Source organism: Pongo pygmaeus, chromosome 5 (assembly GCF_028885625.2).
Source record: "Pongo pygmaeus isolate AG05252 chromosome 5, NHGRI_mPonPyg2-v2.0_pri, whole genome shotgun sequence".
Lineage (NCBI taxonomy): Eukaryota > Metazoa > Chordata > Mammalia > Primates > Hominidae > Pongo > Pongo pygmaeus.
Window position 1 is genome coordinate 33,139,337 of NC_072378.2, and position 134,304 is coordinate 33,273,640.

The 134,304-nt window shown below is 41.5% G+C and overlaps 5 protein-coding genes, 3 long non-coding RNA genes and 1 pseudogene across 12 annotated transcripts; 3 read left to right on the forward strand and 6 right to left on the reverse strand.

Annotated features, from left to right (window-relative positions):
- Window positions 1–6,017: 6,017 nt before the first annotated feature.
- Window positions 6,018–11,566, reverse strand: LOC129038032 (HLA class II histocompatibility antigen, DO beta chain). The gene is made up of 6 exons (XM_054490534.2): window positions 11,367–11,566; window positions 9,550–9,819; window positions 8,826–9,107; window positions 8,229–8,339; window positions 7,948–7,979; window positions 6,018–7,761 (listed from the first exon to the last, which is right to left on the reverse strand). Exons 1-6 carry the CDS (start codon window positions 11,455–11,457, stop codon window positions 7,729–7,731), a joined length of 819 nt encoding a protein of 272 aa, XP_054346509.2. The 5' UTR covers window positions 11,458–11,566; the 3' UTR covers window positions 6,018–7,728.
- Window positions 11,567–29,214: 17,648 nt separating this feature from the next.
- Window positions 29,215–39,470, reverse strand: TAP2 (transporter 2, ATP binding cassette subfamily B member). The gene is made up of 12 exons (XM_054490530.2): window positions 39,306–39,470; window positions 38,395–38,891; window positions 38,191–38,305; window positions 36,303–36,433; window positions 35,814–36,019; window positions 33,277–33,474; window positions 32,983–33,111; window positions 31,253–31,441; window positions 30,903–31,076; window positions 30,566–30,725; window positions 30,032–30,168; window positions 29,215–29,666 (listed from the first exon to the last, which is right to left on the reverse strand). The coding sequence occupies exons 2-12, from the start codon at window positions 38,885–38,887 to the stop codon at window positions 29,487–29,489; spliced, it is 2,112 nt and encodes a 703-aa protein (XP_054346505.1). The 5' UTR covers window positions 38,888–38,891; window positions 39,306–39,470; the 3' UTR covers window positions 29,215–29,486.
- A 1,866-nt stretch (window positions 39,471–41,336) lies between these two features.
- PSMB8 (proteasome 20S subunit beta 8) lies at window positions 41,337–45,169 on the reverse strand. 2 transcript variants are annotated; one of them, XM_054490855.2, is made up of 6 exons: window positions 44,861–45,169; window positions 43,534–43,681; window positions 43,264–43,375; window positions 42,727–42,856; window positions 42,128–42,332; window positions 41,337–41,645 (listed from the first exon to the last, which is right to left on the reverse strand). In XM_054490855.2, the coding sequence occupies exons 1-6, from the start codon at window positions 44,993–44,995 to the stop codon at window positions 41,557–41,559; spliced, it is 819 nt and encodes a 272-aa protein (XP_054346830.1). In that variant the 5' UTR covers window positions 44,996–45,169; the 3' UTR covers window positions 41,337–41,556. The 2 variants fall into 2 exon arrangements, with proteins under 2 accessions (XP_054346830.1, XP_054346829.2); XM_054490854.2 differs by lacking the exon at window positions 44,861–45,169 and adding an exon at window positions 44,434–44,699.
- Window positions 44,670–47,085, forward strand: LOC134739710 (uncharacterized). 3 transcript variants are annotated; one of them, XR_010126685.1, is made up of 3 exons: window positions 44,670–44,856; window positions 45,227–45,452; window positions 46,000–47,085. It is a non-coding gene; the product is annotated as an uncharacterized LOC134739710 (long non-coding RNA). The 3 variants fall into 3 exon arrangements; XR_010126686.1 differs by having other exon boundaries at window positions 44,719–44,856; window positions 45,152–45,452; XR_010126684.1 differs by having other exon boundaries at window positions 44,771–44,856; window positions 45,316–45,452.
- Window positions 45,791–54,837, reverse strand: TAP1 (transporter 1, ATP binding cassette subfamily B member). The gene is made up of 11 exons (XM_054490853.2): window positions 53,806–54,837; window positions 53,162–53,276; window positions 52,883–53,013; window positions 51,539–51,744; window positions 50,912–51,109; window positions 49,590–49,718; window positions 49,242–49,430; window positions 48,510–48,683; window positions 48,103–48,265; window positions 47,648–47,784; window positions 45,791–46,367 (listed from the first exon to the last, which is right to left on the reverse strand). Exons 1-11 carry the CDS (start codon window positions 54,581–54,583, stop codon window positions 46,161–46,163), a joined length of 2,427 nt encoding a protein of 808 aa, XP_054346828.1. The 5' UTR covers window positions 54,584–54,837; the 3' UTR covers window positions 45,791–46,160.
- Window positions 54,588–60,338, forward strand: PSMB9 (proteasome 20S subunit beta 9). 2 transcript variants are annotated; one of them, XM_063666086.1, is made up of 6 exons: window positions 54,588–54,848; window positions 56,911–56,978; window positions 58,033–58,164; window positions 58,756–58,885; window positions 59,115–59,256; window positions 60,158–60,338. In XM_063666086.1, exons 2-6 carry the CDS (start codon window positions 56,920–56,922, stop codon window positions 60,283–60,285), a joined length of 591 nt encoding a protein of 196 aa, XP_063522156.1. In that variant the 5' UTR covers window positions 54,588–54,848; window positions 56,911–56,919; the 3' UTR covers window positions 60,286–60,338. The 2 variants fall into 2 exon arrangements, with proteins under 2 accessions (XP_063522156.1, XP_054346831.1); XM_054490856.2 differs by lacking the exon at window positions 54,588–54,848 and adding an exon at window positions 54,922–55,052.
- On the reverse strand, window positions 58,061–89,343 carry LOC134739711 (uncharacterized). The gene is made up of 2 exons (XR_010126687.1): window positions 89,280–89,343; window positions 58,061–58,318 (listed from the first exon to the last, which is right to left on the reverse strand). It is a non-coding gene; the product is annotated as an uncharacterized LOC134739711 (long non-coding RNA).
- LOC129038177 (putative protein phosphatase inhibitor 2-like protein 1) lies at window positions 80,031–82,454 on the reverse strand (annotated as a pseudogene).
- Window positions 89,344–96,992: 7,649 nt separating the features above from the next.
- On the forward strand, window positions 96,993–113,439 carry LOC129038178 (uncharacterized). The gene is made up of 2 exons (XR_008503094.2): window positions 96,993–97,784; window positions 103,698–113,439. It is a non-coding gene; the product is annotated as an uncharacterized LOC129038178 (long non-coding RNA).
- Window positions 113,440–134,304: the final 20,865 nt, after the last annotated feature.

Sequence of the window (134,304 nt, forward strand, 5' to 3'; positions counted from 1 at the left end):
AATGTTGGCCCCCAGTCTTTTCTGGCCTATAGAGATTCTGCTGACAAGTCCACTGTTAGTCTGATGGACTTTTCATTGTAGGTGGCCTGACCTTTCTCTCTAGGTGCCAACTGTTTTTCTTTCATTTCAACCTTGGAGAATCTGACAATTATGTGCCTTTGGAATGATCTTGTGAAGTATCTTACTGGGGTTCTCTGCATTTCCTGTATTTGAATGTTGGCTGCCAAGACCAGCTTGGTTGGGGAGACCCTAACCCAGCGGCGCTAGAGGAATTAAAGACACACACAGAAATATAAAGGTGTGAAGTGGGAAATCAGGGGTCTCACAGCCTTCAGAGCTGAGACCCCTGAACAGAGATTTACCCACATATTTATTAACAGCAAACCAGTCATTAGCATTGTTTCCATAGATATTAAATTAATTAAAAGTATCCCTTATGGGAAACGAAGGGATGGGCCAAATTAAAGGAATAGGTTGGGCTTGTTATCTGCAGCAGGAGCATGTCTTTAAGGCACAGATCACTCATGCTATTGTTTGTGGCTTAAGAATGCCTTTAAGTGGTTTTCTGCCCTGGGCGGGCCAGGTGTTCTTTGCCCTCATTCCCGTAAACCCACAACCTTCCAGCTTGGGCGTTAGGGCCATTATGAACATGTCACAGTGCTGCAGAGATTTTGTTTATGGCCAGTTTTGGGGCCAGTTTATGGCCAGATTTTGGGGGGCTTGCCCCCAACAGTTGGCCTCTCCAGCCAGGTTGGGGACTTTCTCATGGATGATACCCTGAAATATGTTTTCCAAGTTGATTTCATTCTCCCCATCTCTCTCAGGAACACCAATGAGTCACAGATTTGGTCTCTTTACATAATCTCATATTTTTCAGAAGTTTTTTCCTTCCTTTTCATTCTTTTTTCTCATTCTTGTCTGACTGTCTTATTTCAGAAAGCCAGTCTTGAAGCGTGGAGATTCTTTTTTCCACTGGGTCTATTCTGCTATTAATAGTTGTGATTGCATTATGAAATTCTTGTTGTGTGTTTTTCAGCTCTATCAAGTTGGTTATGTTCTTATCTATACTGGCTATTTTATCTATAAGCTCCTGCATTGTTTTATCATGATTTTTAGCTACCTTGGATTAGGTTTCAATGTACTTCTGTAGCTCAATGATCTTCGTTTCTATCCTTATTCTGAATTACATATCTGTCATTTCAGCCATCTCAGCCCAGTTCAGAATCCTTGCTCAAGAGGTGGTGTGGTCGTTTGGAGAAAAGAAGGCACTCTGGCTTTTTGAGTTGTCAAAGTTCTTGCCCTGATTCTTTCTCATCTTTATGAGCTTATTTTCCTTTAATCTTTGAGACTGCTGACCTTTGGACAGCAAAGATCATCCGACCTTTTTATTTACCCTATTTATCCTATTTGATGACTTTGAGGGTTTGATTGTGGTATAAGGTGGATTCAGCCAACTGACTTCATTTCTGGAAGATTTTATTTGAACAGTATTCCACTCCCAGCTCCTGCACTGCCTGCTGTAATTCTTTGGGACTTGTATGGGGCCATGACTTTGTTCTCTGTTTCTTCGGAGTTAGGAATCTGCTGTGATGGGAGGGGTGGGGTGGGGGGAGGTGGTGCAGTCCAAAGTGTTCCCAGACCACTGGTCACTACACTCCAATGAGTGGTGTCAGCCAAAGTGTTTCATAGTACAGTGACAGCAGGATCTGTCCTTGTTTGAGTGTGCCAGCAGCAGCGGTAGTGGCAGCTGCAGCAGAGTACTAGCAGGTGCTGGGGTGCCCGCCTCCCTGCAGGCATCCACCACAGTGGCAGACGCAATGCAGCTGTAGGAAGGGAAGGGGGGCCCCTGCTGGCAACTGTGTGTGTGGTCCCACAGGAGGCCATGTTGGCTCACACGCAGGGCATTGGCAGGTGCAGGTCTGTGTGCCTTTTCTGTGCAGGAGTGGTCACTCAGGGTGTGGGAGGATCTGCTGTTCTCTGCACAGTGTTAGCACAGGGTGGGATGATGGAGGGAGTGGGGCTGGCTGGCTCTGTGCCCACCAAGGCTCGGTCTGCAATGGCAGTCAGCAGGGGAGTGGTGGGGGGTGAATTGCACTCCCATATGCTGGTGAGGCAAGGAAAACAAAACCCACCCAGCAGATGTGTACCAGCAAAGTGATGTGGGGAGTTGCTGTGGGCCCAGAGGAAGCTGCAGTGTGGAGAGGGAGCATGCAGGCTGGTGCCTGGTCATAGAGGCCTCCTTGCTGGAGCTCTCCACTCACTGGTCAGGCATGGTCTGCCAGTGTAGAAGCTATGGTACAGGTCCATAGGGCACCTGAGGCTGCCCTGCAAGCAGATGTGGCCAGGCTGGGGCCCCAGGAGAGGCCAGAAGACGAAAGCGTGCTCAGATAGAACCAGACCCATCTGATGGGCAACACCACCCTACAGATTTCAGGACCAACAGTTCCCCCAGGGCTAATGTCTCCTATGGGAGTAAGTTGAGCCTAGGGAAATGGCCATCCCTGACCATGCTCCACTGCAGATGCTCCTGCACTGAATTCTCTAGGCTCCACACCAGCTGGCTTGCCGCCCCTACCACTTCTCTAAGCAGCTCTCCATGCCAACTCAAGTGTCCATGGTGGTCGATGGGTCTCCTCCTGCCATGGTTCCAGAGGTCTTGGTGACAGTGGGTTGCTCCTTGCCAGTTCAATTCACCCATTTCCCTGGAGCCATTGGAGGACAGGAATGAGTCCAGCTGTGCTGTAGCCCCATGCAGGGTTCCCAGCTTTCTCCCCCTTCAGCCCAGCTTCTGTGTCTTCTGTCTGTCCACTCTAGGTGCCTTCTGTCTGAACATCTGTTAGGAGTGCGCCAGTCATCTGGGCTCCTTGTTGAGAGCTGTTCCACCTGGCTGCATCTAGTCAGCCTTCTTGCCCTCCCCCCAACCAAGATACATTTCAATAAAATTTGTGGATACTAAAGAAAAAGAAAATACCATCTGGATACTCAGCAAAAGTAGCAATGGCTTATTAAATAATTAGATTGTCATCAGACTTTTTGATGACAGTTATGTGAAAATGTAGTAACTTTTTAAGATACTCAAGAGCAGAAAATAGAACCAAGATTTTTCTAGCCACAAAACTGACTTTCAACTATGAAGTGCAAGAACTTCCTGGTGTAGACTGAATGTGCCTTCCCAAAATTCATATGATGAAACCCTAACGCCCAAGGTGATGGTATCAGGAGGTGACGCCTTTGGAAGGTGATTAGGTCATGAGGGTGCAGCCCTTATGAATGGGATTAGGGCCTTTATAAGGGAGACTCCAGAGAGCTCCCTTTCCTTCTGCCACATGAGGTCTTAGTGAGAAGATGCTGCCAGCAGGCCTTCACCAGATCCCTACCAGGTTGACACACTGATCTCAGACCTCCAGACTCCAGAACTGTGAAAAATACATTTCTGCTGTTTTTAAGCCATCCAGTTTCTGGTAGTTTGTTATAGCAGCTCATACAAACTAAGACACTTTCGTAAGTCTTCCTGAGGCACCTAGGAGAAATAGTTTCAAACAATCATGATAACTACATCAGTAGTTTGTAATTCTTTTGATATCAGGACCCCTTTTTATTCATAAAATTATTGAGAACACCAAGAAGCTTTAGTTTACATGGGTTATGTAAAGTGACATTTATATTAATTTGTTTATTTGTTATTAAATAACAATGATAAACCCATTACATGTTAACATAAACAACATACTTTTATGGAAAATAGCTGTCTTTTCCAGCACCAAAAAAAAATAGTGAAAAAAAAGGAATTATTTTACATTTCTAAAAATCTCTTTAATGTCTGGCTTAATAAAGCTAGCTTGGTTATATATTCTTCTACATTCAAGCTGTAACAATATGTTGTTTTGGCTAAGGTACAAGAAAAAAATCTGGCCTCACTCTGATACACAGTTGGGAAAAGGAGGAAAGTTTCAGTAGCCATTTCAGCTATTGTAACTGTTCTTCCTTGATAAGACACCAAAACTCAAGAAATGGCAGATTCCTACAGGTTAGTTGCAGTGTGGAATCTGAAACCTTATCAATTAACTTTTCATATTAGGTTGTATTAAAATTCACTAGTCTATCTTTAAATGGATCTTTTCCTCTATGCATGACTTTGCAATATCATGCATTGATTATTTGTAAATTATTGATTCGTGGGGTTACACAGATCTTTAAAATGTTGACATATTTTATTAAACAATATTTTTTAAACCATATTTGTTAATATCACCGCCAATCTCATCAGAAAAATCTTTAAGTAGTGAGAAGCTGTGGCACATGCAGTTTTCCAAAATTTTAATTTTCTCTTGAAATTCCAATTTCCACTGTCAATATTATTTTCTTTGATAGGATAGGCTCATAGTGTTCATTTTTGAGAAAATTTCTACCAAACACCCAAGTCTGAATAATCACAGTGTGCCTTTCAGTCATTCTTTCAAGGAAAATTATGACCCACTAAAAAAAAAAAAAACAGTTTAACTTCACTCACAACTCATGCAATTATACAATGGCTTTTCCACAGGACAGCTGCCTTTCCATCAGTATGCACCAGAAATGCTGCCTATGTTGTTACACTATTAAACAGATGTGTTCCTGAGGTTTAAAATTTAGTAAACTAATGATTTTATTGCTTCATCAAGGTCACTGGCTTTTGCTTTTTTTTTTTTTTTACTGTAAGCTTATGGCAGTGAAGAACATGAGCTACCTGTATAGCTTGGTGTCACTGCCTTGATTTGTGCTCAGTTTCACGTGACCACAATAGATTTCTGTACCACCGTGTAAATAATACAGTGAAAAAGGCAAATAACATCTTAGTATTATTACAAAAATAGCTTGACTTCATAGGCCCCTTGAAGGGTCCCAGGGACCCCCAGGGATCCATGGACCACACCTTGAAAACCACCGCATGACAGGGATATCAACATAAGGAATGATAGGGAGCGTTAAACATATCTCTACTCACAGAACTAAGACTAATAAGGGAGCAAGTAGTCTATGCAATGGTACAGGATCAACTAATACAGACATAGTTCAACTAGAAAGCGGGGAAGAACACAGGTAAAAAGGGAGAACACAGGTAATAGGGAGAACGTAGGTAAAAACAATTTCAACCGTTTTCAGTAGCCATTTTGGTGGTTGTAGTATGAGTGTTATTATCCTTAGACTGCTGTCTATGTTAACTCAGGAAAAGCAAATAAGTATGGACATTCTAATTGTGTCTGTCCCTGTGTCCTTGAAAACCAGAGTTCTTGGTGTAAAAGAAAGGAGATGCAGAAGTAATATAGAAAAGACTGATTTTTTTTTTAAGACAGAGTATTGCTCTGTCACCAGGCTGCAGTGCAGTGGCACAATCTTGGCTCACTGTAACCTCCGCCTCCCAGGTTGAAGCGCTTCTCCTGCTTCAGCCTCCCGAGTAGCTGGGACTACAGGCACACACCACCACACCCAGCTAATTTTGGTATTTTTAGTAGAGACAGGGTTTCACCGTGTTGCCCAGGATGGTCTCAATCTCTTGACCTCGTGATTCGCCCACCTCAGCCTCCCAAAGTGCTGGGATTACAGGCGTGAGCCACCATGCCTGGACAACTGATTTTTTTAAATGTATACATGTTAAATGTTTTATTTCCATTGAACAGGCTGGACACAATGACCACTCCTATCTATTTAGGCTCCCCCACTGCCCCTTTCCCTGCTTTCTTTCCATGTCCTGACCGAAAAATCACAGAATGCCTCTGTGGCCCAGCCAGCTGCAGGTTTTTCCCAGCAGGCTTGAACCCAAGCCAAGGCCTTGAACACTCCCAGGCACTGTTAAAGGTATCTAGGTTGTTGCTCTAAACACTGAAACTTTGTCCCAGCCCTGATCCAGGTTCCTTAAACCTTCATATAAACTCCATACCCTGACCCCCTCACTGCAGACATACCTAAGCAGAACATCTCTTTTCTCTTGCTGTCTGCGAGAACTCCTGAAGCCCTCTGTAGGTAAATTCCCCAAACAAATGTTTTGGACTGATCACCCTGGCATTTAGTGCTTCTTTCTTTGAATCCTAACCCACACCATCTCAGAATGGTTTCAGGCACTTCCTTGTGGTACGCCACTTTAGAGGTGACTCCAGCAGCGGGTTCAGTGGGACAAAACACCCTAACACTGGATTATAGTCTTAAATGTCACTTCCCACTAAACTAAACCAGGGATTTCTGGAAAAATGGCTACCTCCATGTATGGGCAAGAAATGAACAAGATGAACCAGAAACATGTTGTCATCCCAGATAACAAAGAAATTATCAAAAGAACTTTGTGTCAAAAGAACTGTTTCATTTTTAGCCACTTGAAGAAGTTTTCACTCACCAAAAATATAGCATATAAGCTTTAACAAGCATAAAAATTGCGATAGAGTAAAACCTATCAAACATTGAAATCCTTCTGTTTGTAATTATTTAAAGAATGAAAAGTAAAACCTGATTGGCCATCTACAGGTTTTATTAATAGTAGGAAACCAATTTGTTAACTTGAAAATTGGTAAATAAAAGGAGAGTCAAACACTGATCCCGCCTTTCCACTGTACCACTGAGTAGCCCACCAGTAAGTGGACAGAAGTGTCTGTTCACTAGTAAATGAAGGGAACTTTCTCCTTGTAGCATTAATAAGGCATATGAATGAAGAAAAAATGACAGAATACCACCATTTAGCAATCCCCAATAAATTAACAGACCTAAGCAATTAGTATCAATGATTGCTAACATCACAAAAAGACACAGCTGGAAATTATGTATCTCATGGTGAAAGGCCACAACACCACGTATAGATTTTCCAAAGGAAAAGATTGAACCAGAGTCTGATCCAGCCTCTGCATCCAGATGCCAATTTGTGGGAGGCACAGAGGGCAGAGGATGTGTTACACTGCACCATGCGTATGCAGCCAGCAAAATCCAGAGTGTGGGAAACTCTACAGGTCAAATGGCTCGAGCTTTTCAACAGATTAATCATAAGGGGGAAAAATGGCTGATGGGGGAGAAACCAGTGAAGTATAAGAGACGTAAAAGACAACTAAGCTGTGGCGTCCAGGAACATATACCTGGGGGAATAGACTACAAAGACGTGAAAGAGGTTACAATAAAGTCAGGATATGGTCACTTTTGAGGGGAGGGAGAGGCTTTGATTGGCCTGACGTTCACAGAGACTTCTGCTGGAGCTGGCAAAGTCCTGTTCCTTGACTTGATTACAGGGGTTTTCCTTAAATAATTCACTAAGTTGTACATTTTTTTGCATCTCCATTTTATTTGACAATAAAAAGGTTTTTAAAAGCAGTGAAAAGGAAACAGTGACACCTGAGCATTTGTCTTCTGAAGACTGTGGAGACTGCAGTTGGAAGAGAGAAAGCTTTGGAGATCATGACTTATAGGAGTAGGGCTGGACCATAGAAAAGTAAATGATTTGGGGCTGGAAGGAGTAAGGTCTTAGGAGAGTTTCTGGACAGTGTCCTTGGCAATGGGGATTAATGATGTACACATAGAAGGAAGAAGGGCAGATGGGTGGGAGATGCATGATCCCAGAACACAGAGCTCCAGAATCAGTTTGGGCTCCTCCAAGGATCAGGGAAGAGTTATTCCCAGAACATTGACCTCATGAATGTCCTTTACCTTGCCCAGGGCCCAGACTACTCATCACTACTTCAGGCTCCAGAGAGAGAAGCTTCAGTGAGGACCTTATCATGGCTGAGGGAGCAGAACAGCTCTTGAGACCTAGAGGAACAGTGATGAAGGTCTCAGGAGACAGCCTCACCACCCCCCACAGCCATTCCAGAGACTCAGGGGACAGTCCCATCCAGACAGCACCAACCTTACTCCTCCCTACCCCCATGTCATCTCCCTCTGGCCAAAGAACCGGGAGAATGATCTATCACTCAAAGACAAGGAAAAAGACATTACCTCATTACCAGACATCTGCGTCCTCACATATCCTGGAAAGAAATCGAGAAAAGAATGGATTGCCCCAATTAGGACCCAATATGATTATCCTGAGGGAAGAACAAATGGCTGGAAGAGCAATGTCAGCACTCTCTCTGCTTATCCCATTTCTAGCTTCAGAAAAAAATTATCCCAGTGATCCCTGAGAGGTACAATCAGCTTTCCTTGCCTCAGATCATTGACGTTAGGGAAGATGGGAGTGGGAAAGGTCTGGGACAGGGCACTCCTCACAGGCTCATTACCTTTCTGAGCCCTTAGCTGGATGACGATTCCCACCAGAAGAAAGATTAGCCCCAGTAGGAAGGCTGCAATTCCACTCAGCATCTTTCTCCAAGAATATTCAGACTGAGCGCCTATGGGAAACAGGTCTTAAAATTAGTAAAAATATCCCAATATTTAAAGCACTTTCTTGGAATCCCAGAATCTGTACTAGACACCAAATCTAATGCTAGCTAGAGAAAAATAAATAAATTTAGAAATGGTTCTTCAAAACCAAAGTTGGCACCCATGGAGTTACCACCCATCAGTTACAGATTCTTACAGCCCATAAGAATGCCTCCTAAATACCAAGACCAAAGAATTAGAGGACCCCAGTTCATAGTGTTGGAAGCACATAATGAGGTGATTAGACCTCTTCATTTCTTGGAAGATATGAGGATGGATATCTGCCACGTTTTCTCCCACCCTAACCCAAGGACTCTGATTTCTGTGACTGTCCCAGATAAAGGGAAAGAATAATTCATGTTGTGACCAAGATAAATGCAGAAGTGACACAGGCTCTGTATTGAGTCAGTATAGTCCTGAGTCAGGCCCAGAGAGTACTAGAAACTAATTCTCACTCCACTCCACAGAAACAGGGCTCAGCAGGCTGGAGTGATCGACAAGGCAGGTGTAGACATGTCCAAGTTCAGGAGTCATTTCTAGCATCACCACAGTCTGAAAGGTCCAGTCTCCATTCCTGATAGGGCCAGTGGACATGACCCCAGCTCTCTCCTCCTGCCCATTCAGGAACCACCTGATCTTGATATCCCCTGGATAGAAGCCTGTCACAGAGCAGTGCAGCAGATTATGCTGGTGCAGGAGTGGGGTCCTCTCTGGGTACACTGTCACCTCTGGTTGCACTAGGAAGGGAGGAAAAATGAGACACCGTGAAGGAAAACCACCAAGCTGGGACAGGAGATTCTTTAGGGACTATCACTATGTCTAATCTCTTTCCCAGATCACCCAAGTGAACACAAAGTATAGGCAAGTCTCAGCCCCCAAGATCAGTAACAGGGTATGTCAATGCCTGTCAGGAGGATTTAGACTTTCTGAGGTACTCCCACGATTACTGCTTCTCTTTGAGAGTATACTAGCCCTCGAAGTCCCTGAGAACCTTGGGGGTCTGAGACCAAGATCACAGTGGCTGACTTGTGAGGATAATGCATCACAGCTGGGGCCAGAACATCTACACAGACAACCATTTATCCTAAAGCAGAAAATTGCTTGTAAGAAAGAAGAGCCATGGCCAGGTTCACATGGGGGACATTCCTGAGCCCCGCCAGACCTCACTTTCCAGCTCACCTTTTCTCCCCACAGTGAAGGGTGCGCCCAGCCTGTAGTTGTGTCTACAGACCCCGTCCACGGCCTCCCTGCTCCTCTCCAAGAGATCCAGCCGGCTGTTCCACTGCTCAGCATCTGGCTGCCCCAGCTTCGTCAATGCCACAAACATCCCCACATCACTGTCGAAATGTACATACTCCTCCAAGTTAAAGATGAATCTGACCACAAACTGCACCTTTTCTGTCCCGTTGGTGAAGTAACAGTCAGCCTTTGCCTGAATCACAAAATCTTCTGGAAAACCAAAACAAAAACCATGAACCAGCCCCCTCCTCTGGGAAAACCCATGCCTGGTAAATTACGTCAGACCACATGGATCTAAGAGGAGGCCTTTGACCTCATTATGCTCAAAAAGCACAGGGTCAAGTGAGAAAAGAAACAGAATGTGATTCAACAAAGAATCACATGTATTAAATTTTAAAAACACATAAAGAGAAGTAATGCTACATATTTCTAAAGGCCACTCTCATACTTAGAGACATATCAGACATGTTTAGAATGGATTCTCTAGGGAGGGGAGAGAATGAGAATGGAGGCAAGGGAAGAGACGAGAGAGTCTTGTACTACTGCCAATAATTACAATGTGCTGTGAACTCACTGGGTAAAATTAAACCAATTATATGCACTTAAGAACAACAACTACAATAAAAAGGAAATTCAAATGGGGTTAATAATGTAGGTAAGTCAGGAAGGACATCCTGAAGAAATTGCATCTAAGTCAAGACTTGAAGGATAATTGCTATTAATGTTGGGTTGTAATTTACTTTCCTTTCTAAGTTCAGAAGCCTCCTCCAACTCTGAACTGAGCCATAAGAATGACCTTCCTTGGTGAACCCCACTTATCCCTCACTCAGTAGCTAATTTCAGATGAAGTTCCAGCCTGCAATTTCTCAGCATGTATATTCTTCTCTATTTCCTCTAGCAGTCTAAACCAAGGGGGGATATCTGAATTTTTCATCATCATTTAAAATCTGTGCTGATTTTTTTTCAATTGTATTGTTTAATGGACATTATAAACTCAGCGCAGTTTCTATTCTCTAAGAATAATGATCTCCCCCGGCCAGGTTTGTTCCTCTTTTATATTTAATGAAACTAACATGCAAAGGGGATTCTGTTCTTAGCACATTATATCCTGTTTCCGCTCATTAATATGTGTTTTCATGGTCTCACATTGCTTCATGGCTGCATATTCTGTCACCTGTGCTAGAAAAATAACAGTGACAAGTAACTTGTACCTGGTAGCCAGAGGACAAGGACAATGTATTCTATTCAACTTCTCTTACTTCTCAAAACTGTTTAGTACAATTCTGACCATATAATAGTGGCTTAATAAATGACAGAAGGATCAACCTTTGTTTCCAGTTTCATTTGTCCACATATACCCCAACTGAGGTTTCTTTCCGTGTCCTGACCGAAAAATCACAGAATGCCTCTGTGACCCAGCCACCTGCAGGTTTTTCTCAGCAGGCTCGAACCCAAGCCAAGGCCTTGAACACGCCCAGGCACTGACTGAGGTTGATACACACAATAAGGATCCTAAACAAGACACAATGTTTCCTTCTTCCTGCCTCCCTACCCCTTGAATAGGTGGCTCTGGTGTATGAAGTCCATCCCATGTAAAGAGGCAAGGCGTACCTTTCTGCCAAAGGGAAGAACACTGCTCTTTGAAACCAAAAGCCACTTCCAGTCTGGTCTGTGGCCTGGACTTACAAGGAAAGGCATCACTCCCCCATGCCAATTCTTTCATAAACACTGGAAAAAAATAATTGCTCTGTTCTTACCTGGAGAGTCTGTGCCTTGAGTCATGGAGGAATCCAGTCTGGTCAGATTCACTAGCAGAGCCACCACCCAAGGGACCCACCCAGAACCCATTCTGGGGAAAGGAAAAAAATGAGATAGTAAAATTGTCACCCTCTTCAGAATGGGTTCATAAAATTCAGTCAAAAAGTACCCATTAAGAGTATAAATCGCTGTTTTTCTGGCTTCCCCAGGATTGGAAACTCCTCAGATTGACAACCAATCAAGATACAAGAGTTTTGCATCATCAGGTACTGGGTAGGGTACTTTCACAAAGTTGTGTCATACCACTCAACCATTGTTTGCCTGCAGAATCACTGACAGTAATTTAGGTGTACTAAAAATGGGCTAGGAGAAGAAGTAAAAATATATGTTTGACATATTATGGGGCCCTAGAAGAACTAGGCAGACTGTTTATTATGTATTCTTCTATTCCCTGGCCTGTTCTGACCAACAGGTCTCCCTTCCTGTGGGGTGTTGACATTGCCGACAGGCAGTGTGTAAATTAAAAAGGAATTAAGAGTATGTAAATTAAGCATTCTGAAGCATATGCCTCAAGAGGATTTAGTAAAGGGATTATCAGAGAAGAAATAGAAGACATAGAGAACATTTGGAGAGTACGATTTCCTATAAGCCAAAAGGACCACAAAAAAAAAAAAGAAAAAAAAACATGGAAAGAGAATTCTCAAAGAATAAAATTTTGCAAAAAGGCTCACCAGGATACAATCTAAGAGAGCATTATTGTGTTTTATGGTTAGTAGGGCACCAATAACCTTCAAGAGGACAGCAGAGTGTTAAAGGTAGAAACCATATTTCAAAAGAGTGAATTGGAAACAAGAAAACAAAGGCTGCAGATTAAAACAGTCTTTCAAGAATTTTGAAAGTGAAAACAAAGGAAGAAATGGGATACACTTTAGAAAAAAACAACACTAAGAAAAAATACTTTTCTTGGGTTTTTTAAATTGACACGTGATAATTGTACATATTTATGGGGTACAGCATGATGTTTCAACACACGTATACATTGTGTAGTGATCAAATCAGGGTAATTAGTATGTGATATATATACATGATGGAATACTATTCAGCCATAAAAAAGCATGAAATTCTGTCATTTGCAACAACATGGGTGAGCCTGGAGGGCCCTATGTTAAGTGAAATAAGCCAAGAACAGAAGGACAATATTACGTGATTTCACTCATATGTGGAATCTAAAAAAGTTGACCTCATCTAAGTAAAGAGTACATTAGTAGTTACCAGAGGCTGGGGAGTCAGGGGTAGAAATGGGTAGAGGTTGGTAATGAGTACAAAGTTACAGTTAGACAGAAGGAATGAGTTCTGGTGTTTTGGGAAAAGAAACTTTTAAGACAGGAGAGGCCTCAACAAGGTTCCAAGTGAAGTGGAAGGCATCTGTAGAAAAGAGAAACTGAAGATAAAAAAGAGAAGAAAGGGGACATTTTCTCCAAAATGCTGTGGTCTGAATGTCACTCAAAATTCATGTGTTGCAACTTAATCACCAATGTGATAGTATCAAAAGGTGGGCCCTTCAGGAGGTGATCAAGTCATGAATGCAGCGGCCTCCTGAATGTGATTAGAGACTTTAAAAAGGGCTAGAGAGAGCAGGGATGATGGCTCATGCCCGTAATCCCAGCACTTTGGGAGGCTGAGGAGGAAGATTGCTTGAGGCTAGCAGTTAGAGACTAGCCTGGAAAACATAGTGAGACCCCCGTGTCCAAATAAAATTTAAAAAAATTAAAGAAATAAACATGGTGGCATGCACCTGTGGTCTTAGCTACTTTGGAGGCTGAGGTGGGAAGACTACTTGAGCCCAGAAGTTGAAAGTTGCAGTGAGCCATGAATGCACCACTGTACTCCAGCATGGGTAACAGAACGAGGCCCTGTCTTAATCAATCAATCAATCAATCAATAAAAATAGAAGGGCTGGAAGCAATAGCTTGGCACTTTTGCCCTTCTGCCTTCCTCCTTGTGAGGCCTGTTACACTGGAATGATTTGACTCAAGTGTTTAGTTTTCTTTCAGTAAAACCTAGACAGTAAAACACTATCTTTAAGCAAATGAAATCAAAAGTGCAAATGGTAATTCACCATCTATGTTATTATTATTTAAAGGGCAATGTTTACTCATCATTTCACATCATCTTTCATCATGAAATGTGGCCCTGATTTGCCTATACTGTGCATGTTAAGAATGAACCCAGGATATTGTGGTAACCACAAGTTCACTGCAGTGATTTTTTCAAGTCAATGGCCAAGGCATCACATCTTCCAGGGCCATGACCTTGAACTTCTAGCTTCCAGAACTGTGAGAAATAAATTTCTGCTCTTCATAAATTACCCTATCTCACATATCTTGTTACAGTAACACAAATGGACTAAGATAGAGAGCATAAGGATTGGGGGAAGAAAGGTACACTTATTCAGATAAAAGAACAAAGACAGGATTATTAGCAGGGGATAAAGGGGAATGAGGGAGTTCCATTTAGATGGTTGCGACGGACTCAGCTGAGAACAAGGCAAGATCTGTCAAGGAGTTGGAAGAAAATATATTTGATAACTAAGAAGAGCAAGAAGTGGTCTCTAAGTGAGTTTTTAAAGTTTTAATTAAGCAGGATTCAAAAAAGAGAGGTGAAATGCAATTGTGCAACCTTTTACTGTTCTATGACCCTTAGTAAACGCCCTTGGTTAGAGGCCTGGATCAGACCAATCAGAAAAATAATTTCTTCTCCATGGGAGATTATAACAGGTAAAGAAAAAGAGAGCAAGACGTGGAAGACATCGCTAGTGTTCATCCTCTAATTCCTAGGCCCATGGAAAATGAGAAACTAGACTTCCTACTCTCCTGGAGCTGTGTGACTCGTTCTCACCAATGGAAAGTGAACAAAAGATTCCTGGTCAAAGAATTTAACTCCCCGTGCATGACTCTTCTCCTCCTCCCCAACCAAGTTAACCAAGACAGCCTTGTGTTGAGATGGCACAATCCCAGTGGAAAAGCAGTCTAATTAGCTGAGTCACCATGAAGAGCAGCTGCCCCAGGAAATCACTCACACCTACAACACACTCTGTATGAATGAGAAACAATTGTTCTTTAAAGAAGGTACTGGCTTGGTTACCACAGCCTGGCCTGACTTGACTTAACCGCTACAGGACAGGAGCTAGGAGGCTGACCCTTCTCCCTCCACATCTCTCATGTAAATGTGACCATTCATGAAGTGGAAGGCTGGCCACGGGCTTACTGGTAGACCCCGTGTACAAGGCATTTGACCCTGGTCAGGTGGATGGCTGTGGAGCTCACACTGGCGAGGGCTCGTGTGGAGCTGAGGATAAGGAGTCATCAGAGGGTGCTCAAGCCACTGGGTCTAACTTCCTCCCTTCTTCCTGCCCACACCTACCTTGGTCTTTCCCAGATGTTTTATTGCATTTGGAAATGGAGACAAACACCCAACTTAGGCTAAGTAAATGAGGACATGGCACGGAGATGATCAGACACAGTAACAGCATGAGCGGGTGGAAGAGGCGTGTGTCCCCTTCTTTGTAGACAGCACCATGGCTGGGCTTCTGCAGCTTCCCTCAGAGCTGAAGGAAGGGCCATGTGGAGAGGAGAGGAAGGGCCTAGACAATATGGATCAAATGGGGGCCTGTATTTAGATTTAGAGGAAAGAGGGGGTTGATAGATGGCAAGGGATGGGGGGATGGGGAGGAAGTGGAGGATATGGCGCTGGACCAGAAAGTTAGGAGGGCTGCTCTTTCTTCTGTGTAAATGTGTCTAAGGCTCACAAACTCTAAAATCTGATTTGCCTACATAATAATAATAAATAACATTTGTCAATTGCTTATTATGAGTTCATTTTCTAAGCACGATATAAATGTGTGCTTGTGTATGTGAGAGAGAGAGAGAGAGAGAGAGAATCATCACAAAACCCTTTGCAGTAGATACTGTCATGATCTCCCTTTTACAGATGAAGTAAGGATGGAATGAAGCAAAGGTCATTCCGAGGCTGTACTTTTTCCATCACCCTGTATTTCTTGGGAACCCAGGGAAACTTTGTTCCTACAGCTTTAGTATTCCAGTAATGATAAGGTACACAAAAAGGCAAAATAACCAAGGAATTTCATCATAGCTATTTGGTGTCAGGACAGACCTCTGTAGGGAAATCACATCCTACCTAACAAAAGGAAATCAGTGATCTCACATCACAAGCAAGGAATGGCGTAGAGCCTGGCGTGGGAACTAAGAAGAGAAAGCAATAAGCTTCAGTTAGCAAGCTATGGATCTCCTTCGTCAATGGCCTCTGGTACATCTTAAATAAACTGAAGCATCAGATTCACCCCATTAGAAGCATTTTTGAGTCATTTTCTGTGCTTAGTGTCAGTGTCTACAATAGAAGGGCCTGGGCTTATCAGAGACACTGTTCAGTTCTGGGGAGACAAGAGGAAAAAGATGTGGTTTGCTTCCTTTCTCCCGTATTTATGTTTTTGTCTTCTACTTAAACGAGCCTGAAAAATAGGGCAGGGTGTTTTGATCTTTTTCTTCCTGCCTGACTTCAGCCAGCAGCCCTCCCTAAATAACTACAGGCTCCTCTGTGATTTTTCACTCAAGCTCATATTTTGCTTCTCTCTTTTCTTTCCTTCCCTGTTCTCTGAGGAGTGAGAGAATTTGGGTGTATGTGTGGTTGTTTTTTGAGGGTGGCATAAAATTATTATTCTCCCTATTGCCTGACACAAATATCCCTTCAACTGCTATTTTGGTGACTTTGACATGGAAGCGAAACGTACATCTCAATTCATTTTCTTCCTTCTACTTCCTCCTAACACATCAACATAATCCACACTGCCCTGGAGGATTATGAAAAATATGAAAAATATTCTGAGTTGCTAGGTAGAAAATTAAATCATATTTTTAGAGAACACGTTATTGAGCTACAGTTTAATTGAAGGAATTGTACTAGGCTAAGAATTTTGCCAGCTCAAAATACTGGTTTAATTCTTTCTCAGTGGTGATTGACGTCTCAAACTAGCAAGAGGTGTAACATGAGGGGAAGGGGCCAGGGAAGAAGGAAAGGATGTGAGAAACGAAAGAAATAGTTAGAATTTGGGGTGTCCAAAGCAAACTCATGATCCCACCTAGTGAGAATCCATTTGGAAACTGAGGAACCAAAGGCTTTGGGCTCCAATCTGCAGCCACTTTGATATGACTTTGGGATGGGTGGACTCACCCAAAGTATTGTTTTATATGTACTATTTGCCTCAATTTCTCTGTGATGGTTTTGTCCATCACCTCATCCTGAAAAAATAAATGTTGGTGATGCTTTGTTCCACATATTCGTTCATTTGAACTCATTATTCCTAGGAAATATCCATTGAAATTCAAAATATCATGAACTTCCAAAAGGTTTTCTAGAAAAAAAAAAAAAACCTTGATCTTGATGGGTGTTTTTAAATCTGTGCTAGAATCTGTTTGCAATGTTTTATTTAGGATTTTTGTGTCAATATAATAAGTAAATTCATCTACAATTTTTATTTTTGTGCATTGTCATAGTTTAACATCAATATTATACTTGCTTCATTAAAAAATTTTCTTCTATGCCATTGAGCCATTTAATTTTTATTTGTTTGTTTGTTTGTTTTAGAGACAGGGCCTCACTCCGTTGCCCAGGCTGGAGTGCAGTGGCACAATCATAGCTCACTGCAGCCTTGAACTCCTGGGCCCAAGCGATCCTCCCACCTCAGCCAAGTAGTTGGAACCACAGGCACGAGCCACCACACCTGGCTAATTTTTGTATTTTTTGTAGAGATGGGTTTTCATTGTTACCCACGCTCGTCTCAAGCTCCTGAGTTCAAGCAATCCGACTGCTTAGGCCTCCCAAAGTGTTGAGATTATAGGTGTGAGCCACTGCACCCGGCCTCTATTTTCAATTTTAAAAGTTCAATATAGATGTAGCATATCTATTTTTTTATTGATAGTAATATCTTCTATCTTCTGTGTTCATACTTTTTTTTTTTTTTTTTGAGACAGAGTCTCACTCTGCCGCCCAGGCTGGAGTGCAGTGGTGCGATCTTGGCTCACTACAACCTTTGCCTCCCAGAGTCAAGCGATTCTCCTGCCTCGGCCTCCCAAGTAGCTGGGATTACAGGCGCCCACCACCACACCCGGCTAATTTTTGTATTTTTGGTAGAGACAGGGTTTCACCATGTTGGCCAGGCTGGTCTCGAACTCCTGACCTCAGGTGATCCGCCCACCTTGGCCTACAAAAGTGCTGAGATTACAGGCATGAACCACCAGGCCCAGCCTATTTTTTTGTCCACTTAACTGGTCTAGTCCAGGAAAAGGGAATTAAAGTGTTCTATTGGTAGTACATTTCTGAATATCTTCCTTGTATCTACCTTAGTTTCTGCTTTATAAGAGCTACCTATTTGGTATTTAGAACTTAAATATATGTCTCATATATTCATATGAATTTTATACTTTACATTATAAAGTGCCCTTCTTGTCACGCTCAATTTTTTTTTTTTTTTTGGTGAGGAGTGTCTGAATTTCATCTTGTTTGGTAAGACGAATGTGACCTCTGCTTCCTTTTTGTTTGCATTCTCTTGTTATGCCTTTGCCTACCATCTTATTTGTTGAAAATAATGAATACATCTTTCTGAGTGGCTTTATGTTAGGTGTCTTTTGCATATTGCAAATAATAGAGTTTTTATCTTAATCTAATTTAAAAATATTTTCTTTTATATAGTTCAGTTAAGAAGCCCATTTATAATTATTCATACAGCAAATAGATTCAGTCTAATTCAGAGATATTAACTTCTGTTAAATATAATGTTTACATGAGTATTTATTTTTAAAAATCTTTCACTATGTCTTTATTGTGCATTTTTAAAATTTTACCTTTTCAGATATTAAGGAAGGTGTATATTTCAAGGTTGCTTTGATAAGTTTATTTGTATATAATACACTTAGTTCCCTCTTTCTTTAGATAATTCCTATTAGTTTTAAATAATGAACAATCATAAAACTAGCTCATATCCTCTCCCTTCCTCTTTCTTTGTGTGTGTGTGTGTGTGTGTCTACCTTTGTACTCTTAAATACGTAAATACGAGCACTTGATTTATTAGTTTTAAAGAATATATTTTGACTCCTAGATGTTTGTTCCTAGACAAGAACATCAACAGGCTTATTTGATATCCTTATTCATTTTTCCACTTATTCTATAATCATTGAGAAATGTGTTTCAATTTGTCAATTAATTTCTTCTTATAATTCTCCTATATTTCTTACATGTTTTGTAGTTTTATTGCTAGGTACAAACTGATTCAGTTTTAGTATAATGTTCTGGTGACTTCATTATCACTGTGTAATGGCTGTCTTTGTTTTTACTAATGCCTTTGGTTTTAGACTATATGTTTAGATATTTCTGTAATTACATAAGCTGTCTTTCTGTCTTCCATTAGTGTTTGCTTTGTGTATCTTATATCTGGTTTTGATTTAACATTTTCATGTTTTTAGGTTTTTTTGTGATCTTATGAAGGGCATATAACTGGATTTTGCGATATTGTTAATCTAATCTGAGAACTTTCCTTTAACTCCCATATTTAAGCTATTTATACTTGTGATCACTGTGCTATTTACATTCATTTCTGTTACAATATATTGTGCTTTGTATTTGCTATGTCTTACTTTGCTTCTTTTGTTTTCCTTGCATCACTTATATTAAATCAATTACATTTTTATTTAAAGTATTATTTAATTTCCCCCTACCGATTTAGGAATTTTAAATTCTAATTATATTAGTTAAAAGTCAGTCTTACATTTTTAACATGTTTACCAAATGTGGCAGCATCTGAAGGTAATCAATATCTCTACCCTCCTTTCAAACAAGACAAAGACTTTAGGTGCTTTAACTTTGTCTGCCTCATTCTCATGTCATTTGTGGTTGCTCTGCCTTATTTTTAAATTTAATAGTCATTTTTATTACTGATTTTTATCGTTACAGTCATATTTCATTTCTCATTCTGATTTTCCAATATTTTAGACAGATTTGTTATTGTTGTTTGTATGTGTGTTTATTTTTCTCATCTTTGCTCCCTTATCCTTCTGGGTTTAGTATCTGTGTTACTTACATGATAATATTAAAAAGCAAATGATAACTACAATACAATGCTACTTTCACCCAGAAGATTGTCAAAATTTTAAAAATTAACACTCTCTGTTGGTAAAATATATATATATATATATATATATATATATATATATATATATGGAGAAACAGATAAACTCATACGTTGCTGCTGGAACTATAGATTAATATAGCCTCTATGAAGGCAATTTTGCAATATCTGTCAATACTTGTAATGTATATATTGGACTCGGCAACTCCCCTTTAAGATTGTATCATACTTGTATTTTTGCACATGTGCATTACAATGTCTATACAAGACTAACTAGCAACAGCAAAAGACTTCCAATAACCTAACTAGCCATCAGTAGAAGGAAACAGGACAAATGAAATACGGAACTTCCATAAAATAGAATACTACATAGCCATATATTTTTAATTAAAAAAATAAAGTTCAGAACAGTGAACTTAGAGAGCTGCTGTTTGCGAAAATACTGAGCAAGAATAAAGATATATATATTTGCTTAATACACAGTAAACTTCTCTGGAAGGATAAACACAAAGCTGGAAGCACGGATTGCCTATGCAAGAGGGATTAGCAAACCTTGAGAAGGATTGAGAGTGAGGCTTTCCTCTGTATATTTCTTTGTGTCTTTTGAATTTCAAACCACATTAATATATTGCTTATTTAAATAAATAAATAAATAATATATTTTAAAAAGAGGATAGTAGGAAGGTAAGCGGAATCAGGGAGTATAGGCAACTCTTTTGAGGAGTTGTTTTGCAAAGCTGGACAAAGTCCACCTCTTCCTTAGCTATGTGACCCAGGCAAGTTAGTAAATGTTTCTAAAACTCCATTTTCTCACTCTTAGACTGGAGATAGTAATACCTGCCACATAGAATTATCTTGAAAAATAAGGTAAGAAGATATGTTTCAGATACTTAGCACAGCAATAGCACATAGTAAGCACCAGTGAATGCTTAGTAGTAGTAGTATAATTCCTAAGAGTCCATGGAACTCTAGGTTCAAAACCCAGTTATCTTCTGGGACCATTAGATGGCATCAGACTCAAGCAGGTGTTCCTCTAGCTGACAGCTCTAAAACACAAGGAAGATCTTTGTTTTCCTTATTCCCTAGTCCTTTCCCCACAAAATTCTGACAATTACGCATTTCCTGCTCGTTTCACAATTGCCATGTGGATTCCAAGTGGCTATCCCTGGGTGAAGGCATAAAGGACTTGAAACTCAATGCTGTTTCCACATAGGGCCGGGCAGACAGGCTATGGAGTTGTTTTGGCGTCCAAGGAAATCTATCAGTTTCCCAAGCTTTGCCCTCTCCATTCATACTTTCCTTTAGAAAGAATAAGGCATGCCTGGGTGGGAAAGATACTGCAGGTAAGTGACAAGAAGGGGAAATTATAGGGTAAGGAGATCGATCAAATGGTGATGGGGGGTAGGAGTGAACAAAAAGAACTCTGGAGCAAACCAGGATTAGTGACATCTGTGGTTCCCAGACAAACCACACTTACAGGAATTTGTCTGTCTAGCCCAAATATTTTGACTTTCAGGGAACATTTTTCTGTATCCCTGACATAAAGCCTACCTGGGAGTTTCCCAAGATAAGAAACTTTCAGGACATCTTAAGGTCCACTGTATCTTCCTGTGCTGCCCATCAAGACAAGTTTTCCACCCAGCTTTATCATGATTAGCTGCGTGATTTCATGTCAGTTTCTCTGTAAAATTAGATTTGACTGTTGCATTATTTTTAAGATGCCTTGAAGGCTTAAAGTATTATGATGCATCGGTGTAACTGTACTGAGGAAATCAAAGAATTTCTCAGATCATCTTCTTCCGTTGAGGGCTTCAGCTTCCATATAGTTGGGAGATACAGGAATTATTATTCCTGTTTTATGAATAAAGGACATTTGTGGGAGAGAAAGGAATCAGGCCAGAGTTCTTTCTCTCCAAATGCCTATTTTACCCTCTGTGAAATTTGAGAGATGGATGGGTGTGGAGCTGCAAGTCAGCCTCAGGATGAAAGAAATGCAAACCTGCACAAGAAACTGCCCACTCTCACCCCATCCTCACTGCACCCTGCTCCCAACAGCTGCCAGGCAAGAAAAAATCCAAAACGGCAGTTCTGGGGAATCCATTGCCAGCACTGGGAAGTACCTGCTGTTTCCGGGAATATGAAGGTTTCTCTTTCCTAGAATAGCAACCTTCCAAGGTAAGTCCCTCCCAACAACCAGTGATGTGTACAATGTTGCAGTTTCAGTGGTGGGAGTGAGCAGGGAGAATTAAGATTGAGCATGATGGAGGAGATATTTATTCATTTATTCAATGGACTTTTTATTTATTCTCCACTATGAATTAGGCCCTCAGCCAGGTAGCAGATATAAAGCTTAATAAGATATATGGCTTTCCGCCCAGGTGCTCATGGTCTACTGGAAGGTCAAAAAAGAGGGGAAAGGGAAGATAGAACTTTAAAAGGGCTGTGAAAGAGGTAATCGTGATAGAAGCACGTGATAGAAGCACGTGGAAAGGGCACTTTCCCAGACTGACGACATAAGGAAGGCCTCCTGGAAGATCTGAACCCTGAGTTAAGTCTTGAACTTGAAAATCAGGGGTGAGTCGAGCAGAAAATGGGCAAGAAAACACCATATGCAAAGGCACAAAGGTGTTGGGGAAGGCAGAAGTTTGTTGTGGAGCTGGATACAACAGGAAAGGGTGAGACAGATGGGCTGGAACAGTGTGTGCTCTGAAAAGGATCTCTGCAGTAGGGCTTGAGAGCACCTGAAGGAATTTTCAGAAATGCCATCATCATATGTGACACAGAATTTAGAAAAATGACTTTGTGAAGAACAGCCGGAAGAGGGAAGCTAATGGTAGAGAAACCTCTCTGGTGATGGGATCATCTTAAGTCTATGAGTGGACTATAACAACCGGACTGGAGAGAAGAGAATAGATTCAGAATTATTTAGAGCTAAAAGCAGCAGAGCTTTTCTTGTTCGGATTATGGATTAGGATTTATGGACCCAAGATGCAATATAATTGATTGGGTCAGGGTGTGGACTCTAGGGTCAGGCCTGTATTCAAACTCCAACTCCACCACTACGACCACCTTGGGAAAGTCATTTAGCCTCTTTGAGCTTCAGTTTCCTCGTCTGTAAAATGGGGATAATAACCAACCTCATAGGGTTGGGGATAATGATTAAAAACGATAATACATGAAAAACACTTAGCATAGTTCCTACTCACATTAAAACTCTATAAATGGTAGCTGTTACCATTATTAGAGTTATTAATACTGTTAATCAGGGAACTGTTCTCTGTCCCTCCACACCCTAGCTTCTTCAAAATAGCAGACACTGGTAGGAACAGGGAAGGATATAGGAAGGCAATCTCATGAATATTTATGTCATTTTTGGTTAATTTCTTTTTTTTTTTTTTTTTAGCAATTCAGTATTTTTATTTTTTTTATTTTTTTTTCTTATTCTTATTCTTATTCTTATTATACTTTAGGTTTTATGGTACATGTGCACAATGTGCAGGTAAGTTACATATGTATACATGTGCCATGCTGGTGAACTGCACCCACCAACTCGTCATCTAGCATTAGGTATATCTCCCAATGCTATCCCTCCCCCCTCCCCCCACCCCACAACAGTCCCCAGAGTGTGATGTTCCCCTTCCTGTGTCCATGAGTTCTCATTGTTCAGTTCCCACCTATGAGTGAGAATATGCGGTGTTTGGTTTTTTGTTCTTGCGATAGTTTACTGAGAATGATGATTTCCAATTTCATCCATGTCCCTACAAAGGATGTGAACTCATCATTTTTTATGGCTGCATAGTATTCCATGGTGTGTATGTGCCACATTTTCTTAATCCAGTCTATCATTGTTGGACATTTGGGTTGGTTCCAAGTCTTTGCTATTGTGAATAATGCCGCAATAAACATACGTGTGCATGTGTCTTTATAGCAGCATGATTTATAGTCCTTTGGGTATATACCCAGTAATGGGATGGCTGGGTCGAATGGAATTTCTAGTTCTAGATCCCTGAGGAATCGCCACACTGACTTCCACAAGGGTTGAACTAGTTTACAGTCCCACCAACAGTGTAAAAGTGTTCCTATTTCTCCACATCCTCTCCAGCACCTGTTGTTTCCTGACTTTTTAATGATTGCCATTCTAACTGGTGTGAGATGGTATCTCATTGTGGTTTTGATTTGCATTTCTCTGATGGCCAGTGATGGTGAGCATTTTTTCATGTGTTTTTTGGCTGCATAAATGTCTTCTTTTGAGAAGTGTCTGTTCATGTCCTTTGCCCACTTTTTGATGGGGTTGTTTGTTTTTTTCTTGTAAATTTGTTGGAGTTAATTGTAGATTCTGGATATTAGCCCTTTGTCAGATGAGTAGGTTACGAAAATTTTCTCCCATTTTGTAGGTTGCCTGTTCACTCTGATGGTAGTTTCTTTTGCTGTGCAGAAGCTCTTGAGTTTAATTAGATCCCATTTGTCAATTTTGGCTTTTGTTGCCATTGCTTTTGGTGTTTTAGACATGAAGTCCTTGCCCATGCCTATGTCCTGAATGGTAATGCCTAGGTTTTCTTCTAGGGTTTTTATGGTTTTAGGTCTAACATTTAAGTCTTTAATCCATCTTGAATTGATTTTTGTATAAGGTGTAAGGAAGGGATCCAGTTTCAGCTTTCTACATATGGCTAGCCAGTTTTCCCAGCACCATTTATTAAATAGGGAATCCTTTCCCCATTTCTTGTTTTTGTCAGGTTTGTCAAAGATCAGATACTTGTAGATATGTGGCATTATTTCTGACGGCTCTGTTCTGTTCCATTGATCTATATCTCTGTTTTGGTACCAGTACCATGCTGTTTTGGTTACTGTAGCCTTGTAGTATAGTTTGAAGTCAGGTAGTGTGATGCCTCCAGCTTTGTTCTTTTGGCTTAGGATTGACTTGGTGATGCGGGCTCTTTTTTGGTTCCATATGAACTTTAAAGTAGTTTTTTCCAATTCTGTGAAGAAAGTCATTGGTAGCTTGATGGGGATGGCATTGAATCTGTAAATCACCTTGGGAAGGATGGCCATTTTCATGATATTGATTCTTCCTACCCATGAGCATGGAATGTTCTTCCATTTGTTTGTATCCTCTTTTATTTCCTTGAGCAGTGGTTTGTAGTTCTCCTTGAAGAGGTCTTTCACATCCCTTGTAAGTTGGATTCCTAGGTATTTTATTCTCTTTGAAGCAATTGTGAATGGGAGTTCACTCATGATTTGGCTCTCTGTTTGTCTGTTATTGATGTATAAGAATGCTTGTGATTTTTGCACATTAATTTTGTATCCTGAGACTTTGCTGAAGTTGCTTATCAGCCTAAGGAGATTTTGGGCTGAGACAATGGGGTTTTCTAGATATACTATCATGTCATCTGCAAACAGGGACAATTTGACTTCCTCTTTTCCTAATTGAATACCCTTGATTTCCTTCTCCTGCCTAATTGCCCTGGCCAGAACTTCCAACACTATGTTGAATAGAAGTGGTGAGAGAGGGCATCCCTGTCTTGTGCCAGTTTTCAAAGGGAATGCTTCCAGTTTTTGCCCATTCAGTATGATATTGGCTGTGGGTTTGTCATAAATAGCCCTTATTATTTTGAGATACGTCCCATCAATTCCTAATTTATTGACAGTTTTTAGCATGAAGGGTTGTTGAATTTTGTCAAAGGCCTTTTCTGCATCTATTGAGATAATCATGTGGTTTTTGTCTTTGGTTCTGTTTATATGCTGGATTACATTTATTGATTTGCGTATATTGAACCAGCCTTGCATCCCAGGGATGAAGCCCACTTGATCATGGTGGATAAGCTTTTTGATGTGCTGCTGGATTCGGTTTGCCAGTATTTTATTGAGGATTTTTGCATCAATGTTCATCAAGGATATTGGTCTAAAATTCTCTTTTTTTGTTGTGTCTCTGCCAGGCTTTGGTATCAGGATGATGCTGGCCTCATAAAATGAGTTAGGGAGGATTCCCTCTTTTTCTATTGATTGGAATAGTTTCAGAAGGAATGGTACCAGCTCCTCCTTTTACCTCTGGTAGAATTCGGCTGTGAACCCATCTGGTCCTGGACTTTTTTTGGTTGGTAAGCTATTGATTATTGCCACAATTTCAGCTCCTGTTATTGGTCTGTTCAGAGATTCAACTTCTTCCTGGTTTAGTCTTGGGAGGGTGTATGTGTTGAGGAATTTATCCATTTCTTCTAGATTTTCTAGTTTATTTGCATAGAGGTGTTTGTAATATTCTCTGATGGTAGTTTGTATTTCTGTGGGATCGGTGGTGATATCCCCTTTATCATTTTTTATTGCATCTATTTGATTCTTCTCTCTTTTTTTCTTTATTAATCTTGCTAGCGGTCTATCAATTTTGTTGATCCTTTCAAAAAACCAGCTCCTGGATTCATTTATTTTTTGAAGGGTTTTTTGTGTCTCTATTTCCTTCAGTTCTGCTCTGATTTTAGTTATTTCTTGCCTTCTGCTAGCTTTTGAATGTGTTTGCTCTTGCTTTTCTAGTTCTTTTAATTGTGATGTTAGGGTGTCAATTTTGGATCTTTCCTGCTTTCTCTTGTGGGCATTTAGTGCTATAAATTTCCCTCTACACACTGCTTTGAATGCATCCCAGAGATTCTGGTATGTTGTGTCTTGGTTCTCGTTGGTTTCAAAGAACATCTTTATTTCTGCCTTCATTTCGTTATGTACCCAGTAGTCATTCAGGAGCAGGTTGTTCAGTTTCCACGTAGTTGAGCGGTTTTGAGTGAGATTCTTAATCCTGAGTTCTAGCTTGATTGCACTGTGATCTGAGAGACAGTTTGTTACAATTTCTGTTCTTTTACATTTATTGAGGAGAGCTTTACTTCCAAGTATATGGTCAATTTTGGAATAGGTGTGGTGTGGTGCTGAAAAAAATGTATATTCTGTTGATTTGGGGTGGAGAGTTCTGTAGATGTCTATTAGGTCCGCTTGGTGCAGAGCTGAGTTCAATTCCTGGGTATCCTTGTTGACTTTCTGTCTCGTTGATCTGTCTAATGTTGATAGTGGGGTGTTAAAGTCTCCCATTATTAATGTTTGGGAGTCTAAGTCTCTTTGTAGGTCACTCAGGACTTGCTTTATGAATCTGGGTGCTCCTGTATTGGGTGCATATATATTTAGGATAGTTAGCTCTTCTTGTTGAATTAATCCCTTTACCATTATGTAATGGCCTTCTTTGTCTCTTTTGATCTTTGTTGGTTTAAAGTCTGTTTTATCAGAGACTAGGATTGCAACCCCTGCCTTTTTTTGTTTTCCATTTGCTTGGTAGATCTTCCTCCATGCTTTTATTTTGAGCCTATGTGTGTCTCTGCACGTGAGATGGGTTTCCTGAATACAGCACACTGATGGGTCTTGAGTCTTTATCCAGTTTGCCAGTCTGTGTCTTTTAATTGGAGCATTTAGTCCATTTACATTTAAAGTTAATATTGTTATGTGTGAATTTGATCCTGTCATTATGATGTTAGCTGGATATTTTGCTCGTTAGTTGATGCAGTCTCTTCCTAGTCTCGATGGTCTTTACATTTCGGTATGATTTTGCAGTGGCTGGTACCGGTTGTGCCTTTCCATGTTTAGCGCTTCCTTCAGGAGCTCTTTTAGGGCAGGCCTGGTGGTGACAAAATCTCTCAGCATTTGCTTGTCTGTAAAGTATTTTATTTCTCCTTCACTTATGAAGCTTAGTTTGGCAGGATATGAAATTCTGGGTTGAAAATTCTTTTCTTTAAGAATGTTGAATATTGGCCCCCACTCTCTTCTGGCTTGTAGGGTTTCTGCCGAGAGATCCGCTGTTAGTCTGATGGGCTTCCCTTTGATGGTAACCCGACCTTTCTCTCTGGCTGCCCTTAACATTTTTTCCTTCATTTCAACTTTGGTGAATCTGACAATTATGTGTCTTGGAGTTGCTCTTCTCGAGGAGTATCTTTGTGGCGTTCTCTGTATTTCCTGAATCTGAATGTTGGCCTGCCTTGCTAGATTGGGGAAGTTCTCCTGGATAATATCCTGCAGAGTGTTTTCCAACTTGTTTCCATTCTCCCCGTCACTTTCAGGTACACCAATCAGATGTAGATTTGGTCTTTTCACATAGTCCCACATTTCTTGGAGGCTTTGCTCGTTTCTTTTTATTCTTTTTTCTCTAAGCTTCCCTTCTCGCTTCATTTCATTCATTTCATCTTCCAGGGCTGATACCCTTTCTTCCATTTGATCGCATCGGCTCCTGAGGCTTCTGCATTCTTCACGTAGTTCTCGAGCCTTGGTTTTCAGCTCCATCAGCTCCTTTAAGCACTTCTCTGTATTGGTTATTCTAGTTATACATTCTTCTAAATTTTTTTCAAAGTTTTCAACTTCTTTGCCTTTGGTTTGAATATCCTCCCGTAGCTCGGAGTAATTTGATCGCCTGAAGCCTTCTTCTCTCAGCTCATCAAAGTCATTCTCCGTCCAGCTTTGTTCCGTTGCTGGTGAGGAACTGCGTTCCTTTGGAGGAGGAGAGGTACTCTGGTTTTTAGAGTTTCCAGTTTTTCTGCTCTGTTTTTTCCCCATCTTTGTGGTTTTATCTACTTTTGGTCTTTGATGATGGTGATGTACAGATGGGTTTTTGGTGTGGATGTCCTTTCTGTTAGTTTTCCTTCTAACAGACAGAACCCTCAGCTGCAGGTCTGTTGGAGTACCTGGCCGGCCATGTGAGGTGTCAGTCTGCCCCTGCTGGGGGGTGCCTCCCAGTTAGGCTGCTCGGGGGTCAGGGGTCAGGGACCCACTTGAGGAGGCAGTCAGCCCGTTCTCAGATCTCCAGCTGCGTGCTGGGAGAACCACTGCTCTCCTCAAAGCTGTCAGACAGGGACATTTAAGTCTGCAGAGGTTACTGCTGTCTTTTTGTTTTTCTGTGTCCTGCCCCCAGAGGTGGAGCCTACAGAGGCAGGCAGGCCTCCTTGAGCTGTGGTGGGCTCCACCCAGTTCAAGCTTCCAGGCTGCTTTGTTTACCTAAGCGAGCCTGGGCAATGGCGAGCGCCCCTCCCCCAGCCTCGCTGCCGACTTGCTGCTTGATCTCAGACTGCTGTGCTAGCAATCAGCGAGACTCCGTGGGCGTAGGACCCTCTGAGCCAGGTGCGGGCTATACTCTCCTGGGGCACCGTTTCCTAAGCCCGTCGGAAAAGCACAGTATTCGGGTGGGAGTGGCCCGATTTTCCAGGTGCCGTCTGTCACCCCTGGAAGGGGAACTCCCTGACCCCTTGCGCTTCCCGAGTGAGGCAATGCCTCGCCCCTGCTTCGGCTGGCGCACGGTGCGCTCACCCACTGACCTGCGCCCACTGTCTGGCACTCCCTAGTGAGATGAACACGGTACCTCAGATGGAAATGCAGAAATCACCCGTCTTCTGCGTCGCTCGCGCTGGGAGCTGTAGACCGGAGCTGTTCCTATTCGGCCATCTTGGCTCCTCCCCCCCATTTTTGGTTAATTTCTATCTCAAAAAACAGATAAACGACTGATGGGACAGGCAGCAAAATAGCAACTATGGTTATCTCTGGGAAGTGAAACAATGGATACTTTTACTTTTCTGCTTTGTACTTTTTTATATTGTCTAAATTTTCTATATGAATGTATACAGTTCATGTAAGAAGGAAAATATTTTAGGATATATTTATTATGCCACAAAATACTCCTCATCACCAGGCAAAGCTCTACTCACCAGGGAATTAAGTTTCCTGGACACAGACAGCCCCCACCCCACCCCACCCCACCCCTTCACCCCACCAAACGCACACAGTGTCCAAATCTCCATCGTGCCTGCAACTTAGGAACAACTATATGGCCGCAGAGCTCTAGGGAAACTCAAAGCAGGAACAGCTCTGGGTCCTGGAGATGCCCCTGAGAAGAGGGCCCAGTATCCCTGGGGCCTCAGTCCATCAGCCGCTGCTGCACCAGGCGGGAATAGAGGTCCTGTCCCTCCTGGAGCTGGGCAACCTTCTGCAGCTCGCCCTCCTGGAGCACCAGGATCTGGTGGGCACGCTGAACTGTCTGCAGCCTGTGAGCAATCACCAGCACTGTGCGATCCCCATGGGAATTCCAGTCCTGCAGCTGAAGGGGTGATCACAGTGCCTCAGAAAGACAGGAATGAGATGGACACCACATCCATCTGGGCACCATCTCTTCTGATTTAGGGTAAAGAAGGTGTGAAATAAAAGGAAGTAGGAAAGGGCAGTAGATAAAGGCCTGGACTGCCCTTCTCTCCCAGCTGTACTGCCACAGCTGGAGGAATGGGAGCCCAGGAGGGAATTGGGGCTGCCCTCACACCACCGGATTCCATTCCCCAACCCCAAAAAGGCACACTCTTTCCACTAGTAGGTCCTTCGTCCTCCCTCTGCCCAATTCTGCACAGGCTGATCCTCCCAGCATGCCCCCTCCCAGGCCCCACTGTCCCCTGCCTCTCTCACAGTACTCACGGCCTGCTCGCATTGTACATCTAGGGCACTAGTAGCCTCATCCAGGATGAGGACCCGTGGGTCTCGTACAAGGGCCCGGGCAATGGCCAGACGTTGCTTCTGTCCTGCAGCCAGCTGGCTCCCCTTCTCCCCTACGTCTGAGGAAATCAGAGAAATTCCCTTCTTCAGATAGAAGTGACAGAGACAACACACAAGAAGGGACAAGTGCACAGCAGGTACTTCCAGTAGGACCTCGGGAGGTGGGAGGGCCCAGTGGGAGGAGGGCCATGGGGTGGGGACCTGACGGGGCTGCCCATGGAGGGAGCACCACTGCTGCATTGCTCTCTGCAAACAAAGACTCTTGAGCAAGAGGGAGGCTGAAGAATTCAGTGTGTGGGGAAGGAGACGTAGGAATGGAGGAAAGGGCAGAGGAATGGAGGAAAGGGCAGAGGAACAGCAAACATCAAGTTACAGGGACATGACCTTCACCACTAAGAGTAAGTCTGATTTTCTCTTTTTTACTGAAGGAGCAGGCTTACAATTTGTAGAAGATACCTGTGTATATTCCATGCTCCATTTCCTGGATGAAGTCATCTGCATGGGCAGCCTGGGCAGCCGCCATCACCTTATCATCTTCGCAGCTCTGCAGCCCATAAGCAATGTTGTTCCTCACAGAACCGGAGAACAGCACAGGCTCCTGCCCAACTGAAACCACCTGTGCAGTGGGGACAGGGGCAGAGGACTATGTGTAAATCCTCAAGGCAGGGACCCTCTTGTCCTCCCCACCTACCTCCCTCAGAATGAACACCTGGTGCGTCTTCCCGTGGATCTCCCATCCTCTCTCTGTACATGCTCCCCTCTCCTGTCCCCTGTCTTCTCCCTCCTCACCCACCTGGCTGTGCAGGTAGCAGTGTTCATATTGTGAGATGGGCTTTTCATCCAGCAGCACCTGTCCCCCTGTGGGCTGGTACAGATTCTGCAGCAGGGCAGCCACTGTGCTCTTCCCAGACCCATTGGGTCCCACCAGCGCCGTCACCTCACCAGGACGTAGGGTGAACGTCAGCCCCTAGAAAGCCAGAAAAGAGTTAAGGGCCTGCCCCTTCTTCCTCAAAATCCCTCCATTTCTCTTCCTAGCAGAGGCAAGACCAGTTTCTCAGAGGCAAATGAACTATAGGCTGTGATGTCCAATTATGCATTAGCAGTAGAGAGCAAGGGTCCAGGTTTCCTCCCTCTTTCAGGCACCTTGAGCACAGGCCTGTCGGGACGATTGGGATATGCAAAGGAGACATCTTGGAATTTCACAACCCCCTCCAGAGTGGTGGGGGCAAGTGTGCCAGGTGAAGGCAGATTTGGCTGTCGGTCCATGTAGGAGAAAACCTTCTCCGCAGCTCCCACGTTGCTGAGCATATCCCCATATACGTATACCAGGGTCTGGAAAACAAGAATGGGAGAGCTGGCTAATTAAACACACTTCTACCAGAAACCACCCTCCCAACTCCTCACACACTCCACTCACAACTGCACTGCTCCTCCTCCATATTCAAAAGAGATTCTCCACCTTTAAATGTACAATTTGGATGGAATTTAAAAGTGGCACCAATACCCCAGTGTTCCAATTTGCAATGTAAAGGATATACAGTCCATTCTCCTACCATACAGCATTGCCTCTAGCCCCAGATCTTTTCAGTTACTGTTTCCTATTACTTGTGCCCAGTTCTGTCTTGCTTGATTAGACGGGGAGCTCCTTAAATGTAGGCACTGTGCCCAACTCACCTTTGTAGCCATCAGAGTGCCTAGCACAGTTCTCTACACAAAAAAATATGTTTATCAAGTGTCTAGGAAAATGTTTAAATAAAGCCTTGGATGAAGTAGCTGTTTTTGAGAACTGGTAAATGTAGGAAGAGACCTAAATGCTCAATCTGCCTTTCCTCATCAAACTGTACCACTGGGTAATGAAATGGTAGATGAGGGGAAGTCTCCCTTCATAGACCTACTTCAGCTAATACATGAAGAATGATAGAGTATCTCCCTTTTGCAGCTCTAATTCTGTCATGGATCTAGGTACTGCTCATCGGTGGCTGATGTTGCCACAAATAGAGAACCAGACATTGTGTGCCTCTTGGAGGAAGAATGCATCACCACCTGAGAAGTACTGTTGCTGGAAAAAGACAAAAAAAAAAAAACAAACCTCAATCTCACAAGCTTCTAGGTATATCTATCAATAGACAAGAAATACAGAGGGAGAAGAGTATATAATACCGCAGGGATTCAGTCAACAAAATCCAGACCCTAAGAAACTCCACAGGACAAACAACCTATTTCTTCAACAAATAAACTGTGCAAGGGAAACTTTTAGAAAGATACATGGATTGATGGGTAGATGGATAGATAGATAGACAGACAGACAGACAGACAGATAAATAGATAGATTAAAAGATGTATCAACCAATCACAATATGTGGACCATTTTTGGATCCTGATTTAAGCAAAGTATAATAAACACACTCATACACATATATTACATGGATAGCACAAGTGGAAATTTGACAATTGACTATTTGATAAATTTTAAGAACTATTGTTAATTTTTTGGTGTGATAATGGCTTTGTTGTTATATACTTTTAAAGATGTTTATATTTTTAAGAAACATACTGAAATATTTACAGATTAAACTATATAATATCTTGGATTTGCTTCAGAATAATATGGGTGGGGGGAAGTGGCTGGGGATACAGATCAAACAAGATTGGGCATGAGTTGATCATTGTTAAAGCACAGAACGTATACATGTGAGTTTCTAATATTATTTTGTCTCATTTTTGGCATATGTTTAAAATTCTCTATAGCAAAATTACTTGGGGGTTTTGGTTTTGTATCGTATTGTTAAAAGGAACACATAAAGCCCAAGGCCCAGAAGGCCACAGAGAAAAAGAGAGGGGAAAAAGGAGAGCAGGCTTGGCTTCTCACTCACATGCACATAGCTCCCCACGCTCTCCTGGTAGATCATAAAGGAAAGCAGGCTGCCCTGGGTGAGCTCCCCATCCTGCATCTGCTGCAGCCCACAGCTCAGCATCAGCATCTGCACCCCCAAGTGCAGCACCTGGGAGAGGAGAAGAAAGAGATGAGGCTGGGAATCTTCCCATTCTTTCCCCCTCACTGCCTCTATGAGACTGAGCTACAAAGGCCCCCAGAACCAGCTGTAGTTTCCCCTTCCTTTGCCCTCCCCCTTTCCTGGGCTCCTTTCACAACCACTCTGCTATCTTACCCTCCTTACGAGCAGGTACAAGGCGCGTTCCAGGTCTCTCCGCCAATACAGCTGCCGACATTGTTCAAGGGCCTCTTTATAGCGACAGACTTCATGCTCCTCAGCCCCAAAACTGCGAACGGTCTGCAGCCCTCCAACGGCTTCCCGCACCACCTGCCCTGCCCTGGCCACTGCATCCTGGATCTCCCGAAGCACTGCCTGGAAAAGAGGGCCAGCAAACACCGGGGCTGATGTAGCAGAGGACAGCGGGCCCCCACATCTTACTCCAGCCCATAAGATGCTCCCTAGTCTACCTAAAAATACCAAACTGTTTCTTTCCCTCTTCCTTACTCTTCTTTCCAGAAGGAATATGAGTAAAGGAGCGAAGGAACAAAATATTATTGAGCTCTCAGTGTTAGGTACTATAGGAGATACATGCAATTTTTTTAACCTTCATTTGAGGTAATTCTCCCATCCCCAGTGTCTGAATCAGGAAGGAAGGGTAGTTTTCCCAAGGAGCCACAGGTAGTTAAGAAAGGTGAAGATGTAATTCCAAATGGATCAGAGGCCTAAACATAAGAGCTAACACTATAAAACTCCTAGGAAAATGTAGGAGAAAAGCTTCATGCCACTAGATTTGGCAATGACTTCTTGGATATGACACCAAAAGCACAGGCAACAAAAAATAGATAAATCAGACTTCATCAGAATTTAAAATATTTGTGCATCAAAGAACGCTATCAACAGAGTGAAAAAGCAACCATGAAATGCAAAAAAAATTTGTGAATCATATATCTGATAGGAAATTAATATGCAAAACATATAGTGAACTCCCACAACTCAAAAAAAAATCAGAAAATGGGCAAAGAACTTACATTCTTTCAAGAAACATACGTAAGTGGCCAAAAAGCACACAAAAAGATGCTCAATATTTACTAATCGTTAGGGAAATGCAAATCAAAACCACAATGAGATAATCCTAATCACCTAATCACCATTAGAATGGCTATTTAAAAAAAAAAAAGACAACAGAAAGTAGTAAGTGTTGATGAGGATGTGGAGAAATTGGAAACCTTATGCACTGCTGGTGGGAATTTAAAACGGTGCTGCCGCTATGGAAAACTATATGGTGGTTTGATACGGTCTGGCTGTGTCCCTGCCCAAATCTCATCTTAAATTCCCATGTGTTGTGGGAGGGACTGGGTAGGAGGTAATTGAATCATGAGGGCAAGTCTTTCCCATGTTGTTCTTGTGATACTGAATAAGTCTCACGAGATATAATGGTTTTAAAAAGGGGAATTCCCCTGCACAAGCTGTCTTTTCTCGTCTGCTGCCATGTGAAACGTGTCTTTCACCTTCCACCATCATTGTGAGGTCTTCCCAGCCACGTGGAACTGTAAGTCCAATAAACCTCTTTATTTTGCAAATTGCCCAATCTTGGGTATGTCTTTATCAACAGCGTAAAAATGGACTAATACATGGTTCCTCAAAAATTTTTAAATAGAATTGCCATATGATCCAGCAACTCCACTTCTAAGTATATACCCAAAAGAACCAAAAGCAGGGTCTCAAACAGGCATTTGTACACTCATGTCCACAGCAGCATAATTCACAATAGCCAAAAGGTGGAAACAACGCAAATGTCCATTGACAGATGAATGGATAATCAAAATATGATATATGCACACAATAGAATATTATGCAGCCTTAAAAGGGAGGAAATTCTAACACATGCTACAATATGGATGAGGCCTGAAGACATTATGCTAAGTAAAATAAGCCAGTCACAAAAAGACAAATACTGTATGGTTCCACTTATGTACAGTACCTGGAGTCATCAAAATTCATGGAGACAGAAGGTACAATGGAGGTTGCCAGGGGCCAGGGGTTGGGGGTAGTAGGCAGTTACTGTTTAGTGGGTACAGAGTTTCATTTTAGGAAGATGAAAAAAGTTCTGGAGATGGATGGTGACGATGGTTGCCCAATAACAATGTAGGTTTCCTAAATGTCACTGCACTGTACACTTCAAATGGTTAAAACGGTAAATTTTATATTATGTATGTTTTACCATAATATAAGAGAAAAACAGAAGGTGGAGCTGACATTCAGACTTAGGACTTCCTGACGGTGCCTCCTTTCCCTATGCTGCATCCAGCATCCCTGTGCTGATTTTAAAGGGAAAATCTCCCTGCCTAAAAGCCTCTAAGAAATCATTTTTAATCTTCTCAGTGGGGGCGGGGGATGTACAGACTCCTTTGAGAAGCTAATGAAAAATTATCATCGCCTATCATTTCCCCTTCCTATTCCCTCCCCCACACCTTCACATACACTTTTACATTTTTGTTTACAATTCTGGAGAATCATGAACCTTCTGAACTCAAATATCCATTGTTGGATGGCTGGACAAACAAAATGTAGTATACACTACAATATACCTTCTCCCCTAAGGGCTGAGAAAAGAACACCTCTCTCTAGGAGATCCTCTAGCCACAAATGTGGAAGCCTCCTCACCTGTCAGTTTTATTCTCCCTTTGGGGTTCCCTTACATGCACACTCACCTGATGGCGGGTGTTGTACACCTTCTCTGCTGCTATTGTGAAGGGCATGTGCAGCAGAGAAAGGAGGGTGAGTCGAGGCGATATGCTGAGCATGAAGCCAAACAGCCCCACCACTTTCACCAGGCTTCTCAAGAGCACATTGGCATTTAAAGGAAGCCAGTTACTCATCAGGGTGGTATCCGAGCTCAGCCGTGAGTTCAGCTCCCCTAAGAAGGACAGAGCAGGTGAGGAAAGAGGAAACCATGTGTACTGCAGGGCCCCCAGAAACTCACTCCTGACCGTTCCCTCTGACACAGCCCCCTCCTCTGAACATCCTCCTTCACTTGCAGAGGGACAGTGGAGGCTGTTTCTCCACCCTGTCCCAAACAAGAGAAAAGCATCCCCAGGCCCTGGCATACGGGTGAAGGCAGGAGGAGAGGCTGTGGGTGGAAGGTCACTGAGGGGCAAGGGATGTCCATGGGAATCTCAGACCCGGACTCCAGGCCCCACCTGTCTTAGTCTCCTGGAAGAAACTGAGGTCCTGGCGCAGCAGGGAGGAGAAAAGCTGCTCCCGGATCCGCAAGTTGATTCTAGACATGGTGTAGGTGAAGCAGCCTCCTCGGCAGCCTGCAGACAGTGAGCTGCGGGGTAGGAGAATAAGAGGGGAGGGAGATGCAGAGAAAGCGCAAGCCAGCGGGTGATACAGAGGAGCAAGCCAGGAGTGCAAGAGAAGCGCAAAGTCGGGGGAAAGCATGCCAGGAGAGGCAAAAGAGAAAGAAATGAGAGACAGACACACAGAGAGAGAAGAGGTAAGGAATACACAGAGGAAGAAGAAAGAGGAGACATGGTGAGCTAGATGTGAGAACAAAATCATAACACATACAAATTCACAAGTATTTATGGAGTGCACTCTGTACTAAACACAAGAGAAGACTACAATAGAAGGGAAAAGATATTGTGAAAACAAGTATCCCAGTGCTTGCTTCTGTCCTGGCCTCCCTCAGGCTTGTCCCTCTGTGCGTCTCCTCTGCCTTGGTCTCCTTCCTGCCCCATACCCAGAGCCCTTCTCTGTCATCACAGATACTTCGTCATGGGAACTGCAGTAAGAAACTCCCTGCCCCCACCATTCTCTGGAGCCCCAGTCATGTGATTCCCATCTTTCATTCTTCAAGTTGGAGAATTCCTCTTAGACCAACTACATGTCTACAGTAAAACTTAGAGGAAAAAATATAAAAGCATAAAAGCAGGTATTTTACAAAATATATGTTTCTAATACAAATTTAGTTACCATGTTGAAGACACGTTTGGAATAGTCAGACACGATATAACGAGCGTTTGGACTTTAATGACAGGGACGCGTTCTGAGAAATGTGTCATTAGATGGTTTCATCATTGTGTGAACATCATAGAGTGTACCTACACAAACCTGGATGTCATAGCCTACTGCACACCTAGGCCATATAGTTTAGCCTATTGCTCCTAGGCTACAAATCTGTACAACATATGACTGCACCTAACACTGTGGGTGACTGTAACACTGAAATAAGTATTTATGCATCTAAACATAGAAAAGGTACGGTAGAAATATGGTATTATAATCTTGTGGGTCCAGCATCTTATATGTGGCCCATCATTGACCTAAACATCATTATGCAGTGCATGACTGTAGTTTCAGCAGAAAGCAGCCAGGATGGAATGAAGGCACAGTGAAGAAGTGGTTTTCGAGGGTATTCTAAATTAAGTATGACCATGAAAATAGAGACAATCAGGCCGGCTGGGATTTGGGTAAGGTGAGTGCGCACCTCCTTAAACTTTGCACCCCAGGTGCCTCGCTCACCTCATCCCAGTTCCAGCCTCATCAAACAGTTTTTTTGTTTGAGTATGTCTAGAAAGAGAAGGGAAAGCAAGTGAAGGGAAAAGAGTAATGATTCTGGAAAGAAAGGTGATAAGCCTCAGAGTAAGATCTTCAGGGATTGGCAAGATGAGTTGGGAAAGAAGAGTGAGAGGGAGAAGCATGCCCGTCCTGAGGAGAGTGACCCTGGAGAGATACTTTGGAAACAGACTTAGGGGTAGGAGGTAGGAGGCAGAAAGAAATGGAATTTCATGGACCTAGGAATGTTGAGAGACATTCCATCTGAGGCTTAAATTCCTTTTGTACTACCTTCACTCATAACTTGTACCTATAATAAGATCAGATAAACTTTGAAGATATTGGATGAATATGAACGAAGGAAGAAATGAGTGGATAGATGAAACAGAATGGTGACTACATTCACCATATTTTAGTTTAAGTATTTTTGTGTTTTGCGCCTGAAAGGGCCTAGAAATGGAGTTAGGGAAGTGAAGACCCCTATAAAGATTTGGGGCTAGCAAATGGACCCAGCTGCCCGTCACCTACCTGCCAAAAGAGAAGAGGCACATGAAGAAGATGGCACTGGCAAAGGCATGGGGGTCAAAATCACCTCCCAGGATGTCAATCACACGACCAGAGTAGTGAGGGATTAATGTCTCACCTGAAAGAGGCATGAAAAATAACACATGAATGTGCTGGTGCCCAGGCCCTTTTACCACCTCCAACTCACAACGTCCTCTCCTGACTCACCCAAAACAGCAAGGACAAGGAAGAAGAAGGCGGCAACGAGGAGAGGCAGGTCCGGCCTGGAGAGCTTCAGCAGCCTCCACATCAAGACTTTGTTGTTCACCTGGTCCTGCTCCTTCTCCTGGGCTCCAGGAGGGCTCAGAACAGCCCACAGTGACCAGCTGAGCCCCGCAGCCCCGTACCCCACCAGCAGCCAGCTCCAAGGGGCTGAAGCGACTCTGGCTGGGGAAGCACGTGAGGCCCCTGCGACCAGGGCTCTCAGGGAGACAGTCAGGGGGGTGGCCAGACAGAGCGGGAGCAGCAGTGTCCCCACAAATCCCAGCAGCCCTCTTAGCTTTAGCAGCCCCCACAGCCCTCCCAGCCGCAGGGTCCCCTCCAGCCATAGTCCTGGCAGCCCTTGAGGAAGCAAAGTCCCCAGAGGGCCCTGAAGCAGCCACAGTAAAGCCGCGTCCACCAGCAGCAGGGAGGTCCAGGGTCTCAGGTCAGGGAGCCGCATGGCTCTGTGAACGGATACGAGATGAGAAATTATGGGGGTGGAGTCCCAATCCTTGTCCCTGCCCTGCTACCCGCCCGGCTCCGCCCAACCCGTCCATCGGCTTCTCATTTTATCCTGTTCAACCCTGAGAGCTCTCCTGAGTAACCGGTGCTCATCCGTACACCGCTCCTACGACACACAGCTTTCGGCCTGTCTGGGGAGCTGGAAGCATGAGCATCAGGAGCCTCGTGCTTAAAAAAAAAAAAAAAATCCCCGGACCCCCACCCCCACCCCCGCCTGCCGCAGCGAGCTAAGTGGTCCGGGCTCCGCTCCCTCCTATCGCCGGGTGCAGAGGGACTGGGAAGCAGGAGCGTGGAGTGGGTAGTCACTTGGGCTGCCTCCCTGTTGGCGCTCCAGGTTCCCCTCCGCACCAACTCACCAGCCGCGGCGGGGAGACTGCAGCTCCGGGGGCTACTGCTTCAGCGCTGAGGTCCACTCCGTCTCTCCCAACTTCGCTACCGGCTCTGGTCCGCCAGCTACGCTCGGCCAGGGCGGGCGTCAGGGCTCAGGCAGCTTTCGCTTTCGCTTCCCCAGCCAAGGCCTTCATTCTGGGCTGGGCCGCCGGGAGGGGGCGCGCGAGACCCTCAGACAGCGGAACTGGAGCCCGGACTCTGGTTCGCATAGCACATGCCTGCAGTGAGTCTCACTCGCCTTTAGCGGCGGTTACTCTGGGAAATAAAACTGCAAAAATGTTTCTTTAACATTAAGTAAAATACAGGTGTCTCAAGGACAACTTTATCTGTTGTCCTTGCTTTGTAATTGGAGAATCACTGAATTTTCTCGAAGTTACTACTTCAAGCTCTGAGCCTAGAAGTGCCCTCTTTCTGGCCGGGCGCGGTGGCTCATGCCTGTAATCACAGCACTTTGGGAGGCCTAGGTGGGCGGATCGCCTGAGGTCAGGAGTTCGAGACCAGCCTGGCCAACATGGTGAAACCCTGTCTCTACTAAAAATACAAAAATTAGCCAGGGCGTGGTGGCGGACGCCTGTAATCCCAGCTACTCGGGAGGCTGAGGCAGGAGAATCACTTGAACTCAGGAGGCAGAGGTTTCAGTGAGCCGAGATTGGGTCATTGCACTCCAGCCTGGGCGACTTCGTCTAAAAAAAAAAAAAAGTGCCCTCTTCCATGCAAGCTTCAGTTTTAGGCGAGCGAAAAATATGCAGGGCTCTCCTAAATAGAAGGTTCCAACCAATCTCACCAGGCCAAATGGGATTTTCACGTACAGATTTTGAATTTTGTAGGTCCTGACCATTCATCTTCATCCGGCCTTCTCAGCCGGAGCACCTTGAGCTGGCGCGTGTTCAGGTGCCTCTAAGCCTGTACTCCAAATTATGTTGGGCGCACCTTCAGCCTATGAGGGAAATGCACGGTACTGGGCTTTGGTTCTTGTTCTATTTTAACACTGTTTAGAACAGTAATCAGGTTTCTAAATATCCTTCCTGACCCAGAGCCTACCTATGCAACAGAAAGATCCGTTTATTCCAGAAAGGATTCTTCATATTGAAACCACCTCCCAAACTAAAAACAAACAAACAAAATCCCCAAAGGAAGGGTCGCTTGGATTCCAAATCACCATTTTGAAATGTTATCTGTGTGACTACCAAGGAGTCACTTAAAGTTTAAAATAGTGGTGGTGGGGAGGAGGGATTTTAAGTAGGGGCTCGCTAAAGTTTTTACAACTCTATTCATTCTGGCATTTTAAGAATCTCTCTCTAATGAAAAAAGCTCCATGCTCAAGCTCATGCTCCTACTTTCAAGCATTTGTTTCCTTTATTCTCTGGAAAGTGACATGGTCCATAGTTCCAGCACGATTCCAAAAATCTCACGATGTGTGTCTCTTGCTTCTAACCTGGGTCTTTTACATTTTCCCCACACTCCTCACTTAGGGGAGTCCTCCTGATCTCTTCTTCCTCTAGAATTATAGTCCTGTCATCTTGCAATTCAGCATGACACATCATGAAATTGGACCCTTAATGTGTGTCTTCATATTCAATATCCAATATCTCCAAAGTGTTATTTGGGGTAAATGGTATGGTGTTTATATGATTACCGTATTAAGGTGAACGGAAGCTTTTTCATCCCACCCTATAAAGTCAAAAACAGTTATCCTAGGTGCCCTACTCCCTGTTCCTCAAACCATTAACAATGGAGCACAAAGGAGTCCCCAGGTGTCTGTCTATGGAAAGGACCCTAACTTATGTGAAATTGCAAACAAGTGTCCATGGACAACAATGATCAGCCTTCCAGAGGTCTTGGAGAGATGAGTGTGGAAGGAAACTCCAGGACGAAATATGTGGTGAGGCCACATTTCTTAGATAGGGGTCTGAGTCCCTTCTCCAGAAAAAGCGTCTCTTTACTTTCTGCCCCACCCAACAACAGGCCCAACCCCATTCAGCCACAAGACAGAGGCATTTATAACCGTTTTTCTTTATTCTACTTAGTGGGGCACCCAGAAACTTCAAATAGAGAACACGCAGAAGATGCACTTCACCAGCCTCCTCTGGCTGCTGAGCCCGTACTCTCTCTTTGGCTCAGGCTAGGCCTCTTCTTCTCATGGGACTTAACGTGGCTCAGGTCCCTGAGTCGGCCAAGCCCTCCCGGAGGGGACCTGCCCAGCTGCCACCACCACCATTACTGATTGGCTTCCTGGTACTGGTGCAGCAGGTCACTGACATCTGTACTTTCTACTTTCACCCAACCATCTTCCTTCATGTGGTACACTGTGGACAAATGAGAAAAGAACACAGAGTCACCTTTCACCTCAGCAAGTTCCTGTCACTGGTGTTATGTTGAAGGCAGTAACAAGACACATGCGCAGGCTTAAAACCATATGTCTGGGCCTTTAATGCACTTCTTCTGACTCTGAAAATTTCCTCCCTACCACTCTCCCTCCTTCGAGTCTCTCAATCTTTTTTTTTTTTTTCTTTTGAGATGGAGTCTCGCTCTGTGGCCCAGACTGGAGTGCAATGGCGTGATCTTGGCTCACTGAAAGCTCCACCTCCCAGGTTCAAGTGATTCTCCTGCCTCAGCCTCCCAAATAGCTGGGACTACAGGCGCCCGTCACCACATCTGGCTAATTTTTGTATTTTTAGTAGAGACGGGGTTTCACCATGTTGGCCAGGCTGGTTTCTCAATCTTAAATCACCCCCCCACTGCCTGCCGACTCCTCCCAGGCATGGTGGTGGGAGCGTTGGTCTCTTACTATTGACAACGCCTCCAGAATAGCTGTCTCTGTGAGTGGCATAAGCAATAGCCCTGCGGCCAAGGTCATAGGCCTCTTCAGGGCTAAGATTAGGCCGATAGCCACTGTCCATGACCCCGTAGGCATAAGCGTTCCCACTACCAGTGGAGAACATATTTCCTGAGAGCCGAGTCCCGTGTTCATTCACGTAGTAGAGTCCAGGACCCTATAAGATGAAAGATTTCAGTCTGAAATTGGAGAGGAAGATGTTGGTAACATGGGGGTTCAAATGTGAGACATAAACAGTGAACAAAAGAATTAATACTACTACCACAAGAACATTGGAATTAGGAAACCACTTTGGTAAAGTCATCAAACTTTAGAAATAAAAAAAGAAAACTGTTGAAATCAACTGTTTAACAAAAAGGACAAGCTTACAAAACACATGCAATGATTCATATCTGGGCCAATAAATAGTCCATGGATATACTGGAACAGTTCTATAACCAAGCACTCTATATGCCATCTTGTCAGGGAGGGAGCAGGAGTATATGATGGGAAACAGATCTGTCATCCATAGGGAACATGGTGGGGGAACATGAAGAATGGAGAGCACCCACCTTCTTATCCCAGCCACAGATCATACTGCCCATAGAGAGGCCCATGCCCCGGTACTGGCACATCATGTTGGACAGCAGCTTGGAGGCTGCCGACACTGAAATACGTTCTCCATTTCGCAGATAGTACAGCCTAGGTGAGGACAAGGTGGAGTGAGGGAAGGGAGGTTAGCTCTTTCCAACTTGATGGGGCAGGAAATGATTAAAGAGATAAGCATTGGAAAGGAATTATTTTGTAGGATCTAAAGATCGAGAAAGATTTGGCATTTAAAGTATCTGAAACATACAAAGGCAGCCTAGTAAATGATACTATCCCACCAGGGTGGATGTGTCAGTGCTAAATAACTGACATACTATCTGGCTTATGAGTGGAGCACAGGCTGAGATTTGGGAGAAGGTTCTTACCACCAAAAAGCTGTTTTGTGAAATATGCTATTAGCAGTAAGATGGACCACATAGGACAAGAGTAAGGAGCAATGATCTGAGAGATCCAGGGATTAACCACTAGGCTAAGAAAGGAAGATGAGAGGCCTCACTTACCTGCATTCCTTGGCCAGCAGGCGCTCCCAGTACTGACAGTCTGCTGCACAGCCAGACATGGTGCCAAGCAGGTAAGGGTTAATCTCAATCACCTTGTTCACCCGTAAGGTAGCTGGAAGATGATGGAGTTTTGGGAGAGAAGGGATGACCCCACAGATCCCCCAGTGTGTCCAGAATCAATATCCACTTCCACTTTGCTGCAGAGTTGGCCTCCTTCGAAAAGGAGAGCCCAGCTCCCCAGATTCTGCCTGCTGGAGCGTATACACTCACCAATGTAGGACCCAGCTGAGGCCCGAGAGTCCACTGCTACAATCACTCCATGCTGGAACTTGAAGGCGAGCGTGGTGGTGCCATGGGCCATCTCAATCTGAACGTTCCTTTCTCCGTCCCCACCCAGGGACTGGAAGAATTCTGTGGGCTGATAAGAGAAAAGAGGTAGAGAAAGGCAATGAAAAATTCTTTTTCCTCCAGGAAAAGGTTTTAGGGAGTATGAGGGTGAGGAGATATGAAGAAATGATCTAATCATCAATAAATGAAACAGTTAATAACCAATCTCTAGAAGGAAATGGCTTGGGAGAAAGAAAAGAAGAGGCATGCCATATCAACCTTTTCCATTTTCCAGCATAATAGAAATGAAAGCAAGCACATGTTACCATTACTAAAAAATTTTGAGAGTGACTTAAAGGGTTTCTTCCATGCATAAACCATTCAATCCTCACAAAACACGTTTAGTAACAGTATCCTCACTTTACAGAAGAGGGGCTTGGGACCTAGACTAAGTGACTTGTTCTAAGTCGCGCAACAGTGAGTTGCTGAGAGGAGGCCAGCAGGCAAAGTTTATAGGTTTCCCAAGACACCACACACCTCCTGTATCTTGTGATAACCCCATGAAAAAGGCTCCACCATTTGTGTGTGGACAAGGGCAGGAAAGTTCTCTTGTCTTCCTTTGGGAGCCCCCACCTCACCTGTAACTGTTTGTCCTAACCTGCACTTCCTCCTCTCAGGCCCCATCCCCATGTGGCCTCTTCTTCGGGTCTGGCGCTCTCCAGGTCTGAAGGCTGCCCCCATCCTGTCCCCCGCGCTCCCGCTCTCGCCTTCTCCTCTCAGGCTACCCTCCACTCCTCAGCGCCCGCCTCCCTGCATCCCTGGGGGCTTCCCTGCAGCCCCGACCTGCATTCCCCGGGGTAAGGCGAGCTCTGGAGATCGCATAGAGAAACTGTAGTGTCCTGGGTCCGAGCGACGCCCGCTTCCCGCAACCGGGAGAGCCCATTCCGGCCGCTGCCCTCGGGGGGCTCCGCATACATCCAGTAGCGCCATGACCGCCCAGCACCCAGAGATCTGTCCGCTCTTGGAGGAGGAAGTGAAAGCGAAAGCCACAGATCGAAGGGGAGGGAACAAGAATCTTTTCCACATCCCCCTGCCCTTCCGAGAAAAGGACAGTTAGTGCCTGGACCAGGACTATCACACTGGGGACCGGCTTCTCTGCTCTCCCTTTATAGGGGTCGGGGGAATGAAGGGGCAAGGGTCTTCCGAAGAAAGCGAGAAAGGAACAGGCGCCTTCAAAAGCCCACTTGGCATGGGTTACAGTAAGAGGTACCTCCAGACCCGGGCATCCGCTGGAAACAGGGGTGGGTAGGGTTGTGTCATCTAAAGGCGCAGCCTCAACCAGAAGACTGGAAGTCAGCCAGGAGCTGGGAGTAGTGTCACCCGGGGTGGGGGCTCCTATGAGCATCACTTTACAAAGCCAGGAGGGACGGAAGTGCGAGGGGGCAGAGTCTTGGAAACAGGTCCTGGGCCAACTGCAACAGAATATACCCGCCGCGTGTAGGGGAAGGGGGCGCCAGGGAGAGGGCGCAGTCTCTGAATCTTTCCACGGGGTCCATCCTAGGGCCCCTCCCGGTTCAACGGTCTCCTAACCTGTAGTCACCCACAAGAGCGTGCCCTTTCTGCCCGCTCTTCCTAGCATTGCTCCGTGCTTGGCTGAGCACTGCGGAGTTTCACGCCTCTAAACCCCGCCTCTTCTTGCAACCTGTGTTGGCCTCATCTACCCAGCAACTGTCGACGTCACACGACCTGGGCCTCCCTGAATGGGAGATATTTACTAGACAATCCCGCCTACTGTTCTGAGGTTTCCCCTCCACGTGCCGCTTCAGAGCCAGGCGAGCCAGGAAGGACCAGCGGGCGAGGTGGTGAGTTGTGAGGGGCGCCCAGTCCCTCCGTTACCGCCTGGCACTTGCTCTGGCGGCGCGCGCCCCATCTGCCACCTCGGAGAGGCCACGGCTCTGAGCTGCGGCCGCTAGTGCCCTGGTGGGCCCTGTGGCTGGGGCCTTGCTCATTCTTGGGGGTGGGCGTAAGGGGATAGGGGAAGTGGAAGGGGCCTCATAGGAATTTAAAAGCTTAAGGGAAAAGATGATGCAGTTAGGGGGTAAAACATTGAGGATGATAAAAGAGGAGACACTCCCTGCTGAAAAGTGCGCTGCAAAAGGCAGTGAGCCGTTTGGTGTGCCGGAAACATAAGAAACCACAGTACAAAACACCAATTTTATTATAAATATCAAGAACCTACAGGGTGTTTATGGGCCAGCATATGCCTTCAGTTATGTTGAAAATAGCTGATCATCTTTCCGTACATTCTGAACATTTCTCAGTTTCAGAGTGCTGGCCACACCAAAGCATCAACCCCGGCTCTAAACCCCATTACACTAAGGAATTACAAATCCTGTGTTTGTCCTCCAGGAAGTCTGCATTATCACGAGGAGCTTGGAAAGGAGGTAACACACTCAAGGCAAATTTCAAGTAACTCATCCTAGAGGCAGCTGCCTACTCTGCAGCTGTGGTTCTCCACCACAGAGAGAAGAAAAGGGAGGGAGATGGAGTGTGCAGGTCTGAGAAGGCTTTCATTCTGGAGCATCTGCAGGAGCCTGCACCATGGCCCAGTAGCACCCCTTTTTCTCCATGAGCTGCTGGTGGGTTCCCCCCTCCCGGATAGCGCCTCCTTCCAGAAAGAGGATGTGGTCAGCCTGCTCCACCAGGCTGAGGTGCTGGGTGATGAGAAGCACTGAGCGGGAGTACCGCTCAGGGCTTTGGTACAGGAGCTGCTCCACCTGAGGAAAGATATCGGACCGTCAGAGCTGGGGACTACCCTCAGCCCAGGGAGACACCTGTGTTTCCAGGGCTGGGACTGACCTCACAGGATCACTGCTGGCTCTGCTAACAACCCCAAGGACACCAACGTTTCCCATTCTGAGTACTTCTCCGCAAACCCTTTGTTTCATTAAGGACTGTTTTACATGAAGGTGCAAAAGTAGGATAAAAATGAGAGTCCTAGGGTGAAACACGTGACAGAAGAATAAAGACTATTGAATAGTCCTCTTCTCTACCCATGGACTTGGAATTTTTATATTTGATTTTAAGGAAATATAACTTAGTAGTAAAGAGATGAGCATTCAAGTCAGGCAGACCTGAGTTTGGATCAAGGCTGCGCCACTCAAAAGCTATATGACCTCTATACGAGCAGCTTATTCAACCTCTTTTAGCCTCCATTTTGTCATCTGTAGAATGATGATAAATGCCTAGCTCAGAAGGATTCCTAATGAATAAATGAGTGACAGTGCATGTAAACAGACTAGCTTAATTAATATTAATATGATTAGGATGGGCTGAGCCCGGTGGCTCATGCCTATAATCTAGCACTTTGGGAGGTCAAGGAGGGAGGATCACTTGGGCCCAGGAGTTCAAGCCCGGGCTGGGCAACATAGCGGGACACTGTCTGTACAAAAAAAATTTTTTTAAATAAACAATATTATGAGGATGGTCTTTTCCTTATGTTTCGCTTTAGAAATTCAGTCTATAGGACTGGGCGTGGTGGCTCACACCTATAACCCCAGCCCTTTTGGGAGGCTGAGGTGGGCAGATTACCTGAGCTCAGGAATTCAAGGCCAGCCTGGGCAACATGGTGAAACCCATCTCTACTAAAAATATAAAAGTCAACCAGGCATAGTGGTGTACACCTGTAGTCCCAGCTACTCGGGATGCTGAGGGGAGAATCGCTTGAGCCCAGCAGGTTGAAGCTGCAGTGAGCCAAGATTGTGCCACTGCGCTCCAGCCTAGGCAACCGAGTGAGACACCGTCTTAAAAAAAAAAAAGAAAGAACGAAATTCAGTCTGTAGTTTGTAGATAGTCTCTTTTAACTGGTTCCAGGTGTCTTGTCTTTGCCTCGTCTTCTATCTCTACTCCTTGGGGAGGCATCCAATGGAACTGGATTTGGGGACTGAGAATTGCAATGCCTGGTTTGCATAATTATGATGTTAGTAAAACTAACAGAAGATGTATAAAAGAAGCAAGATTGGGTGGGATATAGGCATTAAGAAGATGACTGCCTCACCTGTAACTGGCTGTTTGCATCCAGGGCACTGGTGGCATCATCCAGGATAAGTACACATGGTTTCCGGATCAATGCTCGGGCCAATGCCACTGCCTGTCGCTGACCCCCTGACAGCTGGCTCCCAGCCTCGCCTACCTCTGCAGAGCAAAGGGCCAAGATGAGAACTGTATAGCCATATGTGTGCACGCATGTACATACACGCACATGCACACAGACACACTCATGCATTCACACACTCACACACACCAAGATCTGGTGGTTGTAGCTGGATAGGGGAGATTCTGGGAAGATGAACAGAATCCTGAGAATGTCAGGATGAAGAAGCCGTAGGAGCATGATCTTACAACTTCAAATTGATGTCCATGAGTCAGGAGGTACTGAAGGATAAAGGCAAGACTACTGGGGTTTCAGCAAAGGTAAAGATGGCTGGGTGGTGAGATAAGAGGAGAGAGTACCTGTGTCATAGCCCCGAGGGAGTCCAGAGATGAAACTATGGGCCCCAGACTTTACTGCAGCAGCTGTGATTTCCTCCATAGTTGGCTTCTCGGTCAGGCCATAGGCAATATTTTCTTGAAGACTTCTTCCAAATACTTGTGGCTCTTGTCCCACTGCAGCCACCTGAGATGAAATATGATGAAGAGTCATAGAACAAGGCACAAGGGAGTATGGTTATCTTAGAGATCGAAGACTCAAAATCTTTATTGAGAACATGTCACAAAATCATACTACCTCCCTCCTGCCCACACCACCATCTCCACCCAAGGTCTCTTATCACTCCCTAACCCCCCTTTCAGAGTGCTTAGTAAGAATGCTCTTCTTATTTGATGCTCCCTGCCCTCCTTCCTGCCACCTTCTTGCATACCTGCCTGTGCAGGTAGCGGTGCTCATATTGGGGAAGGGGCTTCCCATCCAACAGCAGCTGTCCCCCGGTGGGCTGGTACAGATTCTGCAGCAGGGCAGCCACTGTGCTTTTCCCAGACCCATTGGGTCCTACCAGCGCCGTCACCTCGCCAGGTCGTAGGGTGAATGTCAGCCCCTAGAGGCCAGAGAAGCACACGAAAATAGGCTACCAAGGCTTCTAACCTTGAGAGTGTCATTGCCTTGTTATATAGCATGATGTCTTACCCCAGAAGAAAAACGGGGAAATATAGAAACTCCTACCCTCCCACATGCACAGATTTCTGGGTGATGCCTCCCCAAGGAGTACAGATAGAAGATGCAGCAAAGACAAGGGCAGAGACCCAGCACCACTATGCCACACACTTGATGTCAGACACCACCAGGAAAGGAAAAATCACATTCCAAATTACAAAGGAAAAGGAAAGATGGAAGACTGGAGACACAGATTTTGCTGCAGCAATTCCTTGGAATGTGAGAGCACTCTCTTCGAAACCTCTTCTCTCATTCTCTTTGGAAGCCCAAACTGGGTTCTTGAGTTTGGGGAAGATTTATGGAACAGATGATGCTTACCATTGCCTTTAAAGGGTTAGGGAGGATATATGCTTGGCAGTAAGCAGGCTGAAGGCGGGAAGAAAATTTAGGATGGCAGAATTGCAGTTGGGGCCAGTGGAATACAGGGAGTGGTAGGTTGTACCTGTAGCACTAAGACATCTGGACGGTTTGGGTAGGCAAAGGAGACATCTTGGAACTGGACAAGGCCCTCCAAGTGTAAGGGAGTCAACAGACCACTGGGTGGGCAGCGAGGGGTGCGGTCCAGGTACTCAAATATTTTCTCTGAGGAGCCCACAGCCTTCTGTACTCTGGGGTAGATGGAGAGCAGTACCTAGAGGGAGGTAAGAATAGTGAAAGTGAGGTGGGAGACCTAGTCTGCTTGCCAGCATTATGTGAAGTGAAAAGGGTAAAAGAATGGAAGGAAATCACACAGATGGTGCTGGGCCAGAGGAAGGAATCACACTGGGGAGTGAAGGTGGAGGGACCTCACCTCCACAGCCTGGGTGAACTGCATCTGGTAGAGAACAAATGTGACAAGGTTCCCACTGGTTACAGCCCCACTGGTCACCAGCTGCCCACCAATGTAGAGGATTCCCACCTTCAGCAGCATACCTGAAATCTATAAAGAGACCACAAAAAAAGGGACTGAGGTAGAGAAATCTGGAGGGGACACAAAGAACCGCAGTCATTAACATAAAGGAAATATCAAGTCCCTTTCTCCCAAGTAACGTCGGCAGGCTCAATAGGCAGACAGGAGAATGAACCAGAGACCCTATGGAGTCTGACTCAATGCACATCATGGAAGTCACAGTTATCTTCACCACCATCACCACTATCACCTTGTCTGGGGAGCATTTTACTCTTCACAAAAGGCTTTCATTCATGTGATGTCAGCTAATACATGAAGAGCCTTATAAAGAAGGTTATATCACTCCATTTTTGAAAAATGAGGAAACAGTCAGTCGGGCGTGGTGGCTCACGCCTGTAATCCCAGCACTTTGGGAGGCCGACGTGGGTGGATCACAAGTCAGGAGATTGAGACCATCCTGGCTGACACGGTGAAACCCCATCTCTACTAAAAATACAAAAAAAAAAAAATTAGCCTGGCGTGGTGGCAGGTGCCTGTAGTCCCAGCTACTCGGGAGGCTGAGGCAGGAGAATGGCGTGAACCCAGGAGGCGGAGCTTGCAGTGAGCCCAGATCGTGCCACTGCACTCCAGCCTGGGCAACAAAGCGAGACTCCAGCTCAAAAATAATAATAATAAGTAAAAACAAACAAACAAACAAACAAATAAATAAAGAGGAAACAGTCTCAGAGAAGGTAAATTGGTTGTCATGATCACAAGGCAAGTAAATTGCATCATCAAGCCAGGACCCTCAGATCATTGGCGTAGCTCTCTTTCCAGTGCATCACAGATGTCCCTCATCCCTGGCTTCCCCTATTCCCATCACTCTCACTAACACATCTACAAGGTACCAGCATGAAGCAGGCCCAGGTGTAAGAATTTATGGCTCCCTGTGCTTCCCCTGAGAGGCAAAGGAAGGCCCTAGGACTGGAAGACATGCATCTCTCCAATCCACATGGTTGGGTGGATTTTATGTACCATACTGAAAGGAAGCCACCTAGCATCTTTAAAGAGAGGGAGGGGGCTAGGGACACTGAGTAGAGTCATTGAGCCTCAGGTTGCTAGGATAAAAATACTGAACCAACCATTTCCCAGTAAAGGAGGAGTGGGAGCAGGGTCATTGGAATGGGAATGGAGTCACAGCATCTTAAGGACAAGGGAATGGGTATTCATCTTCAGGTGCTCACACTAGTGGTCCAGGAGTTGACTGCATAGGCCAGAGCCTCCTTCTGGTTGAGTGTCTTCATTTCTTGCAGCTTTTCCCTAAATTTCTGGGCTTCGCCCTCCTCGTTGGCAAAGCTTCGAACTGTAGGCATGGCCGACAGAGCCTCAATGGCCACCTGGCTGGACTTTGCCAGAGATTCCCGCACCTGCACTTCCAGCAACTGCGGATACATGGACAAGAGATGTCACACGGGTTGGCAAACCATCAGGGACACTAATACCTGAGTTACCTATGTGGAAATTAAAGGTGAGAAGAGGCAGAGGAAAGGGACAAAAGAGAAAGAGACACAGCTATGCCCCTTGGATGCTAAAGAAATACAAGGAAGAGGAAAATGACTCAGAACGGGTTGGGGATCAAATTCTTAAAGACAGATTGTGAGGAGAAGCTAGAAAAGAAGACCCAGAGAGTATGGAGATTAATGTTGAGCAACCTGGGAACATGAGCAACCACAGGGACAGGGCATTCCATGAAGATGGAGAATCAGTAAGGGCTCCAGGAAAGTTGGACTGAAAGCAATGTGAGAGGAACTGAGTCTGCCAAGTCTGGGGGATGAGGGTCTGTGTAGAGAAGGCCAACTCCATGAACATACCTGGTACCATTTTCCGACCTTCTTGGGCAGAAGGAAAAGCAGAGGCAGGGTGGCCAGGGTGACCATGGTGAGGGACACTGATCCCCAGAGCATGATCCCCAAGAGACATAGGCCTCGCACCACGTACCACAGAAATAAGCTCAGATTCTCACTCAGAGAATCACTCAGGGTGGACGTGTCCTCTGTTACCCGAGACGTGATGTTACCTGCAGGGTTGGGGAGAAGAGAGTGAGGTGAATCAGACAGGTTCCAAGTGATGAGAGAAACTAACAATGTGCCAGGATGCCAGGGTCTGGGGCGTCAACGTGGGGTTCTAAGGAGGCTGCAGGAAACAAGGTTAGGGTTCTGCAGAGGTCTGCAAATCTCAGTGCAGGGAGGATGAGTGTTAAAGAGGAAAGACCTGACCTTCATTTTAATTATAAAGTTATTGATGCACATGTGAATTTCCATTTCCCTGAAAGCTTTCTGTTCCCTAGAGAACCTGTATGTCCCATGCTATACACACAGGCAGGAAGAGCTTAAACTGGTCACATAACAGAGATGGAGGAGGAGGGTGCTGCTAGGAAGCATGCCAAAGTCTGTGGAGAACTCACTGGGACTAGGGTTCTAATCCCAGGTGTGTCTCTAGCCATATGTAACTGTACAGTTTCTAGTGCTGCTAGAAAGTATGCCGAAGTCTGTGGAGCACTCAAGAGACCAGGGTTCTAATCCCAAGTGTGTCTCTAGCCATATACAACTGTGCAGTTTCAGCATTTAGGGTCTTGGCCTCAGTTTCCTTCTCTGTCAGATGAGGCAGTTGGTCTCTATGAGCTCAAAATTTCCAGGTTTGAAATTCTATGGTTTCTATCTAAGGATACATAGGAATAGATTTATGAGAAAATGCTAGATGAAAACTCTAGGTTTTTCTTAAGGTAAGGAGGACAATATTTTGCTCCTGAGGTATATCAAGAATGAGAAAAAACAATTGTGTGTGTGTGTGTGTGCGTGAGAGAGAGAGAGAGACAGAGACAGAGAGAGAGACGGAGAGAGAGAGGGTATATCAAGAATGAGAAGGAACAATGTGTGTATGTGTGTGTGTGAGAGAGAGAGAGAGACAGAGAGAGAGACGGAGAGAGAGAGGGTATATCAAGAATGAGAAAGAACAATGTGTGTATGTGTGTGTGTGAGAGAGAGAGAGAGACAGAGACAGAGAGAGAGACGGAGAGAGAGAGGGTATATCAAGAATGAGAAAGAACAATGTGTGTGTGTGTGAGAGAGAGAGAGAGTGGGGAGGGGGGAGATCAAAGCAGATGTATGAGGATATAAACAGTACATGGCGTATAATGAAAGAGTTTCAGGAGAAACCTGTTTGGTTCTGTTGGAAAAACTCTGTCTCCTGGCGCAGGACAGCCCCAAACACCTCTCCCTGCAAGTGGCTGTGCACGCGGCCCATGGTGTTGTTATAGATCCCGTCACCCACGAACTCCAGCACTGCACTAGAAAGAACCCGGAAAAAAAGGGGGTCAGGGTGTGTTCAGGGAACAGACTGAAGGTCCCAGGTATCCCCATATAAGTGCATTTTGGACAGCAGCCCCAACTTCCAACTCCCTCATTTGCAGGGTGCCCCATTTTCAGCCCCCAGACCTGGCTATGGTGAGAATGGACATGAGAGTTAAGTTTCGAGTGAAGGTATCGGCTGAGCCATCTTGTAGAATCCAGTCAGTGAGGCGGCCCGTAAAGAATGGAATGGTCATCTCCCCTGGAGAAAGAGAAGAGAGGTCACGCACAAATATTAAGTCTAAGTAGGTCAGTTCCAGTCAGACTGGCCCCACCACGCCTCCTCCCCTCACCATTATCCTGGAGGGCATCAGCAGAAAGGAAACGTCTCAATCCCGAACCTAAATAGACTGCCTTGGAACACACTACCCTGTGGTTGCTCTACCAGAACTTTCAGGATTTTATTAGGAAGGCTGGAGATCATGAAGTAGAAAAGCCTCCTGTTAGAGATGAGGATGCCCCGCCCTTCGGCCCCAGAGCAAAGGATTTCCCCGCTTCCGGCGTGGCCCAGAGAATCAAGACCCGGCCAGCAATGGAGCCCAGAACCTCTGGTCCCCGCCAGTCCAGTGCCGTTTCTTCTACACTGAAGTGGTGTTCCAAGACCCACGCTAGGAGTCCTTCTCCTGCTCCACATTTCCCAGAACCCACGCTACTCTACCTCACTGACAATTACCTTTGATTCCTGTCCCAGTCCCCTTGTGTCCTCCCCTCTTGCCCTGCGTTCCCCTTACCAAGAGAGGAGAGGACCACCAGGACCAGGAACAGCGAGAGGCGGCGCGTCTCCGAGCCCAAGCAGCCTAGAAGCCGACGCACAGGGTCTCCAGAGCCGCCCTGACCGCCGGGCACCCAGAGGCTCCCGAGTTTGTGCCACAGGGCTGCTGCGGACAGTGCCGCTGCATAACTGACGACGAAGGCGCTAGGGTGACTTCCCCAGTGCAGTAGCCTGGTGCTATCCGCGGACCCGGGGGCTCCCCATGAGATCAGCTCTCGGAACAAGGCAAGTCCCGGCAGGGCCAAGCCCAGTGCCGCAGCTAATGGCTCCAAAGCAGCCAGCCAGCCCTGGGCACCTGCGTTTTCGCTCTTGGAGCCAACCGTTGCCTTGAGGACCCCGCAGGCCCCCAGCCAGAGCACGGCCCAGCGGCTCAGGCCCACCGCCCAGACCCGGAGCAGCGGCAGCGCGGTGGGCACCAGCAGGGAGAATATGCGGGGCAGCGCGGTCCGGAGCAGCACCCAGTCGGCTAGAAGTAGCAGTACTGTCCCCAGCCATGCGAGAGAAGCTCCGGGGAGGCAGCGGCACCCGCGGGGAGCGGGGCACCTAGAGCTAGCCATTGGCACTCGGACGCCGTCCCGGTCCCGGCCGGGCCTGGGACTCTCCGCGCCCCCGTGGGGCCTGAAGCTCTGGGTACCGCCGAGTCCGCCCCTACTGGCGGCTGGGGGAGGGAACGGGGGCGGGGCTCTCGGAAAGTCCCAGGAACAGGCTAATCCTGCGCTGGCGAGAAGCTTAGCCATTTAGGGGAAAGCGAAATCGAAAGCGGCCGCCTGCTCACTAGATACGCCTACTTCCAAAAGTGGCCTGCCCAGACTATTTTGGGAGCAAGCGTGGAAATCAGATCTGAGAATCTTGGGAGCAGCCCTGGTGCCCAATTTTCTCCATCACGCACACCATTCTCGCCTCTCCCTGCCTCCTGCCTTTCCACTTGCACCAGTTTTCCCACCCCAGCCTCAAGGCGGGGCTGCCTCGTCACTTGTCTCGGGGCAGATCTGCCTTACACAGGTTAGCGCCGCGCGCAAAGCAGCTTCGCAGCACCCAGGCGCCTCCTGGCGGCGCCGCGAAGGGGCGGGGCTGTCGGCTGCGCGCTGCGCGCTGTCCCAGGTCGGAAATCAGTGCCCCAGGCGGCGAGGGGAGCGGTGCCTGGCAGGGATGCTGCGGGCAGGAGCACCAACCGGGGACTTACCCCGGGCAGAAGTCCACACCGGGGTAATGGGTGTGGGCTCGAGGGTTGGCAGAGGGGTGGAGGAGGTGCAGCGGCCAGGGGACCCTGGAAGCGCGCGCGGAGAAGTGAATGCAGAGACCAACGGGAGCGCAGGGAGGTCGCCTCTAGCAGCCAGCGCTTGCAACCCGCAATGAGCATAGAGTATTTCTTTTCTGAGGGGGGTCGTCTAGAGTGTCCGTGAAGGGACCAGGCACGCGAGGCTGGTGGAAAAGGGGGTGCTTTGACTCTTAGCTGGAAGCGTCAAGGGGAAGCTACTCTAAAGCGCTTTCGCTTTCACTCTGGTCCCGGACAGTGGGGGCTGGTTAAATCAAGAAAGGGGGTTCGGGATGGTGCAAAGAGATGAGGAAATGGTGCCCTGGGTGAAGTAGAACAGCACTTGGGAGAAGGAAATATAGGCACTTATTGAGAAGGACCAACTCATCACACAGACTTTTGATAAACTTGCCACTGGGCAACTCTTAGCCCAAGCACTGATAATGGGGGTTCTGTGTTAACCAGTGATGCCCTTCCCTAGCTTGACCCAGGAAGGCCTCTCCTTGGCCCAGATGCTGCCTTACTCCCTTCCCTGTGTCTTCCCTGCCCACTCCCATTTGCCCACTGGGGGGACTTTGGTTAGGATGGGCGCCTGGGGCAGATGGCAGCCCCAAGACTGGCTGGCTGGCTTCTGCTCTGGACTACTGCCACCACTCGTGGCTTGGGGGCGGCTTTGTTAGAGAGGAATAGCCTCTAACTTGAAGTTAACCCTGTTCTTTGACCCTCTATTCATGATAAGTCGGTCCGTTGGAAAGCATACTCAGAGGAGCGTCCTTTGGGGCCGCAGTAACTTAGGGCCTGGTAAGAAAGGCACAGTGAAACCACTTATAATTTGGGAAATCTCCCCTCACTGCCAAATGAGCAGTGGCAAGTAGGAAGTAGAAGTGAAAACAAGGGATAAGAGTTAGACCTGAATTTTAGTCCCAGGTCTACTATTAACTCTGTGTGACTTTGCATAAGTCGTTTGCATTTTCTGTGACTTGGTTTCCTCATTTGAACCGAGGATCTTTAAGGCTCCTTCCAACTCAATAGTAGAAAAAATGTGGCTTTATCTTCCCTCACTTCTTCTTGATTCCTTTCTTGACCTGGAAAAGTCAGCTTAAACTTCTCAGTCAAATTCTCTCTTGGTACAAATTTACCCCCCTGGCGGCTGAGATATGTATTTACCTCTTGATCAGAAATTCCATAACTGAAACTTTTATTTTCAATCATCTATGTGTTCCTTCCTGCTTCTCTCCTGCCTTGCCCCTGGCCATGCTAACCACTGCCCTCCTTGATTTTTTCCAATGTTCAGTAAATTAAAAGAGCTCACTTCTGATGAAATGGGCGGTGAGAGTGGAGGATTGTGGACCAAAAAAAAAAAAAAAAAAAAAAAAGACTGACCTTGTTTCCCAAGATCATAGTCAATTACTCTGTGTTGGGTCTGCACCACATCTGCACATACTATGTGCCCTTCCGGTGGAGATAATTTTCACTTGTGGAGCTGCTTCACTTCTACCTGTAGGAGCCTCATCTCCACCTCTCTCTCTACAGTGGAGAGGATTCCACTAGGCAAGTTGGAACTTAGGGACACAGTTCTTTTTGTGTTGTATCACAGCTGGGCTGTGGCATTCCCCTGCAGCCGGATGAAGCAATAGAGAAAGTGGAAAGATGAAGGGAAAAAAAGCCTGTACTGACAGTCAGCTCTGGCCTGTTACTGTGTGATCTTTGAGCCAGTCACTTCACCTCTCTGGGGCTGTTTCTTCTTCTCTAACATGAGGGCATCAAGGCTTTTCTTGCCCTGACATTCCATCTTCTGTGTCTCTGCAGACCACCATCATGGCAGTGGAGTTTGATGGGGGCGTTGTGATGGGTTCTGATTCCCGAGTGTCTGCAGGGTGAGTAAAAGTGAAGATGTATGCATTTGGAAAGAAGCTAATGGCCTCAAATACACACTTTTCTTACCCATTCATGAAATGACTGGTGAACTGGAGCTTTGGAGGAATGGAGTTGACCTTCCCCAAAAGCCACTATGATAAGCTATTTGGTGGGTGCTTGGGTCTCTGAATTTGTGGAGGAGGATCTGGGGTCTGAATGCGTATGTGACCTGTCCCAGTAGTGTACAGGGATGAGTGTAAAGGAATAGGGTCTGAGAGGGGGACAGGAGATAGATTTTTGAGGGTCTTCTTTCCATCTGTGCTTAGGGATCAAAAAGATGATTCTGTCAAGCAGATATCTGGTTTCTCATTTACCATATATTGAACTATTTTGTCTCTTCTCCCCCTCCTAACCAATTTCCTCACGTGCAAAATGAGTATATGGGGTTAGGTCAATATTACTTACATTATGTTCCATAGAACATAACTCTCTCAAGATTGTTAATAGCAAAGAAAATTGACGAGGCATATTTTTCTTACCTTAGCATTTTTTGCTTTGTTATAAAATCTAAGCCTGAAAAATAAGCCTAATTTTGATTAACATCTGCAGTGATTAATAATATCTGAGATGATTATTTGCCTCCTGCTTTAATCCAAGCATTAAACTTCATGCTATTCTCTTGTCAAATAAATTTGAGAGACATTGAATGATTACCCTCAAAAATTCCTGAGTTCTGGTTGGGTGCAGTGGCTCACATCTATAATCTCAGCACTTTGGGATGCCAAGGTGGGCAGATATTTGAGGTCAGGAGTTCGAGACCAGCCTGGCCAACATGTTGAGACCTTGTCTCTATTGAAAATACAAAAATTAGCCGGGCTTGGTGGTGGGTGCCTGTAATCCCAGCTACTCAGGAGGCTGAGGCAGAAGAATCACTTGAACCCGGGAGGTGAAGGTTGCAGTGAGCCCAAGATTGCTCCACTGCATTCCAGCCTGGGTGACAGAGTGAGACTGTCTCAAAAAAAAAAAAAAAATACCTGAGTTTTAACTTGGTGACTGTTGACTCCCTCCTGACAGCGAGGCGGTGGTGAACCGAGTGTTTGACAAGCTGTCCCCCTTGCACCAGCGCATCTACTGTGCACTCTCTGGTTCAGCTGCTGATGCCCAAGCCGTGGCCGACATGGCCGCCTACCAGCTGGAGCTCCATGGGTATGAAGCTCTGGAGTTCTGACTCCCCACCCACTAGAGCTCCCTCAACCTGCATGAATCCCTGTACAGTGTGCTGTTCCAGGAGCTGGACACTGGGAAATGGAAGATTCTTGTTTTGGCTCCTGCTGGCACTTGAATCTGTCAGTTTCTGCATCTGTAAAGTGGAGATAATATAGTACCTCATGAGACGGTTATTTTGAGAATCACGTTCTATATGTGAACACAGTTTAAAAGCTGTAAATCACTATCCTAATATAAATAATCAGAAAGAAGGTGATATTGTGACCCACCATATCAGAAATCAAGGTCCTTGGGACGGAAGTAATCTTATCTGCTTTTCCCCATAAGGGCAGGGCCTTTGCAGCCAAAAGAAAGTTGTGTGGGTGGGGCTGAGCAAAAGAGTGAGCAATTGAAAGCTTCTTACCAGTTGGTGGTGTGGGACTCTGGTTCCCCTGTACATGTGGGAGGGAGGCTGCAGTTTGAGCTATTGCAGTTATAGTTTTCAGGGGTCATTTAGCAGGGATGATGGTAACAGTATAGGAGAGTGAGACTTAAAATTCTATCAACCTTTATTCCTAATATTTCCTTCAGGATAGAACTGGAGGAACCTCCACTTGTTTTGGCTGCTGCAAATGTGGTGAGAAATATCAGCTATAAATATCGAGAGGACTTGTCTGCACATCTCATGGTAGCTGGCTGGGACCAACGTGAAGGGGGTCAGGTGAGTTTCTCCCAAAGCACTCTCTCCTCTGGGCTTCCCCACTCTCCTGCGGAGGGAGATGGAAGTCCTATGTCATTCTAGCAATGAGTTCCAAGGACACTACCTCTGAAAGCATAGTACTTTGGGGATATGAGATACCAGGGCTTCATTGCAGGGTGTAGAGACCACTTAATGTCTCAGTGGGAAGGAAGGGCTTGATGATTCTTTAACCTGAGGATCCCTCTCCCAGGTATATGGAACCCTGGGAGGAATGCTGACTCGACAGCCTTTTGCCATTGGTGGCTCCGGCAGCACCTTTATCTATGGTTATGTGGATGCAGCATATAAGCCAGGCATGTCTCCCGAGGAGTGCAGGCGCTTCACCACAGATGGTAACCAGCCAAGTGGAAGGGTACCTGGGGAGGGCTTTTAAACATGGGAAGGAAGTAGATTATGAGGAACAGGAAGAGAAATACATGGGTGACGATTTAAGTTAATGCCGGGCCTGGTACACTTTTAAGAGTGAAAAGGGGCAGGACAAATGCAAAGCTCAATGGGGCTCTTGGGCAATACGGATAAACCAGGGCTGTTCTGAGTAAATCAAATGAGGATACACAGTCACTGTGAGAACCAGTGGTGTGCTAAGCACAGTGGCTCACACCTGTAATGCCAACACTTTGGGAGGCTGAGGCAGGAGGATTACTTGAGCCCAGGAGTTTGAGGCCAGCCTAGGCAAGATGGTGAAACCCTGTCTCCACAAAAAACAATTTAAAAAAGTACAAATAAAAAATTAACTGGGCATAGTGGTGCACACCTGTAGTCCCAGCTACTCAGGAGGCTGAGGTGGAAAGATCATCTGAGCCGGGGAAATCAAGGCTGTAATGAGCGGTGATTGCACCACTGCACTGCAGCCTAGGTGACAGAGTGAAACCCTGTCTGAAAAAAAAAAAAAAAAGAACCAGTGGTGTGCTGAGGTGTGCTGAGGCTGGCTTGGGACCACTCACGAGAGCTGATTGTTAAATAGTCAAGGATTTGTGAGCTGCTTGTTAAGCTATTTGTAACTTGCAATTCATCATAGCGGGAGCATTTACACCACAGATATCAGCAGATGCCACATATGGAAGCCTTTTTTTAAAAAAAACTGATTTACCAGCACACCACTAAATATGCCTTTCTGGAAGACGAGTTTTGAGGTGAAAGCTGTAGTAGGCATATGGATGGAGGGGGAGTAAAAAGATTTTTGAAGCTAAGCCATTCTCTGTCTCCCTCTCTCCAACTTGAAACCCTCTGCAGCTATTGCTCTGGCCATGAGCCGGGATGGCTCAAGCGGGGGTGTCATCTACCTGGTCACTATTACAGCTGCTGGTGTGGACCATCGAGTCATCTTGGGCAATGAACTGCCAAAATTCTATGAAGAGTGAACCTTCCCCAGACTTCTCTTTCTTATTTTGTAATAAACTCTCTAGGACCAAAACCTGGTATGGTCATTGGGAAATGAGTGCTCAGGGAGATGGAGCTTAGGGGAGGGGGGTGTTTCCCTCCTAGATGTCAGCATATGCTCTTTCTTCTTTTGTCCCAGGTCTAAAACATCTTTCCTAGAGAAAACAAAAGGGACTAAACTAGAAATATAAAGAGCCCTATACATGACAGGTCATCACGTACTGAATGATTTTGAACTAGTACAAACAATACAAATTCTCTTCTTATGCCCAAGGGATGACAATGCAAGTGAGGTGATGGGACTCTTTCCTTTAAGGCTAAGACTGACAGATAGGCAAGACACCTACACACATGAGAATTAGCTAAGACTATCAGCAAACTCGCATGTAAAAGAATTCCTTTCATAATGCATTCATTCATATTAAAGAGCAATACATGAAAAATGCTTAAATATTTTGGGGCACTTGTGAATTTCAAAGAATAATGACAATAACCAAAAGAAGCTACATTTGTGGCATTGGCTAAATGTTTTATAAATTTTATCTCTTAAAATTCAAACCAAAAAAACCCCTGTATTCACACCTGTAATCCCAGCACTTTGGGAGGCCAAGGCGGGAGGATTGCTTGAGCCCAAGAGTTCGTGACCAGCCTGGGCAACATAGTGAGAACCCCATCTCTACAAAAAATTTTAAAAATTAGTCGGGTGTGGTGGTGCATGCCTGTAGTCCCAGCTGCTTGGGAGGCTGAGTGGGAGGATCGCTTAGGCCTGGGAGTTTAAGGCTACAGTGAGCTGTGATTGCACCACTGCACTCTAGCCTGGGTGACAGAGAAAGACCCTATCTTAAAGAAAAAAAAAAGAAAAGAAAAAGAAAAAAACAAACAAAAAAAACACCCAACCCTATATAGGTATTATTATTACTTCTATAGGACACATAGAGGTCTAGAAAGATTAAATCACTTGACCAAGGTCACAAGGTCACAAGATAAGTTCTGAGGCTGGGATCTGGGATTCAGTTTTATTATATGCCCTTCCTCTACCACTCCCTAAAACTTCCCATTCCCTCAATCCCCATATATCATCTTAAAGTGTGCAATAAATAGCCCCATACATTCGTTGGCACTTAGGAAACTGTTACCAGATGGCTGAGTAACTGTATTAAAACAAATTTAATTCTGCTTCTATCTTTGCCTTGCACTTCCTGAGTGACAGGAGTGAACTCTCATATCCTTTTCTGTCAAAAGATGGTGCTGAATGATTTCTAAGGTAGTTTACAGTTCCAACATTCAATGCCATTTTGCTAACAAGTGGGCAGTCAACAGGCATATTCAACAGAAATACTAGTAGGATCTCAGGCTAAACATACAAATTCAAAACTCTAAAACAATCACATCCCCCTGGAGTGTAAAGAAAAAATCTAAAATTACAAATGCCTGGAGTTGTTTCTAGCCATGATATTTAACTTATTTGAGATTTTAAATAGCCCATTTTTCCCACTGATCACAAGTAGAAATTCTGGGCAGTATACAAAAAGCAAGTACTCAAGGACTCCAAAAAGTAAACAAAAGCAGGTGGATTGTGAAGAGGGTCAAAACTTGGAGAGGGGCCCCTCCTGGGCAGTGGGTTTTCAATGTTTTCCCCTTTTTTCTCCCAGCTCTGCCCTGACGTCAGGCCTCAGGGGTGCAGAGCTGCGCTGCGTGGTAGCACAAGCCCTGAGTCAACAAGAGAAATACCAGCTTTCTGGCCAGAGGAACCAAGAAAAAGGGCCCCTGTGGGCAGGAATGTGTAGGGGAATCTCCAAACTGAGAGTGAAGGCGGAAATTCCCTAATTCTGAGTCTGAACCCTCAGGAGTACCAGGTTACCCCTGAGCTGCACATAGGTGTGTCACGCCTTAAGGGCACAGCAAAGACTGAGAACTCAATGAAGATTAGATCTTTTAAAATTAGAAGACTTCGGCCAGGCGCAGTGGCTCATGCCTGTAATTCTAGCACTTTGGGAGGCCAAAGCGGGGGGTTCACCTGAGGTCAGGAGTTCGTGACCAGCCCGGCCAACATGGTGAAACCCCATCTCTACTAAAAATACAAAAATTAGCTGGGCGTGGTGCCTGTAATCCCAGCTACTCGGGAGGCTGAGGCAGGGAGAATAGCTTGAACCCAGGAGGCAAAGGTGGCAGTGAGCCAAGATCGCGCCATTGCACTCCACCTGGGCGACAAGAGCGAAACTCCATCTCAAAAAAAAAAAAAAAAAAAAAAAATTAGAAGACTTCATTTTTCTGCATTGGCCAAATAACTCTTCTAATGCCCTTCATTCCAACAAAAGGTTTGTAGCAACTTACAGAGATAATTTAAAACACTTTTTAAAAGAAGAAAACAACATTGGGTCAAAGAGAAAATATGGTTAAGAAAAATAAGTGAAGCCAAGGAGTGAAACTAATGGACAACATGAATATCTTAAAAAAAAAAAAAAAAAAGTGGTGTGCTGTCTTATACTGGCTAGCAAGAGTAGATTGTATTCAGGATTTTTGAAGACAGTTGTTAACTATTGGTAACTTGATATTGACCACGACGGAAGTATTTATACTATAGAAATCAGCAATGCTACAAGTCAGAAGCATTGTTTTTCTTCAGAGAGCCAGTTTAACAAGACACATATTTATCAGCCAACTATAAATGGATAAAAAATAATTGATTCCAGGCCATAGGATAGTGAAAGCAAAGAAGGAAATAAAATGAGGTACAAGATTCATAAGATTCATTTTTTAAAAGTTGCCAAAAAACCAAAAATTATATATAATAGTTCAAGCCACACAGAACATTTACTCAAATAGGACATGCATCATTCCATAAAGGTAACGCCAATAAATTGCAGAGTATCGGTATCTTAGAAACTATCTATATTCTAGGCCAGGAGCAGTGGCTCACGCCTGTAATCCCAACACTTTGGGAGGTCAAGGTGGGCAGATCCCTAGAGCCCAGGAGTTTGAGACCAGCCTGGGCAACATGGCAAAACCCCGTCTCTACAAAAAATTTAGCTGGATGGGGTGCACCCGTAATCCCAGCTACTCAGGAGGCTAGATGGGAGGATTGCTTGAACCCAGAAGACAGAGGCTGCAGTGAGCTGAGAGTGTGCCACTGCCCTCCAACCTGGGCAACAGAGTAAGACTCTGTCTTAAAAAAAAAAAAAAAAAGAAAGAAAGAAACTATATTCTGCAACTATACTGTAATAAAATTAGAACTTGATAACTAAAATATACTTAAAATTGTAAATGAACAAATATATTTATAAGTAACATGGATTTAAAAGGCAGTCATGGATGGGAGGATCGCTGGAGTCCAGGAGATGGAGGCTGCAGCGAGGCATGATTGCATCACTGCACTCCAGCCTCAGCAATAGAGTGGGACACTGTGTCAAATAAATAAATAGCAGTTATAAAGAAAATTAACTCTTTTAGAACCAGGTGGTAAAAATGTTACACATAAAATATACATATAAAATAATGTTATAATTTCAAATACATTTATTAGAACAAGAAAAATTAAAATAAATGACCTAAAAATTCTACTCAAAAATTTGGAAAAAAGAGAAGTTGAGCAAACTGAAAGAAATACGAAGAAAAGGAGTTATAAAGATAAGAATAGAAAGCAATGAAACAGAAATAGAGAACAAAAAACGAGGTAGTGAAAATTAACATACTTTTGATTCCAAAAGCTGCTTATTTAAAAATATTTGTAAGGCATTCAGAGTTACAACAAGGCTGATGATGGATAAAGGGAGAAAAAATGAATAAACAAATACATAATGAAAAACAGGGAACAGCTACAGATATGACACAGATATAAAGCATAGAGTGTTATGAACAAGTATATGCTAATAAATTTGAAAACCTAGGTGAGATAAGTAAATTCCTAGAAATATTTAATCTATCAAAATTAGCACAAGAAGAAATACAAAACTTGACTATACCAATGAGTATTAAAGCAATTTTTAAAGTTATCAATGGCCTCTAATAAAAACATATATTTTTGAAAATGCCCAGATGGTTTCACAGATGAGTTCTATCAAACATTCAAGGAACATGAAACTTCTATATTATGTACTTTTTCTAGAAAATAGAAAAAAATTAAACCTGATTAGCTAATTTTATCAGCCAAGTGTAATCTTGACTCCAAACTGAGTTGTGGAAAACTCAAGGAAAGAAAATAATAGACCCATTTCACCTTGAACACAGATGGGAGAAAAAATAATTATTTATGAACCGAATTCAACAATATTACAAATAATAATGCTGGGAGGCTGAGGTGGGAGGATCACCTGAGGCCAGGAGTTCAAGACCAGTGTGGACAACATACTGAGATCCTGTCTGTACAAAAAATTTAAAAATTAGCCAGGTGTGGTGGTGAACGCCTGTAGTCTCAGCTACTGGGGAGGCTGAGGCAGGAGGATCATTTGAGCCCAGGAGTTTGAGGCTGCAGTACGCTATGATTGCACCACTGCATTTCGGCCTGTGCAACAGAGCAAGACCCTGTCTCTAAAAATATGTATAATAATAACAATAATAATAATGATTATGCTAATAATGATACATCAAGATCAAATAGGGAATCCTTGGAATACTAGGGTGGTTCAATATAATAAAACATATTGTTGCTATAATTTACCATATTCATAGACAGAAAAGTCATTTCCTTTGCTCAGTCTATTAATAAAAGACATTTGGTAAAGTATATCCATTTGTGATTTTTGAAAAACAGTTAAGGAAGCAGGAATCAAAACTTTCCTATTTTGGCAAAGGTTGTAATCCAAAAAATCTGTAACCACTAGTATACATAATGGAAAAACCTCAGTTACCCAAGACAAGAATGTTCACTATAATTACTAGCTTAACATAGCACTAAAGCCTATGGGCAACATAACAAGACCCCATTTACCAAAAATAAATTTAAAACATTTTAATTAGCTGGCATGGTGGCATGCGCCTGTAGTCCTACCTACTTGGGAGGCCAAGGCAGGAAGATTGCTTGAGCCCAGGAGTTTGAGCTTACTGTGAGCTGTGATCACACCACTGCATTCCAGCCTGGCTGACAAAGGAAGACCCTGTTTCTAAAAAATAAAAAATACAAATACAAATACAAACTAGCACTAGACCAACAATGACTGTGTACCATGAACTGAGGAATATTATTAATTCCACCATTTGCATCTGAGGTTAACAATATGTCAATGACTTAAATAATATCATATCTCTAAGAGTAATTTCTCCTATATTTCCATGACAAATGTTAGATAATTTTCCATTTTTTCCATTCAACAAAATAAACAGGAAATATAATTAAAGAGTTCAATTGAGGATTGGGATTTAGAAAGGAAGGCAGGAATTAAAAATAATCCTTAGTTCTCTTCCTAATTTGCACCTCTCTCACTGATACATATGTATTATTTTCTTTTTATGTCTTTTAGAATCTAATAAACATGTTTTATATTATATAACAAACTGGGATATATGCATTATCTTTGGTCTTCCTTACCAAGTTCTTAACTCTGCTGGCTCTGGGGCGCTGGACATACCATGTAAGAAGAAAAGTGTTTTAACTCCATTGAACTTATTCAGAAGCATCGGAAATTGGTTCAGCAATATTCAACTTTGGTCAGCAATGTTTATGAAAGTTTCATATATAGTATAGTATAAGTATGTGTAATACAGAATTTATGCTCTCAAAAACGAAGAGATAAAGTATGGAGATTCTAAACTCTGTTGACATAGAAGAGGGTGGATTTCTCGAAGAAACAGCCTTCTATAGAAAGTGGCTTGTATGAGTCGGGATCCTCCAGAGAAGCAGAACCAATAGGATGTTGGCAGAGAGAGATTTATTTTAAGTAATTGGCTCATACTACTGTGGGAGCTGGCAAGGTCGAAATCTGCAGGTAGGCTGGAGACCCAGGAAGAGCTGATGTTGCGGCTCGAGTCTGAAGGCGGTCCAGGGGCAGAATTCCCTCCTCCTTGGGGGACCTCAGTCTTTGCCCTTAAGACCTTCAACTTATTGGAACGGCCACTTACATTATGGAGGGTAAGCTGCTTTACCCAAAATCTATTGATTTAAATGTAAATCTCATCTAAAAAATACCTTCACCGCAATATCTAGACTGGTATTCAAATGTCTAGAAACCATAGCCTAGCCAACCAAGTTAACACATAAAATTAACTATCACTTGGCTCAAGGTGAAACTTCCAGATCAATGTGGCAGGAGTGTTGAGGAAGGAAGTGAACTTGGTTCTAACCAAGTAGGACAGCTGAATCATCACTGAAGTGTGGCACTGGCCTTTCGCCAAGGTAACATGTGGCAAGGTTTTAGGTTAGGATAGGTACCAGGCTGGGTGAATCGATGGAGGCTTTTGTGCCAACCTTCACAGACTGACTGCATCAGACTGCCCTCAAGAGCATACAAAGGAAAAAAGACAAATTAAAAGCCTTTAATCCAAACTCAAGACATGAATGAAAAACTGTAAATGCCTCTACAGCAGTTTGAAAGGCTATCTTTTCTCCTGCAACCCAGCACAGATATGGCTGAGGATCAAGCCCAGGGGCTTATGATAAAGGTTATGAAGTTGTAGAAATGTTTGTTGCATCATCCAACAGCGGCTGTTGTGATAAGGCAAGACCACTGGTTGGGATAGACTGGACCCTGAGATACGAAATAAGGACATATGAGCAGACACAGAGATCTGAGTGAGAACTGCGAATCACCACACCCCCCTGAGGGTCCTTGCTGGAAGAAGCAGACTCACTGTATTAGTTACCTATTGCCATGTAATGAATGACACCAGCTTAAAATAACAGACATTTACTATTAGGTGTTACTGGGACAATGGGGGATTTTTTAATATGGATTTTGTGTTTGATAATATGGTATCAATTTTAAGTATCTTGGGGGTGATGACAGTATTAGGGTTTTGCAGGAGAAATGTCCTTATTCTTAAATTATACATGACAAAATATTTAGGAGTCAAGTGGCATAATTTCCACAGATTACTCTCAAATTGTTTTAACAAAATGGTCTTCAACAGTAAATGGATAAACAAAACATAGTCTATTCATACAACAGAGTACTATGTAAGCAATGAAACTTCATGAACTACTGAAAATGTAACAACATGGATGAATCTCATAGAAACAATATTAAGTGAAGAAGCCAGACTTGCAGAAATACATACTGTATGTTTCCATTATCTATTGCTGTGCAGCACACCAACTCCAAACTTAATGGCTTAAAACAAAAATAATCATTTTATTATCTCTCATGAATCTGTGAATTAACTGGACTTTAAGAGCCACTGATGTAGTCCATGAACCAAAACACATATTCACGGCAGCCACTCCACCCAGCACCTCACACCTGTGATGTTTACTGGCTGCCCATCGGATTTGAACACCTTTAGAGTAGAGTGAAATTTCCCCTACCTTTTGAGTCCTGCCTCGCTAAAGTGGAAACCAGAAAGCTGACTTCCCCTAGCCTTCTTTGAAGCTAGAGCACCTAAGTTCCACCAATTAAATTCATCCACCTAAGACTTCAGTTACAAAGGGGGCCACAGGAGGAACCAGGGTGTGGGGGAGCGGAGCACCTTTTACTGTATTTATTTCTCTGGCAAAGGTGACAGAAGAAGCAACTGTCTTTTGCGGAAGTGGTGGGTTTTTTCCTTTTTTTTTTTTTTTTTTTTAAGTGAAGTTCCTGAAACAGAAGTGGTTTAGGAGGTGTCTTCAGTGGTGGCTGCAGCAACCTCCAGGTCCTAACAACAGAACCAACAGCAGCGTCTAGAAGCCGTGGGGCAGCAGCAGTGGTGTGGCTCATCAGACCTGCTCTCTGTGGGGTCTGAGCCTGTACATACATGTGCCTCTCATCTGTAGTTCCAGCATTTCCTCTCTAAAAGTCTAGTTCTGAGAGAAATTTCTTTGGTAGACTTTTCAAAGTTTTATCATACTCAAAGAGGGAACCAGGAAGATTACAAGAGCCTTGATCCAAAGAGTATTTGAAAAACAGCTGTATCTCTCTGTGAGGAAATAATTTCTAGGCTAGGATTCAAAATGGCTAACGCGCTAGAGGGCAATAAAATCATATCCCTGGCGTTATCTTCTTTACCAGAGAAAAAGAGAAAGCCAGCATCCTTTATCAGCTCTCTGCTGATTAACCTCTAATCGCACAGGGCTGGCCGGGTTCTTCTTAGGCAAATTACAATCCCTGAAACACTCAGGTTTTGATCAGGCAGGATTATGAGCAAAGGTTCAAGTATGATATAAAATAATCAAGCACGTACAATTTTGCCTTATTTATAATTTTGAAACACATTTCCTACACAATTTCTGACCTTAAGGGGCAGAATTAGCCAAATAAAACTTTTCAGAAATGCTCTAATTCAGTTCCACTCATTTTATCGTCTCTATTTGGCCTGTTTTAGGGCTAAGATATAAAGAGCCCCTTGTTGTGTAGTTAGCAAAACAAAAGTCTCATGCTATGAAGGCTCGAAAATTCACCTCTGTCTGGAAGGGCTTAGCACATAAGATCATAATCATAATTACTTCTATCATGACCTAGCAATAATTGTATTGTCACTCATCAACTCATTTATTCTGAGAACTCTCCCTCAGGAGAACTCAACAGCTAAGGATTTTGCTTGCAGTGCCTGTAACTGTGGATTAAATCCCATTTTCTCTGAGATGCCCAAAGTTCACCAGTGATCTGGACTTGTCACAAGTAACATCCTTTTCCACCTGTCAGGTGGGGACTCAATAAGCTATGAGTTCCTGTCCCAGGAGGACTTTATAGACTCTGTTTCCACATATGAACTGCAATCCTTGCTCTTTAATGATCTAATACCCAATTAAATGAGATTTTCCATTAAATATAACATTTCTGGCATAATTGTGATTCCAGATTTATAGGTAGAAGGACTATTGAACCATTGCACAATTAATACGTGACTATAAAAACATAAAGTGATCCATAAAAGCACCTAGCATAGTTTGCAGGAAAGAACTATATATCCAATTTTCTATAGAATTGTCATATATTTTACCAGTGATCCTGTCTATAAAAATGCTTGGTTGTTTATAGATGTATGGGAGCAAATTTTCACTCAATGTTCTTTTACAAAGGATAGTTGAGATTTTTCTAAGCTTAAAATATTGTAAAAGTACTTACCAGAATTCCAGTCAATAGAGTCATTATCATCCTCAATTTCTCCTAATTACCTTGTAAACTATATTAAGATTTACTATAGTTTATTTTTCCTGAATTCTGAGATTCCTTGGGAACAAGATACCATTCAAAGAATGTTTAGTTTCATTTTCCACAAGCATAGGCTGAAATTGAGGACTGTAGGTAGACAAACCAAGAAGAAATTAAATGCTTTCTCATATGCTTATCAGAAAATAGAACATTTATTCCAAAGGGCAGGCTTATCAGAAAAAAAAGAACATTTAAAATAATATCTACAATATTCTAAAATAAATCGTCATAATTAAACATTGGTTTACAACTTTACCCAGTCTCATTTCTTGTTCCATTGATCTGGGGTTAGCAGACTATGTTGATGAATGCATCTGCTTCTGTACTAAAACAGTCCTATAAATGCTCATTTGTAAGTCCCCTGGCATAATCTGACCAGGGGTAGCAACATCAGCCTAAACTAATAAATTTGTTCTTGCAATTCTATTCTCTGCAGTATCAAAAGTCAAGAATATCTAGTAAAGGCCGGGTGCCGTGGCTCATGACTATAATCCCAGCACTTTAGGAGGCCAAGGTGGGCAGATCACTTGAGGTCAGAAGTCCAAGACCAGCCTGGCCAACATGGTGAAATCCCATCTCCACTAAAAATACAAAAATTAGCCAGGTGGGGCAGCACGTACCTGTAATCCCAGCTACTCGGGAGGCTGAGGCAGGAAAATCACTTGAACCCAGGAGGCAGAGGTTGCATTGAGCTGAGATCTCGCCACTGCTCTCTAGCCTGGGCAACAGAGTGAGACTCCGTCTCAAAAAAAAAAAAAAATGTTAGAGTCATTTCCATGGAGCCTCTGAGGTTGTCCTTCCTGTTGTTTCTCTCAAAAGACCCAACTTTTGATGAGTAGCTTATAGCAGAGGCCTTCAGACAAGCATGAGGATAAAGCAGAAAGCATCTGTTCATGGCAAGGCCAGATGGCTCTGTTTAATTTATTACAGTGACCAGCAATATCAGACTAGAAGAGTAGAATCTTCCATTTCACTATTGCACAAGGACTAAGAGTCATTAGTCCAAAGATTGAACACACTTTAGACAGTGAGGGCATTGACAACTTTCCATGGTCTTCTTTCTAATCTACCCTATAAAGTGTACATTAGGACTCCTACAGATTGACAACAGTATTTTAAACCCAGAAGCAAAATCTTCTTCAAAATGAATGTATTAACAGTCACCATGCCAGACTTGGAGTACGAACAAGAGCATCCTTTTACCCTTACTGAAACCTATGTGGTCACTAAAACATATATTAATAATATTTTTAACCTGGACAAAATTAATCTAGAAAATTGAGCTACTGTTTTTTATTTGTCAGCTTTTACCACACTGTGGGTTTGAGACACAGGTAGCTCTTTTGATAGTACAGCGTTAATTTAAAATATATAAATCATGCCAAACACATCTAATTACTTTTAGCTTCCTTCACAGGAGGCGGAGGAAGGTGAAAGATTAAGCCTTTTGCGCCACCTAGTGGCCAAATGGGTAGTGGCTGTCTAGTGAGAAAAAAAGATTTGGGGGCGTGAAAAATAGCTTGACGGTGTTAGTATTCTGAATTCAGGGTATGAGGTTGAAGAAGGCAACAACAAAAAAGAATTTTCAGAGAAACTGGTTACTTAAGTGCATAGGTACCTGAGAGTGAGCAATTGTTTTAGCTTTGATATCTCAATAACCAGAGTGACAATAAAACATTTGAAAATAAACATAAAGAAGGTAACAATTATAAGAAACATTAGGTGTTTCAGAAGCAAATGGTTTTTTGTTGTTTGTTTTTAAAATAATTTAAAAACTTGATGCTATCAGCACAAAGCACTAAAAGTTATCAAGATATTAAGTGAGAGCATTCTGATAAGAAACCACCGCTAGCTGGGCAGATTATGCTAAAGGGAAAGAAAAAGTTTTTTCCTCTCTTTAAGTGTAGAGTGTATATTCCAAGATCAATTTTAAATTACAAATCCTCTCCTTTTTTGCTTATTAATTCGAATTCATCATTACGTGTGTGTTTTACAGAAATACATATATAGTTGAATAACAATTTTATTTAAAGCTTTCCACTTTAGTTTTAAAATGTAATCTTATCAATACAATACATGAATGTATATCCACACTGAGTTTACCACCTTAATTTGAGTTTTGCAAAACTTAAATATGGACAAAGGTATATATATATATAGAAAGCCACTTAGTGACCCAATAATCTTTCTATGATACACTTAAGAATTTTTTAGGCAATAAAAAGTCATTTATTAATTAGCTCAGTGAAAATTAGTCCAAAGTAACAAAATCATTTGAGGCTGCAAAACAACAATATCACTATTGATATTGGGAGTTTTTCAAAGAGGTAAAATTCTAAAATTTTTACATAGAGTGCAAGCTAAATAGCTAAGTCAAATGACTTGCAATATTTTTCTGAAATTCACAAGAGCCAATAGTTAAAAAAAAGCATCTCATAACATTTAATTAAAAATATACATTTTCATTTAAGTTTGCTTCCCACAAACCACTGACACACTCATTGACACAGTGAATGAATCTAGTGACAAGAAACAAATCCTTTTTGTTAGGTCACTTCTAACACTCTGCCTCCAACAAAATAAAGAGGACCTATTCAAGCTGTCAGCTATTATATCATTTAAAGTAATTTTGGGAAGGAGGCCAGGCAGGAGGATCGCTTGAGGCCAGGAGTTCAAGACCAGCCCTGGGCAACATAATGAGACCCTGTATCTATGAATAATAATAATAAAATTAGTCAGGCATAGTTCAATGTGTCGTAGTCCTAGATACTCGAAAGGCTGAGGCAGGAGGATCACTTGAGCCCAGGAGTTCGAGCTTACAGTGAGCTATGATCGCACCACTACACTCCATCTTGGGTAATGGGGCCAGCCAAACACCACAGAAAAAACTGCGACTCCACCCCCATCAGCTAAGGTCAAATGAGGAGCCTAGACTTTCACCCTCACCAGGCTGTCATAAGGAACCCAACAAGTCAACACACACATGCACACACACCAGGATGGTGTCAGAGAAAGTGAGTAGGGAGTCAGGATGGTCATGCCCTCTTGGTGAAAATGTACTCCTTTCCCCAAGCCCCTGAAATGTCAATGGAAACCTAGACTTCCATTCCTCACCCAACAGTAATGAAGCATCTCTTCCTCTCTCCTCTAGGGTGGTGTCAGACAATGCCTAATGGAGAGTCAGGATTTTCATCACCACCCAGACTTAATCCAGCAACCACTCCCTGATACCTACCACTCACTCCTCCACTCCACTGTCCCATCTTGGTGTCAATAGAGGTCATGTGAGGGATAGTAAGTGGCACTCCTCTCCCAACCAACCAGGGAGGTATTAGTGGGCACCTAATAGGGAGCCAGAATTTCTGTCCCCACTCAGTAATAATGGGGACCTATCTGAGGTGTCAATGAAGGCAGAGTGAGAAGCCTGGACTCCTACCCCTACCTGGCGTCATGAAGCTCACCTGCCTACCTGCTGGAGTGGTGTTAAAAGAAGCCAGCTAAAATAAAGAGTTTAAATAAGACCAATAGCCTTATAACATAATGCCTGAAATGTCCAAGTTTCAATTGGAAATTATTTGTCATATCAGGAACCAGGAATATCTCAAACTGAATTTTAAAAAGACAATAAAATAGATGCCAAAACGGAAAGAAAAGCCTGATGAAGATTTTAAAGCCACCATTATTAAAATGCTTTGATGAGCAATTAACACTTTAAAGAATGAAAAAAATAGGATGTCCAGTTCAGTGGTTTAAAAAAAGGAAGAAGAAAAGAGCAGAAAAGAAAAAAATAGGATGTTTCAGCATAAAAATAGGATATATATGGAAGAAAACGTGGAAATTGTAGAACTGAAAAGTGCAATAGCCAAAATAAAAAGTACAGTAAATAAGCTCAGCAGCAGAAGGAGAGAACAGAGGAAAGAATTAGCTACCTTGAAGAGACAGCAATAGCAATCACTCAATCTGAACAAAAGAAAGAAAGAAAATACACTGGAAAAAATGGACAAAGCCTCAGGGACCCATGGGGCTATAACAAAAGATTTAATGTTCATGTACTCAGAGTCCCAAAATGAGAGGAAAAAGAGAGTGAAGCTGAAAAAAATTATCAAATAAATATGGTTGAAAACTTCCCAAATTTGGCAGAAGACATAAACCTAGTGATTTTAGAAGGTGAGTGAACTCCAAATAGGACAAACCCAAAGAAAGCCACACCAAAACTATAGTAATTAACTAAAAATTAAAGACAAAAAGAATCTTGAAAGCAGTGAGATAAATGACATCTAACAGGTGAAAAAAATGACAGAGCAAAATTTTCATCAGAAACTGTGTAAGCCCGAAGGAGGTCACCACCTTTTTCCAGTGCTGAAAGGAAATAAGAATGTCAACTTAGAACACTATATCAGCAAAAATATCCAGGGAAATTAAGACATACACAGATGACGGAAAACTAACAGAATTTGTCACTAACAGGTCTACCCTAAAAAAACAAAAAGTTAAATTGAGGACAGTTGGAACATCAGGAAGGAAGAAAGAACATGGCAAGAAAAAATATGGGTTAAAAAATGGACTTTACTTCTTCTCTTGAGTTATCTAAATTATAGGATTGAAGAAAAACATATAATACTGTATCATATGGTTATAAATGTATATAGAGAAAACATTACAGGCAATTATAAATGAGGGAGGGTAAACAAACATAAAGGGAGAAGAAATTTCTACACATCACTCAGACTGGTAATTAATGACAATAGATAAGTTACATAAATATAATGTAATACCTAGAACAACCACTAAAAGAGCTATACAAAGAGGTGCACACATGTACACACACACAGCTATAAATTAAAATGGAATTTTAAAATTATTTAGGAAGCAATGAAAAAGAAAACAAAGAAATGAAAAACAGAGAGAACAAACAGAAAACAAAAAATAAAATGTCAGACTTAAGCCTGGACATAACAATATTATAGGAAATATAAATGGCCTAAGTACATCAATTTTAAGAGACAGAGCTTGGCAGAATAGATTTAAAAATATGACTCTGTCGGGTGCGGTGGCTCACACCTCTAATCCCAACACTTTGGGAGGCCAAGGCAGGTGGATCACAAGGTCAGGAGATGACCATCCTGGCTAACATGGTGAAACTCCATCTTTACTAAAAGTACAAAAATTAGCCAGCTGTGGTGGCACACGCCTGTAGCCCCAGCTACTCGGGAGGTTGAGGCAGGAGAATGTCTTGAACCCGGGAGATGGAGGTTGCAGTGAGCTGAGATCACACCACTTCACACCACCGCACTCCAGCCTGGGCGACAGAGCGAGACTCCGTCTCAAAAAAAAAAAAAAAAAAAAAAGACTCAATTATTTGCTGTTTTCGATAAACTCACTTCAAATATGATATAGGCAGTTTATAAGTTAAAGGATAGAAAAACATATATCAGGCAAAAAATAATAAAGGGAGGCTATATTAATATCAAATAAATTTAGAACAAAGAAAATTACTAGAAATGGATAGGGACGCTATATAATAATAAAAGGGTAAATCTACCAAAAAGACATAGCAATCTTAAATATGTATGCACCAAACAACAGGGCTGCAAATTATGTAAAGCAAAAACTGATAGAACTGAAAAGAAAATAGGCAAATCAACAATGATAGTTGAAGACTTCAATAGTCTTCTCTCAACAATTGATTAAACAAATAGACAAAAATTGAGAAAAAACATAGAAGAATAAACAACATCAAACAATAAGATCTAATCAATATTTATAGAACACACCACCCAACAACAGAAGATACATTCTTTTCTTTTTCCTTGCTTTTAGTAGATTCCACGAGATTTTCTTTTTTCTTTTTTCTTCTTTTTCCTTTTATTTTAAGTTCAGGGGTACATGTGCAGGTCTGTTACATAGGTAAACAGTGTCATGGAGGTTTGTTGTACAAATTATTTCATCATCCAGGAATTAAGTCTAGTACCCATTAGTTATTTTTCCTGATCCTCTGCCTCCTCCCAACCTCCACCCTCCAATAGGCCCCAGTATGTGTTTTTCCTCTCTGTGTCCATGTGTCCATCATTTAGCTCCCACTTATGAGAACATGCAGTATTTGGTTTTCTGTTCCTGCACTAGTTTGCTAAGGATAATGGCCTCCAGCTCCATCCATGTCCCTGCAAAAGACATGATCTCATTCTTTTTATGGCTGCATAGTATTCCATGGCAGAATATACATTTTTTTGTGTGTGTGTGACGGAGTTTCACTCTTATTGCCCACACTGGAGTGCAATGGCACGATCTTGGCTCATTGCAACCTCTGCCTCCCAGGTTCAAGCAATTCGCCTGCCTCATCCTCCTGAGTAGCTGAGATTACAGGCACACATCACCATGCCTGGCTAATTTTTTTTTAAATTTTTTTTTTTGTTTGTTTTTTTGTATAGATGAGGTTTCACCATGTTGGTCAGGCTGGTCTCAAACTCCTGACCTCAGGTGATCCACCCACCTCAGCCTCCCAAAGTGCTGGGATTGCAGGCATGAGCCACTGCACCCAGCAAAAATAACATTTTTTAAGTGCCCACAGAATATATGCCAAGATAGACCATATTTAAGACAATAAAAGACCAACAAATTTTTTAAATAAAATCATAAAGAAAGTGTTCTCCTACCACAATGGAACCAAACCAGAAATCAACGACAGAAAAATAACAGGAAAATCTCAACATTTGGAGACAAAACAACACACTTAGAAATACATGGGTCAAGGAGGAAGTCTCAAGGAAATTTTTTAAAAATACACATAATAAACACAACTAAACAAAAATGAAAATATGCCATATCAGAATTTGTAGGATACAGTTATAGTAGTTATAAGAGGTAAATTTAAGTTCCAGGGTACATGTGCAGAATGTGCAGGTTTGTTACATAGGTAAACGTGTACCATGGTGGTTTGCTGCACATATCAACCCATCACCTAGGTATTAAGCCAAGCATGCATTAGCTATTTTTCCTGATGCTCTCCTTCCCCCCAACCTCTCCCCAGACAGACCCCAGTGTGTGTTTTTCCCCTCCCTGTGTCCTTGCGTTCTCATTGTTCAGCTCCCACTTATAAGTGAGAACATGTGGTGTTTGGTTTTCTGTTCCTGCATTAGTTTGATGAGGATAATGGCTTCCAGCTTCATCCATGTCTCTGCAAATAACAGGATCTCATTCCTTTTTATGGCTGTATAGTATTCCATGGTGCATATGTACATTTTCTTTATCCAGTCTGTCATTGATGGGCAGTTGGGTTGATTGCATGTCTTTGCTATTGTGAATAGTACTGCAATGAACATACACGTGCATGTATCTTTATAATAGAATGATTTGTATTCCTTTGGGTATATACTCAGTAATGGGATTGCTGGGTCAAATGGTATTTCTGGTTCTAGATCTTTGAAGAATTGCCACACTGTCTTCCACAATGGTTGAACTAATTTACATTCCACCAACAATGTAAAAGCATTTCTATTTCTCTGCAACCTTGTCAGCATCTGTTGTTTCTTGAGTTTTTAATAATCGCCATTCTGACTGGCATGAGATGGCATTTCACCGTGGTTTTGATTTGCATTTGAGAAGTAAATTTAAAGCACTAACTGCATACACTGGAAAAGAGGAAAAGTCTCAAACCAATAATCTAAATTCTCATCTCAAGAATCTAGAAAAAGAATAACAAAATAAAAAGCAAGCAGAACAATGAAACTATAAACAGAAAAACAAAAGCAAAAAAAATCAATGAAGCAAAGAGCTGGCTCTTTGAAAGATTAATAAAATTGGCAAACCACTAGCAAGACTCAGAAAGAAAGAAAGAAGACAGAAGATAGAAGCTACCAACATCAGAAGTGAAATGGGATATCATCAAAGATTCTACAGACATCAAAAGGATAATAAAAGAATACTATGAACAATTCTATACACATAAATTTGACATTTAAATGGATCATTTTCTCAAAAAATATAAAGTGCCACAACTCACTAAATATAAAATAATTAATTCAAAAATGTCTACACCTATTAAGGAAATTGAATTCATAATTTAAAAACTCACAAAAGGAAATATTTAGGAACAAATAGTTTCAATGAAGAATTCTACCAAAGATTTAAAGAAGAATTAACACCAATTAATCTCTTCCAGAAAATAGAAGCAGAGGAAGCATTTCCCAATTTATTTTATAAAGCTAGAATTACCTCAATACCAAAACCAAACAATGACAATGGGAAGAAAAGCAAACTGTAGACTAATATTCCTCATGATGCAGCAATCTTTAACAAAATATTAGCAAATGGAATTTACCAACATATAAAAAGAATTATATACAATAACCACATGAGAGTTATCCCAGGGATGCAAAGCTGGTTGGATATTCACACGTAATTAATGTAATCCATCATATTACAGGCTGAAGAGGAAAATTTACTTGTTCATATTAGTTGATGAAGAAAAAGTATTTAACCCACTTTAACACCCATTCATTATTTTTTTAATCTCAGAAATATAGGAGTAGAGGAGATCTTTCTTTACTTGATAAAGATCGTCTACAAAAATCCTATGGCAAACATACTTGATTCTGAAAGACTGAATAGTTTCTACCTAAAATCAGGAACAAAGCAAGAATGTCCACTCTCACCACTCTTATTCACAGTGTTGGAAGTTCTAGACAGTGCAATAGGCATGAAAAAGGAGATTAAAGGCATACAGATTGTGAAGTAAGAAATAAACAGCTCCCATTTGTAAGTGACATGATTGTCTATGTAGAAAATCACAAGGAAGCTACAGAAAAACTTCTAGAATATGTGATTTCAGCAAATTAACAGAATACAGGATAAACCAGTATCAACTGTATTTCTACATACTCACAATGAACAAGTTGATACCAATTTTTTTTTTTTTTTTTTTTTTTTTTTTTTTTGAGACGGAGTCTCACTCTGTCGCCCAGGCTGGAGTGCAGTCGCATGATCTCAGCTCACTACAAGCTCCACCTCCCGGGTTCACACCATTCTCCTGCCTCAGCCTCCCGAGTAGCTGGGACTACAGACGCCTACCACCACGCCCGGCTAATTTTTTGTATTTTTAGTAGAGACGGGGTTTCACCATGTTAACCAGGATGGTCTCTATCTCCTGACCTCGTGATCCGCCCTCCTTGGCCTCCCAAAGTGCTGGGATTACAGGCATGAGCCACCGCGCCTGGCCCAAAAATATAAATATATTATTTACAATTACTCAAATACATGAAACACTTATTGTAAATCTAACAAAACATGCAAGACTTGCAAGCTAAAAACTATGTAATGCTGGTGAATGATATCAAAGATCTATTCAGTCTCTATCTACGTGGAGACAACTACTGTTCATGGATTGGAAGATTCAACATACTAAATATGTCAATTCTCCCCAAACTGATATACAAGTTTAACACAATTCCAATCAAAATATTTGCAAGATGTGTTAATTATAGGTAGGATTATTCTAAAATTTACATGGAAAGGCAAAGGGACTAGAATATCTAAAATATTCTTTTTTCATATTATTATATTTTATTGTAGTATGTGTAGTGTATACTAACTTAAAGGGAAAAAATGTAAACAAAATGAAAGACATGGGGAAAATGGCATCTTGCTTTAATCTTCAACTTAAAGTTACCCTTAACAATTCATTTATATCATTATGCCAAATTGTAGTCATCCCTGCAGAATTTTAGACAAATGAAAATGGACAAGGTAACACCAAAGAGATTAAGCACAGAAAGTGATATTGATTAAAAAGTTGAAAGTAAAATCTGCCTTGGCTAGAACTGAACATTCAGATCCATCTCTAGAGGAAAATCTAACTTGAATCATGTGGTTCATATTTTGACTAGTTCATAGCATATCAATTAGCAACTTATGACTTGAAAATACTTTTTCTCAGCTGCATTTGACTACCTAAAATCCTACCGAGCATGCTGTTTGGCATGTCTTACTCCTCTGAAGTCATCATCTACTTTCTAAAAACCAGAAAATTAGTTTGCTTGTGATTTAAAATTCAAAAAAGTTTGTAGAAAACACAAAAAGAATCAACTATTTAAAGTCTTATCCTTTTCTTCTCTCTAAAACAGCCACTTCTACAAAAAGAAGAGTATGTGGATACTTTCTAAGAACTCAAAAACGAGAAAACCAAAATCAGAGGGTATATGAATATATGTGCACAGGTATGTACAGACTTAATCTCTATATTCCCTAAAACAGATTTAAACAGGTAATCCCAACATTCTAAATTCAGAAAGCAAAAATAAACAGTTTTGTTTCTAAATCAGTGGTATTACTAGCTGAAATGTTTAGTAGAATACTGCACCTATAGTTCAGCAGTACTTTGATTATGTACCATTTAAGAAATCAAAATAATAAGCACATTCTTCTAACAGCAAAGAATTCTCCCACTTTTTATTTATTTTGACATATTGATATTTCCATAAACTTGCAAGTGGAAAATAAGCTATTCAATAAAAGCCTTCTTACATATATAATATGCAGAAATTATTTTAGAAGTCTGTTCATATAACATTGTTTTGGCACTAACAAAAATTGTATACAATCCATCAATTGTATGGCTAGAAATGAAACCATCACTAAACCAAGACACACAGGGCTTTCCTACACTTAGTTTCAGGAAAAAGTTCCAAGTAATTCTTACTGTGTTAGAAGAATAAAGTACATTTGTCATAGTAGACATTATCATATTCCCTTAAAGCAGGGACTAAAGTTTTTAAATTAAACAATGTCCAGGATTACTTCTGTCTGTACATTCAGGAATAATCATATTACTGGTTACATACAATTCTCTCCTCATGAAAAACAAAAAACAAAAAACAAAAACCCTGTTAGTTGTTTTCTTAAGTCTAATTAAGCCAAACAAACTAATAATAGCAATTTAATTAGCAAGCTGTAAATCAAGAGAGGTATAGAAATTCAGCAGTTAAATTGTATTTCCCGCCCACAGTACTGCTGCTACTCAATATATTTTCTTCATGTATTAGAAGAATTAATAGGCATTGATGGTCAAAATAAGAATTTCAATATTGCAGCAAATGACAGAAGAGTGAGCGAAAGAGTTCCTAATGTGTGACAATCTTAATGATTCTTTAAAAGGTAAAGGATTGTGTGCATGTGTGTGGAAAGGAGTAGGAAATAAAAGTAGGAGGTTAAGACAGGTATTTAAAGGGAATGCCAAGATAGCTGCATTAGAATGTTTATTTTTTAAAAAACTGAAGTCTGCCCAGTGTACCAAAAACATTAAAAAAAAAAAAAAAGAGCAGACATTAGTGCAAGTTTAACCTGAGAAAAAAGCTAGTTTTGATGAGAAAAAGTTCAGTCTTTTCCTTGTAAATACAAAGAAATGCAACAGGAATTTTAAAGGTAGTAGGCCAGAAAACGTAACAGTAACTCTTACAATCCTTTTCTTTTTTTTTTTTTTTTTGAGACGGAGTCTCGCTCTGTTGGCCAGGCTGGAGTGCAGTGGCGTGATCTCGGCTCACTGCAAGCTCCGCCTCCCGGGTTCACGCCATTCTCCTGCCTCAGCCTCCTGAGTAGCTAGGACTACAGGCGCCCGCCACCACGCCTGGCTAGTTTTTTGTATTTTTTTAGTAGAGATGGGGTTTCACCATGGTAGTCAGGATGGTCTCCATCTCCTGACCTCGTGATCTACCCGCCTCGGCCTCCCAAAGTGCTGGGATTACAGGCATGAGCCACCGCGCCCGGCCACAGTCTTTTTCAATTAAACAGACAAATCAAGTTGAAGACAAGTGTTAAAATACTATTCAGCCTGAATATTTATCAGCCTATATATCCTGTTCAATTGGCTTTTGGTTAAAAAAAAAAGTCAACAAACTTTATAACAGCTACCACCACATTTAGAGTGATGAAAATAAATTAGTTCCCCCCCAAAGATATTGTTTAACCTCTAAAGCATAAAAAGCTATGTAATATACAAATTAGCTAGTGTTTTTACAAAAGTAATACAGTTTTGGACTGATGATATTACACTGTATTCGTGGTAAAGTACTAGGCACAAGAATATATATATCAATTAGGCATTTTCAGTCTAATCAGTCTTTAAGGTTTTCATTTAATTCTTGGCAATATATAATAACGGGTATGCATTTTGGCACTTAAGTCATGACTTGTGGAGAACGAGAAGCAATGTATTATAGCAACGGGGTTCATATCTAACAAACAATAAGAGTGTTGAACAAATCTCTTCTATGAACTTCGTGATTTGTTTTGCTGTTGGTCACTTGCAATAGATCCTTGATTCGATTCTTCCATATTCATGCTTTCTCCATGTGCAGTCTCTAACATTTCTTCAACTTCATCATCATCGTGTAGGTCTTTTGAAATTGTCTAGCTAGTTTGATATTGAGTCCTTCATTGTAGTGAAGCATCCTTTTCATTTCAAATTGTCGCTTTTTTTCTCATTCTTCAGGTGAGATGTCACTATCCTCCTCTCCACTGCTTTCTTGTCCCTGAACCTGATACTTTGGCTCCCAGCGTTCAGCAGCAGCTAATTTCTTAGCCAAGATATCTGGTGCCATGGCTTCAGTGGTTTCTGTATCACTACATGCATCTTCATCATCACCCATCATACTATGGTAAGGAGTGTTTGGTTCATCTATTTTCATTAAACCATAGTCTTTGTCTGCTGGACGATATGTCGCCAGGATGTTCATTTCATCCCACTTCTGGGATTTTTTGCTCAGCTCCTCGTGGACACTCCCACGGGGCTGTTGGGCAGACGCCACCATAGAGGAAGTCGTAGAGGTCTTGTCCTTCAGGATCCCCGTGATGGGCCGTTGGGAGGCCGTGGAGGCCGCCATTGCCGGGTGCTCCGCCTGTCGGCTCAGGGTCGCTGCTTGGGGTGGGGTCCGCGAAGAGAAGGGTCGGCACTAGCAGAGACGAGCAGGCAGACGCGGAGCCCGCTCAAGGCTAAAGCGGCCGCACCTGCTGCCTCGGAAAGGGGTACCGGAGCAGTTGTCAAGATACAACGACCCAGACGCCAGACCCAAGCGGGGAAAAAGCGGGCCTAGAGCTCCAGGGCGGGAGCGACGCCGACGCCTAAAACATTCTTGAAAAAGAAGAATAAAGTGAGTGAAAATCAGTCTGCCCTATTTCAAGTATTGTTTTATAGCTACAGTAATCAAGACTGTGTGGTACTAGCAGAGGAATGGACACACAAATCAGTGGAACAAAATAGAGAACGCAGAAAAAGACCCACACAATCTGCCCAAATCATTTTTGAAAGAGGTGCAAAAGGAAGTCAATGGAAGAAAAATAGCCTTTTTAACAAATGGTGAGTTGAACAATGGTGAAATGGAACAATTGGGCATCCATAGGCAAGACAATAAAATAAAAATGAAACTTGACCTAAGTCTCACGCCTTATGCAAAAGTTAATTCAAACTGGATTGGATTGCTTGAGTCCAGGAGTTCAAGACCAGCCTGGGTAAGATAACAAGGCCCTGTCTATACACAAAAATGAAAAATTATGTTGGTGTGACTCCTGCCTGTAGTCCCAGCTACTTGGGATGCTGAGGCAGGAAGATTGCTTGAGCCCAGGAGTTCGAGGGTGTCATAAGCTGTGACAGCACCACTGTACTCTAGCCTGGGTGACTGAGCAAGACTCTGTTTCAAGAAAAAAAAAAATTGTCAGAGAAATGCAATACCTTAAACTTTACCAGATACAATTAATTAATTAAAATAAACAAAATGGATTATGGAGTAAATGTAAAGCATAAAACTATTAAAAGTTTAGAAAAATAGAAAATATTTGAGATATAGGTCTAGGTGAAGAATTCTTAGGCTTGACATTGAAAGCATGATCTATGAAAGGAAAAACTGATAAATTGGATTTCATCAAAATGTAAAACTGTTGCTTTGTGAAGATCTGGTAAGTGGATGAAAAAATGAGCTACACACTAGGAGAAAATATTTGCAAACTATACATTGAACAAAGGACTAGTATCTAGAGTATATAAAGAACTCTCAAAACTCAACAAAGAAAACACATTAAAAATCCAATTAGAAAATAGGCAAAAGACTTAAGGTGATATTTCACTAAGGAGGATATAAAAATGGCAAATTAGCACATGAAAAGTTGTTCAACATCATTAGCCATTAGAGAAATGCAAATTAAAACCACAATGAGATAATCACTCCACACCTATCAGGATGGCTAAAATAAAAACAGTGACAATGGGCTGGGTGCAGCGGCTCACACCTGTAATCCCAGCACTTTGGGAGGCCAAGGCGGGTGGATCACCTGAGGTCGGGAGTTTGAGACCAGCCTGGCTAACACGAAGAAACCCTGTCTCTACTAAAAATACAAAAGTAGCCAGGCATGGTGGCGTATGCCTGTAATCCCAGCTACTCGGGAGGCTGAGGCAGGTGAATCACTTGAACCCAGGAGGCGGATGTTGCAGTGAGCAGAGATCACACCATTGTAGTCTAGCCTGGGCAACAAGAGCAAAACTCCATCTCAAAAAAAAAAAAACAAAACAAAAAAGCGACAATGCTAAATGCTGGCAAGGAAGAGGAGATACTGGATCACTCATAATTTCTAGTGGGAATATAAAATGGTACAGCCACTCTGGAAGATGATTTGGAAGTTTTTTAAAAACAAAACAAAACCAACAACAACAAATCCAACAACTAAGCATACTACTACCATCCAGCCCAGCAACTGCATTCCTGGGTATTTAGCCCCAAGAAATGAAAACTTGCACACACAAATACACACGCACAGACAATGCCTTCACACAAAACCTTGTATGCAAATGTTTGTCTAATTGCCTACTCATTGTAGCCAAAGATAACCCAGATATCCTTTAACAGGTAAATGGTTAAACCAACTATTGTACACTTATACCATGAAATAATACTCAGCAATAAAAAAGAATGACTGATACACACAACAGCCTGGATGAATCTCCAGAGAGTTATACTGAGTGAAAAATGCCAGTCCCAAAAGGTTACATACTGCAGTGAGCTGTGATCATGTCACTTCACTCCAGCCTGAGCAACAGAGCAAGACCCCATCTCTAAAAATAGATAAACAAACAAAAAAGATGGATTACAGAGTAAATGTAAAGTGTAAAACTATTAAAATTTTAGAAAAATAGGAGAAAATCTTTGAGATGTAGGGCCAGGCAAAGAATTCATAGGCTTGACATCAAAAGCACAATCCAGGCTGGGTGTGGTGGCTCACGCCTGTAATCCCAGCACTTTGGGAGGCCGAGGCAGGCAGATCACTTGAGGTCAGGAGTTAGAGACCAGCCTGGCCAACATGGTGAAACCCGTCTCTACTAAAAATACAAAAATTAGCTGAGCAAGACGGTGCATGCTTGTAATCCCAGCTACTCAGGAGGCTGACTCATGAAAATCACTCGAACCTAGGAGGCAGAGGTTGCACTGAGCTGAAATCATGCCACTGCACTCCAGCCTGGGTGACAGAGTGAGACTCTGTCTCAAAAAATAAATAAATAAATAAATAAATAAATAAATAAAATAAACTTTATTGAAAAGAAAAAAAAGCACAATCCATTTGTATAACATTTTGTACTAAGAAGCTTGAAATGACAAAAGTACAGAAATAGAGAAAAAATTCATAGTTGCCAGTGGTTAAGGAAGTGATGGGGGTGGGAAGGAGGTGAACCTACCATAAAAAGGCAAGATAAGGGATAGTTGGAGTGACAAAAATACTGTCTTGACTGTAATATTGACATTGACACAAATGTCAATATCCTGATTGCAATACTGTACTGAAGTGTTATAAGATGTTACCATCAGGGAAACTGGATTAAAGGGTAAAAGGTTCTGTCTGTATTATTTCTTACAACTGCATGTCACTCTCTAATTACCTCAAAATAAAAAGTTAAATTTAAAAAACATGTATGAGGATGTGCATAGTTTTTCAAAATATATTTAAGAAGTTCATGAGTGGAAAATTTGAGTGAATAAAAATTATATCTGGAATTCTGGTTTGCAAATTAGCCTGGGAAATGTAGCCTGACTCAGTGTGACTCAGTTCTATACCACTGTTCTCAGCTCTGCTGTTGCTCACTGCTAACGTTGAAGCCAGGTATCTCTTGAGTTGCAGGGCAACCAAGATCCCATGATCCAATGTTGCTCTCACTCACCTTGGCCTGAGAGAGAACAGGAAAGAAGATGGAGAAGGATTTTCCCTTTGCCCCATTTTCCTCTTTTTGGGCTGAACTGTGCCCCCTATAAATTCATAATGTTGAATAAACCCAGTACCTCAGAACGTGAATTTTTTTTGGAGTTAGAGTCTTTAAAAAGATAATTAAGTGAAAATGAGGTTATGAAAGTAGGTCCTAATATAGCTAGTATCCATATAAAAAGAGATTAGGACATACATACACAGGGGGCAGTCCATAGGAAGATGCAGGGAAAAGACAACCATCTGCCAGCCAAGGACAGAGACCTCGGAAGAAACCAACCCTGCTGACACCTTGATCTCACATTTTTAGCCTCCAGAGCCAGGAGGCAATAAGTTTATGTTGTTTAAGCCATTCAGTCTGTGGTACTTCTTATGGTAGCCCTAGCAAACTAATACATCCTCCTATATTTGGACATAGGCGTGTCCTTCTTGATTTAAGGAATGTAAAAATAAGACTGTTGTCAAAGTTTTAACAAGACTTTATGAAGGCTTGGGCAAAATTGAAAAAGAAAAGACAATAGAAAATTCTTCCATTCTGATCATAGATATTACAGATGTAAGAGATCACAGGCTCCAGTCATCTAAGGGTCCTCCAGCTAGAAATAGACCTGGTATGGCTGATGCTACCAATACCTGCCATGTTCCTTGGGCCTTACCACTGTAGTGCACACTGGCTGGACATCTGCATCATTCCTGAAGGCTTCCTCAAAGCCAAGAAGGGCCACTCTGCCTGACTCACAGCAGACTAGAAGGGCTGAAGCGTTCACGTGTCAGGCAGCAGCCTTCAACCAATGGGAATTGATGTACAATTGCCCAACTCCCTCCTTCTGTGGCTGGGTTAACTCTGAAGCATGTGCTTTCCCAGAATTTCCCCAGGGGATTAAGTTCCACTCATTCACCCTTCGTTGGCTGTTTTCCCTTCCCAATCTTTTACTCAGCTGCTACTGAAGTTTCATGCATCTCCAAAATAAATTACTTTCATTCATGTCCTTGTGTCAGGGACTGCTTCTGGAAGAAACCAAACGAATGCACCCTGGGCTAGCTTCTAATTTGCTTCACAGCAGTAAAGGTCAACTTTTCTTCGCATTACCCAAGTGAAAACTTAGCCATGACCTCATCATGGTGCTTGGATCCCCAGAACCCTGTCTCTCATGAAACCCTGATTCCTTCCTTTCCTTGTCAAGATCTTTCCTTACGCAGCATGGATGACAGTCCATTCTATTGAGTACTAAGCAAAGCGAGTTTAGAAACTGCCAGAAATATTTTTATTTCTTTCAAATTTGTAATATTCCATAGACCAGAAACAGCACACTCTTTGATCCCACCCTTGTATGCCCAAAATATCTGAGTTGGAGGAGGCACTGACCCTCTGTCACACAGTTTAACTGGATTACAGAGTGCAAGACCCCAAAACCAGTTCCTGACACCCTCTCTTCAGCCTGTGGATTCTTATCACTTCCACAGAAGAAAATTGGCTCTAAGATTATCCGGAGTTCTTCCCAAATCTATTATTTATGGAACAAGTGCTGACTTCAGATATCTAGTAATCTAAGGTTTTTCATCTCCAAAGACCTTTCTTTCATTTGGCCTCTACTGGGTTTTCTATTTTATTTATTTATTTATTTATTGAGACAGTGTCTCACTCTGTCACCCAGGCTGGAGTACAGCGACCTGAACATGGCTCGCTGTATCCCCAACCTCCTGTGCCCAAGCGATCCTCCTGCTTCAGCCTCCTGAGTAGCTGAAACCACAAGTGAGCGCCACCATGCCCAGCTAATTTTTTTTTCTTCTCTTTTTTTTTTTTTTTTTTTTTTTTTTTGTAGAGACTGAGTCTCATCATGTTGTCCAGGCTGGTCTTGAACTCCTGGGCTCAAGCAATCTTCCTGCCTTAGCCTCCTCAATGGTTAAAGGCATGTGACCATCACACCTGGCCTACCATGGTTTTCAAATGTAAAATTTTAAATGAAAAATCTTAATCTTTTGGTCATTGCTGTTTTGCTGTGGTCTGTCTCCCATGGCATGAGGGGAAATGCGTTATCTGCCTCTATTGTAGAAAGATGCCTGAGGAAAACAATCTTCAGTTGATGTCTCAGGATTTTTCCTGCCATATACCTGGAATGTGTAAAAGCACAGGAAATATCCTAGCATAACACAAACTACACACAGTTACCCTTGGGACCTAGAATAGAATGGGGAGGAGGGAGAAACAAAGGAGACCTTTTACTCCACACTCTTTTGTATGGTTTGAACTTTTTTTTTTTTTTAGATGGAATCTTGCTCTGTAGCCCAGGCTGGAGTGCAGTGGCACGATCTTGGCTCACTGCAAGCCCCGCATCCTAGGTTCACGCCATTCTCCTGCCTCAGCCTCCCGAGTAGCTGGGACTACAGGTGCCCACCACCACACCCGGCTAATTTTTTGTATTTTTAGTAGAGACTGGGTTTCACCGTGTTAACCAGGATGGTCTCGATCTCCTGACCTTGTGATCTGCCCGCCTTGGCCTCCCAAAGTGCTGGGATTACACGCATGAGCCACTGCACCCGGCCGGTTTGAACCTTTTATAACAAGAATGAATCCAGATATTTACTATGTAATTTTCTCATTTAGTCTAATCATTTAGACTAAATGATTAGAAGAAACAGGACTTAAAAAGAAATGAATGAATTTCCACTAGGGGGTGGTAGAGAATCACAATCCATATCATAGTCTGAAACTGAAGGGCAAAAGGAAATAGTCAAGTTCAGAATCACATGCTGCAGCCCACTTGTAGTTATAAATCTTTATTAACTAGCTCAGTGTGAGGTCTAATTTCTTCATAAATGCCAAATAATATATAATATGCTCTTTTGAGCAACGCTTTTCAGATTATGTTCTCATACAGCCTTTTACAGCCCTTTACAGCTTTTCTGTAAACTGGCCTGAGATGTACCACTAAATGAAATTGAATGATAGGAGTCCATTGTGGTTGGAATAGTTACACACAGTGATTGATTTAGGTAGATTAGAAGGTGGACGGACAGATAGATAGATAGATAGATAGATAGATAGATAGATAGATAGATAGATAGATGATAGATATGCGCACACACATTCCTCTCCTTGAGTCCCCCTGGGTAAGCTGAAGCATGAGTACTTTGAAGGAAAAGCAACCACGAGTGAGCTGCAGCATCCTTACTTAACCTCCAAACTTAACCTTTGTTGTAATGTATATAGAAAAATGAATTCTGAACTGAATTCCCTCCTTAACCTCCAACATGCAGGCACTATGCCTCTGCCCAGTTTCTTTACCCATGACTTTTATTATATCCCATCCCCAATTGAACCCTATCTTGACCTGGTCAATAGGTGTGAGACCCAGATATTCTTATCCGGGAGATGCTATTTCTTTTTTTCCAGAGGACAGAGGTGGTTTTTAGTAACCACCTGTATCATTTTGCAGGGGCTTCTTAAAATGCGTGGCCAGACTCACCTCACTGTGCCTAGGTGCCAGTATGGCCTCTCAGCTGTATTCCCCTTGCAATCCGAAATCTGCCAGAACTGGAAAGCAGTTTGATCCTTGAATTAGACCCTGGTTCATGATGCTTGCTTCTCACCCTCCCACCAGCTATGCTTTATTTTTCTTTGATTCTAACTATTACAGAAAAGACAAGTCAGACTCCTTCATCGCTGGGCAAAGTTCCAAGTAAACTGCATTGGGAATCCTTGGCATTTTAACAATGGCTCACTGCTCCCCTTGTGAATAATGGGCAACACAGGCCTGTTTTTGAGTTCAAGTCTCTGTCCCTGGATCACGTAATTTTAATTGTTGTTACTTCATTTCAATCCTGGTCCCCACAGCATTTTTCTCACTGTTCATTTTCAAATTTGGTGTCCAACCTATTCCTGTGTGCTTTCCTTAATCCCTAGACCAAGCACTCTCTGGCTTGCTCATTTTCCCACTTGGGCACCCTGGATCCCAGCCAGAGGTGGCCCTTACCACTTGGCTCCTCCCTCAGTGTCCTTGGACCTCTTTGGCTCGTAACTGCTTCTGCTGAAGGTCATCCTTTTGGCTCCATGATCTTCATGGCTGAGGTTGCTTCATTACTTCTGGAGGGAAACCTTGCTGCTTTCTGTAAACATTTTTTTCTTGTGGCATATTTATGTGGAACTGTGCCATTTCTTTTCCTACTTATTCTGAATGAATTGAGCATTCCTGGACCAGATATTAGTGGAAGACTCCTGTTGGATGGGGGTGGGATGATGGGGTGGTGAGAGAAGACATGGGCAATAGTAACCTCCCAGGTTTTACAACCGAAGGACCAATCCTTTATTACTAACGCAGTGAAGTTTATCTTAAAATATGCTGCATCTATGTTTTTTCCAACTTTGGGACTTTAACCTATTTCAGCAAGGATCCTACCACGGTGTTAGGGCTCCCTGAATTCCAGAGGGATCCTTTGTTATCTGCCACCTTGGAACCTCCAAAACAATGTCTGCTCCCCCAATATGTGGGCCTTCTTCTGCCTCCCCCAGCATCTGGGCCTCACTGTAGCTCAGGCCAACTGCCAACAGCTCCAACCTAGGCTGGCTTCTACTCTTAGAGAGAGAATATTTTCGGGCCCTTTCTGAGATCCCGCACCACTAGTTCCTCCACACTTTCATCTGTTGCCACAGCAACATTTTGGCTTCTTGTGCCCAGTTCTGCTCTCCGTTGCTTTAAGCACAAATGACATGCAATTTGGGATGTAACCATACTTTTTGTTTCCTAGTTTCACTAAAAATGAAGTTCTTGTGTGGTTTTCTTTTTCATTCTCTTTGCTGTACTATATAGAGAAACGAATTCTGAACTGAATTCCCTCCATATTCCTAGCAAAAACATAACTCCCTTGAATTGCAATTTTGATTTCCTTTTCAACCCAAAAATTAGTGAGATGTCTTTAAGTTTCCAAGTGGAGGCTTTCTTGTTAGTATTGTTTTGGTGAGGTTTTATTTTAGTTTTGTTTTGTTTTTCTATGTATGTGTTTTATACTGGTGAGAGAATATAGCCCGTGTAGTTTCTAATTTCTATTTAATTTTACTTTGTGGTTTCATGCATTATGTTTGGGAAAATATGTATTCACTATTTGTTGAGTACACAATTTTATAAATATTTGATAACAATATCATTATTTGCTTTAGCAAAATATCTTACATTCATATTATTTTAAAATTGGATATGACAGTTTAGTTTAAAAGTATGCTAAAAGCTCTTAAATGTGTCAATTTATCCTTCCTAACAAAGCATATTTTTTTCCCTAAATTTCAAAGACTTGTTTAGGATATGAAGGCTTATAATTTATGGGCAGCTGGTGAATTGTACATTTTAGCATAATAAAGTATCCTTCTTTGACACTGAAAAATTTCTTCATCATTTATTCTACTTTGTTCAATATTAGTATTTGCAATGGTTTGAATGTGTCCCCAAAAAGCGTATGTTGGAAATGTAATATTCAATGCAACAGTGTTGGTAGGTGAAGCTTAATGATAGAGGTGTTTAGGTCACGACGACTCCATCCTCATAAATGAATTAATGCCAATTACAAAAAGGCTAAAAGCCTGTGAATTCAACCTGTTGCACTTGGGTGCTCTCTCTTTCTCTCTCTCAGCTCTCTTTTTATCCCTTTTGCCTTCTACCATAGTATGAGGCAGCCAGAAGATTTTTGCAAGATGCAGGCCTCTCAACCGTGGATTTCCTAGCTTCTAGGACTGTAATAAGTCAATCTCTGTTCTTTATAAATTATCCAGTCTTGGATATTCTATTATAGCAATACAAAATGGAGTAAGACAGTATTTCTATCCATAATTAATTTTTGTTAGCATTTGCCTGAGTTTATCATTGTCCATTGGTTTAATCACTCGGTGTCATTTTGTTTTAGGTGCTTTTTGTTTGTTTTTGTTTTTGTTTTTGTTTTGAGACAGGATCTCACTCTGCCGCTCAGGCTGGAGTGCAGTGGCGCGACTATGGCTCACTGCAACCTCAACCTTCCAGGCTCAAGCGATCCTTGCACCTCAGTTTCCTGAGTAGCTGGGACTACAGACATGCACAACCACGCCCGGCTAATTATTTTATTTTTGTAGAGATAGGGTCTCACTGTGTTACCCAGGCTGATCTCAAACTCCTGGGCTCAAGTGATCCTCCCTCCTTGGCCTCCCAAATTGCTGGATTACAGGTATAAGCCATTGCCACCAGCACTTTTTGAATAGCAAATACACACACACACACACACACACACACACACACCGTCTTTACTGAGAAGCAGAAAAATTTAGACTTAAAATTTGATAGATACACACACACACCATCTTTACTGAGAAACAAAAATTTAGACTTAAAATTTGATAGATACACATACACACACCAACTTTACTAAGAAGCAGAAAAATTTAGATTTAATGCAATGATATAAATGGGCATTACAAATGCATATATATCTGGATTACTTCTGCCATCATATTTTTGTATTTACCATGTTTTTTCATTTTTTAGTCTTCTGTCTCAATAAATTTCATCAAATTGCCTGTTACTTCTGTCCCTATGCAAATGATTTCTTATACATCTTTTTCCTTATTTCTTATGATCCAGTTTTTGAAATATTTTTCTACAAATAAGTAATGCATGTGATGCATATCTACAAGAATTTTAAACATCCATTTTTTCCCACCAGTCACATGAAAGAATGGAACATTACCCTTAACATTAAAGTTTCCTTTGTCTTCCCTTAGAATCTCCTTTCCTCTCTGCAAAATGCAACTATTATTCCAAATTTGGAGTTGATCATTATCTTGCTTTTCATCATAGTAAATATTGTCTTTGTCTCTGACAACAAATTAACATCATAATTAATATCACAATGTATTTTTCTGTTGTTTTCCTCATTCAACAATATGATTTTAAGAATTATGCAAGTTTATTATTGTATCTGTATTCCACTGATCTTGATGTTGCATAGAATTCCACATTACGATTATAGCAAAATTTGTGTATCAATTTACCTGCAAATGGACACTGGGTTGTTTCCAGCTTTTTGCAATTACAAAGAATGCTCTCATGACTTTTCCTGCACATTGCTCTTGGTGTGCCTTATTCAATAATTTCCCTAAGGTACATATATATTTAAGGGTAGAGCTGCTATGCTTTAGGATATTCTCAGCTTCAACTCTACAAAATGCCAATTTTTTTCCAAGTAGATTATTTCAGTTTGAAGTCCACCATCAGAGTATGAGTTCCCCTCATCCTACATCCTCATTGATTTTTGATAATGTTAGACTTTTCAATGTTTGTCTATTTAGTGATTTTAAAATGTTATTTCAAGGACTGTTCTAATTCACAATTCTCTGATAACTATTGTGAGCTTAACTTTTGTATATTTATTGGTCTTTTATATATCCCTTTTTGTGAACTGCCCTTTCACATCTTTTGATCATTTTCCTATGGGGCTATTCTTAGATGTTCTGGATATTGATCCTATGTAAATTATGTGTGATATAAATAAGTTTAGTTTGTGGCCTTTTTTTTCCTTTAGAGTGTATTTTGATTAAAGTTTCTAATTTTAATGTGGTCAAATTTATTCATCTTTTCTTAACATTTTTGTTTTTAAAATGTGTATGTGTGTCTTTTTAACAAATAATTTTCTACCTTGAAGTCATACAAATATTTCTTTCACATTTTCATTTAAAAGTTTTACAGTTTTGCCTTCAATACGTTGGTCCTTAGTTCATCTGGAATTTATTATGATGTATATATATCCACTAATCCAGTGTCATAAATTCAAACTTATTGAATTATACATCCTTTACCCACTGGTCTTTAATGACCATTCTTCACATACAAGGAGTCCTGACGCTCTTTCCATTCTATTCTGTTGGCCCAGTTGTCTACTCCCTCTCACAAATAATAGCACATGGTCTTAAATCCAGTGGTGTATATAGTATCTTCTCATGTAGTCAGGAAATTCCTCAACTTCCTCTTTATTTTCAATGGTATTTTGGCGCTTCTTGAACTTGTGTTCCTTCGTTTCATTTTAATATCATTGTGTCCAATTCTATAAAACATTTTGTTGAAATTTTTCTAGAAATAGCATGAAACTATAGATCACATTGGGGAAAACTGGCATTTTAATGATATTGATGCTTCCTAACCATGAATATATCTCTCCATCTGTGCAGTACTTCTTCAACTTCTTTTAATGATTTTAATTTTCCCCACTAAGATCTTGCATGCCTTTCCTTTTTGAGAATTTATTCCTGATTACAGTGGACCCTTCAACAATGCGAGGGTTAGCAGTGCTGACCACCTGTGCAGTAAAAAATCTGCACATAATTTTTGACTCCTCCAGAACTTTACTAATAGCCTACTGTTGATCAGAAGTCTTACCAATAACATAAAGTTATTTAACATATATTTTATATTTTTATGTGTTATATACTGTACTCTTACAGTAAAGTAAGCTAGAGAAAAGAAAATGTTGGCCAGGTGTGGTGGCCCATGGCTGTAATTCCAGCACTTTGGAAGGCTGAGGCAGAACTGCTTGAGACAAGGAGTTCGAGACTAGACTCAGCAATATAGTGAGACCCCACCTCTACAAAAAATTAAAAATTTAGCCAGGTAGGGTGGCATGCACCTGTAGTCCCAGCTACTCGGGAGGCTGAGGTGGAAAATCGCTTGAGCCCAGGAGGTTGAAGCTACAGTGAGCCATGATCACACTGCACTCCAGCCTGGGCAACAGAGCAAGACCTTGTCTCAGAGAAGCAAAGAAAATGTTATTTAAAAAATCATAAAAAAGAGAAAATATATTTACTATTCATGAAGTGGAAGTGGAGCATCATAAAGGTCTTCATCCTCATGTCTTCATGGTGAATATGCTAAGGAGGAGGAAGGGGAGGAGGGGTTGGTCTTGCTGTCTCAAGGGTGGCAGAGGCAGAAGAAAATCATATATAAGTAGACCTGCACAGTTCAAGCCCATGTTGTTCAAAGGTCAACTGTACTGTAAGTTTATTTTATTAACCAGTTAATCACATTTCTACTTTTTTGTTTTTATAGAAAATGCAATAGATTTGTTTATATATTTAGCCAACCACTGTGCCAAACTCTTAATTCTTATGTTTTAGATTATTTTTCTCTGTAAACAATTGTATCATCTATGAATAATGAAAGTTTGCTTTATTTCATTCCTATCCTTCCAACTTTTTTTTTGGTCTGTTGTTAAAAGCCCCCCATCCCATGCCTAAGTAATAAGTAATCTCAATATTATATTCCATCTCATATAATAAAATTTGACTTCCTAAAAGGGCTTGCTTCTTTTTAATTCAATGTCAACGCTGGAATTTCAGTTCTTAGCCTTGAAACCCTAGTGAAAAAATTCTCAGCAAGGTAAGAAGGAAAAAAATGTTTTCCCCTGCTCCTGAAGCTGGGGAGAACAATAAACGAAAACTGTTGTCATATACGGTTATTTCTAACAATTTTTCAAACCCCTAGACTTCAAATATTTTGGACAGGACCTGACAAAATGACCCTTAATCTGTAAAACATCTGTACTTTTGACCACTCATCTTTCTTAATAATTTAGTTCTCTGGTGATAATGTTTGAGCTTAAAATCTCTATCTTCAGAAGATAACGTGATTTGTGAATTTTCTGTCAAATCAGAAAAGAATCACTGGCATTGCCTTCTTCCCACACATGCATAGGATAAAATAGCTCTACTGAACTTTTTATTAATCAAACAGCCCGAGAGACAGCTGAATGGCTGAACCAAGCAGAGAGTGGAGACTTGGGGAGGGTAATTCCTTGCTGGGCCTTAAAAGGAGTCCACAAGATGGAAAAAAAACGCAAAAGCCAAATAAGATGAACCTCTATTTAGGCCCCAGTGAGAGCCTGCTTGACTCTGATCTTTCATTAGCTGGCTCAAAATTTTGTTCTTAAATAATTATTTTTACTCAAAATCAAGAACTGTTAGAAAATAAGAAAAATTATGGAGTTTTGTTGTTGATTTCCACCTCTCTACATATATATATGAAATATATATCTCCTCCCGATACACATGCACACATGCAAAAACATATTTAACTGAAACAAAAGTTTCATGAAACTATAGTTACTCTCATTACCTGTGATGCAGGCAAGTATTTTCAATTCTATTTTATTCTATTTCATTCTACTTGGAAAAAAAAAAAAAGTCTTTTGGTCTCAACATAGATGGGTTCTGACCTGCAGTTTCAAGCCAATACGTTACAGTAAGAGTAAATGTAGGGTTTCTCCCAGTTTTATCTGGCAGTCCCAAAGTCAGGATGAGAGTAACCGATGGAGCATCATCTGTACGCTCCACGTCTGAGGAGGAGGTCTGGGAAAAGATCCAACGTGTAGGACGGGCGCGGAGGCTCAGGCCTTTAATCCCAGCACTTTAGGAGGCCGGAGGCGGAAGGCTAACTTGAGGTCAACAGTTCTAGACAAACCTGGCAAACATGGTGAAACCGCGTCTCTACTAAAAATACAGAAATTATCCAGGCGTGGTGGTGCGCACCTGTAGATCCAGCTCCTCGGGAGGCTGCGGCACGAAAATCGCTTGAACGCGGGAGGCGGAGGTTGCAGTGAGACGAGATCACACCACTGCACTCCAGCCTGGGCGACAGAGCGAGACCTTGTCTCAAATAAAAAAATAATAATAATAATCCAATGTATCCCTAGTCTGGCTTTCAGGGTCTTAAGATGAGGTTCGGAAGTGGACTTAGGAGCCTTAGGAGCGCAGCCAGTGCTGTGGATTCCCACATCCACGGGACCTGCGGTTTCGGGTTACTTCATTCAGGGATAGATGACGTCCCTCATTTCTACCTACCAGTGGGCTGGTCAAGATTCTCATTTATCGAGTCAGTTGGAGTGGGCTTAAGTAAGTTCTCAGCCAAGGCTGTGGGATCTGGAGGACCAGATATCCCGACCAAAAGCCCCCCCTCCCACTCCTTTCACACGCCTGCCGCAGAGGTGCACGGGTGGGAGTGGGGAACTGAGGCAAGAAGCAGATGGGGCGGCACCGAGAGAAGAGAAACTACCCTAGAGGAAAAGCTCGAGCTGTTACCCCTCCCAGCTTCTCCCGCCTCCCCACTTCCCCCTCTTTCCCCTCTTGCCTCTCTCCAGCTTTTCTGGTCCAACCCTCTTCTGCGCCTAACACTGGCACCTCCTTTTCTTCCGGCTGATGAATAATTGTCCGCATAGCAGCCTCCCTGGGACACTGAGGGACGGGAAGGTTAGAAGGAGCCAGGGCTAGAGTCCTGAAAGGTGACAGTCAGGTCGCAGAGCCACAGCAGTCACTCTGGGACTCTTTCTTCCGGGTGTTTCTCCAGCGCCAAGCGGGAGAAGACGGAGCCTGGGAGCTGGGACTGGAGGAGCGGGAAGCGCAGTATCGGGACCACGGCCCTGGGACCAGGAACAACGCAGACTATCCAGAGCAAATTTCTACTTCAGCCAGCGCAAGGGCGCGAGAACCTGGCGCCGAGCATCTCAGGCCGCCGCCGGGAGCCCCCTAAGCGACTCGGGGAAACTTGCCTATCCTAGAAGAGGCGGCGAATAACCCCGTAGGGAGTTAAGCGGCCTCGGCCTATGGCGTTTCTCCCGCCTCCACGGCGCCGAGCCCTGATTGACGTTCAGCCAGGCCAATCATAGCTTCAGCGTCTGAGGCGCGCGGAGCTGGAGCGCCCAGGGCACGTCCGCGGATCCCAAGGATGCAATCTCTCCGGCGCCGCCACCCGGGCGGCAGTACGCCTGAGGGGGTCCTCCGTGTGCGCGCCTCCCGCCGCCGGCACTGAAAGGCCTGCACCTGAGCCTGGATACTTGAACAGAGGCAGACACTGCGGCTCAAAACCCCAAGGGTAGGTGCCTATTGTGCAGAGTCCGGGAACGTCTGCCTGGAAGAAGAGTTCCGGCGGCTCCCCGAACACTGGGAGAAAGCGCTTGGATGCAGTTGCAGGGTGAGATTTGGGACGGTGATTGTGTTTTCCAGCAGGCGCTCAGGCGGGGTGGTGAAGGAGGGTTACAGACCTCTAAAGATTCCTCTCTCGTTGGGGTGAGGTGGGGGACAGCAGTGAGAGTAGTTCTCATCCCTGAGCCTCCTCCGGGCCGGTCCGTGAAGGAGAAAGAAGGGGAAGGAGAAGGGTCTGCCCAGGCCTTCAGACACTTTACTTTGTGGGAGATGTATGTACTCTGAGTGTCCCTGCTCTAGCGGGATTGTTAAAGAATCCAGGTTCTTGGGGAGTGTCTCAGGAGAACACTCCAGGTGATATCCTTATTCTTCCTATTTTTACCGTGGTTTTTTTTTTTGGATATAACTTGTTCCCTTTAACCCGAGGTGGCCTTGGTGTCTGGCAGCTGTTTTCTCTGCCAGGCACCACCCTCTGGGCCTCACATCTTCATCCCTCAAGTCCGCTGCCTCTGAGCTGCTACTTAGATGTGGTCTGTTTCTACCTCTGCTGGACCAGAAGTTTGCATTAACGCCCCCACCCCATCCTGCAAGACCAGCGCTTCCAACCAAGGGCTCTCTCCTCTGAACCTAGAACCTGCTTGGAAATCTCAGTATTTCCTCTATGCCCAGGTGGAGATTGATGTTTGGGTTTCACATCTCCCAACTCTGTTGGGTACTATGTCGTTTCTCAGCTTGGTTATATGTGCCTCCATTGAGTGGACCTTATCTCCAGAATTTCTCTTAACCCTCCCTGTGTATTCCCCGGCAATCCTCTTTCTTTTTTTTCCTCCAAATCCCCCTCCCCCCACCAGAAATGACTTTACCCCTGTGCCACTTCTGTCATGGAGCACTAAGGAGCCGTACCACACCCAGTGCCAGAGGTGGAAGGGAAATGAGGTTTGAAATGTAGGGAACCAGAAGTTAATCTGTGGGAAATTCTTTCACTCCTCAGACGTGTAAAGATGTGTTGGAGACTCATCAATATATATTCAGTAATTCAGCATATACAATGATGACCATGTATTCATTTTTTATGGGAATCAACAATTCAGAATGATCAACAATCCTTGTGTGTAGAGGACGTGAATCTATAGGAATGTCACACATAGTGAGCACAACTGTGAGTGAAATCCCATGTTTCATGCATCCCAACAGTCCCAAAAGGAGCCTCCAAATGTGTACGGGATTCAGACTTGTAACTTGCATCTGTCTATGCACTAGCTATGTGAGCTGTTACCTCAGTCTTGATGAGGTTACTCAGGAAGTCTGGGATCTTGATTTTTGCCAGTCACTGATCACCTGGCTACAGGAAAGGAGACCTAAATCCAGAACTTAAATTTATGAACACCAGGTCTGTGGGCACTAGACCTCAGAAGTAGGTGGCTATTGGTTGGTCCCTTCTGGAGTGAGGCAGAGATACCTAAGCCATATGCAACATAAAAAGTTGCCTGAGCCCCTCAGCCTGAGGTAGAGTAAGGAAGAAGAGGTGGAGAGGGACTTTCTTCTCAGACCAGGGCAATCGGAAGCCGTCAGATGCCTTCAGTAGAGAATCCAGCACAAAGAGGATCATAAGTCATCTCCCCGCTTCTCTATAGTCATCATAGATGTAATTGCTAGCCTACCCTTCCTTGGTGCTCTGGTTAGTAGAGTGAAGTTGAGATAATATAGATGAAAAAACTGAGCAGAAAGGGAGTGAGGATACGGGGCCTCTTCAGTTTGCCTTATGGGCTTCCCACTCTAAAATAGATGAGGTACACAACATTCTGGCAGTGTCGCACTAGGGCCAGAGTTGGTAGCTCACAGATGTACGATAGACGATGGAAGGAGTATGCCTCTCAGGCAGGCAAGTTTAGCCTGGTAGACAGAGGATGTGGCTTAAAAGTCACTGCCTACAAGACCAGTGCATGCAAGTGAGTCCCTGCTGCTGCTTGCATCAGAGGAGGTGAGGCAGAAGGCTGATGAAAACCCACCAACTGATGGTCAGTCTGAGAAGCAGTCAAGATGGAGAACTGCAAAATTAACAGCATAAGTTTTCCAGGAGTCTCAGTGCCCAATGTCAGGTCTACCAGGGATGTCCAGCCCCTCTGGTCAGAGCCCCAGCAGCCTTGTCTGGATGTGGATCCCCTCTGCTTATTCACAAAGACCTGGGAAGCTGAGCCAGGAACCTGGATAGTGACCAGAAAGTCACCCAGACACCTGAGAAATGCCTCTCTTATATCCAAGAGATCCCTGTGTGTAGAACACATGAATCTATTGGAATATCACACACAATGAGCAGACTCTTCTTACACTTACTAAACTCTCTTCGTAGATTTACTAAATTTTTCACCAGTGACTCAATGGAAGGAAACCAGGTCCCAGACTCGATTTAAAAAAAAAAAAAAAAAAAAACACACACACACAAAAAATTCCTTAGGTGAGCATGTATGCATATGTAAATGGTACTATACAATGGTATGGTTGGATAGTCAAAGGAATATCTAACCCAAGTGTACATAAGGAGTAAATTTGAAGTCAGAGGAAGTTGGTCATTGTACGAAAGTAACTGCTGCAAGAAAGATTTCTTAGAATGTAACTGTCCAATGTGAGGCATTTATGCCTCTTTTCCTCCATGTTTCTAGTTTCTGCCTTGGGTTTGGCATTTATTGTTTATCCTGCTTCAAGTATAAGACTAGTGGTTTATTTGAGGGCCCACAACTTCCACTTCTACCCTGGCATCACACAGATAATTTTCTCAAGTCATTGTATTTTCACTGGTAGTAAAAGAGGATATCTTCATCTTCAAATAAATTAGGGGGACGGATTCAAATTATGAGGGAAAAGAAAAATTAGTTCTTCTGCTGTGGGGAAGAGTTACTGAAAATTAAAGGACAACCTACTGAGCTGAAGAGAGCTTTGGGGTTTGGTAATTTGGGGTATGAGGTGGGTCTTCAGGAATGCCAGGGCTTCAAGACTAGTGTGTCTCTCCCTTAGTATGTTCCTCCTCAGTTTGAGAGGACTTCCTGGTAAAGGACTGAAAGAAATGTCCACTCCATCATGTCTCTGCTGACACCTAGCTTCTCTTCTCCAGTTATAAGTCCATTTTCCTATTGGGGTAACACAAGGAGGAAGAACAGCTCAGGGGTCTTCCCTTCACATCTCTCCTACAAGGATTGTGAAATGTCATATGCCTCCTCCCATAGACTTAGATAGACCTAAAATTGTCAGTATGTGTCCAGATAGTTGCAAAAAAATATATAATTTCCAACATATTCTCCATGTTAACACTTTAAAATAAAACTGTTAATCGCTCATATGTTCAATTCAATCTAAATATCATAATGTTTTGACACCTATTATCATTAATTTAAAAAATATACAAACAACCTCTTTCTTAATGGTTGGAAATTTTACATTGCTCTTTTTTTCCCCCCCTTTGAATTCATATTTTTATTCTACCCCCCATGTAGAATTTTTCTTTTTCTTTTTTTTTTTTTTTTTTGAGTTCTCAACCCTGGTTACATCCTAATGTAATTTTTTTCTTTGTTCTTGGAAATCTTTTATTGAGCCACCTATTATACTTCTTTGCAACAAAATATGTTCTTACACTGAATTTTTAATTTCTTGTTGTAAGTATTTAAAAAGTTATATGGGCTGGGTGCAGTGTCCCACACCTGTAATCCCAGCACTTTGTGAGGCTGAAGCAGGAGGATTACTTGAGCCCAGGAGTTCAAGACCAGCCTAGGCAACATAGGGAAACCTCATCTCTACAAAAAAAAAAAAAAAAAAAAAAAAAAAAATTGCTGGACATGGTGGCTCCTGCCTGTAGTTTCAGCTACTTGGGAGGCTGAGGTAGGAGGATCACTTGAGCCCAGGAGGTCGAGGCTGCAGTGAGCCATGATCATGCCACTGCATGCACTCTAGCCTGGATGACAGAGTGAGATGCTGTCTCAAAAAAAAGTTATATGGATTAAGATAGGATTACCAACTGTTAGAGATCAAAATAATGTCAATACAGATTGGATATGCCTTATTTGAAATGGTTGGGATCAAAAGTGTGTTGGATTTCAGATTATCTTGGATTTTAAAATATTTGTATATACATAATGAGATATCTTGGGGCTGGGACCCAAGTCTAAACATGAAGTTCACTTATGTTTCTTATATACATTATGCACATAGCCTGAAGGTAATTTTATACAATATTTAAAATGACTTTGTATGTGAAACGAAGTTGTGTTAAGTACAGTACTTACATGTGGCATCATATTGGTGCTCAAAAAGTTTCAGATTTTGGAGCATTTCAGATTTTCTGATGAGGGTTGCTCAATCTGTAATACACATTTTGGTAAATAAAAGTATAAGTTTGTAATGGTAAAATTTAACTGGAAATGCATCTCTTAATGAGATGGATAGGGACTTTATTTTCCCAATTTCATGTTGACAAATGTTACTTATTGTTAATGAATCTGGGCTGTATATTATTTCAGTTAAAAAATTTTAACATGAAAGAACTAAGGAATCTTGATCATATAAATGAATGAGAAAATAAAGACTTGTTGAGGCAACTTCACCCAATTTTTAAAATTTCTTCTTAGTCGTATGCAAAACTCACATAATGGGCTATTATTAAATAATATTTTTAATAATCTATCAGCTGACAACTCAAGTATAAGGTTCTTCTTCAATTTTGTTGAAAGCAAAGAATTAGAAACCACTTGACTTGCAAAACTATTTTTATACATACATTAGGTTCTTTCACTTTTAGTTTTTAGAACTATACCAAAGACTTATAAAATAACTAGTCTTATAAAATAACTAGTCTTATAAAATAACTAGTCACAAAGTCTTATAAAATAACTAATAATTATACCTGCTGCTCTTTCACTTAGAGATACCTTGTTGATGAATCTCAAATTAGATAAAACTAGGGTTAAAGAAAAACAACCCCCCACACACAAAATTGGAGATCAAAAATCAATAGGTTCTTAATAAATATCTCTTCATTTTTTATGTCATCTGGAAGTGCCTTTTAAAACTATGACACAGAGATGGTGCTGTATAGTTTACAGTTCGTGTGTGTGTGTTTAATTTCATTGTTGTACAAAATGGTTAATTTTATAATCATGCATTTGATAGATGTAGAAGAGTGTGTCAACCTCCAAGCGGGAGAAATTAATCCAAAATAAATGAAGCTGGATTTCTAAAGTTTAGAGCATCACATCTAAGATTGCATTTGGGAACATTTTGTTTTGTATCCATACACAAATGAACTTCTGTTTTTAAGAACACAATTTAATCTACTTAGTGGAAATCAACAGCAAAATGAAGAGAAGGTATTAGATAATTAATAAATATAGGTTTACAGAAATTCTATTACTGACTGCTATTATATGCATTAATTACAGCAGAATCCACAGAACATTTCCATCAAATTAAATCTTACTCTAGGAGGTATGTGATAAAAATAAATAAATGAACAGAGAAATAACACCATACTATAAACTGTTACCCAAGTAGAAAAATATATTTACGTGATCCAGAAATCTTTGGTAAAAATTAATGAAAATATTTCCCCTATTAGTCAGAAGAAGTTCAAGAAAACATACATTAAAATACCTTCAATATGTGTTTGTTTTACTCCAAGATGTGATGTTGATCTGTGAGAAATTAATGTTGAGCGTTTTGCCTCCACTGCCTTGAAATAATGCAAAATAAACAACAGAGCTGGGGGCAGTGGCTCATCCCTATAATCCCAGTGCTTTGGGAGGCCAAGGAGGGAGGATCGCTGGAGCCTGGGTGACAGAATAAGACTCTCTCTCTATATATATGTATGTATATATGCTTACGTAAGTGAGAGAACTCACCAAGCTCTTTGTTAGTATTTAGAGTGTTTTGTAGAAAGTTAATATTTCTTAACTTTTTTTTTTTTTTACAAATTTAGAATATCCTAGCTCTGAGACAAAAATTGGGAACTTCAGCATGAGTTTGTCACCTGAATGAAATAAAAAAAATAAGTTGAAGGCTGGGTGCAGTAACATATGCCTGTAGTCCCAGCTACTCTGGAGGCAGAGTCAGGAGGATCACTTGAGCCCAGAAGTTCAGGAATTCAAGACTGGCTGGAGCAACATAGCAAGACTTCATTTCAAAACAAACAGAAAAAAACCACCACCTTCAGTATTTCTTGCCAAAGCAAAGGAGCCATTCATTCTTTACGATGGTCAGGAAAGGAAGCATCAAGGTCATCAAATGAAAAATTTTCAGCATTTCAGCCTCTCTGCTCAGGGAAATATCTGAATCTAGAATATCACAACATAAGCCAAAACTGCCCCATTTCTCATGCCACATGTCACGCTTAACACAAGGTTACTCAACCTCAAGCATGGTTGGCATTTGGGGCTGAATAATTCTTTATTGTAGGGGGCTGTCCTGGGCATCATAGGATGCTCATGAGCTACCTCAGTCTCTACCACCCACTAGATGCCAGTAGCATTGACCCCTGATCTCTCTACCCAAGTTGTGACAACTAAAACCGTCTCCGGATAATGGAGGAACCTTAAATGCATATTGCTAAGGAAAAGCCAATCTGAAAGGGTTACATACTGTATGAGTCCAACTATATGGTAGTCTGGAAAAGGCAAAACCATGGAGACAGTAAAAAGGTAGTGGTTACCAGTGGTCCATGGGAAGGGTTGGATGAATAGGTGGAGCACAAAGGATTTTTAAGGCAGTGAAACTATTCTGAATGATACTGTAATGGTGGATACATGTCATACCTTTGTCAAAACCAATAAAATATAACAACCAATAAAATAGCACAAAGAGTGAACCCTAATGTAAACTATGGACTTAATGATATATCAATATTGGCTCACCAATTTTAACAAATGTACCACACTAATGCAAGATGTTACTAATAGTGGAAACTGAAGGGAAGAGGGCTTAAGGGGACATATGGGAACTCTCTGTAATTCCTGTTCAGTTTTTCTGTAACTGTTAAACTGTCCCAAAAAAAGTCTGTTTTTATAAGTGGAAACATGGTTTTATATGGACTAAAATACTTTAGTTGCCTTTTTATTTTACACATGGTGAAATTAGAGCAGGGCATATTTTAAACTCAAAATTCACAAAATTAACTTATGAAAATGTTTACCCAGATCAAGAATATTAAAGAAACTTAGATTAATATTGTTACCTTGAATTTATTTTACTGAGTAATCCTCTAAGACTCCTGTACACATTATTAATCTAGAAGGATTTTTAAAGTCTTTTTATGACAATTAATTATTGGTCTACAGTCAAATTGCATATCTCCATTAAACTAGAGTTACATTTTTCCATTTTCTGATCCAAAAACTTTTTAGGAACAGGAAATGTTTATTTTAGAAAACAAGAACACTTCTTAAGCATTTGCAGTTAACAGTTATTTTCACATGTGCTTGTACTTATTTTACACTTGTCAGAACATAGTATTTACCTTTGAACCAAGGTTTTATAATAAGCAAGCACTTTTTTTTTATTTAGAAGTCACATTTTCCAAGTAGAAAAATCATTAAAAATTCAGTCCTCTGAAGGCTAATTTCTTTAAATCATTTAACCTAATTGTTTAAGGTGTAGATTGGAATTTTTCTCAGCACTTTCTTGAAAACAGGTGACAGGGAACCCTATAGGTTCACAAATCCTAGACTTTGATTATATAGCCCAGGCTCGAATTTTTCTCAAATGTTATGAACATTCAAAGCATTAGGAGTCTTGGTTTCATTTTTTAATTTTTTTTTCTTCTGGGTATATTTGAGACTCATCTTGGATTCAAATAAATTAATAATAGTCTCATGAAACCGATAAAAATGGGAGCTCCATTGAACATGAGAGACATTGATTCGTAGTTTCTAACATCCTCCAAATGAGGATCCCATCCCTAATTTAGATGCTTCTTTCAAAGGAGGCTCCTTTCCTTTGTTACCTATAATATAGTCACACCAGTCCTGAAAAAACATGGAACAGACTCCAGATCTTTATATTTCATACTCTAAAGTCATACAAGCCTATCTGCATTTCCTCTAGTGGAAACTGTATAGCTGGTCATCTTTCCAGGGCCCTTTTATCAAGAAAAAATGCAGCTTCTACATTTGTGCTGCTTCTATACCAAAACAGCTGCAATCTATATGGTATGGTTCTGGATGCTGTTGTATACCTCATTCTTCATTTCTCACCTAACCCATGTGCTATGATTTGAATGTTTCTCCCCTGCAAAACTCATGTTGAAGTGTAATTGCCATTGTAACAGTATTAATAGGTGGAATTTTTAAGAGGTGATTAGGGTGGGATTGGTGATGTTATAAAAGGGTAAGTTCAGCCCCTTCTTGCTCTCTCTCTCACCCTTCCACCTTCCTCTGTGTGATGATGCAACAAAAAAGCCCTTCCCAGATGCCAGCATCTTGATTTTGGACTTCTCAGCCTGCAGAACTATAAGCCAATAAATTTCTGTTATTTGTTATTAGTCTGTGATATTCTGTTATAGTAGCACAAAATGGACTATGACGCCATGTGTTTACACAGAAAGAAAAAAATCTCATAAGGTAATTGCCCCTAAATCTGCAGAGAATATGTTCTGATATCCTCAGTGGATGCCTGAAACTGCAGATAGTACCAAACCTTATATATACTACATTTTTTTTCCCATACATACGCATGTTAAAGTTTAATTTATAAGTTAGGCAGAGTAAGATATTAACAATAACTAATAATGAAATAGAAACATAACGATGTGCTGTAATAAAAGTTATGTGACTGACGCCTCTTTTTCTTCCTCTTTCTCTCAAAATATCTTAATATTTTCAAGCCATGGATAACTGAAACTGCAGAAAGTGAAACTGTAGATAAATGTTAACTCTATTTAAACAATAAAAGAAATAATTATATTCTTGGGAAAATTAACGATTATCCAACAGCCCGTTTGCAAAGGAAAAAAAATGCATGTATTGGAAAAAAATCTCAACCACAGGGTTCCCTAAGCTTTGCAAACAACAAATAGCATCCACCTATCCATCCTCAGAGAGCAACAGTTTTACTGTTATTTAGAAAAAGCAACCATTTCAGGCTGCAGGTTGTGCACATCAGCACTTCCCAGCTCTCTACTAATATGGGAAAACTGACTATCCCTGACTTCAGTTTTTGTGAAGCTAAATGCCTCACTAGAGTCTAAACTGAGACTAATTGGAGATCATAAAATTTTACATGCTTGCTAGAGGTGGACCACGATTTTGATTGGAAACTTTCCAGCAACCAATTCTAAAAGGTGTTAATGGTGACTATTTTCTAAAACAAATCTGAAGAGTAACTAATGTGATAAGACCAGATATATATTTCTCTGGTAAGTCCCTATAAAAAGAAAGCTAGGTAATTAAATAATCTCTCAACAATATTGTTTTAGGAAACCCAATAGAGAGTTTCACAGGCCTGTTTCTTATGGGATTGCTCAATGTAGGTAAATATTATCAAACCAAAAAGTAATTTTGTAACAGGAATTCTACAGAGCCCCAATACCTTACAGAATGATGAGTACAACAATAGAAACAAATAGAAGATAACCTAGAAAAATAAAGCGAATAACTCTTAATGGCATGAGTTAGGTTAAGAAGAGCTTCCTGGAAAAAGACATCTGAATAGAATTTTAATAGATATAGCTAGGAATTTCCCAAGCAGGTAGAAGAAGGGGGACATTCCAGGCAAAGGAATCATGTCAATGCAAAGGTAGGGAGTCATGAATCAATATGTTCGGGTTTTTTTGTTGTTGTTTTTTGTTTTATAAAGAGCTATAATAGGCTGGGCACAGTGGCTGTAATCCCAGCACTTTGGGAGGCTGAAGCAGGTGGCTCACTTGAGCCCAGGAGTTCGAGACCAGCCTGGGCAATATGGCAAAACACCGTCTCTACAAAAACAAAAAAAATTAGCCCTGTTCGGTGGCAAGCGCCTGTGGTCCCGGCTACTTGGGAGGCTGAGGCGAGAGGAGTGCTCGAGGTGGGAGGTGGAGATTACAGTGAGCAGAGATCACACCACTGCACTCCAGCCTGAGCGACAGAGAGAGACTCTGTCTAAAAAAAAAAAAAAAAAAAAAAAAAAAAAAAGCTATAATAAGATCAGCTTACTAGACAATACAGTGAAATGGGGGAAGCTAGAGAGGTGGGCAGTGGCCTCTTATGCTATGTAAGAGATTTGACATAAAGTAAGTTGCCAGAGTTCTGAATGAGGGCATTAGAAATAGTAATGAACAGGAGAGCATACACTTAAGAGCTGTCTGCTGTCTGGGAGGTGGAATTTACACTAAGTACTGAGTAATAGAATGAAGGGGTTGAGGGAAAGGTAAGAATCTAGGGTGAGTGTAAATCTTCTGGTTCAGGGGATAAACAACAGGAAGTCATTGAAATCTATTGGCCTATCCTGCATTTTGAAATTATTTTTACTCATGTAAGATTCTGTGACATTATATGGTCATTAGGAAATATCTGTTTACTGAATTATGCAGGTATTCGAAACGTTCAAACATTTCATGCAGTATCAAAAACTCAGACTGGCTGCATTGGCTCATGCCTGTAATCCCAGCACATTGGGAGACCAAGTCAGGAGTACTGTCTGAGCCCAGGAGTTCAAGACCAGCCTGGGCAACATGGCAAGACCCCATCTCTACAAAATTTTTAAAAATTTTCCAAGAGTGGGGTGCACATCTGTGGTCTCAGCTACTTGGAAAGCAGGAGGATCACTTGAGCCCATAATGTTGAGGCTGCATTCAGTGAGCCCTGTTCATGCCACTGCAATCCAGCCTTAACAACAGAGCAAGACCCTGTCTCAAAAAAATATTGTATTCATTAATGTTGCTGCTGCTATCAGAAAAAATTCTAAGTATCCCACAGTAGCAGATACAAGCTTTTCAAAATTCCAACTTCTACTTTTAAAAGCTTAAATTTTAGCACTGGCAACAAATACAACTAGTTGTTTTCCCTAAAGTGATAGTATCACTGTTTATTTTCAAGAAAATGTCTGCCAAATTCCCAAGTCTGAATAATCAATTTTCTGTCACGTTTTTTTTCCAAGTGAAAAGGTGGTGTTTCCATGAAAGAAAAGAAAAAGTGGCTAATTCAGCTTGCAACTCAAACAAGTGTTTTTCCTAAAGACAACTATATTTCAGCATGCAGTAGAAGTGTTTTATGGGTACATCACATTGTGTCACAAAGTATATTTTTTAAATGTGCTTAAGGGTTTAGATTTAGTAGAAAATAATTTTTACAACTTCATCAAGGACATTATTTTAGTAAAACTGATTTTTTTTTTTACTACGGTGTGTGGTGGTGAAGAATACAATGACTACTAATAAAATTTGGTGCCATTGCCTTAATTCATGCTAAAACACCAGTCATTTCACCCACCGTTGGATAAAATCCACCATTTTTGCACCATCAGTGCAAATGTTAACACAGTTAACACAGTTGTTGAGGATAAACCACCAGATTCAAAAAAGTCATATAACACTTTTAATGTTTCAGAACCCCTGTTGCCCAGAATTCACATAAAAAAAGATCATCAATGGTCAATTGATGCTGATACCTGATGAATGAAAGCAAAACAGGATGTATAGGCATCTGTAGATCAGTCCCTTTGTAAGGCTAAGGTACAATTCTTTAGATGACATATTAACTCAGTCGTTATGTTTGCAGTTAAATCTTTAATTTGACAAGTTATTGCATCATTGGAAAATGCCAGCACTATGCATTCTTGTGGTGATTTTTCATCCAGCAGGTATTCAGCAATGTCAACTGTTCAAGCCTTTATTAGTCTCTCTTGATTGTGTGTGCTCCTCTAGCCAATAAAATAGATGGCTTATCCTGTAAGAAGCTTTTAAAGAGTGTATTACATCTATATTTAGGTTATTTAATTCCTCTTTTAAATAAATTCTGAATGATTGGTCCCAAAATGATACTGCAACTTTGTTGGAACCATATTAGTGTTTGAAAATGTTTTACTGCACAAGACACAATATGATAAATTATTAACATCTATAAAGCTGAACGAAAGATCACTTTCAACATATTTTTGTTATGTATAGTTGCACTCAGTTTCTTTGGAATAGATTTCTCCTTTTTATGAGGAATCACATAACTTGCTAATATGTCAATGTCATCCTTTTCAGCATCTCTAGACATAGGCAATCTAGACACCAGAAAATGTGTTTTCTCTTCTCCCTTTTTAAAACCAATCATCCACCCTATTCAGATAACATTTTTTAATTAAAAACATTTTTGAAAAATATATATTGCAAAACAACAAAGTAAACATAATTTTTGTTATGTTTCTGTGTAAAAGCAGGAAAAACTTTAGGATTTAAAAATGATTTCTTGGAAGATAATGAGATTACAGAGATTATAACAGGTATAACTGAAGATAGCTGCTAAGAGCATGGTAGAAAAGAAATAATTTCTAAAAACTGCATATTTATACCGTAAACTCGCTACCTTTGAAAACTCTAGAAAATACAATACACAGGCACACAATCTGTTAGGTATCAGAGAAATAGTCATCACTATTCATCACGTGCCATTGTTGTCTTTGGCGAACTCTTCTGTACACTTATGAGAGTGAGAGTAAAAAAAAGGCAAATAACATCTTAATTTTCTGAATATTTTTGACCTTGTTGACCCTCTAAAAGGATCCAAGGGATCTCTCCCTCCCAACATCCCCAGGAATCCTCTGATCACATTTTGAGAACTGTTGGATAAGTCAGTTAATATTGCAGGAACATAGGCTATCACCATGGGGAAAAAATGAAACCAGATCTCTACCTCACACCATTACAAAAATAAATTTTAAATGAAATAAAAGGCTAAATGTGAAAAGGTAAAGGTTTAAAGCTTTGGGGGGGAAATGTAGAATAACTTTATTATCTCAAGGTAGATAGCCTAACAATACCACATGCTGAAAGAGAAATGTGAAGAAATGGGAATTTGCATAGAATCTTGGTGGAAGGGTTAGTTTTCCCACTTATTTCAACTACTTATTTCACATATGCAGTGTTGTACAAATTTAAAGAGACAAGTATCCTACAGACAAGCAATACTATGTTTACGTGCCCTAGAGACCTGAAGACATTCTCAAATACAAAAACAAAGAAGTATGCATAAGGATGTTCATTGCAGGTTTGCTTATAATTAGTGGAAAGTCAGGGGATGCCCATCAGTGCATAAAAAAGTAAATAAAGTTGTATTGCCTTTCTACAATATATTGTGCAACCGTTAAAATAAACTAAATGTCCATATTTCACAAGGACAATTCTCACAACATAATAACAAATGATATGCACTAACTTTAAACTAGTAATTGCATCTGGTGAGGGAAAAGAAAGGTGGACCTGAAGTCAGGTGCAAACAGCACAACTGTATTTGAGGAGTGGTTGCATGACTGTTGTTCCATGTATTTTCTGTATGTTACAAATATTTACTATTAATTATAACAACATTAGATGTACTCTAACTCCTTCATGCTGCTAATTATAGAATATCTACTTTGTTGACTAAACCCTTTAGCATAAATATATATAATCTATTTCTGTTAATGGTTCTTTGGATAAATAACAGTTGACTTTGTTCCTCTGCTTAGTATTTTAAAAAATCTATTAGTTTACCAATCTCTTACTAATTTTTAGTTTTAATATTTGTATTAAGTATTTTAAACACACAGAAAGACTAATGAACCCCCATTACCCAAACACCCAGCTTTATTAAATCTTAGTATTTTGTCCTATTTGTTTCAATAGTTTTTTTAATAAATCAGTGACTATAATAAAATTGATACCTCTGAATCCTTCCATTTTCTTTTCACCGCCCCCAGATATAACCACCAACGTGAAGTCAGTTTTATCACTGCTATTCATGTTTTTAATATTTTCACTAAATGTTTATGAATTCTTAAGCATTATAAAGCATTATGTTATAGAGTTTTTAAGTTTTATAAAATATTATCTAATACTGTTACTTTAAGAAAACCTGTAGTAACCCCTTCTGAAAAAGATTAATCACACATAATTTGTTACATATTAAAATAACTGCTCCTAAATAGTGATGTGGCCTTGGGCAAGCTCTTTGAAGTTTCTCTGAGCTCCAGCTTTTCCTTATCTGTGTGGTAAAAGAGTATGAGACTATGTCTGCACTCTCTTTCAGATTATAAGTCTCTATAAATTATTCAACTCAAATGTCCCCATGGGTTTACTTAAAGGATAGTTTTGTCCACTTATGAACAACTCTGTTTCATCAAAATCAGAATTTACTGAATGTTCATTAGTTTTAACTTTTTTAGGTGGTTTGTCACAATTCCTTTCAATGCTGAGATTTTCAAATATATTGCAACCATCTAGAGGACATTCTTGAATATTCACTGTGAGCCTGATGCTATGAGAGGTGCCAGAGATACAAGAGGGAACTTGACAGGTACACTCTGTCTCCCACAAAGCTTATGGCTGAGTTTTTAAAATATAATTCAAGCTTTTCAGGAACAGTCAATCCATAAAGCAATAGGGAGAAACGTTTCCAATATCAAGAGGCACTGATGAATGAATGTGTGAATAACTAAATTTTATAACTTTTTTTTGTAGACATAAAAATAAGCATTCACTGTGTGATCCTTAAATCATTGGCAGAGTGTAGCCTATAAATGTCTGCAAATACCTCACCAAAGGCTAGAAGACATTTTGCCAGAAGGAAGTAATGTTTACATTTCTATATTTTCTTTTTCCTTTACATATGCATTTTGTCTTATGCCTATGTCTCCTTCTTAATAGGCTTTGACATGAACCCAAAGCAAATGTTTCCTATTATTTTATCTATTTATTGAATATACATTGTTTTCTGAATGCTATTCCTTTCGTTTACCAGTTCTAGTAGTCTGGGTTTGCTCTTACTTCTCTTTACTCTAAAATGGTTTTTTTAATGTGTAACACAGAACTTAGTGCTTGGTTATATACAGGAAGGCATTGTTTTCTAAAAACACTGGTTTACAAAATGGAATGTGCACACTACAGGGAATGTGCAAATGATCCTTGAGGATACAGGAAGGAAGTGTTAAAGTTTCTATTTATTTTGGTAACTTATAAACTTTCTATTTGTTACAGTGTGAGTTTTGGTGTATACAGTCAAGCCATATGCTAGTACATGGGATAATGTATAAATAAACATGTAAGTGTCGATAAGTACTCAACTATTTTTTACTGAGAGGGCTTTAGGCTTTTTTTTTTTTTTTTTTAAGTTTCAATACCACAGTTCAAATGTGTGTGTTGGTCTTATCTATGTAATTGTTGTGTGTGCTCTTTCAGGGAATGGTGGTGTCTTATGTCTCTTACTCTGTCCAAAGGACCTTGTATGTATAAATGCGAATAAATATTTATTGAACTCCACTAATAAATGATTCCATTCTTCAGACCATCAAACTAAGGACTACCCTTTGAACATGCTTTGGAAACATTTTCATTAAAGCTAAAATGTCTCAGAAATGTTTAATTAAAAAATAAAATTGGCTGGGCGTGGTGGCTCACGCCTGTAATCCCAGCACTTTTGGGAGACCGAGGCTGGCAGATCACAAGGTCAGGAGTTTGAGACCAGCCTGGCCAATATGGTGAAACCCCGTCTCTACTAAAAATACAAAAATTAGCTGGGCGTGGTGGCGGATGCCTGTAGTCCCAGCTACTCGGGAGGCTGAGGCAGCAGAATCGCTTGAACCCAGGAGGCGGAGGTTGCAGTGAGCCGAGATCGCGCCACTGCACTCCAGCCTGGGAAACAGAGTGAGACTCTGTCTCAAACAAAATAAATTAAAAGGGAAGACAAAGATATTTTTCTTTGTACCAGTAGAAGGAAGATTTAATGAAAAATAAACTGCAATAGTAAATTTAGAAGTAATACTGAAAGAGCAACTGGGAAGTCTTAGATGAAGTTGTCACCAGCTTCTTCAAAGCAATGAAATATCCAGTTGTCTCATTTAATTCTCATTTGGTATAATTTTTCATTGATAAGAATAATTCATAATTAACCTGCTTACATATGCTTCTTAAATTTTAGTGTACATAAGAATTACTAAGAAGTAGGCTTAAATGCAAATTCTCAGGCTCCAGCCCAGGAATCCTAATTCAGCAGTTCTAGAGGTGATTCAGAAATCTGCATTTTCATGAAGTACCCTGGATGATTCTAATGGATGTTGTCTGTAACACAACTTTCAGATAAATGTCCTATATAAGCATATTCTATCTTGCCACTAGCCATGAGAATTTGATTAAAGAAACAAATCTAAGAACCCAACTACTAGTCTATTACTCCAACCATTCCTTATTGCCAACTGTGATCAGAAGTATGAAAAAAACAGTCCATGTTCTTCCTTAGAGGAAGACCATATCCCAACTGTGAAATGGTTCAGACATCTTGGAACTGAATATGGATTGTGATCCTGATACCCCCAACCCTCACTGTTCTTCATATACCAGCTGAGCATTTCATAATATTTATTTGATAAACCTTTCCTTGGTCCTGAGCCTCCTTGCTTCCCGACCTACTCCATGTAGCCTGGCTACTCTTATTTCCATGAGGTGGGCTGTCTTCTGGCCCTCCCATCATCCCCAACAGATGTGAACATGAGGGACCTTGGAGCAGGGGTAGATACTCCAGTGCAAAAATAGTGGACACTCACCTCTTCTAAGACCTTTTATCAATCATTCTCTAAACACCTCTCAAACATGTCCTTCCCTTGTATTTCCTCTTTCAGTGGATTAAACCACTGTCCACTCAACTGTCTGAGTGAGAAGATTGGATTCAGTGAGTTTTCAGGTCCTACCAAGTCTATTTCAAAGTGTCATTTCAATGATTTTATTTCCTTTGCTTCTAAATAGTGGCATACGTGGATATAAAGTACTGTAGTGGGTTCAAAATTGGAGAAATGGATTTTGAAGTCATCTTTTTGCAGGTACAAGAGAAGCCATATTAAGTCAGTCAGAGAAGAGAAGACAGGAAAAGTAGAATCAAATCTTTAGAATATTCAAAGCATTACACAAATGTAATGTTTTATTATTAACTGTGACTTCATTTTGGTTCCAATTCTGTCCAGAGAAATTTGAATGCTGGAGTTTTGGGAATTTTAAGGCTTTGAGCAAAGAACATTTTATGATCCTCTACTTACCACTTGTTTATTTGCAATAGAATTTCAGCAATGAAGAGAAAGTTATTTTTGTAGGAAAAAAAAAAAAAACCCTGCAATGCTTACTTCATACAAATTAGCTGTGCCTTGGGTTCAGATTAACATACACACTCAAAAGACTTGGTGGGCTGTTATATGGCACCTTATTTATTTAGCTTTGTAGAGTAATATTGGATATGGAAACATAGCTTGTCAGCCTGACAGCATTAGACATCTTCATCAGGAGTCTTTACGTATTCTAGATGCTGATTCTTAACCCTCTCATCTCATGGGAATATGGATGGTCATAGTAGACAAGACCACAGGAGTAGGGGAGAGGCGTGGGGGAGCCATTCTAGGATGGAAGAATCTCTCACATGACAGGAACCACATCTTATACCAACCCATGAGTGAGGATTCCAAGACAACAGGCATATTCGGATTCAAGAAACACCATAACAGAATCCAGGGCCTACATTTCCCAACAGGTTTTCATATGGGTCTGGTCATATAGGTCCACCAAGTCTAAATGCCTGCCCGCAGTCGGCCCAGCATAGATGCAGTTCACCAACAAGGGGTCATTTCCACAGTTAAAAATAAATAAATAAATAAATGTGATTTTTTTTTAATACAGCTGACATTTCACATTTATCCAAACACAGTACATTTCAAAGAAACAGTAAGTATAAGGTAAACTGGAGTTCATCTTCCCATGGGAAAAAAGAGCTTAAAACTGTTGTTAACCCTTTGACCTACCAACAAACATTGCTTGCTCCCACTCAAGAGCTCATTCCAGTTAGGACACAACCTGGTGATAACCCTTCCTGGTAGCAACTACTGAGCATTGCAAGGAGAAGAAATGGGATGGATGCCTATAAAGAGAAAAACTCTCTTTTTAACCTTCAAATCTAAAGAAAATCAATCCGACAAGCATTTGCTGCAAACCTAGTGCCAAGCACTGCCACATAGGAAGATGCATCTGCCATCTGTCAAGACAGACTGAGGGAGGAATGGGGGTAGAGACCAATTAGAAAATAGGAAAAAACGAGACCAGCTGGGGACAGCTGCAGCAAAGCGCCCTGAGGATACTAAACGCCCTCAGTATTTAGCTAGGATGGCCTAAAAGAGCTAATCTGAAAGAATTCATAAATCCTATGGATGCTTCTATTATAAATTAGAGGAAAGGCAGATTTATACATCATGAAGCCTATAAGGTAAACATTATCTAGAAGTATGAACATAGCTTCACCACACAGCCTCCTAAAAATCTGTGGATACTTTCCTGAAAAGAACCCCTGAAGGCATTCCTCCTGGATTCTGTGAAGTAAATTAGCCCTCAAGGTGTACCCAGCAAGGGCTCAACAGAGTACACAATAAATGCTCAACACACATCTATGTTCCTCCCCTCCCACTACCCAAGCTTCACGCCTACCTCATGAATCTCCAAGTTCCTTTCTCTCCCGTCCTTGGAGCATAGATGAATCAGAATCCCTGCTTGCCACCCCATTGGACACCTTGAAAAGAGACTCTTGGAATGGCTATGACAACACATCAGTCCTGGCTACGAGTGTAAGACCCTGGGCATCAGGAAGCCTCAGGCCATGAGCTATTGAAGGTCACTTGTCACTTTGCCCTTTGAGGACGAGGACCAGAAATAAAGCTTCCAGTTCCTGTGAAATGGCAAATAGGTAGGTTCAGGCTTCCAGCTCCCTCACCCAAAATTAAGTTTTGTAAAAGTGGAGAAGCAAAAGGAAGCAAGGATCTGGGGAGCTGGCAAAACCAGAAATAAGTATAAAGTGTTTTTATATTTGCCAGGAGAGACAGAACTGCTGTCTTGAACTGGTGTGTGCAGGGAATGGGCAGGGCTGCATCCTGGGAGATAAGCCATAGTGGGAGAACAGGCTGCAGGAAGACTTTTTAATTTCTGCTCTATGTCCTTCCCAATCGCCTTGGGACAATTGTTGCCTCCACTTCATACATAAACAGGGTGCAACATGCCAGCCTGCTTGTATCTTCGAGGTAAATCAGTAGGGAACTGATGAAACTAAGGGTGAACTTTTGGGTATTCTCTTCTCCACTACTCATGCCCACTGCCCCAACTCCCAGCGCTGGTGAATCCCAACGTGGAGCACCTGCCTACTCCCAGCTGTGCTTTTCCTAGGAGTTGCCTGATAGAGTAGTGGCAAATGGGGAGATCCATAGTGTTTCTGGGCTCCCTACCAGGGCTGGATCTGGAGGGACACAGACCAGTACTTGACTTTATCTCTTCCCCATTACACATTACCCCACAGACTAGCAGGTGCCCTCGTGGAGACGTGAGCTCACAGATCAACATAATGATATGGCTAAGGAACAAAAGAATTGCAAAACATAGACAACAAATTAACACCATATACTATCTAATGCAGAATTGTGAAGAAGATGAACTAAGAACTTAAAACAAAATGGCAAATATACTGAAGATAATAGAAGATACCAGCAACATAAAGCAAAACCAGTAACTCACAAAAACAAAGACAGAATATTAGATGTTAAAACTATAACAGTAGAAGTTGTAAATACTATAGATTAGACAAGTACCAGGATGGATATAGCTGAAGAATAATTCGTGAGGTAAAAGATAAGATGAAAGATAATCCCAGAAGACAGCAGGAAAGAATAAAGACATCAAAAATATAAAAGAAATTTCAGCAAAATGTATGCTAGAAATAGAAGTATCAACATCTGAATCATAAGAGAACTCACAGTGAGAGAAAAATATATATACTTGAGAAAATAATGACTAATAAATTTACAAATTTTTTTTAAATTATGAAAGACCTCAGAGTAAAGGGTTCAAAGGATACTTAACAGGAGCTTCAGAAAAATCCACACCTATGCTCGTTATATTGAGACAAATAAATATTTTTAAAACTTAGGAAGAAGAGTTTATCAATCGGGCACAGTGGCTCACACCTATAATTCCAGCACTCTGGGACTTTGGGAGGCCGAGGCGGGTGGATCACTTGAGGACAGGAGTTCGAGACCAGCCTGGCCAACATGGTGAAACCCTGTCTCTACTAAAAATACAAAAATTAGCCCGGCCTGGTGGCGTGCACCTGTAGCCCCAGCTATTCAGGAGGCTGAGGCAAACCCGGGAGGTGGAGGTTCCAGTGGGTGACAGAGTGATATCCTATCAGAAAAAAAAAAAAAAGGAAAAGTTTACAAAGGAGTAAGATCAGATTGATGTCAGACTTTTCAACAGCAATGAATGCAAGAATAAAATAAAATAACATTTTTATAGTAGTGAAGGAAAATAAACTGGAGTTTAGAACTTTATATGTATCAAAATTGCTATTCAAGTGAGATGGCATAACAAATTTATTATCATGCAAAGAATCCAAAGGCTCATATTCGAAACACTCTTGGACGTGGTAAAAAACAAACAGACAAACAAAAAAAACACTTTTAGAGGAAGTACGCAAAAAGAGAATCAAATCAAGAAAGTTACAACAACAAATATAAGGGTGATTTGTCAACAAATCCAGGACCATATTTTTAAAAGAGGGTAAAAGAATGTGTGTGTGTGTGTGTGTGTGTGTGTGTGTGTGTGTGTGTGTGTGTGTGTGTGTGTGTGTGTGTGTGTGTGTGTGTGTGTGTGCGTGCATAACTCCAAAATTAAAAGTCTACATAAAGGTAATATCTACTTGGTAGGAGAATTGGCATTAGGGTGAGGGAAGTAGAAAATCAAAAGAACTTAAGAGTGTGCTGAAGAACTTAGGGGGCAAGATATAAATATTAAGGTAGTTAAGACATTTTAAAAGGTGAATGCTCACTGTTTGTGTTAAATTAGCGGCAACCACCATAATAAGAACAGAATCAGTATGTATAACTTTTAATACAGCAGAAAAAAATCAGTCTATCAAATGGAAAGCAAGAAAAGGGAAGAAACATTGTACAATAAAAACAGAATGTGAAATGAGTTGCAAAAGTAAATCTTTACTTCAGCAGTTACCAATAAAAAAAGGCTCTAATAATGGAGGAAAAAGGGAACCAAATCATGTGTGATTTATAACAAATACCCTTTTTTAACTTTTAAGTTCAGGGGTAAATGTGCAGGTTTGTTACATAAGTAAACTTGTGTCAGGGAGGTTTGTTGTACATATTATTTCATCACCCAGGTATTAAGCCTACTACGCAATAGTTATTTTTCCTGATCCTCTCCCTCCTACCACCTCCACCCTCCAATAGGCCCATGTGTGCAGTTCCCCTCTGTGTGTCCATGTGTTTTGTACAATTTACCTCCCACTTATAAGTCAAAACATCTGGCATTTGTTTTTCTCTTCCTGCGTTAGTTTGCTAAGGATAATGGCCTCCAGCTCCATTCATGTCCCTGCAGAGGACATGATCTCATTCTTATTTATAGCTGCATAGTATTCCGTGGTGTATATGTATCACATTTTCTTTATCCAGTCTATCATTAGTGAGCATTTAGGTTGATTCCAAGTCTTTGATATTGTGAATAGTGCTACAGTGAACATATGTGTGCATGTGTCTTTATAATAGAATGATTTCTATTCCTTTGTGTTTGTTCCCAGTAATGGGATTGCTAGGTCAAATGGTATTTCTGTCTTTAGGTCTTTGAGGAATTGCCACACTGTCTTCCACAATGGTTGAACTAATTTACACTCCCACCAACAGTGTAAAAACATTCATTTTTCTCCATAACCTAGCCAGCATCTGTTATTTTTTGACTCTGTAATAGTAGCCATTCTGACTGATGTGAGATGGTATCTCATTGTGGTTTTGGCTTTCATTTCTCTAATGATCAGTGATGTTGAGCTTTTTTTCCATATACTTGTTGGCTGCATGTATGTCTTCTTTTGAAAAGTGTCTGTTCATGTCCTTTGCCCACTTTTTAATGGGCTTTTTTTCTTGTAAATTTCTTTAAGGTCCTTATAGATGCTGGATATTATACCTTTGTTGGATGCATAGTTTGCAAAATTTTCTCCCATTCTGTAGGTTGTTTGTTCACTCTGTTGATAGTTTCCTTTTTAGTGCAGAAGCTTTTTAGTTTAACTAGATCCTGTTGGTCAGTTTTGCTTTTGTTGCAATTGCTTTTGGCATCTTTGTCATGAAACCTTTGCCAGTATGTCCTGAATGGTATTGCCTAGGTTGTCTTCCAGGATTTTTATAATTTTGGGTTTTACATTTAAGTCTTTAATCCATCTTGAGTTAATTTTTCTATATGGTGTAAGGAAGGGATGTAGTTTCAATCTTCTGCATATGGCTACCCAGTTTTCCCAGCACCATTTATTGAATAGAAAATACTTTCCCCATTGCTTGTTTTTGTCAGATTTGTTGAAGATCAGACAGTTGTAGGTGTAGTTTTATTTCTATGTTTTTTATTCTGTTCCATTGGTCTATGTGTCTGTTCTTGTACCAGTGCCATGTTGTTTTGGCTACTATAGCCCTGTATAGTTTGAAGTTGGGTAGTGTGATATCGCTAACGTTGTTCTTTTTGCTTCAGATTGCCTTGGCTATTCGGGCCCTTTTTTGATTTCACATGCATTTTTAAATAGTTTTTCTAGCTCTGGCCAGGCACGATGCCTCAGGCCTGTAATCCCACCACTTTGGGAGACCGAGGCAGGGGGGATCACTTGAGGCCAGGAGTTTGAGACCAGCCTGGCCAACATGGTGAAACCCTGTCTCTACTAAAAATACAAAATTAGCTGGGCATGGTGGCGCATGCCTGTAATCCCAGCTACTAGGGAGGCTGAGGCAGGAGAATCGCTTGAACCCGGGAGACGGAGGTTGTGGTGAGCCGAGATTGCACCATTACACACCAGCCTGGGAAACAAGAGCAAAACTCCATCTCAAATAATAATAATAATAATAATAATAATAGTTTTTCTAGCTCTGTGAAGTATCTCAATGGTAGTTTAATAAGAATAGTATTCAATCTATAAATTGTTTTGGGCAGTATGACCATTTTAATGATATTGATTCCTCTTATCCATGAGCATGAGATGTTTTTCCATTTATTTGTGTCATCTCTGATTTCTTTGGTAGTTGGTAGTTCTCCTTGTAGATATCTTTCACCTCCCTAGTTAGCTATATTCCTAGGTATTTTATTCTTTTTGTGACAGTTGTGAATGGGAGTTCATTCCTGATTTGGCTCTCAGCTTGACTGTTGTTTGGTGTATAGGAATACTAGTAATTTTTGCACATTCATTTTGTATTCTGATATTTTGCTGAAGTTGTTTATCAGCTTAAGAAGCTTTTGGGCTGAGACAATGGGGTTTTCTAGATATAGGATCATGTCATCTACAAACAGGGATAGTTTATCTTTCTCTCTTCCTATTTGGATGCCTTTATTTCTTTCTTTTGCACAATTGCCCTGGCCAGGACTTCCAACGCTATGTTGAGTGGGAGTGGTGAGAGAGGGCATCCTTGTCTTGCACTGGTTTTTAAGGGGAATGCTTCCAGCTTTTGCTCATTCGGTATGATGTTGGCTGTGGGTTTGTCATATATGGCTCTTATTATTTTTGAGGTATATTCCTTCAATACCTAGTTTACTGAAAGGTTTTAATATGAATGCATATGGCAAATCCTCTTAAAGCAGAAAGATATGTAAAGATTGAAATTTAAAAACAGGGAAAAAAGATTTACCTGGTGGCAAATATGACACAAAAGAAAGTTGGGCAACAGTCTCAATATGTAACAAAATAGAATTGATTTTTTTTTCGGGAGGGGGATAGAGTCTTCCTCTGTCTCCCAGGCTGGAGTGCAATGGCACAATCTCGGCTCACTGTAACCTCTGCCTCCTGGGTTCAAGTGATTCTCCTGTCTCAGCCTCCCGAGTAGCTGGGATTACAGGTGTGCGTGCCACCATGCCCGGCTAATTTTTTGTATTTTTAGTAGAAACAGCGTTTCACCATGTTAGCCAGGCTGGTCTTGAACTCCTGACCTCAGATGATATACCCGCCTCAGCCTCCCAAAGTGCTAGGATTACAGGCATGAACTACCGTGCCCGGCCTATGCACTTTATTTATTTATTTATTTATTTTTGAGACAGAGTTTCACTCTTCTTCCCCAGGCTGGAGTGCAATGGCGCGATCCCGGTACACTGCAACCTCCGCCTCCCGGATTCAACCGATTTTCCTTACTCAGCCTCCCGTGTAGCTGGGATTACAGGCATGTGCCACCATGCTCAGCTAATTTTGTATTTTTAGTAGAAATGGGGTTTCACCATGTTGGTTAGGCTGGTCTCGAACTCCTGACCTCAGGTGATCCGCCCACCTCAGCCTCCCAAATTGCTAGGATTACAAGCGTAAGCCACGACGCCCAGTCTGCACTTTATTTTTAAACTTAAATTCTATTTTGGGCCAGGTGCAGTGGCTCATGCCTGTAATCCCAGCATTTCGGGAAGCTGAGGAGGGCGGATTACCTGAGGTCAGGAGTTCGAGACCAGCCTGGCTAACATTGTGAAACACCATCTCTACTAAAAATGCAAAAAGATTAGCCGGTCATGGTGGCACGCGCCTGTAATCCCAGCTACTCGGGAGGCTGAGGCAGAAGAACCGCTTGAACCTGGGAGATGGAGGTTGCAGTGAGCCAAGACCGCACCACTGCACTCCAGCCTGGGCAATAAGAGCGAAACTCCGTCTCAAAAAAATAAAATAAAATAAAAAAATAAAGTGCATAAAGGACGAAAGAAAAGATGTCCATATAACTTTTAAAGAAACAAGAAGATATAGTAATCATAAATATATATATAAACTCAACAATACAGCCTCACAATTTATAAAGCAACAAGTGAAAGAACTACAGTTAGAAGTTGAGTTTTTTAAAAATACATTTGACGATTTTTACAAACCCTCTCTCAAAAACTGGTAGATAAACTAGACCAAAAAGAAAAAAAAAAAAAAAAAAGGAGTGAATCTTGAAGGGCAAAACAATAAAATTATATAAGTTCAAGCTAATTAATAAAACCTGAATAAATAAGAAACTGATAGACTCTCTCACATTAAAAATGACCAAAGAGACATGAAAACTTACTGAAATGCTTGATTCTGGATTGCAGGACAAGAGACTGGGAGTGGCTGGAGTTATAAGGTTCTTTATTGGGAAAACTGGTAAAATTTGAACATGTACTGTGGATTAGCTAATATTATATCCAAGTTAAATTTTCTTATTATGACTGTTTTTCTGTGTTTATGTAAGAGAACATCCTTGTTCGTAGGAAATACATTGAAATATTTAGCAGGAAAGGGGCATGTGCGTATGTAACTCCAGACTTCTAACCATTTTAGAGTAAACCATTTTTTCTCTCTAATGTTTTTTCATAACCATTTTAGAGTAAGTCCCTAAAATGGACTTAGGAATATTAATGTTTTTTAGGAAAAAAACAGAGAGGGAAGCAGAGACAGAGAGAAAAAGAAAGCAAATATGACAAAATGTTGCAAATCATTGAATTTGGACAAGTGTACGTAAGAATTCTTTGTACTACTCTTATAAAATTACTTCAAAATAAAAAGTTTTTAAATGTCACAAGTAACCTGTGAGTTAAAAGAAAAATATAAAGAATACGTAGAATTAAATAAAAATTAAAACACTGCATATCAAAATGTGTTAGATACGATTAAAGCAGAACTTAGAGGGAAATTTTTTACCTTTAAATACACTTACTAGGAAACACAAAAAAAGACCAAAATCAATAAGCTGAGTGTTCAACTCAAACGCTAGGTAAAGAGGAACAGAATACACCCAAAGGAGGAAGGAAATAGTAAAGATTATGTAATGTAATGATAAATGAAATAGAGAACTAAAAACAGTAAAATAGATGAACAAAAACAAAAGCTGGCCTTTGAAAGGACATTTCCATTTATTATTCCAGGAAACAGAATGAAGAACAAAATCTGCCTAGGTTATTGTTTAGAGAAATTTTTATTACAAAAACAAACAAGGAAATACAAGAAAGGCAAGTTTTATGTCCGTGCTTTATAAAAGTAAATATAACACCCTAAGCAAAATATTAACTAAATAACACCAACAGTAAATGTGTAACTACAGGATGAACAAATAGGGTTTATCCCAGGAATGCAAAGATGTTTCACATTTTAAAAATCTCTCAATATAATTCACTATATTAGGAGATTACGAAGGAAAATACGATGAAATGAGTCAATTCTGGTAAACTATTTTTTAAATGTAAAAATCCATTTATGTTTAAAAAATAAACTTTTAGAAAACCAGGAATAAAAGGAAACCTACTAATTTAGTAAAGGTTGACAGCAAAGACTTCTGGAAAAATTGAGTAGACATACTTTTTCCTATTCGTCTCACTAAGTACAGCTAAAAGCTGTGGACATTATATATATAAAACAAACTTAAGAAGACTCTAAAAGGTGGAGATGAGAAGGCAGAACAGCTAGAATCTCAGGATCTGAGGAATGACATACTAGTGAGTTCCCTACGCTTTCTTTTTGCCACATATATGCCGGGCTTGGAGCTGAAGAAACTGACAATTTGGAAAGACCAACTGTCACAAACAAACAAACAAACAGAAAAAGCCCCAACAACACTAACAACAAAAGCCTTGATATCACTAGCCAAAAGACCAAGACAGAGGCAGGCAGCCTGTCAAGCCTTAGAAAGTAACTGTTCAGTTCTAGGCAAATACCATAGCAATAACTGTGACTCCACTGCCGTTCACACCAGAGAGACCAAGTGGGAGACCTAAACTTTCACCCTCTTGAAGCTGTAACAAGGTGCTCCAACATCACTCTGCAGTGGTGTCCAAGAAGACCAATTAGGAAGCTAAGAATTTCATTTCTGCAAGCCAGTAATGAGGCCCCCTCTCTAAGATGTCAATGGAGATGGGGGTGGGGGGAGAACACCTGCCCAGAAATAATGAAAATGGCTAAAAGAAGTTATCTAAACAGAATGGAAATGATAAAATAGGAACCTTGGAACATCAAGAAAGAAGATAGAATAAGGTAAGCAAATAGATGGGTAAATACAATAAATTTTTCTTCTCCTCTTAAGTTTTCTAAGGTATGTTTGATGGTTGAAGCAAAAATTATAACACTGATGTGGTTCTAAATGTATGTAGAGGAAACATTTAAGACAATTATATTTTCAGTGAGGAGGATAAAGGGATGGGACACAAATTAGGAAGGTAAGATTTTTATTATTTACTCAAAATGGTAAATGATGACTCCAGCAGACTGTGACAAGTTACATGTACATGTAATACTTAAAGCAACCACTTAAAAGTTATACATCAATACGCTCAAAAACTCTATAGATAAATAAAAGTGGCATTCTAAAAAATGCCCAAGTAAGCCACAGGAAGTCAGAAAAGAGTAAACAGAGATGAAAACTGGAGAGAACAAACAAAATAAATAAAAAACAATTAAGCCCTTCACGTTACTACAGGCTGGATTGTGTCCCACAGAATCCTATGTTGAAGCCCTAACCATCAATGGGACTATATTTGGAGATAGGGCCTTTTACAGAAGTAATTCAGGTTAAATGAATTCATAAGGGTAGGGCCATGATTCAATAGAATTAATTCAATAGGAAGAGAAACCAGGGTATGCTCTTTCGCTCTTTCTCGCTCCTAGCCTTCCTCTCTCTCCCTTTCTCTCTCACTCTGCCCCCAGAAGATGGCAACTCTCTACAAGCCAGGAAGAGCCCTTAGCAGAAGTTGACCATGCTGGCACCTTGATCTCAGACTTCCAACCTCCAGAACTGTGAGAGAATATATTTCTGTTGTTTAAGCCACCTAATTTTATTTTGTTATGGCACCCCAAGCTAATACACATATCAATAATTACATTATTCCTAATACAAAGAAATAATAAATTCTTGAGGTGATAGATGCCCCAATTACTCTGATTTGGTCATTGCACATTGTATGCCTGTAACTAACATCACATGTACCTCATTAATATATACAACGATTATGTACCCATAATAATTAAACACAAAAATTAAGAAAAATAATTACACTAAATGCAAATGGTCTAAATACCTCAATTAAGAAACCCAGTTCAGGCCAGGCATGGTAGCTTACACCTGTAAACCCAGCACTCTACAAAAAAAAAAAAAAACCCAGTTCAAATATTACAATATAGGCCAGGCTTAGTGGCTCTCAGCACTTTGGGAGGCTAAGCCGGGTGGATAATTTGAGGTAGGTCAGGAGTTCAAGACCAGCCTGGCCTACATGGTGAAACCCCGTCTCTACTAAAAATACAAAAATTAGCTGGGCATGGTGGTGTGCACCTGTGGTCCCAGCTACTTGGGCGGCTGAAGCAGAAGAATCGCTTGAACCTGGAAGACAGAGGTTGCCGTGAGCAGAGATTATGCCGCTGCACTCCAGCCTAGGTGACAGGATGAGAATTTGTCTCAAAAAAAAAACCAAAAAAACCCCAAAAACAACAAAAACAAAACCACACAAATATAACAACATAGGCAGGTTAAAAGTAAAAGGATGGAAAAAGATACAACATGTTTTCCTTAATTAGAGGAATACAGGAGTGAGTATACTACTCTCAGATAAGGTAAACTTCAGAGCCAAAAAAAAAAAAAAAATTACCAGAGAAAGATAAGGGCGTTTTATAATAATAAAAGGGTCAGTCTACCAAGAAGACATAGCAATCACAAATGTTTATGCCCAAAACACCAGAGCTGCAAAATATGTGAAGCAAAAACTGACGGAACTGAAAGAAAAAAATAGAAAATCCACAATTATAATTGGAGACATCAACACAACTCTCACAACTATTAATAAGACTAGAAAGAAGGCCGGGCGTGGTGGCTCACGCCTGTAATCCTAGCACTTTGGGAGGCCCAGGCAGGCAGATCACGAGGTCAGGAGATTGAGACCATCCTGGCTAACACGGTGAAACCCCGACTCTACTAAAAATACAGAAAATTAGCTGGGCGTGGTGGCGGGTGCCTGTAGTCCCAGCTACTCGGAAGGCTGAGGCAGAAGAATGGCGTGAACCTGGGAGGCGGAGCTTGCAGTGAGCTGAGATCGTGCCGCCGCACTCCAGCAGCCTGGGGGACAGAGCGAGACTCTGTCTCAAAAAAAGAAGTAAATAAATAAATAAAACCTAGAAAGAAAATCAGCGAAGATATAGAAGAGCTCAATAACGCCATTAACCGACAGGATCAAATCCACATTTATAGGACACTCCACCCATCAAGAGCAGAATACACATTGGTTCTTTTTTGTTGTTTTTCTTTTCCGAATAAAAAAATTAAAAAAAAAGAATTTAAATTATTTATTTCTAAATAAAAAAAAGAATTTAAATTATACAGAATGTGTTCTCTGACTACATTGGAATCAAACTAGAAATAAATAATAGAAAGATGACCGAGGAAAGTCAAGAAACTAAGCAAACACTTTTAAATAATCTACGAGTCAAAAAAATAAATCTCAAAGGAAATTTAAAAATACACTGAATTGAAAGAAAATAAGAATACAACATATCAAAAATTTCTAGGACAGACAACCCACAGAATGAGAGAAGATATTTGCAAACTACCCCTCTAACAAAGGATTAATAACTAAAATATATAAGGAGTTCAGACAACTCTATAGGAAAAAAGAGTCTAATAGTCCAAACAAAAAATGAGCTGATCTGAATAGACATTTCTCAAAAGAAGACATACAAATGGCAGTCAGGCTTATGAAAGGTGCTCAACATTATGAATCATCAGAGAAATGCAAATCAAAAGTTCAATGAGATATAATCTCACTTCAGTTAAAATAGCTTGTATCCAGGCTGGACACGGTGGCTCACATGTGTAATCCCAGCACTGAGGGAGGCCGAGGCAGGCAGATCACCTGAGGTCAGGAGTTCAAGACCAGCCTGGCCAATATGGTGAAACCCTGTCTCTACTAAAAATACAAAAATTAGCTGGGCATAGTGGGACATGCCTGTATTCCCAGCTTCTTGGGAGGCTGAGGCAGAAAAATAGCTTGAACCTGGGAGATGGAGGTTGCAGTGAGCAGAGATTGGGCCACTGCACTCCAGCCTGGGCAACTGAGTGAGACTCTGTCTCAAAAAAAAAATGGTTTGTATCCAAAAGACAGGCAATAACAAGTACTGGTGAGTATGTGGAGAAGGCTTTGTACACTGTTGGCAGGAATATAAATTAGTACAACCACTATGGAGAACAGCTTGGAAGTTCCTCCAAAAAAATTAAAATTGAGCTACCATATGATCCAGCAATCCCACTGCTGGGAATATACCCGAAAGAAAGAAAGTTAGTATTTCAAAGAGATATCTGCACTCCTATGTTAATTGCAGCATTGTTTACAATAGCTAAGACTTCAGAGCAACCTAAGTGTCTATCGACAGATGAATGGATAAAGAAAATGTGGTACATACATACAATGGAGTACTATTTAGCTAGAAAAAAGAATGATATCCAGTTATTTGCAACAACATAGATGGAACTTGAGATCATTATGTTAAGTGAAATAAGCCAGGTACAGAAAGACAAACATCACATGTTCTCATTTATTTGTGGGATCTAAAAATCAAAATAATTGAACTAATGGACATAGTGAGTAGAAGGATGGTTACCAGAGCCTGGGAAAGGTAGTGGATAGCTGAGTGGGGAGGTGGGGTTGGTTATTGCATACAAAAAAATAGAAAGAATGAATATGACCTACTATTTGATAGCACAATAGAGTGACTATAGTCAGAAATAACTTAATTGTATATTTTTAAATAAAGAATGTAATTGAATTGTTTGTAACTCAAAGGATAAATGCTTGAGGGAATGGCTACCCCATTCTCCATGATGTGGTTATTTCACATTCCAGGCATGTATCAAAACATCTCATGTACCCCGTAAACATATACACCTACCATGAACCCACAAAATATTTTCAAAATAATAAAAAACATTATAGGACACAGCTAAACCAGTGCTGAAAGGGAAATTTATAGCATTAAATGCACACATTAAAAAGAAGAAAAACTGGGTGCTACTTGGGAGGCTGAGGCATGAAAGGATCACTTGAGCCCAGTAGTTCGAGGCCAGCCTGGGCAACATAAGGAGACCTTGTCTCTTAAAAAAAAAAAAAAAAAGTACTCAAATTAATAATCCAAACTCTCATCTCAAGAGCCCAGAAAAAGAAGATCAAAATACATTCAAAGAAGAAAGGAAGGCCGAGCACTGTGGCTCATGCCTGTAATCCCAATAGTTTGGGAGGCCAAGGCAGGTGGATCACTTGAGCTCAGGAGTTAGAGACCAGCCTGCCCAACATGGTGAAACACTGCTTCTACTAAAATTACAAAAAATTAGCCAAATGTGGCGGCAGGCACTTGTAGTCCCAGCTACTTGGAAGGCTGAGGCAGGAGAATCACTTGAGCCCGGGAGGCGGAGGTTGTAGTGAGCTGAGACTGCACCACTGCACTCCAGCCTGGGCCACAGAGTGAGACACAAAAAGTTGCTTCTTTGAAAAGATGAGTCAACTGATGAATCTCTAGCAGATTACACTGACAAAGAAAAAAAGAAAGAAGATAGAAATGTCCACAGGGAATATCCCTACACACCCTGTAGACATCGGAAAAACATAAATGGTGCTGGAACAATTGAACATCCAGGGACCATAGGAGGAGAGAAAAACAACAAGGAGGAAAAGAAGGAGGAGCAGCAGTTTAATCTAAGACTCATACCTTCTGCAAAAATTGACTCAATATGGATTACAAACTTCTATGCAAAATGTAAAACTATAAAACTTTTAGAATAAGATAGGGGAAAATCTTCTGAATCTAGATCTGGGCAACAAGTTCTTAGATTTGACACCAAAAACATGATCTGTAAAATGAAAAAATGGATATATTAGACCTAATTAAAATTAAAAACTGTTGCTCTGTGTAAGACTTGTAAAGAAATGAAAAGGCAAGCTACATAATGGAAGAAAATATTTGCAAATCACGTATCCAACAAAGGACTAGTATCTAGAATATATGACAAGTTATCAAAACTCAGGCCAGGCCCCCTGGCTCATGCCTGTAATCCCAGCACTTTGGGAGGCTGAGGCAAGTGGATGACTTGAGGTCAGGAGTTTGAGACCAGCCTAGCCAACATGGTGAAACTCTATCTCTACTAAAAATACAAAAAATTAGCTGGGCGTTGTGGCACACTCCTGTAATCCCAGGAGGTAGAAGTTGCGGTGAGCCGAGGTCATGCCACTGCACTCCAGCCTGAGCGACAGAGTAAGACTCCACCTCAGAAAAAAAAGAAAATAAAATCAACAGTTTAAAAAAAAAATAATTAGAAAATGGGAAAAATTCATGAAGAGACATTTCATTAAAAGGATATACAGATGGCAAATAAGCACATGAAAAGATGTTCAATATCATTAGCCATTAAGGAAACGCAAATTAAAACCACAATGAGATCTCACTACACACATATTAGAATGGCTGAAATAAAAAACAGTGACAATAAGCCGGGCGCAGTGGTTCTCGCCTGTAATCCCAGCACTTTGGGAGGCCGAGACGGGCAGATCATGAGGTCAGGAGATTGAGACCATCCTGACTAACAGGGTGAAACCCCATCTCTACTAAAAATACAAAAAATTAGCCAGGCGTGGCGGTGGACGCCTGTAGTCCCAGCTACTCAGGAGGCTGAGGCAGGAGAATGGCGTGAACCCGGGAGGTGGAGCTTGCAGTGAGCTGAGATCACACCACTGCACTCCAGCCTGGGCAACAGTGCAAGACTCTGTCTCAAAAAAAATAAAAAAATAGTGACAATACCAAATCCCTGTGAGGATGCAGTAAAACAATCACTCACACATTGCTGGTGCAACCACTCTGGAAAACACTTTGACAGTTTATTTAAAAAACTAAAAATGCAACCACTGTACAATTCAGCAGGTACACTCCTGGGCATTTGCTCCAGAGAAATTAAGACTTATGTCCACACAAAAACTTATATTCATATCAGCCAAATCTGGAAACAACCCAGATGTCTTCAATGGACAGATGGCTAAACTAACTGTGCTATACCCATACCATATAATACAACTAGGCAATAATAAATTATTGATATATGCAACAACCTTGTATGATCTCCAGAGAAATACACTGAGAGAAAAGTCAATCCCAAAAGTGTATATACTATATGTTTCCATTTATTAATCATTTGTCTTAAAATGACAAAAAAAAATTTGTCTTGAAGTGACAAAGTCATAGAAATGGATAACAGATTAGTGATTGCTAGACATTAAGGAGGGTATGGGATGGTAGGGAAGTGGGTGTGTCTAGAAAAGCTCAAGGTGAAGAATCCTTGTGATCATAGAAGTGTTCTGTATTGTGGCTGTATCCATGTTTCCTAATTGTGATATTGTACCATAGTTTTGCAAAATGTTACCATCGAGGGAAACCGGGTAAAGGATACACAGGATTGTTTTTATTATTTCTTACCACTGCATGTGAATCTACAATATACAGCAAAATTTATACTTAATGGAGAATATTTAGGTTTATTTCCTTTAAGAGTAATGCTCATTATCACCCTACTGTTTGACACAGCACTGAAGATCCTAGTCAACAACATGAAAAATAAAACACTAAGGATTAAGAGGGAAAACACAAAACTCAATGCTCACAGATGATACTATTATCTACCTGGAAAAAGAGAGAGACAGAGAGAATATCAATAACAACAACAACAACAACAAAAACCCCACTAAAACCAATAAGAGAATCCAGCAAGGTTGTTCCATATAAGATCAACCTACAAAAATTGATTAATTTCTAATATTTGAAAATCATGTATCAGTATTTGAATACCATATATCCAATAAAGGGTTAATATCCAGAATATATAAAGAACTCATAAAACCCAACAATAATGGTTTATACAAACAGTTAAAAAGGGGGCAATAAACTTCAATAGACATTTTTCCAAAGATGATATACAAGTGGCAAACACACATATGAAAAGATGCTTAGCATTACTTATTATTAGAGAAGTGCAAATTAAAACCCTAACATCATCTAACACTCATTAGCATGGCTACTATAAAAATGAAAGGAAAAAGAAGGGAGGGAATGAAGGAGGGAGCAAATGAAGGAGGAAAGGAAAGAAGGAAGGAAGGAAGGAAGGAAGGGAGGGAGGGAAGAAAGAAGTGTTGGTGAGGATGTAGAGACATTAGAACCTTTCTATGCAATGTTCGTGGGATTGTAAAATGTGTAACTTCTATGGGAAACAGTACGGCATTTCCTCAAAAGATCAGTAATAAAACTACTATATGACCCAAGAGTCCCACTTCTGGGTATAAGTGCAAAAGAATTGAAAGCAGGGACTTAAGCAGATATTTTCCCCCCATATTCATAGCAGCACTATTCTCGACAGCCAAGAGGTGGAAGCAACAAAAATGTCCACAGACAGATGAATGGGCAAGCAAAATATGGCATATACATACAATAGCTTATTATTCAGCCTAAAAAGGAAGGAAATACTCTTACATGCTGCAACAAGTATGAATTTTAAGGACATTATGCTAAGTGAAATAAGCCAATCGCCAAAAGACAAAAACTCCATGATTGCACTTGTACAAGGTATCTAAAGTAGTCAGATTCATAGAAGCAGAAAGTAGAGTGAAGGTAGCCAGGGGCTAGAGGAAGAGAGAAATGAGGAGTTGTTGTTTAATGGGTGTAGAGTTCTGGTTTTGCAAGGTGAAAAAGAGTTCTGGAGATTGGTTGCACAAAAATGTGAATATACTTAACACTGCTGAGCTGTACACTTCAAAGTGGTTAAGACGGTAAATGTTATATTTTTTTACCACAATTTTTTAAAATTAGATACATTCTTCTACATCAGAAATTACTGATTCAAAAGTAGAATTGCAATAAGATACCAATCACAATAGCAGCAAAAGCTACAACATGCCTAAGAATTAACTGAGCATACTCAAGACTACTATGAAAATGTAAAATTTAAAAACCATAATAAAGAGCAAACAAAATGATTTCAATAAATGAGAAAACATCCTGTTTTTGCATGCTATGATTTAGTAATAAAAACAAGTCAGTTAACCCCAAATTTCTATAAATTCAGTATAACCACAATCAAAATTCAAGTGGGGAAGACAGAACTAGAAGTGAGTGTCCTCCCAAACTCCCCAGTAGGAAACTACAAACTTAGTTTCTGTTGCTACTATGTGCTTGTCGTTGTCCAAGGCCAAAAGAAGCCCAAATTTTGCACCTCTCTCTCCACCCCGCAACATTGACGTTTTTCCTTCTTGTTGTGAATGTACTTCCTGTCCTCCATCTGTCCTTCTGGACCCACTCTCAATACTTCTGCACCTGGGGTCTGCCTCAGGTGCTGACCTGCATGACATTGAATGGCTCCCATGCTCCCTGGCTGCTTCTTGCTTCCAGCATCAGCCCAAGAGCAGAGGGAGGAGGAGAGTGAGGTCAGTGTTTCTAATCCCTTGGCTTCCTCCCTACAAGGTCACCTTAAGCTGTTGTGTCCCTTGACTGAAGGGCACTGCCCTTGGCAAGGTGGTGACTGTACAGGGCTTGCTGTCCTTCTGAGTCCTGATAACCCTTTCTGTCCCTGGCCTCTTTGGACCTTGGGGTAGTGACAGCTATCCTCCACCCACTTCTTTATAAATACTTTCCTAATAAATAAACTTTCCTTGAAATGTCCTATTTCGAGTATGCCATCTGTTTTCTGTTGAGACTGTGATACAATAAAAGCCATTTCTTTATTCCCTGCCCCAGACCAGCTTGGCCAGGGGCCTCTTGGAAGCCTCATATGAAATGGAAGAGGAAGGGTCTGGAGAAACAAGGAGCCCCCCATCTGGGAGTAGTCTCTATAGGTTTGGGGCCTCTCCACTCTCTGAAATCCCTGGAGACTGGTCTGGCCAAGTAGTGGCAGGAAGCACCATGGAGAAATCCCCCATGCCTTGCTTCAAGGCAGTTGGGGGGCTCTTGGGAATGACAGACACTCAAGCCAAAAAAAAAAAGGATTTGAGGATGGGGTTGAACTCCACCCTCGTTGGTCATCTGATTTGCCCAATTTTACTTTGGAAACAGAAAAACTTGAGAAAATGGCCTAAAGATAATTTTCATAAATAGACATTGGGATTAAATGTCAATCTTGTCTGTTTCTCTCACACGCATGTGTTCATGGGTAGGGAGGCAAAGAGAACCTGGAACCTAGGAGCAAGCTCTCTCTCAGGGAAAAAAAAAAAAATGCCAAGGATACCACCTCCCGTGGTGTATTTGAGATTTATTCTCATTGTCTTTAATGGTCAAGAGAAGTTCAAATGTGGGGTCAACGCATTTCTCTAAAATATTGTTATCTGCCCCAAGTGTTGAAGG

Excerpts from the sequence above, each read along its gene's own strand:
- LOC129038032 (XM_054490534.2), bottom strand. The coding sequence starts at position 11,457 with ATGGGTTCTGGGTGGGTCCCTTGGGTGGTGGCTCTGCTAGTGAATCTG. Across the intron at positions 9,820-11,366 it reads TCAAGGCACAGACTCTCCAG|AAGATTTTGTGATTCAGGCA; the intron begins GTAAGAACAGAG and ends TTGGTTTTCCAG. Across the intron at positions 7,980-8,228 it reads CCAGCTAAGGGCTCAGAAAG|GATATGTGAGGACGCAGATG; the intron begins GTAATGAGCCTG and ends ATTTCTTTCCAG.
- TAP2 (XM_054490530.2), bottom strand. The coding sequence starts at position 38,887 with ATGCGGCTCCCTGACCTGAGACCCTGGACCTCCCTGCTGCTGGTGGAC. Across the intron at positions 31,442-32,982 it reads GCGTGGGGAGCTATGTGCAT|ACCCTGGTATACGTATATGG; the intron begins GTGAGTGAGAAG and ends CTTGTTTTCCAG. Across the intron at positions 30,726-30,902 it reads ACTGCTACCTGCACAGCCAG|GTGGTTTCAGTTGGGCAGGA; the intron begins GTGGGTGAGGAG and ends CCCACTGCACAG.
- PSMB8 (XM_054490854.2), bottom strand. The coding sequence starts at position 44,676 with ATGTGGAAAAGATTCTTGTTCCCTCCCCTTCGATCTGTGGCTTTCGCT. Across the intron at positions 43,682-44,433 it reads CCTTACCCCGGGGAATGCAG|CCCACAGAATTCTTCCAGTC; the intron begins GTCGGGGCTGCA and ends TTCTCTTATCAG. Across the intron at positions 43,376-43,533 it reads CTCAGCTGGGTCCTACATTG|CTACCTTACGGGTGAACAAG; the intron begins GTGAGTGTATAC and ends ATCATCTTCCAG.
- TAP1 (XM_054490853.2), bottom strand. The coding sequence starts at position 54,583 with ATGGCTAAGCTTCTCGCCAGCGCAGGATTAGCCTGTTCCTGGGACTTT. Across the intron at positions 51,110-51,538 it reads AGGTCGGAAAATGGTACCAG|TTGCTGGAAGTGCAGGTGCG; the intron begins GTATGTTCATGG and ends ATGTATCCGCAG. Across the intron at positions 49,431-49,589 it reads AGTTCACCCAGGCTGTGGAG|GTACTGCTCTCCATCTACCC; the intron begins GTGAGGTCCCTC and ends ACCTCCCTCTAG.
- PSMB9 (XM_054490856.2), top strand. The coding sequence starts at position 54,996 with ATGCTGCGGGCAGGAGCACCAACCGGGGACTTACCCCGGGCAGAAGTC. Across the intron at positions 55,053-56,910 it reads GGGCAGAAGTCCACACCGGG|ACCACCATCATGGCAGTGGA; the intron begins GTAATGGGTGTG and ends GTGTCTCTGCAG. Across the intron at positions 56,979-58,032 it reads GATTCCCGAGTGTCTGCAGG|CGAGGCGGTGGTGAACCGAG; the intron begins GTGAGTAAAAGT and ends CCCTCCTGACAG.